The following is a 142943-nucleotide window of genomic DNA, read 5'->3' on the forward strand; positions in this document are numbered from 1 at the left end:
GTTGTAAAAATCATTAGAATGATTAATGATAATTTTTCTCTCAGTAATTGTTTACGTCAAATTGATTTCTTTTTACAGGATATTATCTGCTAGTGATCTTCCGAAGGATTAAAAAAATCTGTATTATCTTTAGCGGATGATATAATCGATGTGATTAAACCGTTAACGTTACAATCCGATTTAGTACTTGAGTTTCCGAGTTTCGCGAGGACGGCATCGATTAACCAGCGATTCAATCTTGGAACCGTAAAAGCGACTGGATGCGAAAACGGAAGCTCGATAACGTGAAGCTTCGTGGTCAACGAGCGATCTTACATCCCTAAGGCTAAAATTTATAACTCGCCGACCTTACTGAAAACTTTGATCTTTGGTAACCCTTGATCTCTCGCGCCTTCGAGCGCACGGTTAGCCACAAATTGGCTGGAAGCTCGCGTAGATCGTGATCCGATGAGCAGTAACAGAATATCGGTGTGGCGCCTTCGAAACACCCGGTACGTGCGTATATATTTAATCGGAACGATACGTGCCATCACCGCCGCGCTTCAGGATCGGACGGGGATTCAATAATTAAGTTCACCATTAATCGTGGCGGTCAGCTGGCCTCACACGAACTGCCGCCGCATCTATCTTGACGATATTATCAGTTAAACATATCCCCGTTCTCGAAAAAAATTTTGATTTCGCGGTTTCTTTTAATACCAGTACTCTTTAATATTGAATTTTCCATATATTATACCATTGCGAAAAGTTTTATTGATCCTGTAAAAATAACTAATTTATGCGAAGATTTATGTTTTACAATTAGCTCGTATAAATCTTTTAATATCTCCATATCTCTAATCCGAAGTCTATCAAAATTTTCTTGTTGTTAATTAATATATAAAGGAATAAATATGTATAGTATGCAAAACTACGTAACAAAACAATTCGGAAGTTCTCCATTTTACAGCTTAATGAAGACCGTGAGAGGTACGCTCCAATTGGCGGGCAAATAAAAGAAACCTCGGTCCTGTAATTTTTTCCGATACAGATTTCCTCGGTGACCTTTTCCGTTCCCAATGTGGATTTGACAATTTCGACGAGCGACAGATGTGTCGTGTGTTTCTTGCCGTACAGCGGGACAAAGGAGAAAAAGTTGAACCGAGTCGGACGTCTACCAAAATCGTGCGCGCACAGAGAGAGAGACAACGGCTGTCGGAACGTACGATATCATAAGAGACTGAGGGTAGATTACAGTTGATACGATGTTCTGATAAAGTGAAGGGACTGTTATCCCTGGGATGATAGTAAATCGGAGGAACTAACTCGTTCGAGAAAATCCAGATATCGCAATCCAAATACCGGCGGTCAGTACTAATAGAAAATTTGTATCACTGAAATAATGGATCCTTCGCGTGTTTGTTACAGTCTTTTTCTTATCTTCTAGAAAGAAGCTTTATTGGGCAATTTTTCGAAGCGCCAATCGAACAGGAATATTCACCAAGTAGATAAAACGATGAATGAAGGCTGGAATAATAATCTTTTGAAAAGCTATCAATGATGCGATTTAACGCTCTCCTGAGTACTAATTGGATCTTATGAATAAACTCGAACGCGAAAGTGTCCGCGCGGATTTATCAGAATAAGTAGCTATATTTGTCTCGCATAATGTACGAAACGTATAGCTATCGCGGTATTTACTTACTTTACTGAGCATTTGCTACGTTTGGGAGACTTAATGGGAGAGGCATTATTAAAGTTCAAAAGTTTACAATTTCTCGCGAAGAATGCATAATAGTTACCCAACTTGTCTTGAGAGACTTATTTCAAACTATTCCAACTGTTAAATCTTCGAAAATTTCGCCTCTACAGTCAAACCGACTAAATAGCGTACAATCAATAAGGGAGCTGCTCAAATAGTTTCTTTATAAAGTTATTATATATAATATAACATAATTATATAATATTATATTATATCTATATAAAAATATATAACATATATATATATTAATATATTATCTATATTTTTGAAATAATTTTTCAAATATTTTTCAAATATGTTCTGTGAATTTTCAAAAGGATCAATATAAGCGTTACGCATATTAAAATTATTTGAAATTTTAAGTACTGTGTTCTATGTACTGTGTACAACTCGTGTAACAAGTTTCAATGGAAAAATATATCTAAAGATTGAAGCTCTGCGTGACGATGAAGTCTTTTTCACTGTAAGTGACGAGTATATTCTCGAGTTTGACTATCTCTCCCAAGTTCTCACGCACAATCCTTGAGTTACAATTCTATTGAATCGACGAAGTGGTTCGAGAAAGTCACGTCTGAGAGGCTCTCACATTCGAAAGGAAAACTTAAGAGTGCTACTAACCAACAACATCGTTTCGTGTAACTCCTGACTTCGTTTTCTTATTCTTACTGATTCTTACGACGATCGAAATCTGGCGCAATTTACACATTTCATCACAGAATTATTTGCCGCGGACATCGTCAAACGAGGGAATGGAATCGCTACGTAGCCAACGTAAAGCCACAAATTTTTCTCCAACGATATTACTGTGTAAAGAAGCTAGGACCATTAATTTTTCTCAAGAACTGTAAGTCTAATACGTTCACAAATATTGTATACAAGATATGTGAAACTGACTGGAGAAATATCCAAGGGTTGAAAAGCAAGCAATTTCGGTAGAGGCCGATTACACAGCTGAAATAGGATTCAAGGTTCTGCTGTTTATACTTTGCCCTTCACTTTCACCGTTGCTTCACATTCTCAGGAATCTTCGAAGCGAGAGAAGAACTCGATCCGCCACGGCGTCACTCGAGCGGAAGCCTCGCGAAGTTAAAAATTGTCTTCCTAGTGTGCCGATGAAGTGTGAGTTTCGAGCACGGCTCAGCGGCGGTGCGCTAAAGGCGGCCCGTAAATTGGATCTATCAGCGCGTTCGGATGGTGCTATATCATGCTGGAAGCAGCGGACAGAGAGAAGGAGCACCACCATCTTTCAATGTCAGCGCAGAGCCTAGTCGGCCACCCACCCGTCCGATCCCGCGTTTGGAACACAACACAACACGGCTCTCCCAACCCACCCCTTGCGTCAGGATTGTCGAGAATAGCCAATCCGCGTGCTTTTTATGATTCTCTCCGGCCGACCAAGTCCCCGTCCATTGATTAGACGCCGCTTGATTTGTTGTAATTAACCGTAATTAATCTTTTTTTCTCACTCGAATTTTTCTCGAACTACTTTGCAAAAGGATATGCCGATATTTCTCAACATCAATATAGAGTGATAGAGTCGTACGTTGTGAATGGTGACTCTAAAATATAGTCTTCAATTTTAATCAAAAAATTACGGGAGTGTGAAATGATTCGCGAATGATGTAGGGATATAAAGCGCTGGAATCGCGTTTATAATATCAAGTCATTTATCGTTCGGTTATTCCGCATTAACAAGCATCCAGGTCATTAAATCTGTTGCAGCACGATTACCGACGATTCGTACGCCCAATTTGTTCCGCGATTAATTCTTCTAGCAATATTATCTTTCCAGCGTCATAATGAAGTAGCAACTAAACTGACGCTTACAGATGATCATGAGAAGATGTAGTGCAGAATTCAAGATATTTATTAACTTCAATCATCGAAATTTTTTAAAATGTAGCTTTTCATTAAAGTATTCAACTGATAACGAAAGAATTAATTTACTTATAACTGCAGTGCGTGCAACAGTTCCGTGATATTTGAATATGCTTGAATGCGAAAACGGTTTTGTGCACGTCGCGAGACTAATCGCGGAAATCAAATCGTAGGATTATTAATCGTCGCGCCGAATTCGCCTGGGTTGCAGATGAGCAATCCGTATCGCAATCGTGAACTGATTTACTCGACTGTCCCGGACGATACATCGTCGATCTTCCATCCGTTGTGACATGCAGCCTTTTTGCTATCTCCCGTTGAATTATGCGCCAGCTAGCAAATAACAAGCTCACGGTATACTTAAGGTATTCGAGATAATGCCAATGAATTGTCGCGGATACTCGCGCTTTTCTTGTTGAAAATGGATAAAGCGCATGTACACCGCTTGCATAATTCATTCACAATCTCGTACTCGTACTGTTTCTTTATGCAATATTTTATGTAATTGACAAAATCCGTTACTAGATTAAAGTAATTTTGCTTTTTCTCATTTATTATGTTATAATCAACACGCAGTTTTGATAAACGAGATTTATTAAAATTTCTATCATATTTTTTATCATAGTTATCTGTCTTATCTTAACTAATAGCATGTTCAATATTAACGAATTGTTACACAAAATTCTATTTAATTGATATTTTCAACTCAACTTTAAAGCATATATTGCTTTACAAGCTGCTCGTCGGATAACCGTACCTCACGCATTAAAACTTTGCCTTACAGTAAACGCGCGCGCGTGCGAGAGATATCCTCTTGGTCGGAGGGGTGAGTCGTACGCGCGGTCCGATCCGATTGTAGCGATTAATTGTTCTTCGGTCGATCGACGGACGTCCGGACGGGGCCTCGACGCCGATCCTCGAGTGCATCTCTCCAGGGCCAATCAACCGCCGAGAGTCTCCGGGCGTCGAGTAGCGCAGCGCACGCTCGCGCAACGTGAGGGTACTCGAGAGAAATTGGAACGCATCCCAAAGTATATATACGCAGGCACCCGCCGCTGCTCCGCTGCGAGGAAGCAGCCCGACACTCTCGAGACGGATCGTCCGCTTTGAACCCGGATGTTACCGCAGCACAACCCACTAAGACGGACGATCGTTTATGGGCAGCTCTATCAGTCTTCCGCAAAAAGTGACATCAGCAAAACGCCCAAGTCCGGCAATTCGATTTGTCTCGTGAGTACCACGACATTCTTTAAACTCATACATGCATCGATACATTTTCAATGAGCACCTTATTCGCAATATTTCATACTTTTGGATGGGATTATACGTAGTGGCGCGGATCCGTCCAAGCATTACGCGAACGCTGGTTATTTACGAAGAGATTAATGCAGGTCGGCAATGGTGAACGCGTGAAAGGAAGGAGAGAGAGTGCATCGCGCGCTCGCGGAAAAGCCGGGCACAAAAGTTCATAAATCACTCGCGTGGAGCCTCAATGTCAAGCGCAACGGAGTGCGCGCGTCAACTTTAATCGAGAAACGAAGAATCGGGAGTAAGGTGCAAGATCCGAGTACGTGTGTAGTGGTGTACAAGGTAGAGCGGAAGTGCAATGTCGTCATTGATGACCGCACTTCGGCGGAGAGAAGCCACCGCGCTTCCAGGTGGTTTGGCAGTCAAGGACGACTTGGGGCGTCGAGCGATCCCATTTATCAGCATCGACGGTCCCGGAATCCAGGATGCTCGATCTCAGGAGATCGCCGCCACCGCTGCCATCTCGACAGGATCAACATAGTGCGCGATCGAGAAGGGACGGGATGGGATTCAACTGTCGCCATGAGGAGAGAGCTCGTTCAGAAGGGAAAAGAGAAAGGAGGAAAAATAATTTGACAGTATAACGAAGAACGAGGAAACCAGAACGGAAGGAAAAAGATCAAACGGAATTTAATCGAAATAGACGGGAAATTTAAACGATTGTCAAACTAATTGTCAAAAAGATTTGGAAACAATCGGACAAAAGAAATCACGCCCGACTGATGCAGAAGCGTGCGGTAGGAAGAAAGATTGGATCAGGAGTTCGCAGTTGGCAAGAAATACAAGCAGGTACAAATGACTTGAAGTTAATCTCTTAAAAGACAGTACACAGGTCGCGTTGAAGAGAAAAACGGGAAAAAGAGCGATACACGGCGGTACACGCGGCTCATGAGTTTCGCGTCGTCGGTCGGGGGTTAAAGCGGCCGCGGCCAGTAAGTCCCTGCTCCTCGTGCCTAATCCTGCATTGGCAAGGCAATTAACTCGAAACGGCCATAGGGATCTCTTCCGGTTCAGACGTTTGTGTCCGTCGGTCCGTCTGTTCCTTCTCTCTTACTTCCTATTCGGCACTCTCGTTGTCGCAACGGCGATGACAACAACGATGACGACGAGGACGGCAGCCGACTCGGCAGCCGTGTGTAATATCGTGGGAGGTCGCTTAGCGAGAGAGAACTATGTCTGCGAGGGATCACAATATCCTTCCATTCGCCCCGAGGTAGCAGCATCCGACTGCCGCCACTTTGCCTTCTGCAGCGACCGGAAAGATAATCAAACTTCTTACCGGGTGCACGAGCGCGCGCGCGCGCGCGCTGAGGCTTCTCGTTCCTTTCCCAGCTTTCCTGGGATTTCCCTTCGTGTTTCGTCCTTCTCTTTCCGCCTCCTCTCCTCTCCCTCTTCCTCTCTTTCTCCCTTGCTCTTTCTCTCTATCTTTCTCTCCAGCCCATCCTCGCGTCCATTTTCCCGTTCTTCTATCCGGTATCGCCCGCCTTCGCGATCTCGACTTAGTTATCTGTAACTAAGCTAATCTCAGCCAAAGAGTCGACCTAGCTCGGCAATGTAACCCCCTTACCATCCCCTCCGTCGCTTAAACACGAGTCCGACCGATCCCGCCAAAGCCTTCAGACTTCCTGCACTAATCCAACTCCCGCGAGGTTGTATATGTACGCGCATCGGAGCGCGCTTTCTAACTCTTTCTCTCTCTCTCTCTCTTTCTCTGTCTTTCTAGTTCTTCAAGGCCGACAGTCATCGACGGCAGAGCCCGTGAGTCTCGTAGACGAGTTAACGACCGACCACCACTTTTATTAGCGATCCCGACTGCCGATTTCGGTCGAGATTTCGGCCGCTGCTGCCTTTCCTGGACGTGCCATTCCTTAACCGCAACCTTCATTACGAGGCCTTCAGGAATCTACGAATCCGGGAGCTTTCGGGGGAATCGTCACGATCGCGATAGAACTCTTAGAGGACTTTCCCGAGAACTTCCTTTCGTTCGAGGTCTGAGAGACTGTAAAAAGAATTATTCTTAAGCCGAAAAGAAGTTTTCGATATTTTTTCGCAACTAACATAATCAAATAGTATCCTGCATCTACAAATCCACGTGTCCATCTGTTTAGTAGATGTTAAATAATAAGAATGGTAGGTGTATTCGGAACTATTATCCTTCTGCGTCCGAAACAACGCATCTTTTCTAAGAGACGAATTGAAAAGTAGCTCAACACGGTAACCGTTTTCAAGCCGGCACATATTCCGCGATCCATCATTATACCAATAATCCAATATTCCTCAGATAAAACGAAACAGCGCAGCCGTGTAATCTGCCATAAACGAGGGTGCGATATTAAGAATCATTAGAGGAACCGACTCTCCGGAACAAATGCTCTTTGACGAGCTACGCTCGAAGGTAAATCAAGGAACGTACTACAGCGAGCACCAGAATCGGGGAGGAAAGGAGGGATGGAGACACGGAGGTTGAGTTCGGTTGAGGCGAAGCATCGATTGCTTCGTCGAGAATTGAAAGGACTTGATTGGTGATACGGATCGCTACCTCGCGAAACAGAATCCCCGTAAAATCTCAAGCTTATCTTCCTTACGCACGGGCTGTTGCACGTTCATACAAAAAATCTCGTGTTACAGATCGAACGAGCGGTGATAATGCCGTAATAACGATCGTGTCGAGATTGCCGAGCTGTAACGAGCAAATGCGACATCTAATCGCCGCATTAACGTTAATTATAAGCGTACCGGATGTTACGTGTATCCGCCGATTTGGCGAACTTGTCAGCCGCATGTATAACCTACCATGCCGTTCAGCAATTCGCTATCGATCGGTTCTATCGTATCGCGAGCTTTAACCCGTACACGCATACGATATCCTTTTTTCGCGCGAAGAAGAAACAATTTCCGATGAAAAAGATTATTCGATAAACATACGGCAGTCGGAAAATGTCGGATTTCCGCTAATCAAAAATATACAATTATATTATATAATTATACAGAATGTTTTAAATAGATTAAAGCAATAAGAGAGTGAGAGAGAGAGATTATATCTCTCCAGTTTATCGCAATCTTGATCGCGAGATTTATTTATTTCTCACGAATTCATCATTTCGATACATTTTATTAAAACGTTGACGAGAACTATTGGGTCGTCCGGAAAGTTCGTGCCGATTTTGAAGGAAAATTCAAAGGCAACATTTTTTTATGTCGATAAATATGTATTGACTTATATATGCACCGTTTTGTTTCACAACTTTTGTCCATCTTTCACGCAACTGGAAGATTCCATTCTCCCAGAACTTCTTAGGTTTCTCGGCGAAAAACTCCTCAAGGTGGTTTTTTATGTCGATCAAAGAGTTGAAGTTCTTGCCGCTAAGAGAATTTTGCACAGACCTAAATAAGTGAAAGTCTGAAGGTGCAATGTCTGGTGAATACGGTGGGTGAGGTAGCACATCCCAGCCAAACTCCAACAATTTTTGTCGGGTAGTCGAAGAAACACGAGGTCTGGCATTGTCCTGATGGAACACGACGCCCTTCCTATTAGCTAATTCTGGACGTTTTTCCTGAATCGCTGTCTTTAATTCGTCCAGTTGCGAGCAGTACTTATCTGCATTTATCGTTTGGTTGTGTGGTAGGAGCTCATAATATAGGATTCCTTTCCAATCCCACCAGACACAGAGCATAACTTTTTTTGGATGAAGGCCGGCTTTCGGAGTGGTTAATGCTGGTTCATTTCGCTTACCCCAGGATCTTTTTCGTTCTACATTGTTGTAAATGATCCATTTTTCGTCACCCGTCACTAATTGCTTCAAAAATGGTACGTTTTCGTTGCGCTTGTACAGCGAGTCGCAGATGGAAATGCGATCCATTAAATTTTTTTCGGCCAAATTATGCGGAACCCATACATCATAGCGACTTACGTAACCAAGCTTCACTACATGATCGTGGACAGTGGTTTTCGATATTTTCAGTATCTCTGCTAATTCACGTGTCGTGTAGCGCGGGTTATTCTCGATCAGTGTCTTGATTTGGTCATCATCAGTAGTAAAGGGTCTGCCCGAGCGTTCTTGGTCTTTAAGGTTAAAATCACCAGCTCTAAACTTAGCGAACCACTTACGTACGGTTCTTTCAGCTAAAGCGCCTTCTCCGTAAACAGAACATATCGAATTTGTTGCTTGTGAGGCATTTTTGCCTTTCCGGTAATAGAAAAGCATCAAGTGTCTAAAATGTTCTTTGTTTTCTTCCATCTTCAAAAGAGTACAAAACTGACACGAATCAATTAATCTCAAACAACTTTTTTCCTAAAGATGCGTTGAAATGTCACCTTTAAGCATATGTATATAAATCGTATGTTTTCAATAACATTGATATATTCAGACATGTTCCAACGCCATCTATTAAAAATCGGCACGAACCTTCCGGACGACCCAGTAGTTCATGGAATAATTTTGGGATCTTTTCACTGACCTTTGGTGTGACCGGAAAACATATGACGATGAGTGAGGGTATACGATAAGGCCGGAGAATTTTCAGAAAAAATATAGTCCATCGCATGCGATCCGCTAATTATATCGTACATCTCGCAAATCTCATACCACGTGCAGTACATTTAAAACCATCTCCCACAATTTTACTCGCATTAAGCGAGCTGCATAATTAAAGAGAACGGTTTTAACTTCAATGCACGTCGTCATCGATATCGGCCGGTGTGTAAGTGTTCGCCGCGAAATATGATGGCGTAATGGACGACGCGGTTCGCATTTCCACCGTGTTGTATATAATCCACCGAGATTGTCCACGTGACTCGTAATGCATACTTAAATACATTTCCAAGGGGTTACCATCGTATTGCTAACGTATTTCGATGATTACCGAGTCAACTAAATACATCACTTTCGGATAACTAGTCTCTCCTCTCATTGTAGTTTTATATTATTTTATATTTGTTATTATATCGAACTTTGTAATTATTTTCTTGTCATTGTGTTTTATACGACTAGCAATATTAGGTTCTACATTTTGCATATTCATTTTGAAATGATGACAGTATTGACAATATTAATGATGTGTTTGTATAAATGTTACAGATATCTGCTGCTTATTTTCATAGTTCTCTTTATTGCCTTACTATTCTTGAAAAGAGAAATGTTCTATACTCTGTCTCCCTCACAAATTGTACATAATGGTCTTTTAAATATGCAGAGATTCACCAGCGCACTCGTTATGACCCAAATACTTTCTTTCATCTACCATCCGATCACTTTTCGCTGCGATATAGCGCCCAGCAAATTTCGCTCTCATCGATATAAATTGCGTTAAATACAATCCGGAAGTACCCTCGAGCTATACACGAAGCAATAGGAGGATAACTCCTCAATGAAAATAGTAATTTTATTTGATCATCTTAAAACTCGATCTCTATTTTTACATTGCTATTACCGTATAATTCCGCAAACGCTTATTCTCGATTTCACAAAATTGATATTCTTCGTGTAATAATTTTACTAATACTATAATACAATTTTCTGTCTCCCTCTTTCTTTCTCTTTAAAACTTCGCTAAATTTAATAGAGAAATTTTTTAGCGGAACTTGAAACTCTGGACACTTGTCAATATGAACCTTCACCAAAAGGCATTAAAATGTATCAAACAAGTTTATGTATCAAATTGAAGTGACAACTATAAGCATTTTTGGATCCATTTTTATTCCGAATTCATATTTGTGTAAAACGAAAAACGCGTGACATTATGATTCGTACCTATCAGGATGTCTCCAACGCGTGGAGCGTAATCTCTTGCAACAAAATAGGCTGCACGACACAGATACGATGTCGCAGTGACGTTTCGTCGATCCGAAATTCAACGACTGATCTCGATCAGTGACAGTTGCAATCGCGTATCAGAAAATAACAGCTAGCTTTAATAGACGTATACATAAAATTCGACGACTAAAGCAAAAATTTTTTGTAACGTGACATGACTTTGAAACTATAATATACGTATAATTTACAACAAAGGCATCATGTTATTTCTGAGTGTTATTTTTGGAACCAAACCTTTTCTTAAACTGAACTATGTGGCTCTCTTTTTAAAATTTTATTAAAAAATAATAATTAAAAGTGCAAAACCACATTAATCTCTCTAGAGAGAGGATTATCTTATCTTATATACATCTTACATACAAAAGACACACACGTATAAAAGAACTTATTTATTATTATTCAATGAATTAATTCATATAACTAAATTATCAGTTAAATGAAAAATAACATAATATCTTGTCACTAAAAATACACAAGTAAAAGCAAAAATTGTTTTCTTGACAAGCAACATTATAATCTTCTAATATCTTCACCTCACAAATTACTTTTTTCAGATCCTGCCCTCGAGCGATTAATATTTAATGCAACGAATGCACCGTAATAATGCCGACAAAAGCTTCACGACGCAGAAATCCGGCCGTAATCAAGCTTTGCGATAGAGAGCCAGTAATCGATGGACTTTGCGAGCGAACTCGCGGTGCTAAGACTCCGCGAGCGATTTATGCGATGTTGACGAGGCGCGCATGGAAGACAGCCACGGGAACGGAAGGCAAAGCGAGCGAGAGGGGAAACCACTTCGCGCAGAGCTCCGTGCTGCGAAAGGGTGGAATATAACCGAGTGACCGAGTGGAGTCGAGAAGTGAGAGGAAGAGAGACGGAGAGAATGCACGGCTGCGGCGAATTGGCGGGCGAACGACTCGCGAGCGCGAGGGCGGCTCTGGTGGCGGCGAGGGATGGCGTCTTTAAAATTCGAAGTGAGTTAATTTGATTATCGCCATAACTGCGACAGAGGGGAGAGGAGAAGAGAGGGAAGAGCTGAGGGATGGGGGACGAGGGCACGAGGAATAATCCGGCTGTATAACGACGTCGAGCCTAGGCTATTGCCGTCGACGTTTCCATTGTACGGCTGCTACATCGCACCCCCCCTGTAGAAGCGAGCAGACGGAAGGGTGGCGGCGAACGGAGAACGGCTATACTGATTGGCCCCCAGCTGGGGCAGCAGTAAACATTCTCTCGCCTTCTCGTCGTGGCGGCGGCGGTGGATGGCCGAGGAGAGGGTTGGCACACTCGCCCTCTCGTTCCCCCTCGCTCGTTCATGCAGTCTCGGGATCTCGGTTCTACTCGCACCCCCGTGGCAACCCTGTCCTCTTTCCCGCTGCTTCCGCTCACTCGCTCTCCCAGCCCGCCAACGGTCTCCCACCCTTACGAGCTTAAGCCCGATTTAATGGGGTGGAAACGCGCGGCTCGATCAAGTTGTATTCAATTATCCCTCCTTTCCGTCCTCCGGCCTCGCCCGGGCCATCTACAGAGTGTCTCGCAAGAAAATTCTCTCTCTCTTTCTCCAAGGTGCCCTTTGGCCCTTGCACCCCGGGTCGGCCTGTTCTGGACACGCAGAACGTATAGTTACCGGCAAGCAAAGGGACCACCCAAGGTCGATCCCAGCGGGTGACAAGGATCTATTTAATCCACTGGATAGTCCGGATCGAAACTGTGGCGCGTGTCATGCGACGAAATGAATAACGGTCCTTAACCCACGATTTAGGTGTTAGTCTGTCGTGGAGAGGTCAAAAGATTTATCGACGAAAGAACTACATGAATTATTGCGGAAATGATATGATCTTCAAATGGCCAAGAGATGCACGAGTTTCCAAAAAAGGTATCAAGTTTTCAAAAAATAATTTCGACGTCAGGATTATTTTGCGCATCGCGGAAATGATCGCAAATAGGTAATATATGCGGATCTTCTGAATTAAATACCTAATAGACTGTCGAGTTATATCCATTGTTGCTCGTCCGCACCGATAAAACAAAGCGCGAAATAGAAGCCGCGAGTAAATTCGCGAAGTGCACGCCACCATTTCGTCCCAGCGCTTTTTCGTCATTTTTCCCCCGGCATTTGTGGCATTGTTCTATTCACGTAATCCGTTCTGCCGACCCGCTGTCCCGCGACCTCACTCCTTCACCTTTGCTCACTCTCGACGTTGATTCTCTCGTTTCCCGTGTTTCGTTCGCAAACAAACGCGCGAGATTGTGGGAACGCGGCGATTAAAAATTCAATGTTCGCGCAGATTACCGCGGTTTATTCGCAGTTTGAAATTATTATTCGCTAATATCGTTAACATACCGCTCGCGTTACTCATTGTACCGTTAACTTCATAACGCGTATTGCCAAGTCCTGTTCATCATTGTCTGCCTAATCATCACATAGATTATATAATACTCGTCCATCGTTGTTAATGACTGTATAATACTAATAAATGCTATTAAATTTACCTACTCTCATATCTACACGTCATATCGTCAATCACGATTTCATAATAGCTTGTAGTCCTCGCAACCACCTTATCACACACTTCATATACACGCGTCTTTCTTATCATCAGTCCCTCATAATAATATTAGGAGTGTGATTTAGTTTTGAGGGTTTTGCAACAAATGGCTGTAGTGTCAGTTTGTTCCACTAGCTGTTTCCGATAACTGTTGTTTCTTACAGTGTTGACATTATCTATGACATTTAGTAGCATTATAGCAATAGATGCAATAACAGTCGTGTTTATATCATCGTAAAAATGCAACTTCCGAAAGCTCTTTAGCATTTTCGACATGCGTTGCTTTTGTTTTTTAATCAAAAGAAAACTGCGGCTGACGGTTATAGAATTCTTGTGGAAACTTATGGTGATTCTGCCCCATCAATTAAGACGTGTGAATACTGGTTTAGACGCTTTAAAAGTGGTCATACTGATGTGAAGGACAAATAACGCTCGGGACAACCAAGAAAGCTTGAAAATGCAGATTTGCAAGCATTATTGCACGAAAATCCAACACAATCCACTTCAGAACTTGCCAGAGCATTAAATGTTGATCGTACAACAGTTGCCAAACATTTACATGAAATGGGAAAAATTCAGAAAGAAGGGAAATGGGTTCGACATCAATTATCGGAAAGTGCCATTTGAACATTTGCATTTCGTTGATCGCCAGGCAAAAAAAGAAGAGTCTTTTGTCTCGGATTGTTACTGGGGATGAAAAGTGGATCTATTTTGATAATCCGAAACGCAGAAAATCATGGGTGGATCCAGGCGAACCATCGACATCCACTCCGAGACGCAATATTCACGGTTCAAAAGTAATGCTCTGTATTTGGTGGGATAGTGTACTATGAGCTGTTAAATCCGCATGAGACTGTCACGGCTGATCGTTATCGACACCAATTGTACAAGTTGAAGCAAGCATTGGACGAAAAACGACCACCAATTGCGAGTAAACGACGGAAAGTGATTCTTCTTCGTGACAACGCTCGACCTCACGTTGCGTTATCAGTGAAACAAACACTATTAGAGCTCGAATGGCAAGTCTTACCGCACCCCGCGTATTCTCCGGACAGTGCTCCATGCGATTATTATTTGTTCCGGTCGATGCAACACGCTTTAAAGGATACACACTTTCATAATTTCGAAGAAGTGCGAAAATTCGTCGACGAATGGATCAACCGAAAAGAAGAGTGATTTTATCGTGGTGGAATCGATCTCTTGCCAGAAAGATGGGAAAAAGTTCTAGAAAACGAAGGAAAATATTTTGATTAAGGTATTCATTCATTATCATATTTAAATACATGCGTTTTTGAGCAAAAAAAACCCTCAAAACTAAATCACGCCCCTAATATATTCCATTATCATCCCCGAGATTCCCCTACCAGCTTACATAAATTTTCCATAATTATTCCAGGCAGTAAGCAATATACATGAAGAATCGCGGAATCATTTCACGCCATCGCAATGCCATAAATGCAACGACGACGCGGTGGCTGATGACGAAGTCTCGAGTGGAGCTAGGCACTTGGTCGAAGGCCGTAAAGGGCTCGTTGCGGCTTCGCCGTCATTGCTCGCAAAATTCGGGAATTTCAGCAGTGTTTGCAACAACCGGACCTCCCCGTCCTCTTTGCCGCTACGGCGACCGGCCGCTCTACCGGCCCCCCGATACCATCATCCACGGCAATTATTCGCAGCCGAAGGGTAACGCGCATTATACCGATCTCGCCTAAACTCCATTCAAAGACACGACTTTCCACACGACCCTTCCGTCCCCTTGCTGGTGCTGCCGTTCTACACTCTTCGCCCCCTAACCAGCCGACCGCCCCCGAAATGACAATCGCGCGGACTGCAGCAGCAGCAGCAGCAGCAGGTATGCACCCTCGCTCGAGTGTGTGCCGGAGGGTTTATGCGAACGGCTACACGGAGCGTGTTTGCGTCTGTGTGTGCATGCATGAGGATACGTGTGCGTGCGTGCGCGCGCGTGCATGGTGGAGCTCTGCAGCAACTGCGCCAAACTTCGAATTAGCGCCGGCGACGAACTTCGAGATTTACAGTACAACTGCGCACCCCCTCCCCTTCGTTCGTGCCGCCGCGACCGAAAGAATTACAGCGTTCGTTCGAGATATATGCACACGCGCCGCGTACGTATATATGCGGCTGTGTCTACGTGTGCGCGTGCAATTCGCGCTGGTGGTTGCTTGGCACGTGTGTGCGATGTGCGCGCGTATAAGCGTACGCAAACAAACACGGTCACAACGCCTGGTAGGTGGATATACCCATCCCGGTGCGATATTTACGCAAGCGGATCGCACGGTAATACCGTACCCCTATCCGCCGAGCCCTTCGCATACATCAACCGCATTCCGTTGGGTAAATCACGCCGGAAATCTTACGTCGACCTCCCTGATCGAAAGCGCGTCGCCGTAAATGAAACCCCTCACGACTCCAGTAAACCCGAGTGATTGACTCAATTAACGATTCTGCAATTATAACACCTTCGTTATCGGCACCGGGCAGGTGAATAGACATTGATGCTATTTGGACGCGAAAGATGCGACCACGATTTTTCTGGGAAAAAGTTTAGTACAAGTTGAGGTAAGAAAAAGATGAAAAAAATCAGTTTGGACACGACGACGTAACACTTTCGAGATGTCACGTACATGTCACCGTACCGTTTTCAGATTCGGTATGAGGATTAAGCGGATTCGTATCTCGGAGTACAGAGGTGCAGGTATCCGATGGTTTCCTTAACTCGGGATGGTTGGCATTACGGGGAGTGCAGGATAGTTTGCGCGATCGAGTCAGCCGAGCGAGCGAACTTTGGCCGCGCTCTAAGTTTAATTCGTGGTGGCAGTCCGCTCGACCATGAAGAACGTTGTCTCATCGGCAGCTTATCGGACTTCGGCAAGTTCGACGCGACGTCCAAGGATAAACGTCGAATTGGCGATCCGCGACAGCGCGAGGACGTCTCATTTTTCCCGCCGGCCCGGGAAAACTTCGAAGAAGGATCAGAGAACGACCGACGTGCTCGCGATAACGAGGAGATAAAGTCGCGAACGAGCTGAATTTGCAATGCAAAGGCACGAGCACAAATAATCACATATGCGCAGGCATTAGTATTTTAATTAGACAATGTATCAAATAATCATGAAGCAAGAGGATAGTAAATAACAATGTCGTCATTGTGAATAAAGAATAGTTTGTTATCACATGTATGAATTTACGTTTCGGGTGCACGATGTAAGGAGATGTAAGCATCAGCGCAAACCATAGATAAAAGCCGCAGAAGCGCAATCGTCGTCACATGGATTCGCCTTTGTCTGACGATAACCAATCTTGTTTGCAATCAGCGAAGTGTCGTGTCACGCACTGACGAATCCGTCGCGCGAAAAATCCGTCAAAGTACTACAAATCCACGTCGTGATGCACCGATTGACAGTTGTCGAATGTAGAAAGATGCGAGGGGAGTAACTGCGCGTTCTGTAACGAAGAGACGCGGCAATGATAAATCACCTTCGCGACCGCGTCCATTTCGATAAATTCCGCAAGAGTCGGGAAACCCGGCAGTTTTTCAACACCGAAACACGAGAGATTTATTAATGTTTAGCCCTTGATAATAACTATTTACATATATGGTTAATTGTTTGTATGGAATTCTTGCAAATGGCTAGAAAAGGAGGATGAACGTTATCGAGTCTTCTATTTAAATTTTATTATCAAATTGTATTTTTAAATGTCTTGTAAACGTTTTTTAACGTCTCTTTAACGATAACACTGTTCTTGTTATTTATGAGATATTTACGTTTACGTTATTTATGAGACAGTTACGTTGTTTAATATAAAATAGTTTGCAATGCTTGTGGATTTAGATAACCCTGAAAGAGATAACCCAGGAAGCGAGTTTGCAAGCTCTGTTCTGCTCTATTTCCCTTTACACTCTGTTGCGCGACCTCCGTACGAATCGCAATCACCATGCATTTGCGAAGTAATTTACATCTTTGCACGGATAAGCTCGTAAGCGCTCTGTAACCGATGCAATTGAACAGCTTTTACATCAAAGCAAGTACAGAGGCTCCGCTAAATTCAGAGAAGCGCATAAATCTTCCCTAAACAAAAAAGAATACGTAGTATTATCGTAATTTGTAACATATCGCAATAAGCCTATATACAAAGGTACATCGAGAGAAGAAAACGACCGAGAGAGGAGAATGTACGAAGAACTCTCTAACAAACAGCAACACCTGTTTCTGTACTCAACTACGTCTCTGACTTAACTGACAGTATCGGCTTGAGTACTTTTACATATAACAGATCCGAGCCAACACACGTGAAACTAAATAGGCGAGCGAGTTTTCTCGCTGCCCCAGGTTTCCGCCTAAATAATTCGACGTACGCCGGAGGTCGACACCGTGGAATGCCGAGGAATCCGAGCGAATAGGTCGTGCGTATGGTGCACACCTTTTATTTCTGTGCCGGCTGTCCTGGGTTTTTCGCTGCGCGCGAAGAATTTAACGCGACGAAAGCCCCGAGGATCGTGTACGAACTCGGCCATTCGAGAGGGATGCCTGCGAACAAGTCCGCCGAGCGCGGGCTTTAAGACTGCAGAGTTCAGCTCGGTGCCCGGAAACCGGAGAATGTGGTCTTTCCCGGGCCGAGCGTGTAACTACTTCATGCCAAGAGTATTCGAAATACTCGGCGATGAAGTATGCCACGGTATCAGAGGTCTGCGGCTTGTAACAAAGCAAGCCCTCCGGGTACCGAGTTTACACACGAGCCCAGGCATTCGCCACCGCCGCCGCCAGCGGGGGAACGAATGTTAATGCAACCCCAAGAACTTTATCATCGGCGCCGACGACCCGTTATGAGACCGATATATCGTCTACCGCGAAATTCAATCGGGCCGGCGCGAAACCAACGCGAGATCGTGGAATTCCGTTTAAGCACAATCGAATTGCACAATTAGCGGGATCACCATTGCGATCTTAAATTGATACGGTACTATTTTCCTCAATTAAAGGCTTCCTGCTGTTCACTTTGATTAGACATATGTATACTTTACTGTCATTTCGCTCCACATTGACTGATCCATTAAAGCATAAAAGATTTTTACGTGCCATTACGGACTTAAAATGTATTCATTAATTTTTCATTGTGACCTGAAATTTTATTCGGAAACTCTCTCTTTTGTCCATTTAAATTATGATATATCATTTCTTCTTGTTCATCTTTTTATTTTAAATATTATTTCTTCTACTTTTTATTTTATGTAATAATTTTCTTCCTACTTTATTATTATTTGTGCACGATGATATTATTTCCTGGTATAGTAGAAATTTGAGGAAACTTTGAACAAATGTAAATATTTATTTTAAAAATTATGCTGTATTCGAATGAATTATTTAACATATACACATGTAGAGGTATTCTAACGAAATAAAATCACGAGTCAAGCGAACAGTCTCACCGCCGAATGAAGGCGCATTTCGAAATTCTCGCGTCGGCATCAATGCGAAGTGGAAAATGCTCTCACGACAAAAATCCGAGCGAAAAGTAGTAAAAACGCTCGTCATCCCCGCGTAACATGTATATATATATATATATGCGAAGAATGCACTGAGAAAAATGCAATTCATTGCCGGCCTTGTGAGCCGGTTTAGACCCCTCATTCTTTTTCTCGCAACTGAGTGTATCTTTCCTAAAGGGAGGCTAAAGAGTACAGCGGAACAATGCTTTTAACTTCACGTTGCTGTTCGAGCGTGCTCTTTCGGCTCTCAGTTATACCGCAGGCTTGGTTGTTAACTCGAGACACTGACGGGGATTAAGGTTTCAAGCAATAAAACCGACCAGCACGATTCTTCTTCTTTAATTCGGTGCGACAAGCCAGGGCTGTACACAATCGACAAGCATACAAAGTTAGAGAGAATGTATTATACGTATTAAATATATATATATATATATATATATATATATATATATAAAATATATTCGTGCAGTGACTAAATTAAAATTGCGTCCAATTTTCTTACCTTCAATTATTATTATTAATTATAGTTTTATTATAGTTTTATTATAGTTTTATTATATTTATTTTATTAGTAATAATCTTTTGTCGTGTCATATAATTTATACAGTCTGTCCCAAATCTACGGCAATAATTTTTAAGGTAGATATTCTAAAACAACATTTTGAATACGAAACTGGCAAGGTTCTAATAATTTTTAAATAGAAAGCGATTAAAGTTTATTAATGACGAAATTGAAGTCTCGGTCGTTCAGGCATATTAGAATATCGTAGGTGCTTCTGTGAACAGAACTTTCTTGGCAATACTGAAATTACCGTACAAATATGCATTAATAATTTCATGAAGAAACTGATTTTTCTTTTATGAAACACGCTTATCCATTGCATATGCAAGTATAATTTAAATTTTTAAATAACCAATGTATATGCAGTATGATATTTCGATATACGTGTGCAAAATTGCAGCTTTAACATTGATTTTAATCGTCTCTTATTTATTGTAAAAAGTATTATAGACTAGACAGTTTTGTATACTTTTTTGAATGTTTCACATGGAATCTGCTTATAAAATTATTGCTGATTTTAGAATATTCTGTAGTATATTCTGTTCATGAAATAAAAATCACATATGTGCGTGCGTGCGTGCGTGCGTGCGTGCGTACGTGCGTGTGTGTGTGTGTGTGTGTGTGTGTGTGTAGATAAATACCATATGCAAAATTAAATTTATATTCTCGTTGAATAACATAAATAAGAATAACATAATTTTCTTTCTAGGGAAAAAAAAAGATAATGTAAATACCTAAGTGTTATAAAATTATTGAATGAAAGTTCTTCTATTAAAAGAAATAAAAGTTAATATAAGATCCCTGATAGGAAGGACAAGTTGATAATATGCCCAATTGCCCACTTAGCTGCAGAAGACATAGTTCGCACTATGAAAAACTTAAATCGTGCTAGTACGTTTTCTCTTATATGTTTTTAGGATAAAAATAATTGTCGTTCTAAAAAGTCACGTGGCGCTATTTATTTTCTGGAGGTTGTATTTCACAAAAGACGCTTCTCATTTCTCCGGTACGTTTGCTTTTACTCTCACGTTAATTAACAAATAATATCAGTTACTTAATTGCTTAATATGCAATTCTCTATGTTGATTCTAGTAGCTATGTCGAAATTTATTTTACTTTAGCTAAGTTTAGAAACATTTTTAAGATATCACACAGATATATATACCATCCATGGCTATATTAGCAACCTAACCTGTGTGATTCTAAAATATATTTTTATAGTTTCAATTTATTCCTACTTTCTACTTTATTTCTTTCTCCTTTTCTGAAAGTAGAACCTATCTATCCATATCTGAAAATAGAACCTATTATAATATTAAGAGAGAATAATACAGAAAAAAACGTTTTATTTTTATTCTTACAAAGTTATTTTTGTAATGTAAGTGATTTGCTTAATAAAAATTATTTCTTTTTTTATAAATTTGTATAATTCCTATATATAATTAAAAACTGCCTTAATTATCATTTTTCAATAATCAGTAATCATTAATTAATGGTTGAAAAATTCACTTTTAAAAGGATACAAAAAAGGTAGTCTAAAGTTCATATGTGTTTAATATGGTCAAAGTGCAAACTTGTGAAAATAAGCTATCTTTTCATAGAATTTGAATTGAATGTATGTTTGAGTTTGAATGTATTTTTTTTCTAATTACCAAAGGTCCAAAGTATATTGTCTCGTAAATTTTTGAAAATTCCATAAAATAATACCTGGAGATTTTTTCAAACCTTAGCATGGCCATATTCCCATCAGGAACCTTATGTAACAAAACCAAAAATTAATTATTCGAAAGTTATTATTGATTATTACTAGGTCATCAGTATTCAGCCATTTGAGTGTGAATAATTTTTATATTCGCTTTATTACACTCGGTACCTCGTTGACTGTTGCATAATAAATAATTAATATATTAATATATATTTTTTTTTATAGGTAGCATAAAACATAGAACAAATTTAAAAGTGCGCGGATGCAATTTTAACGTAAATTGCCATCGATATCTAATATGAAAAGTAAATTAATAGAAAAAAAAGTTAATGAAACAACCAGCACAAGAAACTGGAGTCACAGGAGGTAGAAAAATTCAGTCTGTAAGCAGACTGCGTTACGCATTCAACCTCCTCGCTATAAATTCTTGCATATATTAACTTGCGCAGATTTTTTAGTTAATGTAAATATGCGCTCGTTACCGTCAGCGTATATAATGTCTTTAATATCTTGAATTTAGAGCAGCAATGCTTTTTGCAATTAGACACCATGTTCGCGGAACTATGTAATATTCTTAGAGTTTCTCTTCTAGACACCAGAATATAAAATCTTTCTTGATGTCGCCAATTTAGTATCAGATATGATAAAAATTCTTTATGTTACATATCATCTATTTATATTATTATTTGATTTTTTTATATTTAATTTAATATACTAATCTTTAATTAAGATTTTTAACGAGTAAAGACTAATTAAAATATTTTTTTATTTATTTAATATAATATTTATTATTTAATCGACGATATCGTATATGTATAATATATGCATGTGTCTGTATGTAGTATAGATAATAATAATTAAATGTACGCACGTTCTTGAATATGTTTACATGTGAATATGTTTACATGTGAATGTGAGCAAATCAGTCGTATGATCCGATTGGTATTTCGATATGGTGGGGCAAGTTCTACGAGAAGTCGAGTGGGAATAAATCTCACGCAACCGGATGCACGGAATAAAACGTACGCTGGAGAGAATTGCGATGCACAGTGCGTATGATAACTTTACGGACGCATGACGTACGCTTTCAATTCGGTTCGATTAATTTCCATAACAAGAAAGATAATATAACCGTCTGCTGTACACGTTGAAAATCAGTGAACGCGCAGTTGAACATTGATATCAGTTGCCTACTTAACATTTATTGCGTGAGCAAATTCATACGAAGCGAGTATTCGTTTCAGAAGTATTTCTAAGCGAGCATTTTCAGTATCGACTTTGGCCGTTAACGGTTCGTATTGTGTAAAAGTGAAAGTGATATAATAGTTGTTATTTTCAAATTAAAGAAAACCCAGCGAGAGATTGGTAAGAGAGCCTTATGATTATTGCTTACTTTATTTTTGTGTAGAACAATTTTACAACAGCGATTTAGATCTAATATGTAAAGTAATAAAAATATTATGGTAAATATTATGGTAAATTTTTGCGGTAAATTAAGCAGCAAGAAGTCAGTGAAGTCAGGTATCATATCAGCATTTACTGCTGACTCATTCTATTGTTATGCATATCATCATTATCTACAATGAATATCATTATCTTTAAATTCATATGAATGAAAGGAGGTTTTAAAACAGATAAAGTAATTTTCCACCAAACCAAGCGCGTGTAAATGTTTCTACTTATCTCGTGATAAATGTTGAGATAAGAATACGCGAAGTAATTATCAACTCTGCAAACGTCGTGTTGTCAATGTATGCCTCGCAGCGAGAGCGACGAGCTTTCACATAATACGATTACAAAATTCCTCCTAACAAGAATCTCCCATTTCACCAGCGTGCACTTCGCGTAAGTGCAACGATTCGGTACTCGAAAAACACTTCTCGCTTTCAGTCATAATTTTCGAATATGTCGTCGCGACCGTGAGTGTTAATCGCTGAATGACTCGATCAAAGATACATCATAATCGACCTTTACGAACGTTTTTGTCATCCAAGATGTTTCCAGTGTTTTTGCAGGAGAGACAAAAATTTTTGGTAGCGCATAAAATCGAATATAAATTTCTAAAATGTTTCTAAAATGTTAAGGCTACGTGTGACAAGAATAACTTATATTATTATCTTTTGCATTTATAATACCATTATGGCAGCATCCGAATTATATAAAGTTTTCTGTACATATCGAAGACATCAAGCGCCGTCAATATTTTGCGTCATTAGCGCTTTCTCAATCATTCGAGTAGCTAAAGGGATCTCATCGCTCTTCGCCGTTGGTGAAAGATAATTATGCGCAAACATCGGACAGGTAAACGCAATCGTGCCAAAGTAAAGCGGATTGTTAACGCCGCCAACAGAAAATCGCGTGGACCTATTCAAACATTTGCGAATCTCCGCGTGAATCGATCGAGTTGGAACGTGACAATGCAAATCGATGGTATTACATCGTTGGCGAGATGATATTTTTCATCGCGAAATTATTATTAATATCCAACGCAAAAAATGACCTGATAACGAAAGTGTAACGATATTATGCAAAATCTAGTCCAGTAGCTGTCGGGCTCATGAATGTAAATGATGTTGCAAAATCAACGGTCACATAATACAGTTACGAAATACCAAGAGCTACATCAACGTTATCTACTTTTTTTTTATCTCATTTGATAGTCAGTTAATTAAAATAATTTATTATTAACAACATTGCTAATATCAGTGCGTACTATTGCAACACGAAGCCAAAACTTGTGCATCGCGATAGAAAATAATTTACAACGCCTTTAATTCTTGCAAATAATTCTTTGTGCAATAATAATTTTTTATGTCGTAAAATAAGAGCCGAGGGCCTGTATCACTATATCTTCTCTAAGCAATCCACGATTTGAACAGAACGTACCAAAGTGGCATGTCGCCGCATACACTCTTACGCTGGGAATAATGATCCTATAGTTGTGGTTTGTCCTGTGACAAATTTCCGCGTTGACAAAACTAGGCGAGCTGGAAACCGAGCAGCTATAGCACGCGGAACCGTGTGAAAGAACCAATTCTGCAAAACGTCACAGCGATTATTATAAAAGGGATCCATTATAATACGTCGCCGTGTCAGCGTTCACTGCAAAGTACCACCGAGTTATCGCCGATTTTCCGCACGCCCGAGCGAGCACTTTGCATGTACTTCACTCGTGGTGCTGACGATATTTCGCGTTGTGGCGATTTCGACGCGGAACGCATTTCGCGTGCCATCGACGGTCAAACGACTCGCATAAAACGGTATGCGCTGGTTTTAATGTGCAACAGATAAAGTTTCTGCGAGTTTTTTCAGGACTTACTCAAGAGACATAAAAATGCCAAGTGAACAATTTTTAACCGCAATTCGGGATTTTATCTTATTAGCAAACGTCTTAAGGAAAACTTACTGTCAGAAGTGTGATAGTAAGTATCTCTTTTAACAGAGTTATAAATTATTTATTATAAAGAAAAGTGAAAAGTGTGATACAATATATCGTCCTATAAAATCTAAATCGACTTTGTGCCAGTTCACGTGTAAGTTACATCACGCGGATGGTCGACGTCGGTTACATGTCGCGACCGACATTTTTCACGATGCATCTTCGCGCTGTTTCGCCGACGGATTTCGTAAACAGAAGGATCTACTAGTGTGACGGTGGGTTCGTTGAAAAAGTATCGAGGAGGACGCGGGAAAATAGCGGGGGGTGGGAAGAAGGAGGGTCGCAACCCCGCAGGCGGTCGCGGCGACGTTATTTATTGCTCGGGCCGATGAGTGTCATTTAAAATTTCGATATAAATTAATTTAAGGGGGTAAAGGGGGTTTCCAGGGACGGTCGCAGTGGTACGGGGCGTAATGGCTCGGAAAATGAAGTTCTTGTAGCCTCGCCGAGAGAGAATCTCGCCCGCCGTCAGCCTTCCTCGCCCCTCCTGTTCTCCGCTCTGGCACCCTTACTCTTGCGCCTCTTCGCCACCTCGAGCGTGTGCCGCCCCTTCCATCTTCCCCCGCGCAAACCTTCAACTTCATCCCCTTTCATCCTTCCTCCGGCACCGCTCTACTCTTACCCCTCGGTCTTACCCGCTCGCTCGCGGAGACTCGACATTGCCTGGTGAAATATCCCTTTGCCTCCGCTCCGCCAAGCTTCCATCCACGCCCAGGCACTCCGCCTCGCCATTATCTTAAGTAAACAGACTACCTGCGCGCCGGGGAATTCCAGATAAAGTCACATGTTATCAAAATCCACCCCCGGGCCGCCCGTACCCCTACCGCCAGCTCGCGGCCTCCCTCAAAGCGTCCTCCGAGCGCGTAGCCTGTCGTTAATTCCGTTAAGTCGCGGCTTTACGTTCAACGCGGCAAGCAGCTTGCGAAATCGCTCGATTCCGTAGAGCGACGGTGCGCTGTTTCAGAAGACGGAAGTCGCCGAGTGTGTTCTAACGAGGAATCCCGAAATGATATCGGCAGTCGCTCAGACGACCCTTCCATCCCCATTCGCGCTCGGAGCGTATAATCGCAGGATACTGCGATGCCGATAGGATCTCGCGGGAATATTCGTTGCGAGAGGATCAAGACGTTTGTTCTTATACCGCCGTCATCCTGAGGAAGGATTCACGATTTACGTACACCTAGTTTCGATAAAAATTCACCGGATCTCGCGATTATCCGGCTTTTCAATTGAATTTTCGCGTGAAACTTCGTAAACGTATCTGACGACATGACGGTCGGTCTTGAAAGAGATTCTAAAGTGGATTACGCCACGTGATTGGATATGTAATAAAATGGAATTGATTCTTAGGAATGCAAAAGTGCTTAAAGATTAGCATACTGTTTTCGGGAATATCTCACCCTAACTCTTTCTCAAATCTGATTCTTCCTTAATCAGAATTAGTGAAAAAGATATCCGTTGCAGTTTCGCGCGATGTTGCCCTCTCGCGTTTACTACTCTTCAACCTCGGAATCATAAAATATTCTCGGGGTGTCTAGGCATGTCGCATGAGGCCAAGAATCGTCGGTATGTGGCTCGAGTGTCCCAGTATGGCCGCTACAATCAGAGCGGCACGCGCCCTCGACCATCCCCTTTCCTTGTAGCGTCCCAATCTCCCCCGGAACCTCGTCCACGTCGTCGACGACGAGACTAACCCCGAAGAGCGATTCCCCAGCACTTCAGTGATTCCCGAGAACGCGGCCTCTGCCCCCCCCCCCTGGCCGCCCTCCGCGCGAATACCCGAAGACGAGCGGCTGAATACCGGATGCACACCGTCGCATGCATTCCCGTGGATGCGATGCATACGTCGCTTACGATCTAGTCATACCACAGCATATGTACTTCCATTTTCTTTTTATTTATTCTAATTTTTTTATTTTTACTATATATATTTTAATATCTTAATATATAAATACTTTAAGAGGCAGAAAATGTATACGTGTGTAATAAATTGGATACTTCCTGATAAAAGATATTTCGGTGGAAATTATGGATATTATTAATTATTAATTGATCAATTTGCTCATTAAAGATATGTTCATTTTATAATTCGATAATTTAAAACCTTGTATCTTTGAAAAAATATGATGGAATCTGTGCATAAAAGAAAAGAGAGAAAAAGAAAAAGAATGATGCAAAAATATATTATAGAGAATATTTTTTTGATATAATAACGATAATATGATAACGATAAGACGAGACGAGAGTTTTACACATAATGAGTTACATAATTAACCTACTTTATATTTCTAGATTTCGTATTCTTCTACGTAGACTTTATATAATTCCATTATTACAATTATAGTACAAATTGCGAAAGTTTTGCTCTCGACTTCGTGACATCAGTGAATTCAAAGTTTCGCGCGCCATAGTAGCATACTTTACGTCAAAAGTCAACGAAATTTCAATGTTGGTAGTGACGGCTGCACACAATCGCCGAGCCGTGCGATAAACAGCAATGAATATGAAATCAATCCGTAACTCACCGCAACGATGATTTCCCTTCCGATTGTCTCCCTTGTAATCCTGCCATCCTCCTTCCTAGGTTATCGTCGCGCGGATGATCCTGATTTTTGATTCCTAACCCTCGTTCTCGCATCCTGGATTCTGGAAAAACAAAACAGATTCGTTCAATTATGGCCGCGCCGAAACGGCAATCCTCCAAGAGAAAAGAATCCGTGTTAATCTCATCGAATCGACGCACAAGATATGAATTTTTACGTTACAACGATGTAATTGATCATGAGAAACGCATTTAATGCAAAAGAGGATACCTGTCAGCGCTAATTGCGAATATTTCTCCAAAAAACGGAGCCGCAAAATCGAAGGTGTATTTTTCGCCATTAGCCACCGCACGAAACTGAGTCGCGAACCTGTCGCGGCTATCTTCATGCCGTACATGAGTTGGCGCGTTACCAACAGTCGTTCGATTTGCTACGCGCGCATAAATATAAAGTTCATTGTTCGATGACAATTGATTTGTTACAAATAGATAGGTAAATCTACCGATTAGCGAACCCACCTCCTATCACCTTGTCCTTGACATATATTATAGAGGTCACCCCCCTGAGTGACCTTCAAAAGGTTTTAGCCGTCGGTCGTTGTTTACTAAAAAGTTATTAACAAAAGAAGTTTAATGATTTTGCACGAATTTTCAGCCGTCCACAACAAGCAAAAGGTTATATTTTCCGAAACTGGAGCCCCGGACACACACGCTCGGTTTCAGCCCGCTTCGCGGGAGGGCGGGGGCAGGGGCTTCGCCCCCCGCCCCCCGCCAGAACCAGTGTAACAGATTTTACAGTACATATTTTGATCACCTGGTACACGGCACGGATTCCGGCGGGGGGGGGGCGAAGCCCCGGCCCCCCGCCCTCCCGCGAAGCGGGCTGAAAACGAGCCGTCCGAGGCTCCAGTTTCGGAAAATATAACCTAACCAGGTTAGGTTAGGTTAGTTTAGGTTAGGTTAAAGCAGAGAATACTTTGTATTTAACTGTTTATGCTTTTGGTTAAAGTGAAGAATACTTTGTACTTATATTAAAAGAAACTATTCTATATATTAACGATTCACTGCTTTAAATGACTTTCCTTCCTTCGTTCATATACATATTCGTCTTTTATATCTTTCAATATTCAAAATAACTACTATATTTGCAAAATTTCTTTTGTTAATAACTTATTCATAAACAACGATCGACGACTAAAACCTAGTGCGGGTTATTCGGGAAGGTGACCTTTGTAATATATGTCAATATTATGTTCTTGGTTCACGTAGACAGCTGAAAATTCGTGCAAAATCATTAAACTTCTTTTGTTAATAACTTTTTAGTAAACAACGACCGACGGTTAAAACTTGCACAATGTTACTTAGAAAGGTGACCTCTATAATATATGTCAAGGACAAGGTGATAGGAGGTGGGTTCGCTAATCGGTAGATTTACCAATAGATAATTAATTTTTATTTGATTTTAAGTGCATCTTACTTTAAGGGAAGGTACATCGTACTATGCATCTTTTACGCGATTTTACTTCTTATTGCACTAGTTAATGTGAAAATGATAAATTTGATATCAATTGTTAATTTATAAAGATCCTTATAATTACAATTAGGGCTCGCTATTATACGTTTAAACGGAAACACGTTTACACGTATAATTAGCATATCCGTTCATTAGAAACGTTTTCCCGAATATACGTGTTTTAAGGTATTATACGTATAAACGGAAAACGTTTACACGTATATTAAACGTTTATCTGTTTATAATCGCGCCTTACGTACAAACATTTTTCTCCACCTCTTATTTTTAATTTCATTGGCTCGTCATTGGCTTGTCATTGACGTTACACCATGTCGATGACGACGATGACGACGACGACGTTACACCACGAGGATAACACAATTTGGCTCTTCGTGTGCCGAGTAAAAAAGGAGCGGATCGGGTGTAATTAAAAGATTATAATATTTGCTCGGTGTATAATGAGCACAGCCCGAATTGTATTCCGAGTCCGAATATACAAAGACACGTCCGCTCGCGTAGACGTTACCAGTCGAATCCCTTATTTGTCGACCTCTTGGTCGTCGAAAGCCTACTCTCACGAGCCTGTTTGTTTCGTAGGACCTCTCGAAGGTCCTTTTGAATTTCCTACGGGAGGAATCGTTCCGCCTATTTATCGCGCCCTGCTTCTTTCGGTGACCCGCGCCTCCATGACGCGATCACCACACTTTCAGCCGCCGCGCGTATGCCTCGTCACGGTCGTCGGTACGGAATCCCCCGACATTTCGCGGAGCACTTGCAAATCTGCAACGGCTCATTGGGGATTCCCTATCTAACGGTCTAGTCTATTATCCGCTAATCTGTTTATTTTGACGACGTGTTTTTCGGTCTATTTGCCTCGCCTGAGTCTAGCCGCGCGAAACTGCCGACCGTCTAGGCGATGACGTATGTGGTCATATAATCGCCACAACAAGCTGAAATTGGTTGCATGTAGTCGATTACCGCATAATTTCAAGTTATTGACCTTCGAAGACTACTTCACATCTTCGAAGCTTCGATCTTTAATTCGTATAATAAACGTATAATAATCGTATAATAAACGTTTAAACGTTTACCCACAAGTAAACGTTTTTCTGGAAATAAGTGTAAACGGATAAACGTTTAACGTTTACACGTATATTCGATAAACAAAATAAAATCCGAGCCCTAATTACAATGCACACATATTTTGTCCGTGCTTTCTGATAAAGAAATTAGCTATAAATTCTGTTTTACATTAATTAATCTAATTAAGACATATTCTTTTTCAGATAAAAATATTGTAGTATCATTTTGCAAGGTAAGCTTCACATTGTTACAAAGATGGGAAAAATATATGAGCGTCGATTGGAACATCCGTTGCCAACCATGTCTATGGGAAAAATGATACTGGACAATCTACGTCTGAATGGCGATCATGTTTTTACAGTAAGTGTTATAATATTGTTTTAATAATGACTTCTAGAGAAAATTTTATCCATTATTACTTTTAAACTAAAAACATCACATAATTTTTCTGTTTAATTATATCATCAGAACTGTTGTATCAGAATTATTATATTTCCTCAATTTCTGTTAATGTGCATATTCGGATCACATGTATACCCGTTTTCTTTTCAGGTAAGTATCAAAATTTCAGTAAAGTGATAAAATATTGTTATTTTCTTGTAGATAGACGGACCTACCGGCAAGAAGATGACATGCAAAGAACTATACGAGAAAAGCGTGAAACTCGCACAGTTTTTACACCGTTACGGGATAAAAATCGGAGATAGAATTTCCATTGCAGCTGAAAACCGAATAGAGTGGGTAATACCACTTTGCGCAACCATTTATCTCGGTGCTATAGTAACACCATACAACCCTGCATATACAGAATGTAAGTAGAATTATTATTACTCAATATTTTGCGTATGTATATATGTATATACATGTATATCGAATAGTATGTATATTATCGATATAGTATGTTTTCTCGTAATTATTATATCGTTAACAAAAACTTGTGAAATTTATGTACGCGTGAAATATTAGATAATCTGTACTCTGATTCGGAGATCCGCGGATTACATTTGATACCATTATAAATTATTATAATGTCACGCAATCTAATTTCAATGTAAATAATTATTAACGCAATATTTGTCGCGCTAAATGCTGATTAATCGATCGCATATTTAAATACTGAATGCACGATGTTTAGACGAGTTCCAGCATGTATTGAACATCTCGAAACCACGAATTGTTTTTGTGTCTCGTCGTACGGAACGTACCTTGGCCAAAATTCGGCCGACTCTATCCTGGCAGTTGGAATTAATGCAACTAGATGATCAACCGTTTGGCACCATCCGTACGTTGACGGATATTTTGAATAACGAGAAAGCCATAGACTTATCGGAATTCGAAACGACGAATATCGGTGACAACAGTAAGCATCCATTGGCTATTCTCTGCTCTAGCGGAACCACGGGATTGCCGAAAGGAGTGACGTTGTCTCACAGAAATATGTTTTCGTTTATTTTGAAAGTAATGTAAGTTGTATTTACAGCGAATTTATTGATATTATTTTTAGTAAATATCCAAATTAATTGTAATTAATTGTACTTAATTATGCTTAACTGTATGTAATTAATTGTATTATCGTAATTTAATAATTGCGAATTTATTTCTTCATTTGACTATAAAATCCGATTTGCCAACACAGCCAACCCGATCTATTCGACACAAGACTACACGAGAGAGTCCTGTTGCTTCTGCCGTTCTATCACGGTTACGCGTTCGGCATGTTGCTGTTAGGCATATACAGGGACAACACGATGATCCTATTGCCTTCCTTCGACCCGAAACTCTTCCTGACTACGATCCAGGAGTTTAAGATCACCTGTTTGCCGATCGTGCCGCCAATTCTGTCGTTTATAGCGAAGCATCCGATGGTGGAGAAGTACGATCTCCGCAGCGTGAGAGAGATCATCTGCGGAGCGGCGCCGTTCACGAAGGAGGTAAGTTTTCCACCGTCCTCGTGAAGTTCGTCGTCCCTCTGCCTGCCGATTCTCCGGCCAAGTTATCGCGGCAAGAAAAGCCATCGGGGAAGGCCTGTTAAGTGCCGAAGTGAGTCCGCAGTGTCGCGGCGGTGGTGAGAAAGGTTCGAGGAAAGGACCGCGAGAGGAAATCTCCGAGAGTCGTCGCGTTTTCGCGAGACACGACCTGGCAGTAACTTTATATCGCGTTCGTTTTTGTTTAACCGGTTCGTAGAGTCACTAGGGGAAGGCAAGGGGGAAAGAAATAAAAGGCCGTACTCGCGAGTTCGCAATCGCGTCTCTCAGGAAGGAAAATGCGAAACTGATCTCTCTCATCGAGAGATGCCACCCCTTAAAGTTTCGAAAGCCGAGCACGTTTCTGAATTTAAGTGTCGTCCAAGAAGATCGTCGTTTCTCAGTCATCGGATATTGTTGCCTTTTTCTGTCGCATAGTTGAGAGGATAAAACGCGAGATTAAGATTAAGTAAGGGAAAATGAGGGAAGAATAATAGCGATTGTCAATTAAATTGAACAGCATTTATGTTGCTAAATTGTCTCTGCTTCCGTAATAATACTTGACTTTTATTTTTATTTTGATTTTCTACTGTTTTATAGATGTTGAGTTCACTGAATCGTAGTGAGCTAGCGAAGATGTAAAATCTGAAAAGTAGCTTGAAGTAGTTATTCTCGGGTTATTTATTCGTCCATCAACCATTAATAGCATTGCTGATTGGCCCTAGAGCTGACATGAAACGAAATCTGTTAATGTTTGTGCGGTAACTTTGAACTAATTATGTTTTCGTTGTTCTCAGACTATAGTCGAGGTGAAAGCTCGTACCGGCATCAAGTACATTCGCAACGGCTACGGCATGACGGAAATGACACTAGTGAGCAACCTGAGTTCACGCGAAGACGACGAAGGATCTGGAGAACCCCTTCCCGGTTTTCTCAGCAAAGTGATCGATCTCAAAACGCGAAAAACACTGGGCGTGGGTCAGGTCGGTGAAATCTGCTTCAAGGGCGATCAAGTGATGATGTACTACTGGAACAATCCCGAAGCCACCAGGGAAACCTTCGACGAGGACGGATGGCTGCATACTGGTGACGTCGGTTACTACGATGAGAAGGATAGGCTGCATGTGGTGGATCGGCTGAAGGAACTGATTAAGTACAAGGCCTACCAGGTCTCGCCATCGGAGATAGAAGGGCTCCTGCTGTCGCATCCTGCAGTGAAAGACGCCGCAGTCGCTGGCAAACCTGACGAACACAGCGGGGAGATTCCCATAGCTTTTATAGTGAGAAAGCCCGGCGCCACGGTCACCGTCCAGGACATCCAGGAGTTTATCAAACGTGGGTGATCCCTCAGTGAGATCTTCGACCCCTCGGGCAGGTTCATTAAGGCGCCGTTCATTAAACTCGGCTTTGAAAGGGAGTCTCAAGCAACCTTTTCTCAGCTCTTTCAAGAAGTCTTTCGACTTTTGATTGCAATGAGATTGTAGATGCGAGATTTTCTAGCAAGATGCCTAGTGGAAGGCATGTAATTGCGAAATTCATTAAATTGTTTATAAATTAGGAGAATCTAAAAAATAACGAGATCGAAATTATTAGAAATTTAAAACCTTGATCGATTAATACCGGATTTATTGAATTTCGCAATTAAACGTTAAGAACTACATGCCGAATGCGATGTTAAAATGTAAATGGGCGAGTAAAGCGCGATTCAACATGACGCTGCCAGCAGCAAGCACATGACGTAGTAATATTAAACGTTGCGTTGCGTTATTAACGGGATTATTAGTTATTAGCGACATCGCGTTGCAACAACATTAAACGCCGCGTTGCATCATTAACAAAATTGTTAGTTATCCCCGTTATCTCTGTAATTTAAACATACGGCACAAACAGCGAGCGTGCGTGGAAATATTCCGCGCACCCTCGTCTTGGCATTGCATTTTAATAGTAGACGCGGGACGAGCGACGACCTGTACATACATTAACCGTGCAATTCAATTTATCTTGCAGAGAAACTGTCGCCGCAAAAATGGCTACGAGGTGGAGTGCAATTTGTCGACGCCATACCTAAGAATCCTACTGGCAAGATTCTACGCCGCGAATTACGAGCACTGGTAGCTAAACTGTAACCATGTACCAATGGACTCGTGTTCGTATAAGAATAAAATCTCCTCACGTATCAACTAAATGATTAAATCAAAAATATATATTGTAATATTAAATATGAACCACTTGGGAAAAGTATCTTATGTTTTTTTATGTTATAATAAATATAATGAAAAAAGCGATCATTATAGTAACTATTTTTATTACGAAGATACTAAGTTATTATCCTAGCTTATTATTACATTAAACAATTTAATAATAGTATAATAGCATAAATAAACTGCTGTCCAACGTGACTCCGATTAAACAAATACGACGCGCGGCGGCCTGATTTCTCCCTCAAATATATTGGAACGGCGCGGCGAGGGTGTTTCGAGTTATTACGTGATATCACTCTCACGCCGACCTGCATTAATCTCGCATCCCTCGGGGTTACGAAAATAAGCGAAGAAACCTGTTGCGTTACACACACGTCAACGAGCGGCGAGCGGCTCTCGCGCTCATGAGATTATTTCTTGCTTCTCATCAACGTACAACTTCCGTCTTTCGTTGCAATGTGCAGACGAGCTTCTTATTAATCATACGTTTCTTACCGAATTCTTCCAAATTCGAAAAATATCTATAATTGAGTTAACTCTCTGAGAACGTCAGTTTACGGGAGCCAAAAATCATTCAAAGTATTTTGGTCGTGAAATTTAAATGCATGTGTGATCAATAATTGATCGCATAATGGCTGCATCGCTTAACGGAATAGTTAACTGTTAGCAGAAAAGTGCGGCATAAATTGCTAGTGGTTTCGACGAATCAACGGGATTATCCGTGTCCGGTATTGGAGAAATTTAAATTTCACGCCGGTCTCTTGAACATGGTCCGGATACAGGATATCCGTGTGCGAAGGTACGTACGTGTATGCACGTGGGTGTGCGCACAGGTACACGCGTGTAACTGTCGACAGTTATGTGTACGTGTTCATGCCTCGTGTTCCTGTTGATTTAATTACGACGATTGGCCTGACAAATCTAATTGACGTGCATCAATTATTTGGGCTGCGTTCGAAGGCCGTTTAATTCCCTATCCTCTTCTCAGCGAGAATACGGTTTCGCAGTAATTCCATTTTTCCGGGTCTCTCTCTTGGCGAAATTTCGTTCGCCGTTTTGCCGTTGAGCCGATAGCGCAGCCTCCACTTCCACACTGAATCGATAGATTTCTAGAGCAAATTAACTTTCTTCCAATTATTGTATCGATGCCACGTCGTGTGCAGTGCTGCTAACTTACCGAACATTTACAAATGACTTACAAATGATTACGATTAAAAATAACTGAAAGCAATCAGGTGGTCAATTATGCATTGCAGTTTCTTTGCAGATAGCACTTTCGTAATCACGGGTAAAGAGATGTGCCAGAAAGGCTTACGCAATCGTTTCTTCATGCACCATAATTTGGCGTACTTGTGTTTACATATCATTGCACGCTGAACAAATAATCCATAATCGCGTGTTTGCCGCGCCCGATCATGTGCCTAATTATATGAAACCGGTCTGCATACAGTATACGATACCAATGCGGCAAATTATCTGTGCGCGTGCCGTTATTGGGATCACCGTGACATACGCGCACGGGTTCGATTACTCAAATCCGCATATTTAGGTGCGGAAGGGTTTGCCGAGGGTCGCGCGCGGTGATAAATCACAGATGATAGGACGGATATTCAAAAGCGTTGCTCGCAATTATCCGTAGCCGCGTTACTTTGTTTAAGTAGCAAATTTTACTCTACTCACGTTACTGTATGGTGAGTTTATAAAAATTAAGTTCGCAATTAATTTTGGCTTGGAACGTTTCATAATGCTGCAGATTTACGTTTCGTGCAACTGCAGTAATGCATAAAATAATTATTTATGAATCATGCGTGACTGTCTTAATCGTAATAAATATTATTTTTATTTTATCACATCAAAACTGTCACGAAGGATATTTAAGAAAATATCCTAAGGTATTTAGAATGTATAATATAACAAAATATCACGTCTCTCTCTTACGTACCATAAGCACAGCATTCATCTCGAAGTATACGTGTGCACATATGTGAAATACTTGGATGTACTCAGGAAATGAGATCCGAGTCTATCCACCCGCAATCAGATATGGGAATTCGCGTGCCTCGCGGATATTCAGATATTCACAATGGCCCGGATTCGCGTCGCACACACACGCTTGACATGTTGTTCACGGTGTTAATCAGTCCAAATGATTATTCCTCGCAGATGTGCTTCATCGGTATTTAGCCGTCTTATACTTTTAGGCACGTCTCAAGCTGTACTAATAATAAAATTCTGTCTAATAAAATTAGACTTTCCCATGAAATAAATTGTCAGGAAAAAAAGAGAATCTTGTAAAAAAACTTTATGTTTTTTGTTTTAAATTGCATCAATCTGGAAAGAATATTTTTATTAGTATTTTATTAGTATACTAATAAAAATATTCTTTCCAGATTGATGCAATTTAAAACAAAAAGCATAAAGTTTTTTTTACAAGATTCTCCTTTTCTTCCTGACAATTTATTTCATGGGAAAGTCTAATTTTGCATTTCGCGGCGAAGGAAGATTATGCGATGGCATAAGTGATGTAATTGTCAAGGGCGCACATTGGTCCCCGCAAACATGGTAGAAACCATCCCTTCCGAGGAATGCATTCATGCATCGGTCGAATCTGCGATACACGTTACACTTAAACCAAAGGCCGACTGAAAGGGCACAAAACGGTAGAAGCAGCACAGTTAGTCGCAATGGCGATAGATAGCGAGATTTGGGCATAGCGCGCAGTGCAATACGCGTTCACGCCAGGCCTTCAGAAAATGAGATACGATAGGAGGGTAAGAGACGAAGGGTGAGGCAGGGTGAGAGAAAGAGAAGAGGAGGAGGACGAGGTGAAGGAGAAAGAGGAGGCAGGGAGAGAGAGAGAGAGAGGCCTATCACTCGGCTGGATCCAATACAATGCGAACTATTGTACCCACGTTCGCCATCCACTCCAATTCCTGGCGTGGAGATATGCAGCCGGCTTGGAGGTGCACTTTGCGTGGGGGTTGCACGCGCATACGACTATATATATATAGAAAGATAGGTGCATAAGTCGTAACCAGAAGAGAAAAAGAGAGAGGAATGCTTTACGTTACGTGTTAAAACTTAGAATAATAATGTAGAAAATGGAAATTATGAAGACAAATAAGTATACACAAAGCCTTTAATAAAATGTAAAGTACGTTTAAAAACAATCGATCAAAAGTATGATGAAAAACTAATGCACTAGCGTGACTATTATTATATTAGCAATAAACAAGAATTAATGCGAAAGACTGTAGAATCAGGAAGCAAACCAGATATGAAAACGCCTGTTATGATAACTGAGTGAGGTAGTAAACACAGGAATGAAAGGAGATAAAAATAAAAGTACAACGGCAGGTAAAAAGCGAGTCCTTAGAAGCAGAAAAACGAGAGACAAAGCTCGAGCGTGGCAAAAGAAAGAAAAAGGACAGTGAGGCTAAAGATGCAGGGTTGATGAAAATGGAAGAACAAGAGAGCGAGGGAGTGAGAAATCTCAGGGAGGAAAGAAGCAATAGAAAACGACCAGTATGCGATGGAAAAAGAAAAAGCAATGGAGGGAAAGGGGGACTGAAACGAGAAAACGAGAATAAGAGGGAAAGAGTATTAACTTCTTTTCCTATTCCTCTTTCTGGTGGAAGCGCAGCAGGCCAGCAAGAAACGTGCCGCACTTTCCAATCTTTTCTCCTTCCCCCCTCTCTCTCTTTCTCTCCTCCTCTTTTCCTCAGCCATTCTCCATAATTTAAAGTAATTTCGTAGCGAGGCACGCGAGTAACCGCACGTTAATCCCTCGTTTCTAATGCCCCCTTCTTTCACCCTGTACCGCCGTTACCGCTCGTCCTTGAGCAACATATGCAGTGCGGTCACGTTCCCGGGGAAATCATGCCGCTGCCGAAAATGAATTGTTATTACGACAACGATGTAGTGTCAAGAACAACCCCGGGGGATTCGACCACGGCTCGCCACTCGATTCGCCAGTCTATTTCCACGTGACGCATAGAGTGCGGTCGAGATTTACGCGGCCTCGACGGTCCCGACGTAAAATCGTCGCGAAGAGAAAAATGCGAAGACGTTAAATTGATCCCGAGGATTATTGGCGTCTAGTTAGTAGCGCGTGGAGAACTCAAAGTTGCCGCCAAATTAGGCATCAGTATCATGATGAACAGTGTCGATCGCGGTCCTCCAGGACCACCACTGGCACCTGGATGGAAGAGAGAAATCGATAATTCACGGTTAACGAGGGTTCATTTGACCGTCACTGCTTATTATAACGAACGAGCCCGTATATCTGACCATAGGGTTCATCGTGACGAGGGAAGGGAAGGAGGGAAGATCGGCGGTCACTGGAAGGGCCGGGCGAGAGTTCGAGCTGGAACGGTCCATAGAGGGAGACACGAAGGGGGTGGACGACGCACGGTGGGACAGAGGAGACAGGCGTTTACGTGCGGCAGACATCCGATGATGCATAGTTGCTGTTGACATGCTGGAACGTCAGGCTCACATGACCTCTCGAGCGCAGCCATTATCCGCAAAGCGACTGCACCCTCCCGCCGTACGACCCCCACGTTCCCTCTCATGCTGTTCATGCCTATCCCCGTGCCCGTCGAATTGGGACAATAACCGCTTCGCGAAGTCGTGTAATAGTTATTGGCCGGTTTTCCAGGTCCTCGTTGCGGCGCGTTTTGCCCCACGTTAATTGCGCAATAATGCCACCACCGGCCTCTTCGTTCCTCGTTCCCCCATTCCTCCAGTTCAACCCTCGAGAGAGCAACTGTCGACATGGAAGAGAGAGACTCGAGTTGGTAAAATGCAGTACTGCGGAAGTTTTGCAGCGCGCTGTACTTCCGCAGCCGCTGACGTTTATTCGGCCACAACCGGACTTTATTTACGCGCGTTTCACGTTTGGATTGATAATGTTGCTCCGGATGCACGCGGTTGATTGGAACACACCGGACGGTGGAAGCGGATACCAGCCGGATGGGCGGGGATTTGCTGTTTTAATGTATGTATTAAGTTGCTGTTTTAGCGTACACAGTTGCTGCTTTAATATATGTATGTATTAGATTGTTGCACCGTTGATTTTCCACCCGGTGATCTTTTCCATTTTGCAGGATATAAATTGACTCAAAAATTACGCATATCACTGAGTAATGCTTAGCACTTTGTGAAATCTTTCCTAAGATCTCGCAAGCGAAACAGTTTAGTGAAAAAATTGAGAATCCATCGTGTAATGCAACAAATCGCAACGTGAGATGATATATATTGGACTGTAACATACATATATTTATTATTAAAAACACTAGACAAACGGGACGAATATATATATATATATATCGGTCAGGATATATATATATATATATATATATATATATCCTGACCGATTGAACGGAGAATCTTTTCGAAGATTCCTATCAAACGATTTACCAATTTTGATGGAAAATGTGCCACTGCAGTTTCGCCAAAACAGCTGGATACAGTTAGACGGTTGTCCATCGCACTATGCTAGACAAGTTAGAAACTGGTTAGATGAACATTATGCTCATAGGTGGATTGGTCGAGGAGGACCGGTTTTCTGGCCTCCAAGATCGCCCGATTTAACGCCTCTTGATTTTTATTTATGGGGAACTTTAAAAAATAAAGTTTACAGTACAGAAGTAATCTCGTTTGAAGATTTAAAGCAACGAATTACTAATTCAGTTACTGAGATGCAACAAAATTTTCAGGAATGTCGTACTGTAACAAATTCTGTACTGCGTCGATGTCTAGCTTGTATCGATGTGCAAGGATAACATTTTGAAATGCGTCACTAAATCATTGGGTACATAATTTTTATTTTTGTGAAAAAATCCGTTGTTACTTATCTGATATTTCTTTTCAATATTGGTTTATAACTTTGTAATAAAGCATTTCTAAGCAAACTCGATATAAGAATTTTTTCTTATTTCCACTAGTAGAATATGCTCCCGCAGTTTGTCGGTTAAAACCCGGGACACCCTGTATATATATTACAAGCCAACATATTTTTCTCCACATTTCACATATCATAATAAATAAAAATAATAATTTTCCAAGAGGAGAGAAGATACGGAGACCAGAAAACCAAATATCCGAAAAATTTCAACGATCAAGCCTTTTCACATACACATCTCTCGTTTCTCTCGTCTCTCTCCCGCTGCTTCGGCATCACCGCAGCGGAAAGTTCGCTCGTTACAAACAGTGCAACAGGGACATCCGCTAAAAATCGCAAGATGAATGGACGACGGCGGAGTGTATCAGAGGATAAGAGCGATACGATGCTACGCAATGTCCGATTACGTATGCAGTGACGCGACACGCGCGTGATTCTGTCAGCGGCGTGAATGCACCAACCCGTGCAACTTTCGCGAGCGGGACCGGTGCAGTTGAACAAGCCGGATTGTGTCGTATCGTGCTCAATGCGAGAGGTCGACTCCGGTGCAGACCGCATTTAGCGTGGCGAGTAGCGGGCGAGCGGGATAATTGTTTTATAGCGCGAGAGGGATGATCGTGCGCGCGCGAGCGCAGGCGGATCCTCCCCGATATCCGACCCGCACTTGGCGCAATGCTGCAATCAGGGTATCACTGTACACCAGAAATCGTGCCGCGAATGTCATCGTCGCGCATGTAACCATGCTTAATCGTCACTCAATGTTTGATGACTAATAATGCATGCGTAATGCTGTATCACAGCGTCGCGGCGACGATACGTTCCGGTCGCCAAGCGTTCTGTCCTGCGACGTTTTACTTCGATTGTTGTATCGAGACCGTCACGAGAGAGCATCCCTTTAGTAATACTTTAGTAAGACTTTCCAAAGGACTGCAGAGTCTTATTAAAAATTATTACAGAGTCTTGCTAAAAACAAGACCGAAGCGATTTCTGGTACTTCAACTAATAATTTCGCGCGGAATTTTTCATTTGTGCGAGTAAAATCCGTTACGAACGTTCTCTGTATTGCTCAAGTGCGCGGATTTCACAATTGCAGCACGCGACTCACAATCAGTTTACCCATGCGTCTTCGATTCTCGCCGGCGATATTAATCAAGCTCTGATATAGCGTGCCGGGTTTCATGGATCAGGGAGAAATCGACTTCACGCTATACATACTGCGCCTCCACTCGCACTCCGCGGTGGATGCTTCGTTTGACGAGCGCGCAAATCGCGCGATCTCCGTACGTTTTCCAATCAACGATCACGCTCACCGCCGCGCTGACGATCTAATTAAAGCTCGCACGCGAAATTCCGCGCGTTCCACGCGTAATCGGTTTAAGCGTTTGCGCGCGGCACGGCGCCGCTTAATTCTAAGCGGTCTCTCCCTCGCGAGAGAGAGCGCGCGGAGAGACGTACCGTGAATATATATAAATCTCCGCACACCCGCCCGCTTATTTACGCGCGTCGTGAATATGCATTTGTCTCAAGACCAGTTAATGAACCCGGAGCACACGACCGGCTGGTTAAACAACTAATTAAAACGCCGTCGCGAAATTGATCTTCCGCGGATTATTATTTCAGCGGCCGACGAGCAGAAATGATTAACTACACTCGACGTGCACAGACCGCGTTGAACAAATGGCGAGCAAGTTTCCTTATGGTGGTTTTCTCATTGTCGCTGGAAGATATTCCTTAATGAGCACGCCGACGATCTTTCCGTAACAAAAATTCAATGGACAATCTTATATCGCGAAATATTGCAAATATTTGACGTTATAACGAAAAATCATGTTCGAGTTAATTAAGATTGGAGGCTGCTGTAAAAGGAAGATTTAACGTATCAGTAATGGCTAAATTGTTCCACCAAATTCGATATTCCAGAACTGAGATAATATTTATCAATCAGGTGTAAAATTCTATCGATATAAACGTGTCGGAAACTACGGGAACGGTCGTTAAATTTATGTTACAGTGGAACCATAAACGCTATCGTCGTTAAGCAGTTAAACGTTCCTGCGTATAAAATCGATAATGCCGAGATATCAGATCTTTTTATAGCCGCGTGCTGAAACGATAACGTACGTTATCGCTAATGCGATAGCTGTCGGTCAGATCGGTAGAGTGTTTTACGTGTCGATATATTAAATCAAAGTGTACCAATGGGAAATTCGGGTTCCAACGAGGATACTCTCTCAGAAGAGGCTATTGACGAATATCTCAAGCTGACGTACTTAAGTAGGGGTGAAATTCGTCAGTAAGTACACGAGTTCCATCTCGAGTAAAGCGATAAAATATTTATCAACAAATAATTTATCCAATAGTGTGTCAAGTGATGTCAAGCATCAAAACTTTTGTTACCGATTTGCGAGGAATACTCATTTTGATAAATGTTACAATTTTGCTTGAACAGATTCATGTTAGATCTACGTCCAGATAATGCAACTTAATTAATCAACTCATTTCCAGAATATATAAACTTCTCGACGACTTAGAGCCAGGCATTCTCAAGCAAAATCTGCATTATCGCTTTTCCACGGAGCAAATCGACAAAATTCTTCCACAGATTCGTGCAAGTACAAATTATCCAAATATTAAATTATTTATCTGTTTACTTGTTGAAACGTATAAATACATAAAACACACTATCTCGCCTTTTTTGAAACATCGTTTTGTGCAAAATCGAACAGCAACAAAGGCGTTCAAATTATTCTGAAAGAAAAGAAATATATATATATTTATGTAAAATGTGATATTTTTCAGTGCAATCCATTCCGCGACGCGATATACAAGGTGTTCTCAGCAGAGCGAGATGGACGTTTGAGTTTCGAGGATATCCTCGACCTCTGCTCGGCCTTCTCCGCAAATTGTCCTCAGGGCGTGCGGGCTGCATGGGCTTTTGAAATTTTCGGTAAGCTCGCGGACGCAATTGGATCTACATCCACTGTTGTGCGCACAGGACTCTAACTTCTGTCCCGGCAAATATTTGCTGTCCGCCATTCTGTGCGCTTATTAAACATCCCCGGCGGATAATACTTCAGTCATAAAAATACTGTCATCTGTTGGAAAGAGAAGATGTGCCAATATCACGGTGCTTTTTTTCGGATTACAGCAATTACTTCAACTACACACCCTCAGAAAGGATTTCTGATAACAAGACGAAAAATATTCTTGACTAATTTAATCGTATTACAAGTATAAAAAATATGAAAATAAAACAATTTTTAATTTAAATCAGTAATTTCTATTCTTCTCTCTCGAATTAAATAAGATTGTCTTACTGTCTTGAGGCAAGAGTAACATATACAAATTTATGCTTATATATTCTTGTATGTAGAATAATTTGATATTAGCGCCACTTTATAGTAGGCTTTGTCCATGTCGACGCATCATTTTCTCACAGTCGCTCGTCGACTCGGCGCTTCTGCGTCCTTTATTCCGATAAAACGGCCAATATTTATGTGTTGCAATCGAAAATCGGGAAAGTGTTTCTGTTATTTACAATGAATAAGTGCAATACTCTACAAGAAATATTAAAAGATATGGAAATGTCTTATCTCGAATCTTATTTCTCAAGTAAGTATATACAGGGTGTCCGATAATGATCGCCCCAGCTTCCGTACACGAGTAGAGCGGACCGAGACGAAGAGAAAAGTCCTATACCGTTTTGCGATATTGGCAATAATAATCGAAATATTGAATGTTAAAGTCAAGCGAATCCAGAGCGCGCGGAGGCGAGTGCCGAGCCGCTCGAGGTATAGGATTATTATTCAGATTCTACAAATTCTCTTACAAGAATAGAATAAGATGTCTTTTAGATCTCACAATATTCTTAAATCAAGAATATTTTGAACTTGCTAGAAATTTGTATCTAAATCCTTCTGAGAAAATTAATGAGATAGCACCAAGATTATTTGAATCTAGATTTTCGAATTTTCTATTCAAGATTAAAATATGCTTCTTTTCAATAATAAATATGATTGTCGCTATAGCGATCTTATTTTATGATAAATTAAAGAGTAATAGCATTAAGTCCAGAAATCTTTTTTCGGATTACAGCAATTACTTCAACCACAGCACGTACTTTAGCAAAAGACAAATCAGCAAATTTAAGATATTACTAAATGCCAAATTATCGTCAATTTATGATTCTTTATGATTAAAATATTTAAAGAATTTCTTCTTCACTTCTCGAAACGCAAGTATTTTGACTGCCGAAATACACTTGATTGAAGTCATCCCATGCGAAATGTGCGAAAGCTGCCGCGATTACGATAACGTAAAGGCCGCAAATCATCGTCGGACATGCTGTAGCACGCTGTAGCAATCGGCGGCTCACAGTCGATTTCGTTAATCGGGACCGTTTAATTTCACGGGAGCGTGTCAATTGCTGCGGACGCAGAGACGCACTCCCGCAGCAATCTGCCGATATGGCCGCGACTCCATTCAGATAATTTGAATCGTGCTACGCAGCACGGAACTAAGTGCCATTCCACGCGATTTTCAGCTGAATCTGAGAGACATGCGCTCTCGTTATTTAAATGTTATATTTATTCTCTCTGGTTTTTCGCGTTAAATGTCGCTTATTCCGGGTCGCGCACAAAATGCGCGACAAATTCGACGCGTCATTTCGCGGTGCGTGAATAGCGGCTATTCTGATCTCGTCATCGTTTCCAGATTTCGACGGTGACAATCAAGTCTCTCTCGATGATTTGATCGAGACGGTGCAGAGGCTGACGGGCATGGACGAACGTGGACAGGTCCGAATCGATCGGCAACGCGCGAAGGATGTAGCGCAAATGGTTGGTATGCATTCCTGCTGTGCGTCCTCGAACGCGCCTACAAAGGACGGAATCAGGAAGCGATTAATCCTTTTGCCGAAACCCGCGGCTGCTTTCTGTTGCAGCAAATTTCCGGTGGCCGTTGTTGGTCCACGGCAGAAAGTGGGTGAATTGAAAGGAAGGCTGTACCTTCTGTGCGAGGAAGAATTAATTCTGCGAGATTGTTGCACTCGCAATCTTCGAAGCCGGGGAAATTGCTTTTAAAGTCATCAACTGTTTCACTGTTCTCTTTTCTTTAACGAAGAAATAATCATCTTGATACGTATTTTGTTCTGAAAATTAAAACCTCATTTTTTGATAAGGTTTAGTCTTCTAGAATCTAGATGATATATGTACTTTTCAATAAGAGAATTAATTGTTGAAATAATTTATTAAGTTTCTCTCTCGTTGAATTTTATTGAAAACTTTGCCACGAATTCTTTTCGACTCATCCACTTTTTTTCATCCAATCGTGATGGACACCGATAGAGTAATAAACAATTTAATGGACATTTAATGAACCTGATTTCAGATACTGCGAGAAATGGATCTCTTTAATACGGGCAACATTACCCTGCAAGAATTTGTACACACGCTATCCAGAATGCCAGATTTTGCACATACATTCCAATTTAAAATTTAATAACGTTTAATTTAATTGTACATCTGACGCAAATTTTAAATTTTCTCATTTGCCGTGTTATAAATTTTATCGTATTTTCTTAATTGTAATCATTCCATTTAAGTGTTTCTTTTTCAACAAGTTTTTCAACTTTTGACGCTTCTGACTTGATTCAGTGCACCGTGTAATAGTTAGTACTTGTAAACGATGCAACTCGGGCAACTGTAAATCGTTCCGAGAGTGAAAGCCCGGGAAAATACAGCGTCGGTCTGCTCCTGCCGTGTGTTAGAGGCACAAGGACGGGTAGTACCTTGTACTTGACGTAATACCACCAGGTACTTGGAGAAATAGGATGCAATCGTACCTGGAGTGCAGCAGTACCTGTTAGCGTCGGACGCGAAGAAAGCTAAAGGATGAAAACGGTCAGAGTGAACGTTTGCACCCCCTGCGATAAAATCGACGTGGATAAATCGCGAAAAGGGTTTTTAGTATTACGTATTTTTTTTATTTTATTAAAAATAGTTATAAGGAATTTTCTTATAATTTATACAAATTTTATCATGCAAAGAAAAATGCGACATTGTTACCAATCACGATTTTAATTTTAATATACGTGTAACGAATTTACGTTTCGTATTCGTCGTGTAATAAATTAATAGTATATTGTTAATCTCTTGCATATAATCGTTTAAGAAAGAGAGAGAGATAGAGAGAGACTACACCCACGAATCTTTTAGTTGATAATCGATAATACAAGATTGGGAACGTATATACTTGACCATAATTATTTTTCTTATATAGATGCATTTAATTATTGCATAAATAATAATTGTTAAAAATCCCAAAAAACGTATGGTCATATATACATACATATATTCATGGTCATGAAATGATGTACACATGAGATTGCAAAACAAATTATTTTAATAATCATTGTGCAAAAGGAAATACATATGCATTACAAAATCAAGTTACTTATAAAAATAAATCGCTTTGATTTTAGGTCAAGAAATTTACCGTGCGATTAATCACATATGCTGTTTTCCATATTTATGATACACATTTTGCAGTTCTGGATATATTGCAAGTTTGTTAAAACCTTGAATTCTATGTTCAACATGATACTTATCCAACTGTATAATTTAGGCACCGTATTATCATACCAATAAAATATCACTGAGTTTCTGATTATCACCGGTATCGAGCTTTGGTTTCTTCGTCTTCGACTCATCTCTGACTTTCTTCATGTGAAAACTGAGAGTTGGACTAGGAAATTTATCATATTTTGCATGTCCACCGAAACCATCGAAGGTCACACCACTGCTTGCAAACTTCTGAAATAATCATCAGAAAGAAAAGTTACGACGCAATGATGCAAATATCGTACAAATGTGTAAAAATGCAAAAGTGCGAAATACAAAGCACAACTTCTCACCTGATTTGATTGATTAAATTTGGGCTTCTTCGCGAGTATCGATGGTACTTTTACATCACTGTTAGTCCTCTTAATACCGCGATTCTTCATCGAGGAGAACCCGTACGACTTTACGTTCCGCGGTGTATTCTCGATGCTGTCCTCTGTAATGTTGTCCTGTGTAATGATAAATATTAATCTTCTACATTGTGCCAATGATACATAAAAGTAACAAAAAAATAATCATGTATAATATAATTTCATTATGTACGAAAGATAAAAAGTTTCGTTAATTCAAAGTCGCACAAGTCGCAATTACTTACTGGCTCTACAATGGTGCAACTATCATTCGCCTCGACTTCCCAAGCGTCGTCGATCTTGGTTTCCGTGTTAGATTCTTCCTCGAAGCTATACTCTTCTTGCAAACTGTCTGGCTTTTCCTTCAGCACTTTACAAACGCATTTGTGCGCTTTTTTCTGTTCATTATGCAACTGATTTTGCAGGTGTATCTTCTCACTCTCGCATATTATCAATTGTTCCTCCAATTCTCTAGAAACACGAAGGCCATGTAAGCTAGAAATCTGAAAGAAATATAATCTTCGCTTATTTGGCAGTCCAATTATACATACTTTCGTTTACTACGTTCCCCTGACAAAGAGGCACATTTTGCAGCGAGCTGTTGCACTTCCCGCTGTAGTTTGCTGACTTTATCTCTGAGTTCTCTCCTTTTGTTAAAACTGACTGTCATTTCTCTAAGAAACATAACAGTTACATTATAATCAATAAATGCACACATCAAATAACACAGTACAGTGTTCGAGATCAAGGATACCTTTTCATTACAGATATATACGTAATAAGTGTGTTAGGATCGCTTATCATTCCTAACCTTTCATCCACTTCGTCGACAGAGGCATCTATCAGATTCTGCAAGCTATAAAATCAACTTTTAATCATAAAATTCGATATAAACTTAACTGTGTATGCATTACATTCTGTAATTTCTGATATTTATTACATAATGTATTTAAAAACAAAAACATACTTCTTCAAGTTTTCAATATGTTTCTTCAACCGTGAAATCTCCCTTTTCTGATTGTGTACTTCCTCACACTCCTGCTTGTAAAACTTGAGTTGGTCCTTGAAAGCAGCAATCGCACAATTCTTAGACTTTATTTCACTCTCGACATGTTTGATCTCTTCTCTCAAAGCTTTTGTCACACTCTGCAATTTACTCTGAGTCTCTGTGAGATTACTGATATTCTTCTCCTTCAGGTTCAGTTGGAATGTCAAGTTATCGATTTTCTGCTCCAGGACCGAAGCATCTTCCACGTTGGAGTCATTAGAGAAATTGAAATATAGCCTGTGTATCTTACTCTCGGTAGTCCTCTCACGGCACTGTGGACAGGTCTTTGATCTGCAACAGTATAATAATACGCAATGAGAACAAATCTTATACATACATCGCAGCCTTTTTGCAAAAATATTAATCATTTCTCAATTAGACTGACGTACTTTATGTCAGTTTAGACTTTTTGCAAAAAAGACTAGGCTAGGCTAGGTTAGTTTAATTGAAAAATTGATCAACGCTTCTGCAAAAAGGCTCCGTTTTGCAAAAGAACTAGCCTGATTGCAAAAAGGCTGATTTTGCAATAAGGCTACAACATGTACATATATAACAATTTATACTAAAATGACATAAATGTGAATAACGCATTTATAATAAAATCTTCCAGAAAAGAGCGCAAAATGCGTTTGGATGATGGAGAAGGCAAGATGCAACCACGTATGAACCAGGAAACCCCAGTAATGTCAGGCTTACCTCTTCAACCACTCTGTCAAGCATTCCAAGTGAAAGATGTGTCCGCACGACGTGTGGAAGACATCGCTGGACGGCACCAGTAAATCCCTGCATATTCCACACACTATATTCATCGTAAAATCGTGTTAATCGACGAGTCCTTTGACGAAAAAGCCTGATGCAATGAATTATGAGTGGAAACACGTCCCGCGACAGACGATCGTTGCAGGTTCCACAATGACGAGGCTCTGCAGTGATCTCGCGAGCCTCACGTCATTGAGTGAGTCTTCTTACTGCGCTGTCAAAAATCGAGAAACGCTGAAATTCACGGCGACCGAAATTCGAAAACTATCAGATGAAGCGTGTTGTGATTGCAAAACGCGAGACGCGAGAAACGCGCGTCGAAGATCGTTGAAGAATCGAGTGACATCTGTGCTGGATGACCCTCAACGTGTACCTTCGTACCTTCTAGAATATGTTCTGTTATATCGATGTGATATGTTATGTCGGTAATATTTTACTTCGTTGATAAAAAATTAAATATGTAATATATAAAAGCCGTATTTTTAATTTTAATTAATTCTTAATCAATTATAATTTATTATTTGTTTAAGGAAAAGGAGGAAGACAGTGTGATAATTCAATTGACTGTGATTATTCAAATGATTGATTTATTTGTGATCGTTTATGATGTATTAGAACAATATATTCTACTATATTTACAATATTTACATAAGTACAGATAAACGCTTATATTTCTTAAATATTAACAGTGCGAAATGTAGGCAAAATAGTTTTATATCACTATGAAGAATATTTCCATATATTATCAGATAATCGCTATCGCTTCGGCAAAAACGTGGTTTTCTATAGTCTTTTTAATGCTATCAATCTTTAACAAACTAGAATCGTTTCGTAAAAGTACAAAAGGACGTCACAATACATTCCCTAATGACGCGCGGAAGAAATACGACAGGAACGTAACATAGTCCAACTCTCGCGAAAAAGAACTCTGAAGAACTCACGAAAGGAACCAACAGAATCTAACAGAATTTTTCTTTTCCATTTTCGTCGTCACGCGAAATTGAAAGACCCACCTACGCCGAGACGACTGAAAACCGATACATCATCACAACTGGGAATCATCTTCCTGCTTGCAAGAGTGATCAATCTTCAGGCTCCTCGTAGCCTTCGCCTGTTCCTCCAAGTTCCTCAGGTTCGGCGAGCTCCTGGTCTGGCTCAGAATCGTATCCACAGAGGGTATGCTATCAGTGGTCCTTCTGCGGAAGGGTTTTCCAGGTACTCTCAATCGCCATTGCGATTTCTCCTCCTGGTGTCGCCGAAGTGGACTCAATCGATTTCTTCTGGTCATTAGATATCTCGAATAACTGTTTAATCTCGGACGACTCGCTTCGCCACCGATCACAGGCATGCCGATCGTCTCTGGGATTGGCAACTGATGGCGAGAGTCTCGCTGTCCGTATTGACACTGGTACGAAGGATCGGACTCTTCGTCCTCTTCCTCCACTTCCTCGCAGTCGTAGATATCCGGTACTTCATCCGGTCTCTCGCCGCTGAACGCCGAGTTTACGATACCCTCCTGGTGCCTCTCACCCTGCGACGAGACGCTGGGTCGTCCATCGGAGTCCTCCGTGGAGGATTGGCGATACAGGCCCTTGAACGAGTCCTTCCGTTCCTTCCCAGAGCCTCCCTCGAGGACCGGCATCGGGATCGAGGATTGAACTGGACGCGAGATGTTGGCCGTACTCGGCCAAGGGTGCAGCACCGGTCGAGACGACTTTGTAACCGGAAAGAAGGACTTGTGGAAATCAGCCCGGGACCTCGAACCCTTCGCCAGGGAGGAGAACTTCTTGACGGCCTCGACTATGATGCGCCGCTGCTCCGTTTCGACCGGGTGCTCCTGACCATCCATCTGTACAACCGTTTCGGAACAATTGCTAGCCATCTTCGCAAGTGTTGGATGGGACCCGCTGATCTGGCTGAAACAAACGAGTCTAATTTAATAAAGTTCCCGTATAGCGATTTCTCGGAAGGACGAAGACTGTTCGCCTTGAAAGAGACGAAAAAAGATATTTTTTAATTTTTTCTGCGTGTTAGTTTTTCTAGAATTCTTTCTTCTCTCATTTATAATTTTAATTGATCATTTGAATAAGTTGTTTATTTCATAATAATTAAAATATACATCAATAACTTTTTAAAATGATAAATCAAAATCCAATTATTTCAATTATTAATTAAAATATACATTATCGTGCACTCTAATTACAATCTTACCGCCTTTCGTTCACAGGGCTGTCATTCGGATTCCCCAAACTTGCAGTAGAAGTGCGAGGTGTCGGAGTACCCTTGCACTCCTCCTCTTCCTCCAAAATGCCGGGTAAGAACATCATCTGTTTCTCCTCGGGCACTCTGAAACCCGATAAAAACCAACGTCACAATTTGTCACGAAAACTAGCGTACGTATTTCAAACAGAGAATTATTATACTTAAAAAAGAATTTTAATTCCGAATACATATAAAACTTCTTGAACATTTATAAATTGCAGATTCACATTGGATGGAAAAGACTTCATATTTAACAATGAACCATACAAGTTACGGATTTTGGCTCGGAATACTTATTCATACTACCATAAATCGTACATGTACAAGATACTAACGTCATGTTCGCCACGCTACCGCGATAGGTCTCCTTCTTGTACGCTGCGGCTGCTTCCGTGTACGGCAAACTCACATTCTCCGCGTCGTAGAAAATATCCTTGACGAGCGGTGGACACCGATTCAGCAGCGTGTCCACACCGAGATACGATACCTGTTATTTACGCAATACAAGTGAGTTTTACAATGTCTTAGGATTTTCATTAAAATTGCGAAACAGGTCTAAATTTGACCTTGGTGTGACGATCGATCAGCCAGTTCAGCTCAAAGTCTTCGTCGTCGTCGCCAAAGGGATTTATCAGTTGTTCGGCTACCTTTAGCAATCCCATAAAGAAGAAAAACTGCAGAATCGTAAAGATAGGTACATATTTATCTACCATCAGTTGCAGATGCTTGTCGTTATTGTCGATGCACTGTCGGCCGATCAGGGCGACCCCGAAGAAACTATAAGTGGCGAGTGTCACCACCTGAGTGTATACCAAAGGAATCGACACCCAATCGTAGCTCCATAAAAGGCCGCACTTGGTTCGAAATTCGTTGAACTCCTGTTAATTACCATAGTTTTTATTTATATAAAACAGATAAGCCGGTTACTTATTATTTTATTAGTTATTAATTAATTCAAAGTAATTTTAACGCCCAATTTTTGTATTTTTATAATAAAATGTGAAAAGATTTTCATTTCTTTTTTCTTCATAGCAATTAGAAGTTTTAAAGTTCCGAGGTCGCAAATATTTTCAGACATCTGACTAGTTATGGGATATTTCTATTGTTATTTGGATTATTGCGACGATTTTTCGACGATTGAAAATACTGTAGACCCAACAATGAAAAAGTTCTACCCCTTAGAAGATTTCTAAGTTTCGAGGTCAAAAATATTTATTCTTCCGAGTACTTCTGGAATATCTATATTGTTATATGGTTTATTGCGAAGAGTTCTCGACGATTGAAAAGACTGTACACCCAGAAATGAAAAAGTTCTAGTCTTGAAAATTTTTTCTTTTTCTGCGGAGTTCTGGGACATCTATATTGTTATTTGGCATATTGCCTAGAGTTCTCGGTTATTAAAAATTTATCAGACCCATAAATGAAAAAGTTCTAACCCTGAAAATTTTTTCTCTTTTCGGGGAGTTCTGAGTTGATGATATCATTATTTTTTATATTGCCTAGAGTTCTCTGCTATTGAAAATACCGTAAATTCAGAAATGAAAAAGTTCTCGAGTTAAAAATGTTTTTCTTCTCAGAGGAGTTCTGAGTTGATGATATCATTATTTTTTATATTGCCTAGAGTTCTCTGCTATTGAAAATACCGTAAATTAAGAAATGAAAAAGTTCTCGAGTTAAAAATGTTTTTCTTCTCAGAGGAGTTCTGAGTTGATGATATTATTTTTTATATTGCCTAGAGTTCTCTGCTATTGAAAATACCGTACACTCAGAAATGGAAAAGTTCTAGCCTTTAGCTTTCATAATTTCTTCATAATTAGTTATCGCCAATTTAGTCTTTCATTCATTAAAATTGGTTTTTGTTCATTGTGTGGAGAAAAAATGTTATCTTCAGAAGTCCTGATTAAAACAGTCGTGCGGACCCATAACGCATTTGAGACGCGTGCTAAATCGCAAAAAATAAAAACGGAATTGATAAACACGTGAGACGCGATTTATGACTATTTCGTCTCGCCTACATATTCACTCGTCATAATAGTAGCTGCCCATAAAATCTTTCTAATCGTTATTGTAAAGTGATTGTATTCCTGATTGTGTTGTAGAATTATATCATGACATACACGAAATGTTTCATTGAAAAGTATAAAAATAAGAAAAATCTATCACTATGGAACAATAAATTCTTCATAATCTAATCATGTAAATAAATATTTTAATTTTATTATCACTTTCAAGAAAGAGCTAAACGATAATATTAAAAATTTTATGACTTTTATATTTTATATTTTTTTGTTGATATTTATATAATATAATTTTATAAATAGAACAATAATTTTTCTTTATCTGATCGGAAGTGGTGCAAGAAACGTGCGTTAATTTTGTAAAGGCATTAGATAAAATTGAGAGGGGTACTCGCATACGTGGAGCCACTCGCACCTCCATAATTAGCTTTAAACCCTGCGCGTCGGGCAGTCTGTGGTTCTTGCGTGCCTCCTTGAGAAGATTAATGAACCACGTACATGGTATCCAATAGGTGTTAAACTCGACACTCGGCACCGACTGGTACAATTCGAGCTCCAATGCGGTCATGAAGCCTACAATACGCTCTCGTTAATTTTTAATTGCTACTACGATCGTTTCGTATAGCTATTTACCGGATTCAACCACATGATCGAGAGTGGGAAATCGTCTCTTCACCGCTGAGCTGATGGAACGTAGGACGAGTATTAGGGAGAGATTCAAGTAACGCATTAGGGCCCTACGAAGCATTCGGCTGTACTCGTCGTTTCCAGTGATGTAGAGTGCGACGAGATGCATCACTCTGTGAAGAAATATAAAATGACACCTTCAAAAATACTTTATAGAATAATAAATATATAAATTTATTTGTAGGTTGTTTGTTCTCTAAATCTCATTGGAGGAAAAAATGTCATTTTATTAAAAATTTAGAAATCCATCTTTAATGAAAGGTATATCGCTTAATCGTTTCTGGACTCACTTGTCGGGCCACGGTATCGCCTTGTATTGCTTCCACCATCTCTGCGCCACATAAGACACGTAAAACCCGAGCACGAAACTCAGCGGAATCAATGCGATTAATTTATCGCAGTAGACAACAATTTTCTCGAATTCTCTGTAAGACATTACGCGTTGCAGTAATCCTCGATAGCAAAAGACTAATTAATCAAGTTAACACTTGTGTCTCAAGTTAGTTGAGACACATGTATAAAAAGAAAAATAAAATAATTAATAATAAAATAATTAACGATCAAATATATTGTTTAGAGACTATATTGAATTCTTTTAATAGCTCAAGTAGCATTAACAATTTCTTCTCTCTGATGTCATAAAAAGTGATATATTTGCATATTTCTCATATTTCAGCTTGCACGTTTGAAACATTGGAGATTGCCTACTTTTTTTGCGTAGCAGTGAAAACGTGCCGATATAGCGCAGACAAAGTGCCGAAGAAAAACAGATAAAGCACCAGTTCCCTGTAGATGAGCTTGTAGAGGGAACCGCGCCACATAAACAGAAGCCTGGTGAATCCACCGCTGGTGGAACTGGCGACCTCGTACTGATAAGAGACCGTCATCTTTTATCCATTCAGGAGCACCGTGCCAATTTCTTCTCGAGAACGACGTGCTCGCGAGCACGTTGTCATTCATACTTCCAAAAGTTTTCGCCCGTCGAACCTGAGAACAAAATTGCACTGCACTTGCGAACTGCAACGTGTTCAGTCTTTGGATACATGTTTTTTTGTGAAAGAGAAGTTACAGAAAGAGAAATTTTGCAATATCAAAAGCTACTTATCTTAACGAGGAACAAATTAATTTTTAATTGCAATTATTATTATATAAATTGTTATAAATGTAATCTTTAAATGCGATCTCCAAGGTGGGCCGACTATTCTATCATAATGAGTTCATATTCTTGTATAGAATCATTTACGCGAAGAGCACTAGTTTCGAAATAGGTGCAGTAATCGTTTCTCTGTTTTCTATTTTATTGTAAAATTGTAATATAAAACAAATGTGTAAAATATTTTATATATATCTATACAATAATTATATTTATTTGTAGTTATTAATTATATTATTATATAATGTTACTTTTTAGTATTATTATATTAACTTATCATGCCACCATCAGTTACATCCACAGAAACACTTAATTTATCTCAGGGATCGTAACTTTATTGCAACGCTTTTACATCTAGTAGTAGTGCGGCGAAATGTTTTATCGTCGCAATTTTTCCACGGGTGCGTCAGTAGACAATTAATTTGCGTAATCGTAAAATGCAATTTCGCAACCTTTCTACGAACGGTGCTCAACGGTGAGCGCGTACATCACTTTCGGTTTTAATCTTGTGCAAAACGACCGCACGTTGTTGAAGGTCTGTTTACGATTATTCGCCAGACCGAATCACCAGAGTGACCAATGAGAAAAATGTATTTAAAAGGATTTGTCGGAAATCTTCTGACCTTGCGTCACGAAAATCGTCGCGATGACACTTCTAGTATATGAACGGGCGCATCATTCGCCAGAAATATCCCGCGGGATGTGAAACTCAAACTAAAAATGGAGTGATCTAGGCCTAGATTCATCCGCTTATATTCCAATGCAATCGAGGTCATAATTCAAGTGGAACCACATCTAGCTTAGAGAAGATTCCGCTCGGTAACTAAATTGGGACTGGGGAACAATGTGATCTCGTTATAAAACTATATCACTTTTGGAAAATATTTAAATTACAAAACAACGAAGCTCCATATAATGCACAAAGAAAGACCGCAGTTGAAATTATTTTAAATTAAAAACAAAAGTATGCATAATTGTAATATGTGTAATTGCTTTTTTATATTTACGCACCCTCAGAAAGGATTTCTGATAACAAGACGAAAAATATTCTTGACTAATTTAATCGTATTACAAGTATAAAAAATATGAAAATAAAACAATTTTTAATTTAAATCAGTAATTTCTATTCTTCTCTCTCGAATTAAATAAGATTGTCTTACTGTCTTGAGGCAAGAGTAACATATACAAATTTATGCTTATATATTCTTGTATGTAGAATAATTTGATATTAGCGCCACTTTATAGTAGGCTTTGTCCATGTCGACGCATCATTTTCTCACAGTCGCTCGTCGACTCGGCGCTTCTGCGTCCTTTATTCCGATAAAACGGCCAATATTTATGTGTTGTAATCGAAAATCGGGAAAGTGTTTCTGTTATTTACAATGAATAAGTGCAATACTCTACAAGAAATATTAAAAGATATGGAAATGTCTTATCTCGAATCTTATTTCTCAAGTAAGTATATACAGGGTGTCCGATAATGATCGCCCCAGCTTCCGTACACGAGTAGAGCGGACCGAGACGAAGAGAAAAGTCCTATACCGTTTTGCGATATTGGCAATAATAATCGAAATATTGAATGTTAAAGTCAAGCGAATCCAGAGCGCGCGGAGGCGAGTGCCGAGCCGCTCGAGGTATAGGATTATTATTCAGATTCTACAAATTCTCTTACAAGAATAGAATAAGATGTCTTTTAGATCTCACAATATTCTTAAATCAAGAATATTTTGAACTTGCTAGAAATTTGTATCTAAATCCTTCTGAGAAAATTAATGAGATAGCACGAAGATTATTTGAATCTAGATTTTCGAATTTTCTATTCAAGAATAAAATATGCTTCTTTTCAATAATAAATATGATTGTCGCTATAGCGATCTTATTTTATGATAGATTAAAGAGTAATAGCATTAAGTCCAGAAATCTTTTCTGTGGGTGCGCCAAGAGAGCGCACCTTGATGAAGCTACATTAATTTCGTCACGGTCACGATTTGGACCTGTGTCATTTCCAACTCCACTTAAATACGCACATTTCGTCACAACTGTGAGCTGGACAGAATTTCAGATTGCATCGTTGTGACGCCAAAATCGGTCGTACGCGTCACAAGTGGAACGTCATCGGCGGACAGCTGCTCAAGAATGCTCGCGTGGCTCTCTGCATTCTTTTTCGCTCGGGGCCCACCATAAATAATGTCTAGTAGTAATGTCTCTCGGGAAACGCGCCAGTAATGCGGCAACGACGGTAAATATAACTTTGGGCGTCGAAGTAGCCGCGAAGTGTCTGGGTAAATACAGAATCTGCACGAGATTCCGGACGCGCGACCTTTGCAGCCGCAACTTGGGATGTACTTAGGATCGACATCTCGAGGGTTGCATCTCGATAGTGCAAATTGCCAGAACGACGCAGCGGCATGCAGTTTGCTTTCGCTTTCCTGGCACTTTAGTTGTTATCGATCGACTTCTGAAACGTCTCACGTGTCTGGGAAACGATTTATTATTTATTTTTTTATTGCTTATACTTATAACGTGTACTTATATTAAAATTGTTCTTTTTTTCGGATGCAAGCTTGTTAATGACCACAAATCTAGAACACTCTTGTATAATGATTCAACCACTTCACGACAAACAATTTTCGAGTAAACTCATATCTCTCTTTCGCATTACGCGGGATGATCTTCATCGGTGTCGTCGCGTGGCATTTCTTGGCGAATGAGCTATTATGACATAAAATACATGTGACATGATTCGCTTCGTCTTTCAGCTTGAATGTATCCAATCGCTCGAGCGGATACCTCCCCTGATATAATACTTTGGTTCTTAGTCATTCACGCCGTAATCGAGTGTCGGTGCATCCCGGACACGATGACGCTGTTAATAACACGCGTATGCAACAACGTTGTCGTCGGCCTGTCTGACGAATCGTCTGATGGTCGTGCTATATTACTGCACGGCCTTACCAAAAATACCCCCGATGGAGACCGCGTCCATTAGCGAAATGCGGAATTCAGAATTTCTTCTAGAAGAAAGGACCTTCGAGCTAATAATGTAGCTTTCAATACAAGATTGGATTTTTTCCATCTCGACATGGCATTTTGAGGAAAATTAAGTGAGGATAATTACTTTACATTATTTTCGAAAATTGTTTTTTCTTCTTTGTGGAGCTAAATTTAATTCGAGCTGCTAATTAAGAGTCATCTGAGCTCAGCAACACGCCATTAGGGGGAATAAAATTTTGAATATCGGCCAAGGACGTGTCTGCGGAAGATTGCTTTAGTGCGAACATTAGGACGATATATATGTTATCATTAGTTATAAATTTTATCATTATTATACAAGTTTATGATTTGGCCAAGTTCACACGTATTTTGTATTCACAGAGATCAACACAGAGTCAAATATTGAAGTTAAGATTGAAGTAGGTATTTATTACTACGAAAAGATATTTAATATTATTACGAAATTAGCACTCTCAATAATATTAATAAAAACCACTTCAAAGGCAGTAAGAGTGAGCGCAGGTGTTAGTGCGAAGGTCAATAAGACTAGACATTAAAGTTCAAACCAACTTTAATTATATGTTGAACGTTTCGGCCGCACTATTCAGCCATCTTCAGCGACATAGGTCTAGGATCCTCCAAGTAATCCACTTCAACTCGCGGTAAAAATTTGTAAGCTTCCAAGAACTCAAATTTCACGTCATCGAAGGGAAAACCTATGAGGGTCCAATATACAAAATGTCAGATTAGATAATTGACACAGTACAGTACGTATTAAAATTGAGCAATTTGATCGCAGTCAAGATCAGATGTAGTTGACCAGACAAAGTTAAGACCTTGACGAAGATTGGTTTGAACTTTAATGTTTAGTCTTATTGACCTTCGCACTAACACCTGCGCTCACTCTTACTGCCTTTGAAGTGGCTTTTATTAATTTAATATTATGTTTAGCGACGTAAAAACGTGATAACTTTTTACATCGTACGTAAGTTATATAAGTTATATTCTTTTCGATTCAATAGTATAAAAGAAAGAAGAATGTATGCACTTTATAATATGCACTTTACAAATCAACTGCGTCACGTGCATATGTAACACTCACTTGTCTAAAGCGGAGATATCACCACTTAAATATCGGCCATGTCACATGGATAATAAATGCATGCCAAAGTAAACATCCTCGTAAATATTTACAACTTCGAGGAAGTGGTCAGTGCATTATCAATAAACGAATTTCCGCTTTGATGCTTCTGATGCCGCTAAGTGTGTTTTTATGCACACCACGCGTGCGAATTGATTTTATTACACCGTCCGAACTTGGTTGTAGTACAATTTTAGTGCAAGTGGCTAAATATAATGCCTTTCTTCACATATAACAATTTTCTTTTAGTATCATGCAAAGTAAAAAATTGATGACACGGTCACAATCTCTCGTAATCTCGTGTAACATTGTTTTTCAATCATAATTATCACGCTCGTTATCTCTTTCTTTCAGCGTAAAACTGTTTTTCATTTTGTACATGCATCGCAATATGTTCTTACCGTTTCCGCATCCGCGCGTTGTCGCGTTGACTTAGAAAAACTGATGTCCTTTCCGGTTATGGAATTTGCCAGTTGGCTAGGCCTCGAAATATGTGTATAATAAAAAGTTAATTGAAAATCTTCGTTAGTGATGATGATCGATTGACGTAACAATTTCCTTGCATTATTAACAATTTTTCAATGGAGTTTTGTTTACTCTTATTTAGAAACACTTTCTTTCATAAACATTTATACTTATCAAAAATAATATTAATGATGAATGATATTGATTGTCTCCTTGGATTTTATTTTTTCACGTGATCCATATAGCTCCAACTTGTAAAATTAACATGAAGTATCACTAAATGTACATCATATCACTTATTAATCACAGAATCCATTGAAGAATTTTTCAAACCTTTAATATTGGATATATCAAATTAATAAATATGTGTGTGTGTGTGTGTTAAACTTAAAATCACAGTTTTGTGAACATCACAGTTTCCAGAAAATTAACAATGTTCAGTCGAGTATGTCGAATTTTTCTGTTATCTCGTAATTATGTCGCAAGTTCACATATTTTCTTATTTTCTTCTGCTAATACATAAAAAATTTTTTTACAGTCAATTTTTTACAATTTTGTCCGTGATCTATCGCTTCTTAAGGACAGACCATGTCTACTTCGAGGAGTCAAAGCACATTGCGACTGAAAAAATTTCACTTGACGAGCTGGAAATCGTAAAGCGGACTGCCGGAACTCGTCTCGCCGAAAGCTTATCGTGAATGGAAGAAATGAAAGAAAACAAGCGGGGACCACGACAATTCGGGACCGAGAGGAGGCATTATCGCGGGTGCGCACTTGGCGCTCGTCAACGGCGAACTGGTCGTCGCGAGCGAGTTGGGACGCACGGCTAGTCGCATAGTCAGCGGAACATTAAACATTGCAGCTGGACGCGATCACGATCCGATGGCAGTTGCCCAAAATCTAAAAAGGGCCGAATGTCAAGCTCATGCACGTAGATTGCGCGTGCTCCGCGCCCAGTCGCGCCCACGAAGGTGCGGGATCTCCCTCCAACTGCACGACTCGTTCAGCAAGAGGGTGCATCGTGTCCTTCACCCTTCCTGAGATAAAATCGAAAAATGAGAGAGATAAATAGTGTTTCCGACTCGAATATATGAGTTCCAAATCTGCAACTAAAATAATACTAAACTTTGAAAAGCGATCAAGAAAGAACAAACAAACTGAATAAAGAAACTTGAAGAAATACAAAGAATGAAAATATCTAACAAAAGATGTCTATCCCAGGCAGCACACATTGGTTTCAAAACCGTTTCATAACCGTTTTATTGAAGCGTTTATTTAGGAGAAAAATGTCCAACGAAAAAACGTTAGGAGAAACGTTTCTTTTTCGGCAAAAAAACGTTTCAGAAACCATCAGAAAAATATTTATCAATTCTATATATCAGTGCCTCAAAGATAGACAGAGTTAAGGGGATGCTGGAGTTGCTAGTGAACTATTTTTTCACTATAGCGATGGTAATTGCAGTTTCGAAAATTCTCTTTATTGCTTGTGCAGAATAAAAAATCCTTTTCCACAAATGAAGTATAGATAGAAAGAAAATCCGCTCTACAGGACTTTATATTCAAAATGGAAAAAAGTTAAAAACTTGCATTTGTCTTTTCTAACTTTTTTCCATTTTGAATATAAAGTCCTGTAGAGCGGATTTTCTTTCTATCTATACTTCATTTGTGGAAAAGGATTTTTTATTCTGCACAAGCAATAAAGAGAATTTTCGAAACTGCAATTACCATCGCTATAGTGAAAAAATAGTTCACTAGCAACTCCAGGATCACCTTAAGGGGAAGCTGGAGTTGCTAGTGAACTATTTTTTCACTATAGCGATGGTAATCGCAGTTTCGAAAATTCTCTTTATTGCTTGTGCCGAATAAAAAATCCTTTTCCACAAATGAAGTATAGATAGAAAGAAAGTCCGCTCTACAGGACTTTATATTCAAAATGGAAAAAAGTTATAAAAGACAAATGCAAGTTTTTAACTTTTTTCCATTTTGAATATAAAGTCCTGTAGAGCGGGCTTTCTTTCTATCTATACTTCATTTGTGGAAAAGGATTTTTTATTCGGCACAAGCAATAAAGAGAATTTTCGAAACTGCGATTACCATCGCTATAGTGAAAAAATAGTTCACTAGCAACTCCAGGATCACCTTAAGGGGAAGCTGGAGTTGCTAGTGAACTATTTTTTCACTATAGCGATGGTAATCGCAGTTTCGAAAATTCTCTTTATTGCTTGTGCCGAATAAAAAATCCTTTTCCACAAATGAAGTATAGATAGAAAGAAAGTCCGCTCTACAGGACTTTATATTCAAAATGGAAAAAAGTTATAAAAGACAAATGCAAGTTTTTAACTTTTTTCCATTTTGAATATAAAGTCCTGTAGAGCGGACTTTCTTTCTATCTATACTTCATTTGTGGAAAAGGATTTTTTATTCGGCACAAGCAATAAAGAGAATTTTCGAAACTGCAATTACCATCGCTATAGTGAAAAAATAGTTCACTAGCAACTCCAGGATCACCTTAAGGGGAAGCTGGAGTTGCTAGTGAACTATTTTTTCACTATAGCGATGGTAATCGCAGTTTCGAAAATTCTCTTTATTGCTTGTGCAGAATAAAAAATCCTTTTCCACAAATGAAGTATAGATAGAAAGAAAGCCCGCTCTACAGGATTTTATACTCAAAATGGAAAAAAGTTGGAAAAGACAAATGCAAGTTTTTAACTTTTTTCCATTTTGAATATAAAGTCCTGTAGAGCGGGCTTTCTTTCTATCTATACTTCATTTGTGGAAAAGGATTTTTTATTCGGCACAAGCAATAAAGAGAATTTTCGAAACTGCAATTACCATCGCTATAGTGAAAAAATAGTTCACTAGCAACTCCAGCATCCCCTTAAGTCACATTTTTGTAAAAAACTAGATTTATTATATTTTATGAATTACTCTCTAAATTTCGTGTAGTGGAATCTCACTCTTTTGAAATATCACTTCAAATAATAGTGATCTCAAAAGTTTCAAAAGAAAAGAAGAAGAAAAGAGTATTGGATCGGTTTTCCGGATGGTTATTTATAAGGTGATAACACAAATGTTACTTGCGAGAACGTCACGTCTGGCCTGGCCATCTATCGGTCGCTTGGTGAATCAGAGGTGGGAATCACACACACTTGTGTTGATTTTTGTCTCTTGTTCCATAATCGAGTACATTGAAACGTATGATGTAAAAATAATTAATACTCGCAAAGTAAGTAGAAATTACTATTTTTTCTATATTAATTATATAATTTCAAATCAATTTAATAAAACACATTTTTCGTTTCTGTGGAAACGTGAAAAATACGTTTTTAAAATTTAGGTCTAAAAGCGGTTTCTATTTAAACCGTTTCTTAAATGGTACTTTATGTTTCTTAGACATTAGATACGTCTAAGAAACATATATTAGGCTAACATGTGCTGCCTGGGATATGACGTGCTTTAAATCTTTATGTCTACGCAATGAAGACTTATAATTTGTATAGCTTCATAGTTAATTTCAAATCTTATTTTTCATTTCATTGAAACGGTGTTAGTTCTATCTTTGCTGATGATGCAAAATGTAGATTTTTGGCGAGCGTAGTTATGAATTTCTATTTTCAAACCATTTTAAATACTACTGGAGGTTTTAATACGCCTAAAGGAAGGCAACAGTGAGCGCAGACAACCCCGGCCCGTCTCATACACTTGAGCGCAGATTGCAGCGTTGAATTTGAACAGAGCAGGAAGTGAACTGTGGCGCCATCCCCATGAGTCGTAACAGAATAATTATAACATTTCTTTGAAGATAACGTAGAACTTTTGTAGAGTTTGAAAATCGTAGCGCGTGTGTAACCTAACCTAACAAATATAATCTAAAACAGCGAAGTTGGAAATTATTTATAATTTTGTTTAAAAAATCAATAGAGTTGTTGAAGCTCTTTGGGTTAAGAGGCTTTTGTGTTATATTCCTCTACGGCGAGGAGAAGGCGCATTTAGTTCCGTTCGGAACGTCCAAAACAAATCTAAAACAGCACGCTAGATATCTAACCAACACGTAACCTAACATGCGTGTGTGAGTGGTGATTGAAGCAATAATAGATCTGCGAAATTTCATTTATTATGGAACTCGAGAAATCCATATTACTACAAAAGCAGGTGAAGGATAATTCAGAGGATTTACAGAGCGAATTTCTGGACCTGAAAAATTGGGAAGAGCAGATGAAACGGAAGGAACGAGAACTCTTAAGTGAGCGGAGTGGCCAGGTATCGCAAACACATAATTAACAAATAAACTTAACATATTAAGAGGAATAAATTTGAAGATAATCGTTAAAATATTACGAATTTTTGAAAAATCATAATGTGTAAACCGACTGACTATCACAATCTTGTTCGTCTTCTAAGCATGCAAAATTTGAATTTAAATTTTACACTCGTGTATGATGCCAAAATTTTATCAAATATTGCAATACGGATTAATTATCCGTGACGTCTGATTTGCTAAGCGACAAGAAACGTAACGTATGTTGCAGGAAGTTCTGCCTCCAATTAGAAGAAAAACTAAAAAGAGACCTAAGAAAGAAACGAAAGAGACCAAGGAGATGGGAAAAAACTCTGAAAGAATAAAATCAAATGATTACGCATCATGGGACAAATTTGATGTTGTAAGTATTTGTGTCACACGCAAGTTTCTAAATCAAGTTTTAAAAAAATATGCAATGCACTAATACATGTTCTAATGAAGAACAAGGCCTGCAAAGACCTGGAAAATGAAGAACAGTCTAATAGCTCATCGGAAGAGGCCATGTCCAGGGAAGAATTGGAAAAAGAACATGAGAAGGCAAACAAGCATAAACAACAAGGCAATGTCTTCGTAAAACAGAAAGAATGGGACAAAGCGATCGCTTCATACAGCGAGGCAATCAAGATTTTTCCCTACGATGCCATTTTTTATGCCAATCGGGCACTCTGTCACCTGAAGCGAGACAAGTAAGTTTTTACGATTTACCTACGCAATCTATTAATTTCTATGATTTAGATGAAAATGTAACTATGTTGCATTATTGTGCAGCTTGTACTCAGCAGAGGCAGATTGCTCATCTGCGATACAGTTGGACGATTCGTATGTGAAGGCTTACCACAGACGAGCAACAGCTAGGATGGAACTTAAACAATACAAGGAAGCGAAACAAGATATAGAAAAGATATTGGTATTGGAACCTTCTAACAAGGAGGCGCAGACGCTACTTGGCCAAATTAACAAACGACTTGAGAGCTCAAAAGTACGCGCTTTTTTTATCATTGCGAAATTAGGTTGACTAGTTGCTACATTGCAGTTACTTCTTACAGCCAATTATTATATCCGAAAAGGACTTGGCTGAAGATATTTCAGTAGAAAAGAAGATTGGCGAGAAGATGCTGGGCAACATAAAGTCAAATAGAAAGGTGATCGATGCTAAAGAGGAAGTTAAAAAGAAGCAGTCCAACGTAGATTCTACTGTGAAACCAACAACCAAAGTAAATGTAAGAAAACCGCTAAACTCATGTATCCCAGAGTGGCTACCGGAAAAGGACGATGTTGCAATTGTGCAACCTGTTACGATACCACCTCACCTACGTTCGAAGGTAAAGTTTGCGTCGCATCTTACACATATATATATATGCTTCATGTTCTATTCTGTGCAGTTATTCAAACTTTAATTTAATTTTAATTAGGAGCCACTGAGGAAAATACCTATACAAGAAGCTGATTTAACTAAACCTATCAAAAAAGAAAAGAAAGTATCGTGCAATAAGAAGCATGTGAAATTATCAGACATTTCTCCTATTAATATTACAAAGCATACAGAAAGTGTAAGGAAGAATGAAGAGGAAGAAAACTTGAGCAATAGTTGCATAGAAGTACCTTCTGTCCCAAAAACTGCAGTACAATTCTTAATAGATTGGAAGAAATATACTTCACCTGCTTGTCGATACAAATATCTAAAGGTAAGCGACAATCCTTTTTCCCTGTAAAGTGAATATTCAAGAAACTGAAGCAAAACGATTGTTTCCAGCAAATAGCACCAGAAAGCTTGCCGAACTTATTTCAAAATTCAATGGAAAGTTTTATTTTCGATGATATTTTGGCAATACTCAGGACAGAGTTTATGAAGCGAGAGGAACCTATATTCTCATACCTGAAAGGTCTCAGTAATATTAGCAGGTTCAGAACATTCGTTATGTTTATCAGCAATGCAGAAAAGCAAAGTATGTATACACGTTTATTTTTTGCGATTTCGAAACCTTGAAAAATTTCCTAATATCTTGAATCCCTAAATGCTTTCAGACTTAAAACTTATGTTTTCATATTGCAAAACATCTGAGAAAATATCTGAGGAAGAAGTTGCAGAATTGCAAAATAAATATGAAATTTAAAAAGATGTGAAGAAAAATACAAGTAATTACAAATCCAGCATTAAAAATTTTGCGCACATGGTAAATTAGGTAAGCGTTTAGCGAAAGAGTGGTTAAATGTGATTTCATTATCATTAAGCAAGTAATTTCTAATTCAATAAACTACAGTTTCGAGATTTATAATTAGACTTTTGAAAAGAATAAAGAAGAAGAGAGAGAACTCAACATGAATTATTAAGTTTGTCATGTATATTTTTATATGTAAATAACAGTTGTAAGAAATATTTTCTTCGTAAACATGTTTAAGCGTTAAAAATACAGAACAAATTAATAAAATTATTTTCTTCACGTTCATAAAAGTTTTTATACATGGAACTTTTGCCTAGGCTATTACTAACATCTGGGTAACTAAGTTTATGGTAACATAGTTAATTATTTAATGGATTACAAAGATATGTACAATAATCTATCCTAACAATTAAGCTACTTATAAGTTACCATTAAGTAATCGACGGATCTTTTGTTCATTTTTCATGACTTGCGCTTTTATTTGACGTATCTTATTCAGTTGAGTCTTTATGTTGTTGTCAATTTCTGTTAACGTATTCTTCATAGGCTCTACCATCTCTTGCGTTTCTCTGCAGCAAAAGTATTAATTGTCGGTATTAATAAAGAATTGTTAAAATCAATTGTTACGAGTTTTATCTGTACATTGTGCATACGTACATTTGTTCTCTTTCCAGCTGTTCATTTAATTGACGATATTGGCTTTTCCAGTCAAATAATTCCTTCTGCATCATCTCTACGTCTTCCTGGCATCGCACAAATATAATTCCGTAAGAAACGTATTGTAGATTGTAGCGTGAAAAGTGTATACATATAAATAATCACTACCTGTACGTAATCCAACAGTTTCCCCAGCGGATTTGTCGTACGCGTTAACGTCTGTATAGTCCCTCGTAATTTGTCGATTTCCTTAGCCGTCGCTTCTCGGTCACGTTTCGAACCTTCCCATGCCTACGTTTATTTTAATAATGAAAATTCCGGCAGCGTATGTCACGCAAATTTGAAAATAACGGGCTTCAATCCTTACGATGTCCACTTTCTTCGGCAACACATCGACGTTGTCGGTGTTGACCAATTCCCTCTGGGTCTCCAAGATCTGTGCCACGAGATGCCCGTGCTCCTGCATCAGCTGATTGTCTATCTTGTAATCTCCGTTCTCTAAAAAGTCATTGCCACTTCCCTTGGCTTCCATGACGACCATATCCTCGGCGTCATCGTCGTCGTCATCCTTCAAGTCGGAGTTTTCTACAATGACGCTGATATTTCCCAGCGGCGTTCTGCGAATGTATTAGGAGTGTGATTTAGTTTTGAGGGTTTTGCAACAAATGGCTGTAGTGTCAGTTTGTTCCAATAGCTGTTTCCGATAACTGTTGTTTCTTACAGTGTTGACATTATCCATGACATTTAGTAGCATTATAGCAATAGATGCAATAACAGTCGTGTTTATATCATCGTAAAAATGCAACTTCCGAAACAGCATTTTCGACATGCGTTGCTTTTGTTTTTTAATCAAAACAAAACTGCGGCTGACGGTTATAGAATTCTTGTGGAAACTTATGGTGATTCTGCCCCATCAATTAAGACGTGTGAATACTGGTTTAGACGCTTTAAAAGTGGTCATACTGATGTGAAGGACAAAGAACGCTCGGGACAACCAAGAAAGCTTGAAAATGCAGATTTGCAAGCATTATTGCACGAAAATCCAACACAATCCACTTCAGAACTTGCCAGAGCATTAAATGTTGATCGTACAACAGTTACGAAACATTTACATGAAATGGGAAAAATTCAGAAAGAAGGGAAATGGGTTCGACATCAATTATCGGAAAGTGCCATTGCGAACCGGTTGAACATTTGCATTTCGTTGATCGCCAGGCAAAAAAAGAAGAGTCTTTTGTCTCGGATTGTTACTGGGGATGAAAAGTGGATCTATTTTGATAATCCGAAACGCAGAAAATCATGGGTGGATCCAGGCGAACCATCGACATCCACTCCGAGACGCAATATTCACGGTTCAAAAGTAATGCTCTGTATTTGGTGGGATAGTGTACTATGAGCTGTTAAATCCGCATGAGACTGTCACGGCTGATCGTTATCGACACCAATTGTACAAGTTGAAGCGAGCATTGGACCAAAAACGACCACCAATTGCGAGTAAACGACGGAAAGTGATTCTTCTTCGTGACAACGCTCGACCTGACGTTGCGTTATCAGTGAAAGAAACACTATTAGAGCTTGAATGGCAAGTCTTACCGCACCCCGCGTATTCTCCGGACATTGCTCCATGCGATTATTATTTGTTCCAGTCGATGCAACACGCTTTAGAGGATACACACTTTCATAATTTCGAAGAAGTGCGAAAATTCGTCGACGAATGGATCAACTCAAAAGAAGAGTGATTTTATCGTGGTGGAATCGATCTCTTGCCAGAAAGATGGGAAAAAGTTATAGAAAACGAAGGAAAATATTTTGATTAAGGTATTCATTCATTATCATATTTAAATACATGCGTTTTTGAGCAAAAAACCCTCAAAACTAAATCACACCCCTAATATTTTATAATCGTTTTAGATGGAATATCTTTTTCGTAATTGAATTTTAGGATTGTTAGTCATCTTACTGTATCTCCTCATTGACGATCAACTCCGCCTTTACTCGCATCCTAGGAGCCGCTGGTCTGGCACTGATCGGTCTGGCGCTGGGTGGCCTTAGCGAAGTTGTAGGCCTCGCATTTGATTGTTGCAAGACGCTGAAATATCGAGATAAATTGATTATTATCATAAAAATTTTACCATTTTGCCACACAATTAAAATTTTGTCACAAATGAGTTGAATATTTATTTTACGTTGTTTCAGTGGTGTCGATTTGTGCTCCTGCAAGGTCTAACGCTGACATATCATTTCTATCGGTGCCTCGTTGCTGCGATTTATCTTCTTCCGTTATACCATTTTCCTTGATTTCTTTGTTGAGATTGCTCGTTGCTAATTTATCTTGCTCTTTGTTATTAAGGGTCTCTGAAGGCAAATTTGCGATCTTCTCCTGTGAATCATTCATTTGCACCGAGCGTTTTACTCTGCTAGATGAATTCCTACGTTGTGGCTGCTCCTCTTTCATCGATTCAGCCACTGATTCCGTGGAATTCTGCTTCACCTTAGCGGACGAAGAAGATCTCCTTTGCAATGAAACAGGAATTTTGTCTTCAACTGGCTAAAATATTAAATTATCATAAAAGTGAATAGAGCACACTAGATGCGAGTATAATGCGGAACACAAGAGCAGAAATTTGTTTCTTTATCATAATTGAATCTAACTCTTTAACAAGTTAGTGCAATTTATTATAGCAAAATTCTAGCAATATTTAAGCAATTTTCACAATGAATTTTCTTTGAATTCTTACCTCGGCTGGTGGGATATCTATGGCTTTAGTATTTTTCGAGCTGTTCTCTTTCTCTTTATCCGTTCTTTTCTCCTTCGTTGCTTGCTCGCCAGCCTTGTCATTATTCGCGCCTTTCGATTCACCTGATGCTACTTTCCCCGTGCTGGACGACCTTCTCTTCCGTTCCCCCGAAGTCTTATCTTTCTCTGATGATTTTCTCGTCTGCGAAGCCTGCCTTGGTACATGCTTCTTCAGAGTTTCCTCTTTGGTCGTGGATTTTGACTTGGATCCTGTTTTGTTTTTTTTCTCCAAGCTCTTCTTGTAATGCTCGATCGCCTCTGCACTGCTGACCTAACACGAGTGAACGTATGTTATCAATTTTTATTTTTAGAAGATGCTTTGTAACTAAGAAGTGAAATGTATTACTTTCTTGTTAATAGCTTTTCCAATAGCTTGCAGCAATTCATTTGTCTTCGCCGGCTCTTGACCGGAAATAATCTTGCTAGCTCTAACCGTTAAGTTAGCACCCGATATTAATTCTGAAACATAATTACATTTACATTCAGGTTTAGCAACAAAACGTGATGGTGCAACAAATTACTCACTAACAACATCGATGAGTTTTGTCAAGAAGGCAAGCTTTGCTTCCTTATCCTTTATGTTGTCCGAATTCAATTCTTCCTCGGTGAACAATCCTTTCAAGAAACCTGTCTCTTTAATGATCTGAAAATAATTTATAATCATGTGTACATATAATTTATAATTTATAATAATGTTCTAAACACGAATGGGATATATTTCATAATATAATAATAAAATATAAAATGTAAATATTTCTCTCCTTAAGAAAATTTGAGAAATTAAAATAGAATAATTAATTTAGATACTAAAGAGTGTCGAATGCGTGATCGATAAATTACAGCTGTTATAATATCGTGCAGAAAGCGGAAAGGCGGTTTTCGGAGCAGTTTTTCAGTTAACGGCGGCTTCTTGAAATATTTTCCGAGTAGATCCTGTGTCTTTTTTATCACTTCTGGCCGTACTTCGTCCGTCATTATGAGATTGCTTTCTTTTTAAGTCATTCCCAACTGTCACATGCGCGATGCTCGTGGCGATCCGCGTCAATGTAATGTCAAACGGTTGCTAAGCAACGCAGCACGTGAGCCTCGAACGTCACGTTACCACGTGAACGTCGAGACGGACATCCGATTGGTCGCGCTTCGAATAGGGTTTTTCAGACTACTCGATTATAGGTTAGGGCATTGGGGGAGTTTCAGCAGCTACAAAAGTTATCTTGTCAGCACTGATTTTGTCATTTGGTAACATTGTGATGTTTTGAGTGCGAGGAGGTTATTCGACAAAAATGAGCATTCTTAATTTATTACCAGCATTTTCACGGTAATCACGATATAGAATGCTATCTTGATTATTTCTATTATAATAATTGAATAAATGACATACGTAATTTTTGTATTGTTGACGTAATTTAATTTATAAGAATTGGAAAGTTGTCAATAATGTGAGTACCTCTTAACTTGACTTCTCTCCCTTTCCCTCTGTAAAATTTATTTCTCATTTTCTTTTCAGATTATCCGTACATACCATATCCAACGTGCGAAATATTTCAGCATGTACTAGTCCGTTATACTTTAGAGTGAGCGATGCTCTTTTGTAAGTTGTAATTATGAATAGATTTACTGCAACGTCTTGACTATCAATCGTGTGTGCGAATGCCATAAATGTAATTTTCACTACAGAGGAGAACCGTTAAAGAAAAAGAAGAGAATAGATCCCATGATTATCAAGGCACGAGAAGAAAGAAGGAAAAAAAGGTTGGAGAAACAAATAAAGAGATTAGAAAAATATGTTAAACAGCTGAAGCCGATCGACGAGGTAGAAGTACCACTTAAGTTAATGGACGAAAAAGAGTAAGCTTATTGCGATATCGTTGTCTAAAATAAATTATATGTGGGATATAATTATTATACAATTGATGATTAAAAAACAATTTTACATTTTTTATATAATATATTTACATGTTAAGTACTGCAAAAATTAATTACAGGCAAAGGTTGCGAAAACCTCCATCATTGTCAGAAGAAGAAATGGAATCTAGAATTATATTGCAAAAGGAATGGACTAGATACAAATATCGGCAATATCTAGAAGATGCGCAGGCAATAGATTCTATACTTTATTCACAACAGAAAGCGCTTGATGAACTCAGAGCGGAATCGGAAGAATTGTATCAAGAAGCAATACAAGTAATCAATTATTTAATGTAGCAAATAAATAATTAATTTTATAATTAAGACGATTAATTATTGCATTTTCAGTGTTACGATTGGCAAAATATAAGTTCCATTAATTTAATTTCATATTTTTAGATGGACCTGGCGCTTTTACCACATACAACCAAAGGCCCAGTAAAGACACCAGTAATAAAGAATTACGACAGTCCTGATGGAGAATATATAAACACGACTCGCAAGTTTGAGGGGGAGGAATGAAAGTTCGATGCTGCAAATTTTGCTCTATGTCAGAAAAGTTGTACAAATGAAGCATGTATTTCCGAATCATCTAATGAAATTCATACATGTTTGACAATGTTATGCGAATTTAGAAGTATATAGAAAGCAACAGCAAATAAATAAGCAAATGTTTTAATATAAAGTGGAAAAAATATATGCTTTCCTTTGCAAGAGGAGAACGCAAGTCTGTTATTCAAATGAATTATTAAAATAAGAGCGCGCATATATATATATATATATATAATGAGATTATACGCTGCAGTGATGTAAAGATTCATTTTAGTCGTCGTACAATCTGAAGAAAATATAACTTTGTTAAACGATATTTTACCTCAAGTATGAAAATTAGAAACTTTACTGCACAGAAATCTGTTAATACTATTTCATCTTAAGTGCACGAGAAAAGATTATAGCATTCAAAATTCAGCGTCATCTCACGTTCATGTAATTCTCTAATCATCTAATTGATACAAATTAATTTTCCGTAGGAAATTATAAGAAGCTGCTTAAGTTCTTAAAAAAAAAAAATAAAGACTGAGGTTACGGACTACACAACAGAAAGAGCACTTTACAAATGTGTATAAACAACGTTCTTCTTCTCCGATCAACTATAACTAATGCCCTAATAACGAAAGATCGTAATACAAAGTAAGCGTATTTCCATTTCCGGTTACATTAAAGTTACGAGTTACGCATTAGCCGCGAATTGATCGGCATGATAATGTACAGTTGTATATCTCCGATATAATCTTAAGCTACAATGCTGCTGATCTATATCACAGTAACGTATATCTAAAGGAACATCTCGCAAAGCATTGCGATTATTATCAATGTCTCCATAATATTGCAAGCTTTTCCCTTCGACTGATCCCATCCCCAGGATGCAATGCAAGCGCCTAAACGACATCTCGAGATGTCTTCCAGACATCCTAAATGTTCCCTAAATCTTCCGAGCGCGACAGATGTCGTAAATCTCGTCGATTTGAATAACGTCGTAGATCTCTCGCGCTCGAACGTAGAAGAGACGTCCTAAATCTTTTACACATAAATGTCAAGTGTCCAAGACTATTCTTCCTTCTTCAAGTTGAACGACGCATTTCGCAAACCTCGAGGAATATCCCCCTTATTGTCGCTCAGTCGAACTTGAGCTCGCGCTTGCACATGGGACAGTTGTCGCTGGTCTTCAGGCACTGTCGCAGGCAGTCCGCGTGGAAGAGGTGGTGGCAGGGAGTCACCCTGGCCTTTGCCATGCTGCATAGGCACACCGCGCACACGTCATCGAACCTCTCGATCTCCTCGAGCGTCGCCTTCCGGTAGCGATTCAGCACCTCGCGCTCTCGTCGCAGCACCGCGCCTGAATTCTGCATCAGCTCCTTCCATCGAAGATACGCGTTCAGATACGTGGCGACCATGAGAAACCTCCAAGAGGCCGACGGCAGCAACAGGATGCTGAAGAACGCCGACATGCTGATGGTGAAGCAGCGAAGTATCACCGGCGCGTACAGATTCTCGATGTTCTCAAGCGCTTCCAGCTGCAGAAAGCCCAGGATCGTCGGGAACATCTCCACGAAGACTCTCTCCGTTGCTGAATAGTACAGCCACGTGACTACCGTGTAGATCAAGGAGGGCCTACGAGACATCGGAACGTGAAAGCCGCGCGTTCTTCCGCGCCGAAGGCGTCGCGAACAGTCGAGCTACTTACTTGTAATGATCAAGGCCTTGCTCCAACCCGAACACGAGAAGCATGAACGTCAACGTGACGACGAACGTCACCGCCTTGGTCCACTCGAGTACAATCTTGGTGGCCGACATCGCGAGGTGCTTGATCTTGGACCGTTCGGTCAGCGTGACGTAGGGCGACCAGTCCTCCTTCTGGATCAGCTCCTTGATGTAGCTCACGCAGTAGGCTATCACGTTGTAGAACATGAGCGTGTACAGACAGGTCAGCCTCTGCTGCGGCAGCAGCACTTTGTCGGCGAGTATCAGGAACACTATCTGGTTCGCCATGACGGAGAGATTGCGCATCTTCAGGAAGAGATTCTCCGCACGGTCCACGGGTGCATATAGCCGTCTCAAGAAGCAGTTCAGGGGATGCCAGGCTCGCTTGGCCCCGCCTGTAACGGTAATGTCGCGAGAACTTGATATGATTTAATATTATCTCGCGCTTCTGACGTTGCGTCTTATAATTTATAAGGAATATTGATTTCAGCAGTTGGACGACTTTTATGCGGTTCTCGTGCGACGAGAAGAGAAAAAGGCGAAGAGATAAGATCAATGAATCCTACGTGCAACGAGAAATCAATCTTGAAATTTAAATTCACGCCGAATACGCCTTGAGATATAAAATTATAATTGGAAACCGTATAAATCGCCGAACTTCGAATACGCGTGTCTTTTCGCCGAGGAGCGTGATTAATCTACAATTTTTAATTATACAACACGTTGAAGAAACTTTCTTAATTTATATCTCCAAAAAATTACAACTCAAGGAGCGGCTTGCGAGGAATTTCTTAACAATATTAATTGCATTAATATATGATTGATACTACCAAATTACGAGTCAAGTCGAGGCGATACCTCGTGCAGGCCGGCACGATGAAGCGAGTGATGCGGGCCGATGACTTCAATTTTCATGTCGGCCTTATTCGCCTTTATACATTATAGAAAAACGTCTGTGCAACTATTTATATCTACCAGCTGGTACGACTAACGGAAACGATCAAAGCGAAGGCAAATGCGCCATTTAGCCGATGGCCGTACTTCACCGGTACAAATCGAGCGTGCATGACGAAGGCAATGCTCAAAGTTACATCCTGTAGTGCTCTTGCATCGGTTCTCCGGTCGGCCGAATAAAAATCTCTTATAGCCGCGCTGCCTTCCTCATAATTATCAGAGAAGATTATCGTTAACGTTCGCACGCTGGCGAACGCGTCCGCAGGCGAGCGAAAAGAAAACGCGCAGACACGCGATATCTCGTTACGCACAAGAACATATTGATATGCGTTCACCGCGAAGATCATACTCCTCCTTCTTCTCCTTTCTTGGCACGACGTGCCCGTCGTTCGCTCTCCGGAGGAAGAAAGAGAATTAAGTACACGGCCGAGCGATACGATATGAGCGCATCACCGTGAATGATTTTCCGGAGGTGGATCCGACCGAGGAACGGCAGCGACCAACCCCTCGTTGGGGGTTTCATCAGCGGATGACAAGTTGCTGAATAACTTGACAGGGCGTGCTTTACGTTAATAATCGCAACCTTGTTGCCAGCTGATGCCGATGAGCGCGAGAGAGAGCTGGAAGAAGACAGAAAGAAAGAGGGCCGCCCTCGGCCACCGTTAATCGAGTATAACGTAATCGACGTGGCTTCGATGAATGATCGACTTCATTTTCAGTAACGAGTCCGCGAGGGAGCCGGCGAGAGAAGATTTGCATATTAATGGACGTCAGTCAGGACGAGTCACCGACGACGACATGGCAGCAGGACGAGACAAGGACAGGTGCTGAGGAGGAGGAGAACGACGTCGGCTACGTGGGACCCGTAGGATTCCACATGGCAACCGGAGGATCCCACCCCTCTTTGAGGGACACCAGGACGGAGCCAGGAGGGCTTCGGTACCTATAAAACTAACCGCATCCGACCACCAGTCAAGCATTGAGCGAGCGACCGGGCATCCATACGGAAAGGATCGTCACCGACTACGGAGGAGACATCAACCAGCTGAAGGATTTCGGAATCGAGGTAAGCACCGTTGACGCATTGTTGCATGATCATCTACCTACGACTATCTTCTCGCGTCCCCGGAGAGATTAGGAGGAGATCTCACAGGGTGTATTGTAGTACATGAAGGGTATTGTGTTACTGAGGGTCAGTTGTCTGTCCAACTTCCTGGTAAGCTAACAGTTAAATCACATATCTGTTTCTGTTTTCTCCTCAAAAGAAACAAAGACAAACATATGTTCAAGCATATGTTAGTTTGCTTACCAAAAGGTTCACAATCGGTCCTGAGTGAGTATTATATTTTAAATATGGCACTACTATATCGAGTATACGTTGTTATATCTTAAACGTTCGACGATGACACAATGTTACATGACAATATTGAGCATGTTACACGAAATAAAATTTTCTATCTAATCCGAGATATTGCAATCTCGTTAATATTTATTATTAGCAAAAGGCTTCGTGTTTATTTAAATGCATGGTAACTGGAAAAAATGAATACTTATTACTTGAGAGATTATATTACATATCGAAAAATTATATACCTTTAAAATAATCCACTTTTTTAAATTTTACGTTGATCGATACTATAAAATTGGTGACATTCGGTAATACAAAACTTGTAGACAGTTTTATTGATGCTGTATTATCAAATTTTGAATTTTAAAGGAGAATAAGAGAAAATATATCTTATTACTGTGTAGAACGAAATGGAAAAATAATCTTCCCAAAGTCTTAAAAGATTTAAGAGATTAAAGTTGCATTAAAGAGAGAATCAGAATAATAGAATCAAAGTGGAATAGAAAAATCAATATTCGTACCTTTGGCCGCTTCGGCGAGAGTCTTGAGAGTTGGAACCGGATACCTGTAATTTGCGCTTAAAACCACCGGTAGAACAAGGGCCGAGTACAAGACCGGTGCGGGCGATGGTAAAAGTGGCAGTGGACCACGTGGACAATAGGGCAAAAGAAGAACTGCACTTAGAAGACAGACACTTTGTGCTGTCTTCTCCTTGTCAACCGTTAATGAATTTGCGCGAACGCGACGTCTCACGCGCGCTATCATGCCCATCTTGATCGTCTGAAATGAAACAATGAGATACATCTGTAATTTGAATTAAGAATTGAATATTAAATTAATATTAAATGAAAAGAATATTGAGTTTCAAATATTTAGAATACATTTAAATTAATTGAATATCCTCGTCGAAATCACAAACAGAAAGTATGTGAAGGCTACAAAATAGAAACGGCAGTAAAATGTTTTTGCGTTTTGTGAAAAATAAAGCTCTCCATAAAGCTATATGAATAAGTGCGATTTATATCACTTTCGTTGCTGCAAAGATATTCTTTTGTCGTCACATTCTAAAATAGAAGGTCGGCACATAAGCGACGTGTTTATATCGCACCTCTTTGTACGTCTTTATATACTACAAAAATATATCGAGCATTTCAAGAACCTCTGCGATGACGCACTTCTGAGTAAATCGTACGACAGATTGAACGCATTCTCCAAAATTGGAATGCTGGCACAATCAAAGCAAGAATTGATAAAATTAACAGGATCAGTCACAAGCTAGTGGAGAGACTATGCTAATTACTTAACGACAAGATAAACATGCCAAGAAAATACATTGAGCTTAAATGAGCTCGATGCGTGCTACCAAAAATCATTTGCATCGTCATGCGACGCGCTCTTGGCGCACACACAAGCCACTATGTGGATCTTCAGGTTCTCAACATCTTTGCCTCTGGCGCTTCGGACTATTTCTGATCGCGAAAAACTCTCTTCAAAAAGATCTGCGTCTCTCACTTGGGAGAGAAGGCAGTGCTTCCGTTCTGCATTCACATTTACACCGACCATCCTGTTTCTCTCTGTCTGTTTACTTAACAGTCTGGTATGCATGACGCTTGTTGCTGCTCCGGTTGAGAAACGTATATTTTTATGACGTCTGCAGTCAGCCGAGATGATAATCAAACAGTTCATTTTTCTTCCCTGATTAATAGATTAATCCCTTCCGATACATAGAGATCTATCTCTTTCTCAAAAGAAAAAGTCGTTTGATTGTAAATTATGAAATTACTGTCGCGAATGACCTGAATCTGTGTGTGCGGCAAGTTCTTAATCGGTGGAAATGTATTAAAATTTTTTACCCAATTTTATAAGATGTTTTACAAGCAATAGATTATAAATTGGGAGAGGTATCATATGATTTTATAATATCTTTTATTTAATATCAATTAGCACATCTTTATCACAATTTTTATGAATTATATGAAGATTGTTAGATTTTATTATTGAATTCTAAAAATCAATTTTTTAAATGTTTTTTATTTTATGTTACTATCACTTGATAAAATTGTATCAATTTATTCGCAAAATTCTGCAATATGCACATCACGAATACGCGATGTATTCAGATGATTCAATGACGTGGCAAGTTGGTCAATGAAAACTGCGGAGGCGACGTAATACGTTTAAAGTAAATTTCGAGAACAGCGTTTTGTTATTGACAATAATGTTTCGGAGGTTGTCATGATGTCAACGATAAATATGCCCAGCGTTTGATCCATGAAAATCTGAAAACAGAAGCACGCGCATCGAAAATATTGATCCCAGATCGTCAACACGTGACGGCATTTCCGGTGTATTGGTGGAAGATCGGTACAAATCTGAATTTTTGATCCCAATGTAGTTACAATTGTAATATCAAACTTTATGACAAATTTAATCTAAGTTTTTAGTTTTTTATAGCAATTTTTGTATTGGTATTATAAAAATTTATTTCGCACTATAATCCTTCAAAAAATATCTAAAAATTATATAGACGACAAAAAGTTTTAAAACTTTATTTTATATTTTAAAAATATATTAGATAAAGATTGTAGGAACAAAAATTATTAGAGGCGCATTATAAAATATAAATTACTTATTCCACTGCCAAAGAATATTTAGCGCGAAACGTGTTCACCCGATTATTATATCATGACTACATTGAAGATGAGCTGTGTATGAAGTAAATAAGACGCAGAATCAGATGCCGCATTTAGCTCAAAATGTGCGAACCTCTAAATATGCAATCATCGCAGGTCCGATGCAATCGGTTTGATGCATCCGCCTCTTCCGCGTCTATTCTAGACCGTTCATTAAATTTCTCCTCGAGTAATTTCTCCATCATCAGGTGACATTAATTATTCATTTCTGGTTTTGCAATTCTTCATCATGTACCCGGAATTCAATTAGTGATCCACGATAGTATCAAGGCGGAAATTAGAAATTTGAAACTTGCGCTTATGAATACTAAAACTATCTAATTGTAAAATAACGTTTATTTTAGCACAACACGCGATACTTTTCAAATGTTCAATCAATTTAATTCCAGCAAACATGATTTTATAATGAGACGTTAGCAATGGCTGACATGGATCGAAACTTTTTAGAGGAAACATTACATTCGAGTTTAAAGTGCGAGAATACCTGTTGTTGGAAAAATTATTCAGATCGCTAGAATAAAAATCGACTGAGAATAAATGTGTTGACGATCAACGCTACTCACTGTCAAATGACAACGAAGAGAGATCGTTCAACTCCGCACAAGAAAACGATGGAGGAATGAGTGGAGTTCCTCCTTTCACAATCTTCCAGAATCGTTCAGCTCAATTATCAGGATTTGAGTTCACTTTCAAGGGGGATGCTTCTCTCGTGGCCTCACTATGGAACGAGATCGCCGTTGCCGTTCGTTTAGTGGCACGCGTCTAAAACGAATGCTAACTGGTACGATACTGACCGTCCTGTCGGTCTTTGTACCAGAGGAGCGACGAAACAGGGCGAGATGTAGCGTGCGTGCATGCATGTGACAGGAAATAAGAGCGAGAGAGAAAGAGAGATCGAAAAAGAAAAGAGGTGGGTGAAGAAACAAGGATGGCGGAGGAGAGAAGAGACACAATGATCACTATGCACTATGCGAGTCGGTGGAACAAAGAGAGGAGAATCAGAATCCAGAAATGTAGAGAAAGAAATGTGATATAAAGAAGAGAGAAAACATAGCGTGAGAAGAGGAGGGATAGGACGGTGGAGAGAGGGTGCGAACAGAGCGAGGAAAGATGACGACGAGGCGGAGTGAAGAGGATGTACGAGAAGATAGAGAGGGAGAATTTGGCATCGTGTCGAGCAACGCAAATCTCTTCGACTATTCTTAGCCGATCGAGGCGCGATGTCGCGTTTCGTCTGATCGGACGCATCTTCCGATTCGTGAAAACTCCCTCGAGGATTCTCCTCGTATGGTGGATGTATGGATACCATCATATGACCGAGTGGAGAACGCATGCACGACTACGTGAGACGATTCACGTTCTCAGCTCATAGATGACGAAATGACAATTTGGCTGCCGAAATGGCAATTTGAAAGCTTCATTTTCTAGATAAATGAACAGACTTGGACTTACTTACGTCTTATGAATTTCCTTTCTATTTTACATTTTAATTGTGATCGTAAAGATTGTATTATGTTATGGAGAAGATCTAGAAGCTTTTGAATCAAAGTAAAATATATAAATACTTTTATCATAAATATTAAATATTATCATACACAGATTTCATTATTCGCTTATTTTCGCGATTTAAGATACATTAAGTTAAAAAATAAGATACGAAATTTCATGCGTGATCGGCCAAATTTGGAGGGTTGATCTTCGCGAAAGTTCAATGAGAATTCTACGCGCGCGTCGAATTTCATTGTCTGGCGATGCGCGTCATTCACTACTGTCGCAGATAGCCAGTACGATTATAGCCAGTGATTCCGCAGAGTTCTCAGTACCGGCGATTGCGTGGTAACCACGAGGATATTGACAATTTTCACGAGACCACGTGAGACTAGTTCCGGTGCGACAGTATACCGAAAATAAACGGCGATTTAACGTTTATAGCTGCAACAATGTTGTTCCTACGAGAATTTCTCAAAGATCGTAGGTCGTGTATTTACTCGCCACATTCACCAGTCACGTATGCGTGGTCGCCTGATTCCTATTTATTTAACACGAAGATAGTATTCGCGTGTATAAATCAGAATCGTTTGGCGCCGACAACTTTAAAGATTCCACTTATGCATACAAGCAGCGTTTATTTCTTCTGAGTCTCTCAATACAGCAATATTTTTTCCAGAACACGTGCTCGCGGATAAAAATCCAAAACTAGGTCTGATCTGCAAAATGCACGCTTCACGTGTCATTGACCCGATTCTCGCGACGCGCCTGTTTTCACTCATCGAGACTGAGAAAGAGAATCGGCCGGAGTCGCCGTCTGGGAAGCTAATTTTATGCCGTCTCGCGCAGCGGGTTTAGAAAGAGACTCGCATCGTTCGACGCAGTGACCCACAATGAAAATGTATCATCTCGACAAACGATCGTCGATCGGTCTTACGCACCGAGGGGGATACTTTTGTAACTCAGACGCCGTTCCCTTCTGCTTTTTCTCTCGCGTGTGGGGAACAAAAGATCGTCGAACCGGATCGGTGCGAGGCGAAACCTTGCACAAGGCGCCGGCCGTATCTGCATTTCCATTATCTTATTGTAATGCAACTTTTGCAAGAACACTTTGCTCCGATTGCGCACTCGCCGAGACGGCGTCGATGTTAGAACGCGGATGTTAGACGAGCTGACACGAATGTTGCTGCGGAACCCCGCGGAAAATTAATTACTAATGACGCATTCAGGATCACACAGCGATCATGCATCGCGGCGTTTCTAAGAAAGTTTAAAGAGAACTACGAGATTAGAAGGTCGAATCGGTATCGTTACTATTTATTGCACTTTTCGAGAGCAAAGTCTCTCGGGCGCTTATTTAGAAACAGCGAGATTATTATTCCGGAGCAAGTCCGAGGATAATGGCACTTAGATAAGAATTCCATGATTAGGGAAAATAATATTGCAGGCAGCACAAAACGAGCAGGAGGAGCAAGTGCCTGCACGAAAGATTGCGACATCTTGCAAGATAAAATAAATTCTTTTATTTCTGTTTGCAAAAAACGCGTAAAGGAGGCCGCGAGATTCGAGTATCAATGCTGAGTCAGCCAACGCAGTTTCCTTGTTTATGGACGGATGTTTAAGGGGGGTCATCGGAGGGAAGAAGGGAGGCCTTGTCCGGCGAAACGTGGATCATCTGGCAGCGAGAGATGTTACTACTTATTGTTAGCACGATTGGAGAGCAGGAGAGGATTATTTTTATTTCGCGGGAAACAATGTGTTTCGCCTCCTTCGGTCAGCGAACTCAAGAAGTTCAAAAAGCCACCTCCATTTAATGCTACGCATCCCGATGTAGTCGCGTCTAGCCGCAATCACGAATAACGAGCGCGATCAAATGGCAATCATCACTGTGAATTACGATTATGTATTTCACTTGTCGATCCACTCGGGATTGTGCATTATCAACGTCTTCATTGAATACAATTGCGGCGTTCCGAGAAGCGCGAACGATAAATCTATCAACAAAGGCGCAACAAGACGAGAAATATTAATCATATTTTATTTACGTTATCGTTACATTATTTATGTAAGCGTACAAATAACTTCAATTAACACGTACATTCCTTATCTCATTTTTACACCAATAGTCTGGCGGCGCCAGATTACAAAAATTCCGCGCGGTCTCTCTCGGGATCTCAATAACTTCCAATCGCGTTCCATTTATGGAACATGGATTTTCCTCAATTTTCCAACTGTTAAGTCCTGGTTCTCTAGCTTTCAGCAGTGCAATCTTGACAATAGATCCAACGGACGGGATCATGCGCCGAGCAGCCGCGAAAATACGATCGCTATTGAGACGAGGGTTTGTACCGGCTCGGACTGGACGCGGACTGCCCTTTCGCTTGTGCATTATCGATAAATCGGTTTACGCCGGTAGTCTTTGCCCCCGCAGAGTCACGGAGGCTGCGGCTAAGCCGTTTCGCCATATGCAGAGTGGGGATCCTCGGCGATGTGGGACATCAGTTTTGTCCGTTTAATTCGCGAGACGAGTCGCTGACACCGATGGCGTTTCTGTGGAGCAAACGGTACAGTTCGTGAACGCAAAACGCGTTGCCGGCAATCAAGGAGGAATTAATTCCATAAAAACATCGTGCGAAATTGATTTCATCTCGACACGATCGATCGCTGAACTTCATGGTTCAAGGTGGATGCTGAGGTGCGCGTCATGGAGGTTTCGCGTGTTTGTGCTCCGACAAATTAAAGTCCGCGCATCCCTCCAAGTGTTGGATGGCAAGATTCCTCGATCTCTTCTCCAAATCGTAATTACCTTTTCTGGAACAAACGCGATTGCGTTTCCCCATGATCATGTTCTCATAACATAGTTTAGCACATCTCGAGGGACCCGCTATTGTTACCGTACCGCTACTGCACCTTTTGTCATCTACATGCTCGCGTCGCCGATCGGTAACACGTGGCGTACTGGCAATGAGAAGACAATCCTACAGCACGATAGTGTCTGCTGCGAATTTTCGTGGACGCTCGATATTTCCGGATTGAAACGTCGGGCCGCATCGCGTAATGTCCAGACGTTGAAGTGGGGTGACTGAACTTGGTAAATGGAACGATAATCCACATCCGGTGTCGCAATAATTAGAATTTCCAGTGAGGATTATTATATTAATCATTGCTTCGAAAAAGAAGGAATGTCTGAGACGAACCATTGGCTGTCGGTTTTCTTAACTGTTGTTTACGAAACAAATCATCTTTCCTCGTTCGAATCCTAAAATTAGATTCAAATTAATATTTGATAGGAGGACGGTATTAATTAAGCTAATCAGCGAAAAGAGAAGATCCGACAGTGCTATGCAAACATGCACAACAAAAATTGTGCAAGCATTGAAAATAAGAGCAAAACGCGCTCAGTATTGATAAATGCATCAAGTTTTGCTTGTGCAACTTTTAATAACAGCCACGCGAGACATTACCATAAACGATAAAAATAATATTATATCAATTATTTATTTAGTACACAATTTTTATTTTTTTCTCGTCACTTTACGTTCTTCAATTTTTATTTGATCAAATTTAGATCGAACGATTTGTCTTATTAAAGACTCAGCTAAAAATGCCAAAGAAAATACATTACTGTGATATACGGGAAAATATATGAAGAGATATTGATGCTTTCTTATCAAAATTAAAAAATTTTAATTGCATCTAATTTTATACTAGCAACTCGTTATAAAATTTACGCGCGAGAAGAAAAGTATAGGGAGTCAACGTACGCATCGTTTCTGTTTCAGAGCGGCTTCACCAATCATCATGCTTACCTTCCAATTCAGCCAAGCGATCGTTCTCTCCGCTGCAATCTTCTTGTAAGCATTAAGAACAACGAAGCAGAAATAAAGTGACGCTATTAATAGTGATTAACCCGATCATAACGATGTTTCAGAGTCTGCGCTCATCCCACTCGGCGGCAAGAGGTGAGACCGCTGTGCGTGGGATGCGGCGACGAATGTGATAAATGCGAGTTCGGTTTCACGATATCGGCTCTCTGCGGTATCCCGGAATGCCGACGGGTGAGTAAAACTGTCACGCGGTCAACACCACACAATTGTGTGACATGTTGTCTCGCTACTAAGCAATTATCTTTAAAGAGTCCCACCGAGAACAATAAAGACGGAAAGAAAATTAGAGAAACTCGAAGAGCCAAATTTAAAAAGCTAAACAGAATGTCATGCTTGGACTTTCGTGAAAGTAAACAAGAAGTAAAAATTTTTCAATTGATGCTTTTTCGTCTTTAACGTATGACGACTTCGAAGTGAAAGCTCAGTGAGAATTAGCGGGAAAAAATCGCCGCGTTCGTTGTCTTACCAGTGTCATCCTTTTCCACTGCAGGGTCCCGGTCAGATCTGTGGCGGACCAAGCGAAGCTTGGGGCGTGTGCGGCGACGGATTGATCTGCAATTGCAACCGATGCGCCGGCTGCAGCTTAGCCTCCCTCGAGTGCTTCACGAACCCTTGTCTACCCCATCAGAGCCTGGAGTCGCGGGGCCATCTCGAGCTTCTCGACAGATACAGCCCCGTCGACAGAGTCGCCAAGTAAACCCAAGGACCCAACCCAGCCCGGATGGACGAAAAAGGACGACGGATGGATGAGACGACGAATGCGAGGAGCGAGTGTGAAACGAGAGCGAGAAAGAGAGAGCGAAAGAGAGAGAGAGAGAGAGAGAGAAACGCGGATATATATATATATTAGAGATCTTCCGAATTATTTATTGCATTTCATGATATAATCTCATTAGGTATCTGCGATTGTGATATGTAACTCGTCGGAGCCCGTGGTCTCACCTCTCGAGAGCGGGGCGGCGGCACCCCTGTCCATGTTTAATGGCATTTTCTGTGATTCCTTAATTACTGTGTTAGCCTATCTTGTACACGCACACGCCTCAATGAAACGCGCGTTCGCGCGTTCGCGAGCGTGCGTCGCCGGCTCTAGCTTGATCTCGTGAGATACTCGATGAATCATCATGCATGATTTTTGGCTGTGAATCGCATCTCTCGCCGAATGCGCGCGCGAGGCGATAACTGGATCCATGATGTCCTCAACGCGAATTCACCGCAGGTTTTCCGCCGAGAATCGAGATCGAAATTGGAAAAAAATCAAAGATAAAGCGAAAGAAGAGGATATAAAGCTACTTTCAATCACTTAACATCGTCAGTTTCAATTTTGCCACAGTTTATCGATAATTAACATAAATATTACTCTTATTTTATATTTATCTTAATATTTATTTTATCAATGTCTTTTTAAAATGCCTGCAGTCTCCCGATAAAACGCACTTGTTTACATATTAGAATGTATCACTAAATTGGCTTCTAACTCTTTAATGACATAATTACTAATGTTTATTAATAACGCAGAAAATGTCTTCGTCACGTCGTTTTATCGAGATTTTTTATGCTAACTAGATATCAATGGGTCTCTTAAAAACAACGAGTACATTTTATGTAGTTCTCAGTATTCTCTTGCGGATACCGGCCGTGAATGTTTGGCGAGCACGACTATGTAACAGACAACAGAATAAAATTGGCTGCATTCATATGCGCATTATTAATAACGATTTATCTTCTCCCAACCGAACTAATATATTTTATCTGTGCTTTTAGGCGAAAACAGTCTTTTGTTCATAATAACGAATGAAATAAAGCTATTTCCTCATGATGGCAAATGAGATAAAATAATGTGCAGTAACAAACTGCTAAATAAAAATTAATGTCGAATAAACTCTCTGTGATTTCTCGAATCAACGCGTAAATTAAAATAATATTATGAAGATTAGATATTTTTATTATTCGCAAGATCAAAACATGGAATCGTGGAGGATGCAAATGTAATGACAAAAATATATATTGTATGTATATACATCTATACACTACTCATACAAATATCATTTATCAACAAGATTCGCATAGATACGAGATTACAGTATAGAAATATATTCAGTATTAACTTGCGTGTGTACCACTTGAATTATCGTAATCAGTGCATTAATTACATAAACAATTATGTGAAACAATAACAGAGAATATTCTCAATAAGTTCGCATAATAATATAAATAACTTGTATCGCATATATAATATGTATCGATCGCTTTCAGGTCTCAACGTCTTCGATTATTGCTTGTGTTGTTATCACTATCGTTTATCGTACGAAAGCCATTACATAGAACTAAGCAAAAACAGTGATAAAATATAAAGTGTGACAAAACAACATTCCGCTGATTATCATCGGTCGTTTTCTTAAAGCTTTCGACGAAATCAATCCAGAAATGCACGGAGTGTCCCAAATGTGTACGCGCGTCAAGCATCGTGAATCAACGCAATCAGCTCAATTAAGATCGTTGTTTTCCTCCGCACCAATCTAATCCTGAGGTTCCCTTCGTGTTGCAAGTGGACCCGCAAAATGCTGAAAGACAAACGACACATGGTATGAGAATAAATATGCGGAGAAGGTCGAAACGCGTGCCAGAGAATTCGGTGCTAAGAATTTAAGGGTCAAGGGCTCTCGGGACCAGCTCGACGTTATATTTAAACCGTTTGTAAAAGCCTCATCCGCGTGACGAGTTGTCGCTGCCACATGTTGCAGCTGTTTACATTTTCCTGCAGCAATTAATGAGTGCTGATTAATATTAGCACGCAATCGTCACGATCATCGCGAGATATTACGTTTCAAAGAGACCGAGTCTGGAAAACAATGCTTTTACTTGATACAAAATTGTAGTAATTTTTGATCACGTAACGCCTGAATAAAAAGGATGTTAGGTAATGTTCATTTTGTAACATAATACAAGTGGCAATCCAGTGACGTCAGTATACCTTGGACTAGAACACGACATTCCAATGAAAATTTCTTAGCATGTACTAATCATTGAAACTAAATTTGCAAAATTACTCTCCCTCTTATAATATTTTTAATTCACAATTAGCTCCATAATTTGGCAACACCCAATATAAGTTAAAGAAGAGAGAGAGAGAAAGAGAGATTATGTACGTACTAGGATTTACAGAACAAAGAGTGGCCGCAAAATCAGTGGTTTTTTCGCCTATTTTTGGTCCCGCGATATTGGAATTGAATTGTGTGCCAAATGGTACCTTATGATAAGACAGACATCAATCACCAAAAAGTTTTAAGTTGAGGTGAGAATTAGTTTCAGAGATATGGAGGGTCAAAGTAGTCAAAATTCATTAACGCGTCAGCAGCTCATAACGCTTTAAAAGACGAATTTTTATGTCAATCTAATAATTTAAAACTTCGTATCCAGGTTTTGCTGATTGTTGACAACGAATTACAAGTCAGATTTTAAAAATTCAAAATGCTAACGCGTAAGCGGTCGCGATAGAGGAATGGAAAAGGAACGCCGCATGTAGGCCCGTCTGTCCTTCTCAGTTGCGCATGCGCCTTTGCAGAGATACGCAGTCTTCCCATATCTGCACATGTGCAAAGACAAAGACAAAGGGGTCTTTTTGCAGCTTTCTCTTTCTATTGCTATATTGCTTTTTCAGCTCGTTCACGCACTCTATTCTTATATCTCTATGATCCGAACTTTACTTATCAGAAGAGAGGTTCTGAAAATAACTAATTATTATATTGAAAAAAGTTGCGTGCTAGTCACGGCTATAGTCTGACATCACCGGCACAGACATCCTCCGTTTCTTTCTTTCCCGAGCTATAACTGATGCATCATCGAAATTATTACAATGATAATAAAACAAGAGTAATTATGAAATTAATATAATTGAAAATAATTATAATTAATTAATATAATAATAAATTAATATAATTAATATAAAATATTCAACAATTTAAAAATTCTTTAGGATTCGAAAATCGATTTTGTAACTTTGAGTCATGAATTTTTTAAATATATTATTCGCCATATTTAATCAGCCATTTTGAATTTTTAAAATCTGACTTAAAATTCGTTGTCGACAATCAGCAAAACCTCTGGATACGAAGTTTTAAATTATTAGATTGACATAAACATTCGTCTTTTAAAGCGTTATGAGCTGACGCGTTAATGAATTTTGACTACTTTGACCCTCCATATCTCTGAAACTAATTCTCACCTCAACTTAAAACTTTTTGGTGATTGATGTCTTATCATAAGGTACCATTTGGCACACAATTCAATTCCAATATCGCGGGACCAAAAATAGGCGATTTTTGCGGTCACTCTTTACGTACTCAATATATATATTCAATTACATGTAATAACATCAGTGCATTAAAAAGAGATAGACATTCTAGAGACCAAGAGAGCGTCACATCCGTCACTTAATTCCTCAACAAACCCGTAGCAGCCCTAAAGTTACGTCAACGCGATCACGAGATACACGGTAAGCACCTCTTGCGCACTCCGATGTCCCTCGCCGCCTCTGCTCCGACAGCAAGAAGGAAACAGCGAGTACAGCTCACTGGCCGTTCTGCTTCAGCAATTTTCGCGTCCTGAAGCCACGGAAACCAGCCTGGATCCTCGTCGCCGCGGCCTGCACGGCCTGTTGCCTCTTCCGCACCAGATAGCCGCGAATGCCCGCTTGGATCTTCGTCGCCGACTTCTCCTCGAGAGCCTCGCGAGTGTTCTGTCTCTTCAGGAGGGGGTCCTTCGGCTTTGACTGGTTCTGCCGCTTTTCCTGATCCAGCTGCTGGTCCTGTTGCTGCTGGTGTTTCTGGCGACGACGTTGCGTGGACTCCTTCAACTGCTTGCGCACGCGATACCCGCGGAAGTTGGCCTGGATCTTCGTCGCCGCCGTATTGGCCTTCATCGCGTCGGCCTCCTCCCTCGGGGTCTGCGACATGAACGAAGTTCTGACGTAATTTTGTGAATCCCCGTGTCCCGCTCGTTCGAAATTTATCGATCAAGATCTCTCGGGATATATCACGCGCGAGATGAATCGGCGTGCTCCGCAATTGCTTGCAACAATCCGGAGAGGGTCGCGAACCTTCGGTTTATTTTGCAAAGACCGGTTCCAAGAAAACAATTGTAAGGTATTCTTGATCGTTTATAAAGAATCTGGTTTCGGAAACGAGAGCAGAGTAGCTTGAGAATTGTTCGAGCTTGAGAGTTTTCGAGATCAATTCTAACTCGAAGGGATTGAACCGAGAGAAACGGAGAGGTTCTAGATTATTTTTGAAAATTTATTTTCAAGCAGAAACCGGATTATCTCTCTTGCCGACGAAGTAATCTCTCGATTATTTACGCTCTCACCAGCGGAAGTAGGACAAACTACAAAATACTTTCGATCATCTATAAATATCGATGCCGAAAAGAGGAAGAAAGGGAGAAAGAGCAGCTTCTCAACGAAAATTCTTCTGAAATAAAATCACTTCGGTAATCCTTCCGATTGTTTCAGGCACCAACTTGGAAACTCGCAGATGTAGAAAATTGCACGATAAATCAAAGAAGAAATGCTTATAAAAATAACTCCAGTGGAATGCGATCAGACTGAATCGATGATCTACAAGCATCGATTCGGAAGAAGAAGCAGAGCTTGACGATCTTTTCCCAATGCGCTAGAAGTAATTCCAGGAAACAACAGCTCGGCTTCGCGAAGAAGATTCGAAGGAGCTAACGACTGTTCTTTCGGTTCAGTCCGAACACTTCTGCTCACTTCCGCGATTTTCTTATCGCGCGTCCTCCTGATCGGAGGCGGAATGGTGAACTGACGTGCGACAAAGTAGCGCATGGTTCGGCGAACGGGCGCTTATCCGTCTCAAACGAAGGATGGATCTATCACGCATGCGTTCTGCGATGATAACTTGCTGCGAGAGAGAGAGAAAGAGAGAGAGATAGAGAGAATGAGAAAACGAGAGAGCTCGCTTTTCGAGCCGTCGATCGTTTCACGTCTTATTCCATACGTCGCGCGTGATGAAGCGGATGGTTAATTTCGTAAACTTGGCAGAGGGTGAGCGCACAGACAGTTCGACACTCGTGGCACGATCCTGATGTTCAAATAGCGCTAAAATGTGAGTATGATGGGTTTTACTTGTATTTCATTAAACTGAAAAAAATAAAATCCGAATTTTCTTTCGTTAAATTCTGCATTGAAGCGGATGTCTTGGTTTTTTCATTTCTACTCATTCGACGCGATCTTTCACGTTGTCGCCATTCTTACTTTTATTTTTAAATGACACATTCGTTTCATATTCTTCTTTACCGATATACCTGAGCATTTTAATTTACGAAATTTAAATTACAAGAAAAGTTTTAGATGTTTGTCTTACCACTTGTGAGTTGCAGTGCTCTCTGACGCAGAGAGGGATCTATTGGAAATCTCGCAGTGTAATACATCGCCCGGACTTAAACATTAATTTCGGTCTCGTGAGCGCAGTCGACACGCACGTCACACAGTAAATTCGTTGTCCTGAGACCAATATACGCTGATTGATGATTGATGGTCGCAAGAGTGCGACGAAAGTCCGCGCGCGCGTCAAGACCTAAGAACATTCCAATTTGTTTGCGTCTGCTGTTTGATCTTCTAAGTATATTCGCGCATAACTCTCCTTCCATACTCGTCATCACGAAAATATACTCGCTTGAACGATACGCCTCGTCCGATCGGCCAACTCGAACATCAATAACGATCCCGCTGATAGATCTCGTGCGTAAAGTCGCCTACTATTTCTCTTCAAGTCTCTCTCCCTCTATATCTTTTCAGGCAAAAATTGTACTAAAAAATTTAACAATTTCATGAAATTAAAAAAATTTATCTTTCAACCACGGGAAAGTCATACCATTTATTCCAAATTACGTAGAAACGTCTCAAACGAACACAACTAAACAGAAAAGCGAGTAAAGATAAATCTCAACAGCATCCTTTCCTGACAGATTCCGCAGAACGAAGCTCTTTCGCGATGTTCTCCAATTGCAGCAGCGTCTGCTGACCTTGCTTACCTCAGCGATACCTCAGCGTGTGCGTGATCCAAGCCGTAGCAGCGGTCGCTCGCGATTATCGGCGAGCGTGACCAGTCCTCGAAGAGACGATATCGTTTATGCGAAAGCAAAGTTGCCGATCACACAAGAGAGAGAGCGGACGTTGCCGTGACAGATCGCGATGATGTCTACGCGCGAATCGCGGCGAATAGCTGCGACGACAGCGACGGCGTCGTCGCGACGCCCAGTGACGTCACCTCGACGTCGTGCCCTTACCTTGGATCCCCGCTCACTGGACGTCCGCTGCGACCACGATGCTGATCGCCATCCGTTCCGCCCGTCTCTCTTTCTCTCGCTCTATCGCGACAGGCACTAAAAATATGTCCCAAGGTCCGTATCCGAGCAGCTTGCATTCCGCATGATCGAAATGCAAGACATTGTCGGTTCGAGCTTTTTAATTATTACGGAGATTAGCCTTGTTGTGTTGAACTGAAATTTTGCGATGATAAAATTCTGTCTGTGCGATTAATTTAATTTTCCTGGAGTAATGATTGATGACGCACGTATTACGTTAGAAAGCAAAAGATTATTTTTATCTCAGTACACACGGTTTCTGTATTGCAATTAATCAGATCGATTTATTAATTCGCAGTCGCGCATCGTAAGTGCAGAGGGTACGTCTTATCATTGAATGTGAATAAATTCACGATTATAGAGTAATAATTAATTGAAATTAAATATTTTTTATGATGGCTATACTATATTATAAAAACACAGATTGAATGTTATGATACGTATACAATTTATTACTGCTCTCTTTGCATATATTATATTTAAAAAGATATATATCTCCGAACTATATGTACGTAGTTGAAGCGGGAAGAGGTCATTCGCTTGTGTCATGTAGTAAATCTGCAAGTCGAAAAAGCTCTTTGCATTTTTCATTCTTACGTATTATCAATAATTAAACAGCACTGATGTATGTATGTACGTTTCGTGTTAAAGCTATTCCTGAGAGACAGTCTGCTCGTATCCGTTTCTTCCTATATAATTAGGTTCAAAATAAGGCACTACAAATTCTACGAGTAAAAATAGTAAAAATAATATAGAAGCTCCCCGTAATATTCCGAGAAATGATCTCGGAATCCTGAATTATATCGCGTGCAGTAAAGTTATAGTGACAGTCGTCTCGCAGTGAATACACGAGCGACGATCCTAATCAGAGGAACTAGTCGACCAATTGGTCACATAGATCACAATTCTCGTCGTGCATAGATTCCACTTGGCGGATCTACCGACACTTCTTCTCATTTTTCTCTTTATCTACGTGTTTCTGACTATCGAGAGACACAGCAGATCCTCTACATCTCTCACTCGCCTCGGCATGCAAATCAGCTTCTTCGAGCTCTCAAGATTGTCGTCTCCGACCGTTGTCGGTGTCTTTCTCAACTTTTGTCTGTCAACCCCTTCATCTATATGTTTCCGGTCTCCGATTATATCCAGAGTGCTCGGCAACATCCCTAAATCATCCTTTTCGTCCTCGACGAATGTATTCCTCCAAGGTTATCGAATTATTTTTGTCCAGCGAGGTCTTCGGCGTGGTTGACAGTTTCATTAATTCCAGATGGAACGGTCCCGTCCAGGCTGGTCACCTCCTCGATCACGATGCTCTGAGGAGTGCCCGGAAGAGCCAGGGGCTCCCTGATGCTGCCCTCGCTGGAAATCATCGAGGGGTACGCATCCTCGGTGCTCTTCGAGGTCTTTACTGCGTCATCCAGAGGTAAGGAGTCCATATTGCCGAGATCCTCGACACTAGTTATAAAGTTCAAATATCGATTATCATCATCTCTCGGATAGCCCAGCATGAGAATGTCCATGGCCTGTTGTACGGGCTTTGTTTCTCCAACGGACGGATTAAAGTCGGGATCGTAGCTCTGATTGATCCTAAAGTGGCCGTTACGGGAAGTATCCGTCATCAGATGCATCACGATTGGAAAAGCAGAATGATTGGTGAAGCTCTTCTGGAAATTCCTTGCATGCTCGTTGTCGTGACTATGCGATAAACTGTGAAATAACGAGAACATGTATATCGATTTAATTTAACTATTGCACTGTTATTTTAATATAATTTAGAAAAATTATATTTGGAGCTTGCGTTATAAAAATTGATCTTTTTCACATTTATCATAATAATTATAATTATTGTAACATGATTATCATTATATTATCAAGAATTAACTAATTAACATACAGTATTATATAAATACTATTTCTTGTAAGAGTCACTTACACGGAATCCGTCTCGTTGGTATCAGGTTTTGCAGCGTCTGATTGTTTATCCTGTTCCACGTCTTCTTCTTTACTCGTAGATTCCTTCAATAAGATTGAATTGACTTCACCATTTGTTACATCGAAAAGAGGCAGCGGAACAGAATCATGAAATTCGCTGGTATGCTGAAGTCGACCGATGGCGAAGGCGTTCTCCAACGAGAGAGTGGTGTTTCGTAGAGCTTCTTCCCGTCGAAGACGTCTAGTTTCTCTCAAATTCGGAGTATCTTGAGGTATCTAAAGATTAACAATTCATAAAATTTGATTACAATGACTTTTAATGTAAGATTGAAAATATATATTCCTCACTTTCAGGTTTAATTTTTAATTTTATTTTTAATTTTCTTATTATTAAAAAATGAATAATTGATTTATAATTAACTTATATATAAAGTATTTAATATAAGGACATTAAACGAAAACAATGTTTTTATGAAGTCATAGACGTCAATTCTGATTTAAAAAGCAATTATTTTAAGGGGCCAAAGCTCGGATCCATCTGCCAAGTCTGTTACTGCCAAATGCCAAACCGCCTGTTGCAATTACGAAAGTGCTGACGTTTAGCACTGACCCATCGTTTCCTCTTTTACGTAATGCACTTCCGGCGGGCGCGGCGTGCGAAATATTGCGTGCAGCTGTTCGAGTTCGCAAAACGGACGAAAATCGATGGACTCAATTTCAAAATCAGTTCCAGCACATTAAATGTGATCACGCGAGAAATTATAATTCCATTTACAATTTAGTTGCAATTAAATTTTATATTTTTTAAATACATATAATTTATTATGTAATCGTAATAATGTTTATCAATTGCAACGCGCACAACTCTATTATATTATATTAAATATCGTAAATTAGAAAATCGATATTTATTTTTAATTTTAATCTTTAATTATTCCTTATTGATAATACTGATTAACTGAAATTAATTAATGCCATACCGTGCTTGCTGTAGCTGTTTTTTGCGCCGAAGGAACACTGTCCGAAACAGGTTTCGGGCATATATCCTTTTGCATCCGACGACGCGCTAGAAATCCTCGGATACCTTCGAAAAATGATCTTTGTTACTCATTATCATCTAGTGAATTATGTCACGATTTTCTTTCAACGTAATAGTATTCCACCTCAGGGTCATGATAAAAATTAATGACGGTACGATTATATCCGTGAACTTAGTTGAACTTTCTTATTACTTTCTGATTTGATCGTACTATTATTGCAGCATAATAAATGATAAGAAAGACGATAGTCAGTCAACTGCATTGCTAACGCGGCATAATTAAAATCCGTAACGTAATTTTATCAAGACGAGCTGCATTACTCACAAGCTTGGATTTTTACAACTGCCCAATAAAAATCGTCTTTCTTCGTACTATGCGATTCATCTTCAATGATTTCTGACTCAGCAGCAGCTTTCACTTCCTTATCTGTACTCGTATTAGGACTGACAGTTTCGATCACCGTTTCCACAGTCGACGATTTTGTTTCCGCGGTCCAATATCCATGAGGATGATCTTTCATTGATTGTTCCGATATTGCGCTTGGAATGGATTCTTCAAAGCTCTCTCCTTCTGCTGAAAGATCTTTAGTTTTCTCTTCAACAGTTTCCTTCTCATTTTTCACTTCTTTTTCGGAGATAGATTTGTCTTGATTAGTTTGATCATTTTCATCATGTTTTTTATCGTTTTTAGTTTCGTTAATCGAATCTTTTTTCGATTCTGTTATTTCTGAAGCCATTGTTTTTGTATCTACCATTTCTTCTTGCAATTGTAAATTTCCTCCATTTTCTTCTTGCATTTTTAATTTTTCTTGCTTACATTCTTCCGGAATCTTTCCTTGCTCATTTTCTTCCTGCTTTTTACTTGAATCTTCAGCTTCGTCTATACTTTCCTTGCCTTTTTGTAGAACTTCTTCAACGCTTGTTTTCTTGTTTTCATGTTTTTCTTGATTGTCGCTAAAGTCTGTATCAATAGTATTTGGCTTACTTTCGACTGTGATTTTTTTATTAGCAGTCCCAGGTCTACTACTTGGTTCTAATAATTCATCTTGTTCAAATTGTGCTAAAGGTGCAACTTGCGTCGTCTCTTCTCTCTCTTCTACTAATTTAGATTTTTCAGTTTCAGTATCTTCTTTATTCTTATCAATCTGACTAATATCCGTTATGTGACTTACCTTGTCCACTACTTCAGTCTTTGATTTTTCAATTTCATTATTTAACTCTTTAAATTCTTCCGAAGAACTTTTACGTTCTTTTTGTTTAAGTTCATCAACTGATGTCGAAGGCACAGATAATACTTGACTCGCTTTATCGTCCACAGCTAAGTTGCTCCTAACAGATTCTCCGCTATCTTTAGATTCCTCTTTTGAGTCTAATTCTTTAGCGCGAAGTTCCATTTCTTCGTTCAGCGAGCCTATCAATTCTCTCGCAATCTCTTCTTCGCTGCTCAGTTTCTCTTCTTCTTCTTTCTCCTGCAAAAGTGGACCGATCTGCACAATGTCATCCGGTAGAGTCAGCAAACCGATACTGTCCTCTTGAGATTTCGCTTCATCGTCCAAGATAGTTTCCGAAGACAATGGATCCTTTTCCAGCCACTCGTACTCCGCATGTTCCGCTTGGTACAACTGATCAGCCTCTGGAGCCGATCGCAGATCTATTGATAAATCCTCCGTAAGCTGTTCGACAGGAACTTCTTCTTCATTGTCCACCAAGGATGGCCGATTCATCAATCTCTCGTCCGAAGTCAATGGTTCTATCAAGGACGTCATGGTATCGCTCTCTCTAGGACTGCCATTATCCTCCTTCGTCGTGCCATTCGCCGTCATCTTGAAAGATGACACCGTGTTATCCTGAAGAGAATCCAGGTTCAATTCCGGCACCACTGGTCTGCCCAAACTTGAACTCTCAATCTCTCCCGATTGATTGCTCGCGGTGCTTTCCTTCACGTCGCTCGATGTGGTCGTGTGATTGTCTTGCGTGCTTCCACTCTCTTCTGATGAAGTTTCCAGTGTACTTCTAGGTTCCATCACAACGTCTGCTCTTCCATTATCCGTCATGCCAGTATCAATTACTTCCGTAGTATCAGGTAAGGATTCATACGTGTGAACGTCAACTGAAACAATTTGCTTAGCACCTTTAAGTTCTGTATTCGTCTCCGCGTCGCTTTCTTCATTTTCCTCATGCTCTACGATGTTTTCTAACATTCCAGAAAGCTTTATTGTTTCTTCGCCTTGCACAACCTTTTGTTTGTCATCGTCTTTTTCTTCAGAAATATTTATCTCGCCTTTTTCGATACGTTCTTTCTTTTCTTCTTCTTCTTCCTCACCTTCCTCCTTGATCTTGTCTAAATCCTGATGGACGATTACTACATCCTGACCCAATTTCGCGCCTTTCGCGCCACGCACGAAATCAATGTCAACAGGCAGACTAGTGGTTTCCGGTGGGATGTATTCACCAAATGCTTCCATCTCGTATTCATTCCGACCCTTCCCTTGCTTTTCATCCTCTTTCGCAACATCGGAGCGGATAATCAAGTCTTCTTTTTTATTTATAGGTCCCAGCGGATGACTCTCATCCTCCAAAGTCACGGGAGACAGGTACGGTCTGTCCGGAATAATGACAGTTGTCACGGAATCGGGAATCTCACACGGGGAACCTTCGCTGAGGATATAAGCAAACGGAATTTCCGCAGATAATGGCGACGTCGTTGGTGACTTATCAGCCTCGCGTTTCTTCCGCGTCTCGCCGACGCTGCCTTCATCTAGAGAATTTTTTCTTGAAGTTTCAGCCTTCGCAACGACGTTTTCAGGAACAATAATTTCCGATGATTCATTTGTCACTTCAGCTTTGCTCTTCGACTCCGTTGCATCACTGTCGTTTTGTGTTTCAGAAATGACTGCTTCAGTAATTTGATCATCTTTATCTTGCAATTTTACATTTACAGATTGTGCATCTCCGACGTGAACTTTAACCACTAATTCTTCTATATCATTATTTGGCGATTTTCCGTTAATTGATCTTTCATTTTCATCCGTCGATTTTTTCGTTTCAACTGCTTCTATCGCTTCTTCCATTATTTTCGTTGATGTATCAGTTTGATTCACCACCGTGTCTATTTCAGTCTCTAATATCTCCATTCCATTCTTCGTTCTTTTTGTTTCACTTGTTGACTTCTCCGTTCCGTTCATCGATTTTTCTGTTTCATCTAATGTTGCTACTGTGTCTATTAAATTTTCTGTTTCATTAATTGATTTTTCCATTTTTATCTCTCCTTCGCTTATTTTTGTAATACTTGAATTTTCTGTTTCTTTCGTTAAACTCTCTGTTTTATTTTTCATTTCTTTCACTAAATTAATCGATTTCTCTGCTTTAGTTGATACACTCTCCGTTTCATTTGATACTTCTACTACATTTTCTATTTTTTCTGCTTCACTCGTTGACTCAGTGTTTTCCTTATCGTTGTCCTTCTTTTCTTCTTTATTCATCGATATTTCCGCTTTGTCTATCGACTTTCTTATCTCCCTTACAGTCTCTTCCACTTCATCGGCCAACATTCCTGCTTCATTTATCTCCGCGTCAGTTATCGACTTTTCCGCTTGACTCGTCGTTTCACCACCGTCACACGTCGCGATCTGTTGACCAGCCAACACTTTCTCGATGCTCTTCTCCGCCATCTCGATCTCCATCAACTTGTCCTTCAAACCATCAAATCTATTATCTCGCGCAGGATCCAAACCGTCATCTTCAAGTTTGACTTCATCTTCAGGCTCCAACGAGTCTGGTCTCGGCGGTACGTCGACTATTTCCGGTGTGACATTCAAGCTATCCTTAAAGACCTCCTCTACTCTTCCTCTCTCCCTTACCAATTCTTCCAATTCCTTAAACTCCTCGACACTTTCGCGTCTTTCAGCGTGTTTTTCTGATGTATCCTCTCGAAGGAGTTCATTTATGTTTTCATCTCTTTCATCTTTTTCTTCATTAACAAATGTTCTTATGTCTGGAATTAGATCCTCGCTTTCCGGACCCTGATCTATATCCGGGATTACATGATCATCTTCAGGAAGTATTGCTATGTCTTCTATATCACTCGTAATGTCGCGCATCGTTGAAGCCTCCTCGACATCCTTGGAGGCGTCCTGTTCCTGTGATTTCACGGCGGAATGGTTGCCGTTGGCCGGCAGTACCGGTAAAGACAACTCGTCCTTCTTCTTCGCCGACTTGGGAGCTTCCGGTGAGATCGGCGGAAGCGTAAGACTATCTGCACCGTTCTTGATAGTGCTCTTGGAGTTTTTGGATGATGGCGGCCTCACGATCGGCAGGGAGACCACATTAGCGTGATCAGTGGCCTCCGATTCCAATGGCTCACCGGATTCGATCCTACAAATACCACCCAACTCGGATGTCGACTTCGCGATACCTTCCAGGATGTTCTGCGTGGCAGTCAGTCTCGCTTCCAAGGTGTCACGTGACTCGTCAGACTCGTGCTCGGATTTACCGTCGTGCTTCGAGCTGTCATCAGCGACGTCCAAGTCAGCAGAGCCATCACCTTCACGTTTTTTCGATCTCTTACCCGATCCTACGCTACGTCTCCTCTGTTTCTTCTCTTCTTTCTTCAGGATCGTCCCATTTCTTCCCAATGAGTTCTCCGTCTCTTCTTGCTCCGCACTATCAATCTCCCGTTCTGATCCGTTTCTTCTTTCTCTGCTTTCTTCTTCTTCATCACCATTATCGCGTTTCTTATCCTCTCGCATGCGCTGACGAAACGATTCATCGTTCCAACCGAGATCAACCGATCTTGAACGCTTTCCGCGAGGTCGCCTGATCTCCTCCAGCTTCTCCTTGATGATCGGCGCTGCGCGATCGATTACTTCCTGCACCTGCTCGACGTACGTGGGTGACCGCAGCACCTCCAGGCTCGCCGTGCTCGCAAATTTGCGAAGTACATACGCCCTGATGCGGTCCATGCTGAGCGCTCTCGACGATACTTTCCTTCCGGAGGAATGTTCGGAGAGCTGTGCCTCTGGCCTCCTCTCTCTGCTTCCGGTTCGAGCGATCGCATTGCGGCTGATATTTTCGCTCTTAATGTTTGATCTCTCGTACCTGGCAAGTAAAAAATTAAGTTTATCAAATAAGCCTTTCTACTTCTTTTATGTGATGTATTTTATTAAAACTTAATATTTTTAGTGTTTATGAACTTTAAATGATTTTCATGTTAAAGTGTGTTCTTTTAACTTAAAATAACATTTATAATAATATTTTATCTATACGTATAAAAAATTCTAATATAAAATTATTATTACATTATAATAAATCATCATACCCCTTTTCAAACCTAGCTTTGGTTTCGCGTTCAGTCTCAGTCTCGGATTCAGTTTCAATTCGCCGCACTTTCTTCAAAGGTCTTCGACTCGAGGTTTTACTCGTTGTTGTCGTCACCGCTGTCGTTGTGGGACATTCGACCTCTTCTTCAGGGCCTTTATCCGATTTGGAAATCCTCGTCCTCGATCGTCTTTCGCCTCGGATCGCTTTGTCTGCACCGTCAACAGTCTTTCCCTTCTCGCCGCTCAACTTGTTCTTTCTGAGTTCTTGTTTAATATCTTTGGCTTGGATATTTTTACTGGGACCATGAAGTCCAGGCATTTGCGAGATGATCTTCGTCGCGCGAGCATCCGATGTCATCTCTTTAGCCTTCGACCTCCTCGAGACTCTCTTCGTGGCTGTAGGAACTTTCGAAGACGCCTGTTTCGATACCTTGCGAGGTTCCTTATCAGTGGACACGTCTTCTGGACTTTCTTCCACGTCGGCAGATACTTTTCTATGCCCTTCGAGGATCTCGATCTCCTTCTCCAAGGACCAACCGCCGTTCGAAGACTTCCTGACATCTCTGGTCTCTGCATTCTTAGTAGACCATAGATTAAACTCGCGATTGAATTCATGGCTGAGTTCGCGATCACTGTACTCTTCAGCATGATACTGCTCCCGCAGCTTCAGCAGCTTCTCGAAATGATGGGCTGCGAAGACGTATATGTCCTCAGGACGATGACGCAAAACTTCCCTGGTAAGACCTTCAACCACGGCTGCAAGGCCACGAGGTACACGTGGCGCAATGAGGTATCCTGTGCCAGGATGTAGACTGGAACGATCGATCGCCGGAGTCGGACTCAACATTGTGCCACCTTACTATATCTCGTAAATACTACTTTTAATATTCTGCATCAACACATAATTTTTGTACTGCATCGTTACATCGCGTGATGCACTTTTCTTCAAGGACGTGGCTCTAGTGTAATCCTCTCGATGTCAAATTGCGCACATTTGCGTGTTCTGAATATTCAAAATGAAAAAATTACGGTTATTTAAAAACTTATGCAATTATATGCAAGTGCGATAATCTTTAAAGTAAGATAACAGACAGCTAACAGACAACATAATATTCATCATTCCAAAAATGCATTCCGGAAATTCTTATTTTTGTAAAACCTCAACTTTTCTGCGATATCTTCTTTTAATCTAAGGTAACTGGATTTCTAAAAATACGTAAGTGTTGAAGTAAATAAAAAAACATTTTATACTGCATTTATGTTAATATTCGCTAAACTTTTAACGCGGTATTTCTTTTACAGTATAGTAGAGGCTAGTTTTTCCGAGTTCAAGCTAATGGCTCTTTGTCGAATACTCTTCTATATTTTTTGATACTATTTGGTTCTATATATTATATTTCCGAATAAATCACAAGGGTAAGGGTGTCTAATGATTGAAACAAAGTTATTAGAATAAAGTAAAATATATATTTTTGCGGAAACAATTACAGTGAGAGTAACATACATACATATATGTGTGCATTAAAGTGCAATGCAATTGTAAAACAACGGTGCTCTCATACGATGTACATGTATCTGCTAAAGTATGAAAACTGATGCCATATTAAATAGAGTGCTAAATACTATTTTTTACATCGTGGAAACCACGTATACCTGCTTGGATAGAACGGAAGGGTTGCCACCACCCGAGCGAGAGCACCCCTGTGGCACAACTGAATCACCACCGATACCAGCCCCCTGAACGCGATGGTCGATGCACGTACATTGATTAGTTTGCCCTGACGTGCGGCCACGTGACACCGTCGCAGCATTATGTACATGCATACTTAAAATATGGAATTAGACCGGAAGAAACAGAATAATAATGTGGTCTACGTACATAAATACACGGTGGACGAGTTTTAGTTCTTTTAAGACAATGAAACGATGTCTAGTGAAATAACATGGTTCGGTTCTAATTGATCACTGGGTGTATGTTGCCGGGAATATCGAACGTTTATGTTAATAATACACTCGCGATGGTATTCTTGCATGTTTCATGCGACGTGATTACCGTGACGGAAATAGGTACCATATAAAATTTGCAAGAATATAACGCACACTTGCTTCAAAAGTGTCGCGACTCAAAACTTTCGAATTTCACGAGTTAACACTATGAAACGCTTTCAAGAACGCTACTCGACCGAGTTCTTTGCATTTTATGAAAACTTATAAGTTTTGAGTTGTGAACTTCTGAAGCAAGGGTGCGATATGAGATGCATGTATACAGTGTTATATTAATAAATAATTTTTTTATTATTTTCTGGAAGAAAATTATTTCTCTTTAATTTATTTTTTAAATTAGATAAAGCAAAATTTTTTAATGCAAATTCCTATATAATTGTCTGTATCTTCTCCCATCAGAAAGCATCATAAAAATGTATCGATATATTTTACATTTATAAAATAAATACATTGTGCGTGTTGCGTTCATTGTAGTTCGGTAATGATTATTTCATATGTCAAGTAAAAAAACAGTTCTATTTATTGTGTCATCTGTTTGAATTGACTCTCGTCAAGAGCGTACTGTATGAGAAATTCAGTCTCGAGGGGATGTAGTTTTTCGGCCGGTATAACGAGACAATGCAGCGGTGGTCCTAGATCGACATGCATCATATCCTGTAGAGAGCAAGCGACAATATGTTGATCCTCGCAGCCAACACGCGCCAGGCCTACTGCCAAGCTCTGATGTGTGAATGCTATTAAAAATGTGAAAATTGAATATTATAGATACATCAATTGTGAACATTATATTGACTAATAAATATTACATTATTTATTAGGTAACAATTATTATTTTTAAGTCACGTTCTCTTTCAATGATTCATTACAAACCTAAATCATCTTGAATCTTATTGTCCAGTATCGCTATCAACTGACTAGCTGCCTCATTGGCACTCATAAATCTCGGAGGCATGTATTCTTTCTTTTTCTTCAAGATACTCTCCAGAGTAGGCTCCTTGACTTTGATGTCCAAGAGGCACAATGTGTGCAGCCCTCTCTGTCTATTAGAGGCTATCTTCTCATAAAAACTATCCGGTCGCCACGTATCCGTCCAATATGGAATCGAGACGGTTTCTCCATACGAGTACAACTGCAGGCCACAGCAACCAACTGCAGTCAAGATGGAGGAATTGTGTACAACCTTTACCTGATTGCAAGAAGAAGCGTATCATTCTCAGATAATATAAAACTAATAACCTTTCTGTTTCTCATACCTGTATGTTTTTCTCCTTTGCACGCAGAACTAAGTCTGTATGTGTGGTAGCGCCAAAGGGATCCCCCACAACCAGGAGAGCAACGTCTTCATCTCCTTTTGGCAATATCTCGTCCGCACCACTTTCAACTAACTCACGGTCAGCCACGATCAAGGAACGTCCGTAGAACTCTTCCTAGTGCGACAACATAAGATGCATTATAAAAATTATTTGATACATTTTAGATGAAAAGTATGTAACGAAACGCTTTGTTACGTTAAATTGTTTATAATTTATGTGCAGTTTGCCACTTAGCGTAAATATGAGATACAAACCAGAGCTTCTTGTTGTACTGTCAAGATAGAGGTGTAGGACTCCAAGTATACACGATGACATTTCTTGATAATTTCGAGCCCACTAACGGTGACATCCTTTGCATCACCTAGTCCTAATCCTATCACGTAAAACATGATTCTTCTTCACATTCAATGTGCTGCGAACCATACATCCTTTTAAACAGGCTTGAACCACGTTGGAGAATAAACCATCCAACACCATCCAACGTGACGCTCAACAGCCTACCAGCCATAGATATATTATATCTATATAGCAACTCTACCGATTTTGTATTGACTAAACAGGATGGATATACATGAAATAAAAATTTTGCTCAGTAATGTGCAAACTAAACTCAGCATCATCTAAAATCAATCATTGATTTATAATGAAAAATAAATATGTTACTCTATGCACTATTAAATAATACAAGTTGAAAATAAAATCCATGTCTGATTCATTGTTGAGTCGTATTACTGACTTATTGTCCAACCGAAAACAGTGGAGGCTCGTAGCGGACTTTTTAATAACTAAAAATGCAAGTAGTAACAGCTGATAATATGCGGCTGTAAGATGCGGCAACCCAACATGAGCAGTTCGAATTAATCGAGTTCGAGTTAAATTTTAAACAAATTTAAAATTTTAATGAGAGAAAACGCAAAATTTTTATTTCTTCTTTTCCATTTTCATTTCTTACTTAAGCTTGCATTATCCATCGAGTGATTTAACTGATTCCACACTTGTACAACAGAGGGCAACACTTGACAGAAATTGAAATTGAAATAATTGTAATATAATCGTACATCATTCGAAATAAATATTCGAGATTAAGTAATAAACAAATTATTTTCGAAAACATGCTTAAAGATCTTATATATTTAAATTACAAAGATATAAGATATTAAATTCCTTATATAATATATTTCATAAGCATATTTCATAAATAAAATGAATATAAAGACATTTAAAAAATGATGACATTTAGAAAAAAATTGAAAGATGGTGTATTTATTCATTATTACTGAAAATTATCTGAAATTATCTGAAGTTTATTTAAATTTACCGTTTAAACCCGTCTAAATCAAGATGCTCTTCATTGATCCTTTTAATTCATTCAAATAGGAATACTTTTTCGCTTTTCAAAGAGCAGTATTTATAGCCCGATCTTACTTTAGGATCGTCTTGAGTTCAATCTTAAGACATTAATAAAGTTTCCTGATTGGCTGATGACATCTTAAGAGCACATATTGAGAGCACTTAAGACGATCTTGAATACAAGATCGATCTAGAGAGTCTATAATAAGAATCTCGCCATGTGATATCCAGTTTTGATTGATCCTTTAGATCTGGGCAATTCCCGTTCATATTTGAATCACACAAACCGTACCATTAATATAAACATTATATTTCAGAAACACAAATCAAAACTAAACGGTGCAGCACATCCACCCATTATCTTTTTTAATTTTTTATATATTTTACAATATATTTTGCAGCGTTGTAAATTGAGTGTGGTAGAGTGAGCATGCGTGAGTGCGAAAAACTAAAAGAGAGAAATGGAAATGTATATCCTCTCTCGCAGAATTTGGCCTAGATCGCTTTATGTCAAGACTCTTATTATAGGATCTCTAGATCGAACTATAATATAGTTACTATATGAATACCACTCTACAATAAGTTAAGTTGCCTCTCTTAAAACAAGCGCTATGTTCAGGTCAGATCAGTCGAGAGGGCAGTTGTGTTACACTTTGGAGTGCATCTCGGAACCGTTTCGCGAACGAGTGTCGAAAGTATTAATCGTTAAGGGGATGCTGAAGTTGCTAGTGAACTATTTTTTCACTATAGCGATGGTAATCGCAGTTTCGAAAATTCTCTTTATTGCTTGTGCCGAATAAAAAATCCTTTTCCACAAATGAAGTATAGATAGAAAGAAAGCCCGCTCTACAGGACTTTATATTCAAAATGGAAAAAAGTTAAAAACTTGCATTTGTCTTTTCTAACTTTTTTCCATTTTGAGTATAAAATCCTGTAGAGCGGGCTTTCTTTCTATCTATACTTCATTTGTGGAAAAGGATTTTTTATTCTGCACAAGCAATAAAGAGAATTTTCGAAACTGCGATTACCATCGCTATAGTGAAAAAATAGTTCACTAGCAACTCCAGCTTCCCCTTAAGGTGATCCTGGAGTTGCTAGTGAACTATTTTTTCACTATAGCGATGGTAATTGCAGTTTCGAAAATTCTCTTTATTGCTTGTGCCGAATAAAAAATCCTTTTCCACAAATGAAGTATAGATAGAAAGAAAGTCCGCTCTACAGGACTTTATATTCAAAATGGAAAAAAGTTAAAAACTTGCATTTGTCTTTTCCAACTTTTTTCCATTTTGAGTATAAAGTCCTGTAGAGCGGACTTTCTTTCTATCTATACTTCATTTGTAGAAAAGGATTTTTTATTCGGCACAAGCAATAAAGAGAATTTTCGAAACTGCGATTACCATCGCTATAGTGAAAAAATAGTTCACTAGCAACTCCAGCTTCCCCTTAAGGTGATCCTGGAGTTGCTAGTGAACTATTTTTTCACTATAGCGATGGTAATTGCAGTTTCGAAAATTCTCTTTATTGCTTGTGCCGAATACAAAATCCTTTTCCACAAATGAAGTATAGATAGAAAGAAAGTCCGCTCTACAGGACTTTATATTCAAAATGGAAAAAAGTTAAAAACTTGCATTTGTCTTTTCCAACTTTTTTCCATTTTGAGTATAAAGTCCTGTAGAGCGGACTTTCTTTCTATCTATACTTCATTTGTAGAAAAGGATTTTTTATTCGGCACAAGCAATAAAGAGAATTTTCGAAACTGCAATTACCATCGCTATAGTGAACTATTTTTTCACTATAGCGATGGTAATTGCAGTTTCGAAAATTCTCTTTATTGCTTGTGCCGAATAAAAAATCCTTTTCCACAAATGAAGTATAGATAGAAAGAAAGCCCGCTCTACAGGACTTTATATTCAAAATGGAAAAAAGTTAAAAACTTGCATTTGTCTTTTCCAACTTTTTTCCATTTTGAATATAAAGTCCTGTAGAGCGGACTTTCTTTCTATCTATACTTCATTTGTGGAAAAGGATTTTTTATTCGGCACAAGCAATAAAGAGAATTTTCGAAACTGCGATTACCATCGCTATAGTGAAAAAATAGTTCACTAGCAACTCCAGCTTCCCCTTAAGGTGATCCTGGAGTTGCTAGTGAACTATTTTTTCACTATAGCGATGGTAATTGCAGTTTCGAAAATTCTCTTTATTGCTTGTGTCGAATAAAAAATCCTTTTCCACAAATGAAGTATAGATAGAAAGAAAGTCCGCTCTACAGGACTTTATATTCAAAATGGAAAAAAGTTAAAAACTTGCATTTGTCTTTTCCAACTTTTTTCCATTTTGAGTATAAAGTCCTGTAGAGCGGGCTTTCTTTCTATCTATACTTCATTTGTGGAAAAGGATTTTTTATTCTGCACAAGCAATAAAGAGAATTTTCGAAACTGCGATTACCATCGCTATAGTGAAAAAATAGTTCACTAGCAACTCCAGGATCACCTTAAGGGGAAGCTGGAGTTGCTAGTGAACTATTTTTTCACTATAGCGATGGTAATCGCAGTTTCGAAAATTCTCTTTATTGCTTGTGCCGAATAAAAAATCCTTTTCCACAAATGAAGTATAGATAGAAAGAAAGCCCGCTCTACAGGACTTTATATTCAAAATGGAAAAAAGTTAAAAACTTGCATTTGTCTTTTCTAACTTTTTTCCATTTTGAATATAAAGTCCTGTAGAGCGGACTTTCTTTCTATCTATACTTCATTTGTGGAAAAGGATTTTTTATTCGGCACAAGCAATAAAGAGAATTTTCGAAACTGCGATTACCATCGCTATAGTGAAAAAATAGTTCACTAGCAACTCCAGCATCCCCTTAATTCTTTTATTATTTTATTTAATTAATCCGGTCGCGCGTGGGCAATTAGTCGCTTTCTTAGTCTAGTAGTAACGACAATGACGTGATGGCGATGGGGATGACGACGTGCACCCAAAACACCCTATCGTACGCGTGTGCATCGGCCTCGCCCGGTACACGCACACGGCCGTGCGTTAATTTAGTGTCGGCCATTATCGTGCTTGCACATTCGCCGGCGTCGCGGTGCAACGGCTAGTCAACGCGGAAGATGGACGGCGCGGAGCTCGAGCGCCGTTATTACGCCACATCCATTTCGGCCGTGTTTCCGCTTAGGCGCACTCGCGCGTTCTCACTGTTCCCGCTCCTCGCGGCCGCCCTTCGCTTCGCACGCGGTGGAATCCTTCCCTTTTTCATCTCCTGCGCGCGTCCGTGCAACGAGAGGAACGGTAAGTGTGAGTTTGAATGAGCATGATTGAACGATGAACGGTTAGGATTTGTTTTATAAAACATAGATACGAAATCTTCATATGCGTAGAAACATGGAGAGAAAAAGAGAAAGAAATGGAAGAGTTATTGCGATATTCGTATATTTCTTTCTATCTTTCTTTCCACTTTTTGATTCCATTCCGACAAAAATTAAAATATACGTACGTTGAAAATTGAAATGAAACACGTATTGAAACACATAAAATACAAATAAAATAGCTTCTTTATAAATATTATAAAATAAGGAAGGGAAATTTGGTATTCCGCTTGAAAATTCGCGTCCTATCAAAGTAAGTCCATTATGAAGCAGTGGATTATAATTAACTTATGGCAGCGCTTCTTTCTCGTATCAGCGTCACCGTTATTATAATCGCTGTCAGCAACAAAAGCGCGATGGTCGCCATACCACGACAAGAGGCTTTCAGAGGGAGATTAAGTTCCGGATAAACGGCTAACAAAGAAATTAATGCACGTATCGTATTTATCGTCGTCAAGCCACTCAAGGGATGGGAGGGTTGGAAAGGGGGGCAGAGTTAGGTGCAGGCCAAAAGCGGTAGGACGGCTAACCTAATTAGCCCGCGGGCTAATTTGCCCTACGTGCTTAATATGGCACTCTTTTGCGTAGGGAAGCAACGGCCATCTCGATAGTGCTCCACCCTCCGCCTCTTTTCTTTGTCATCAATGACATTGTCAAACCAACGACGTAGAAAAAAATCCGCTGACCAACTCGTTACTTGTTTTTCATCTTGTGAAAAGACTTTAACGTTGATGCCATAAATGTCACATATTATATAATCTTTCTGTCTGTTAAATGCTTCATTTCCATTTCTAGGATAAAGTGCTTAATGCATTCATCTGCAAAAGTGGAAAAACAATATTTTTGAATTCAAACAAGCTTGACGTGGCAAAACATAAATAGAATTTATATCTCAAACAATGGAAGTTTTTAGACATCACATTGAATTTTCGTAGAAAAAATTAAACCATCGGTGCTCGCGTGTTTCGTGTTGCGTATGGCAGATTTTCGTTTTACATTATTACGGAGGAAGAGACACACAGAGAGAATAAGTCGAGATACTACTGAACTACGCGCGCGCTCAAAGGGATTCGAATATCTCGCTTCGAGTGGACGTCCATTACATTTCGTTATAAATATTACATTTTAGCCCCTTTGAGAGCGCGATATCGCGATAAGTTGGAAACTCGTAAGCCTATTTCTGCAATTACTACCGCGGTAGACCACGCGCAGAAATTTCCGAACATGTGACTTCCAGGGAATGCCAACGTATTAATATTAGTAACGTAATATGAACGAAAGTTCAGTGAGATAAGTTCGGTGCGAAAGCTATAATAATCTTAGCTATCCTCATTATATTTAAATTGTGACTGAAGAATATCGATTTCATTTTATCAAGACATTATTTCCTTTTTAGAAAAAGGGATTAATATAATCCGCAACGCGTGTATTTAATCTCTTTGTAATTTTTTTCTTTAAAGATAATAAATATTAAATTCTTTTTAATCTTTTTCTTTAAAGATAATTTCTTTTAGAGACTTTCATTTAGTATTACATCTATTTCAGTAACTCTGAAAATGAATGAAAAGCTCAATTTATTTTGCATTCATGTTTTAATTAATTTTCTTGCATTTGTAAAATGTGTCAACATTGCCACGCTTTCACATGAAAATTGTTTCCTCGTTGCTGTTCCTTTTTCGTTAGGATCATGTGTTATTCTTTTCGCGAGAACTCTACCTCCTACTGCAACTATCACAAATCGCAATAAAAGATAAATTTCTATAAGAAAACCTGGCGTTGTTGTGGCAATCCCTGTAGCATCCGGAGAACAGAAAAAAATATGTACAGGATCGCCGAAGATGAACGGCATCGTGTGTCACACGGCGGCGGATATGATCGTGAGATCCGCGCTTTCAAATGCAAATGTAACGGACCGCAGCCACGCCACGCCGAGAACAATTGCGCGCAGCCGAGATTTACTGCTATTTATTTTTACGTAATTTATTTTTACGCGAAACAGAGCTTCCCGCCCGATGGTGTTGTTCTCTATCGATATAAAAAAACAAATTAATATGCAGAGAAATCCGCAGCGCCATTTTCGCTGCGATTCATTATTATCCCCTTGTTATTTACGCGAACACGTATCTTCTGCGTGTCTATAAATAAGGCTCGCTCAAAAAATTATTGTTCTCGTTACATTGTTAACTTTACGTGAACAATATAGACTATAATCGAGGAATACATTTTCTCGTGTCTCTCGCAATGTTCTTTTTCTTTTTATTCTATCATTATTTCTGCAATTATTGCATTAATAATTTGAATCTGTCATCTCGTTATTACATTTCATTATAAAGTTCCTTGTTTGTGTTCAAAATGAGAAATAATTTCTCATAACTCTGCATTAAATGTCTATATAGAATATTCTATAAATAGCATTTAACCGAGGATGAGAGATTAATCTGTAATTACGTTATATTATACGTTACTCGCGTATAATAGATACGGAGAAATTAATTGTTAATTGCTTGAGGAAGAAATAAAACGCCAAGCGGGCAATCAAAACGCAAGACAAGTTTTTAATTAAAGAAATGTCTCCGCGATTTTTCGTCATAACAATAATGTATTTCTTATGATAATCAAACTATTTTCAACTATTTCCAAACGGTTAATTTAATTATTTATGAGATTTAAGTGAATTAGATTTGTTTTTGTACTCAGTGATTCATTGCAAATAGTTACTCTATATCTATCTCTTTATTTCATCTAACGTACTAATTATAATTTATACGGTTTAACTTATTATGATTGAATTCGTTGCAACAATTTAAAATAGTATAATTCGAGAATCCTCATTATTTCATCCTATATGTAAAGCACATGGATAAAAATTTACTTAGCTTGTCATACGCACACGGGTTTTATGACGGCTATAAATGAAGTCGGTTCGAAATATCCGAGTGACATAGGTGAAGTAGGTACGTAATCTTATTAAATGGATGAGGGTTTACTGCTGTATCCATGAAATGTAGGTCAGTGGCTTTGACGAGGCCAGCGAGCTCGAATTCGAAAGGGAAGGGTCACCTAAACGCACACGATGCAAATATTACAGTTTGTGGTGAAGTTGATCAGTTGTAATGATAAGTAGTGAAAAGACTTAATAATGGGCCGATATCTTGATCGTGTCCCGCAGCGATCATTAAGGCTAAGCTTCGCGTGAATACTACCTTTAATGACACACTCGCAGCATCAGATAAATTAATCTCTCTATGAACGATCATTCAGTTATCAACGTCTTTTCTAAAAGAGAATCCCGATATATTTTCCGATAAGATTTCCAGCAGAAAAGATCAATTCTTCTTTCTTCTTACTTGATCCATCCCTTTGTCATCTCATCTGGGATTTGATTAATTAAGGGTCAGAACGATCAATCGCTTCCTAGAGGACAATGGCGAATGCGTGCTTATATTGACTGATGATCCCATGATCTAATCGAGTTCGTGCCGATTCGAAGTTCCGATTAGTGCACGAATTTCGTTTCGATCAAGGTATTCACATTTATTCTAGACTCTGCACCCTCCCTTCGCTACGTCACAAATAATGAACAGCTTTCTGTGATTAACGAGCACCATTTAACGAAAATGCCATACCGTTCTTGTTATGTACTGTGATATATTGTTTTCAAATTCCCTGGTAGATTCTCTCTTTTGATTAAATCTACATAATCTAAAGAGAAAGTATTATCAATTAAAATTAAACTTAATATTATTAAAATTATTAAATTTTTCTTCATATTTTCACGCTATCTCTGTTACGCTACAATTCATCTTCCGTTCAGAAATATTTTGCATTTCTTAAGAATCCTCAAGATTGTTTTCAATTTCGAAGAATCCTTTTTGGAAGAATCTCTTTTTTCCATACGAAGATCCTCGTCACGGTATCGCGGTCAGCGATGGATACCTCTTTGAGTTGAGCACAGTTCCTCCACTTTGCTAAGCGAGGGTTCGCGCCACCATTTGTCGTACCGTCCATTCATCTGTCCGTCCAGTGGTCGGTCGGTCGGTCAGTCGGTGGGTTCGAGGCGAGGTAGCGGGCCAAAGCGAGATGCAATTCGCAACAACGCGCGACCACGCGCGCTCTGTTTTCCAGCAACAGGAAGAGAGAGAGAGAGAGAGATAGTGTCAGAGAGGGAAGAGGGACCGGAGGGGAGCCCGGGAGCTCTATCGACCGACTTCTCTCATCCAGCATCCCAGCTACGGAGCTGTAGGTAGTAGTTGCAGCTGAAATCTCCTCCTTCTCCTTCTCTTGCTCCCCCTGCTCCCCCTCTTCCCCTTACTACTACTATAACCACTCTCTATGATTCTCCCCTGTCCTTTCTTTCTCCCTCTCTCCCTTTGGCTTCCTCGCTGGCTCTCCTATTCTATCTCACTATCCCGATTCTCTCCACCATCCCCTGTTCCTCTCGTTCTCCCCCGTTATTCCGAAAGAGGTCCCTCTCGCTTTAGCTACAGCGAACTCTTGACATTTCGCCGTACCACTGCACTAGTTCTCTATCCCGGCAAAAGCCCAGATGTCCTACAAGACTTGTTAATGCGTGCTGATTGCCAACGCCCTCCCACGTTACTTGCCATGCTGTTTTTATCGAGCATGAAAAGCTGTGGAGAAGAGCCAGGCCTCTTGTCTTTTTTCAAAGACAAGAGGAATGAATTTAGATGACAAGATAGGAACACGCAGAATTGATCGTACAAGATATTAAAGGACATGTGCGACTAGGAACGTTATTTAAAGAATGTACAGCATACGTGATTCCACGTGAATTCTACTGATAGTTTCCATTAAGATTTATAAGATGATGTATTACGTTTTAGTGGCGTTTACCGAAATAGAATCAGCTTTATCTCGTGGAGATTTTACCAAGTTCAATCCTAAGCCCTTCGCGACACTTTCGTCCTTCTCTTCCGCTCAAGCGATAATTCCTAACCCAAAAACTTCACGCGGCGTAAAGATCGATCTCGCAGAGAGAATTGGAAAACGTTTAAGACGGTGACAATCTCTTTCGGCTGATAAAACAAATGCTCCTTCGCGCATACAACGATACATTAAGTGGTGAGCTTTCGGAAGAAGCCTACGGGCGCCGGCGAGGGGTACCATTTTCGTTCAGGAAGTTACATTATTTTATTCATGCGATGTCGCGTCTGGATTGGCGCAAACATCGTCTACCGGGCGCGGCCAATTTCCATATGCAAAATGACACTGTGACATCAAACAAAGTGGAATCACTCGGATTTCCCGTGTAGTTCGGTTCGGTCCAGTTGCTATGATTTAGCTATGGAACGGCTGCGAAACCCGTATATTTCCAATAATTTCCGGAAGCGGAATTACGTTACTAGTCCTTACTCTTTTCCGTATGGCACTTCGCACTTATTAGAATCTCTTGTTTGTTACGATAAAATTATAGTTCGTAAAAGGCATAAATATTCGAAGCCATTAGTTTCGCTAATCTTATAGTCGATTTCATTTTCACGTCATCAGTTAATATTTTTATCATCTTTTATCTATCTTAAATTCTTATTTAATAGAAGAGGAAATTATTGCGATTAAATCACAATTGAACTGAAGTAAATTGCAAACTAATTACCTTTATTACGTTCACGACATTACGCTTATATTATTCTACTCTATTAGACTGTTTATATATGTTTGAATGTTTGAATACATTATGTTAGTATAATTGAATCAATCATTTATGTTGTGTACACAATGCGTGGATGTTCGTAGTAATGCAACTGATAGTCTGATGAGGACGTAAAAGCGGCAATCGATGCGAAACGGGCGTTTCTAGGGCATTCTGCGCAAAATTGCCGGAACATCGGCGCTTTTTCCGCAATTTCATCAGTTCCCTTCACGTGCGAACGACACTGCGCCGGTCGCGGAGCAGCAATTTCCATTGCATATTCAGGGGCCTAAACGCTCTGTCGTTGCCAGCAGTCGCAAAGTTATTACAGCCGACATTCTCCGCGCAAACGAGATAGACAGAAGGGTAGGAAAAAGCGGTGAGAGAAAAGTCCAGATGGTAGATTAATTTTCTCTCGCCTTTTCACTGGCTTTCATTCGTTTTTTATCCGGCTAGATGTGAATTATACTAGACAGTAACATGAACAGGGATGATTACTTTATAGGACTATATGCCACCAGAATTTTAAAACAATTTTAATTTAATTATGCTTCGTGCTCTCTTTCTCTCTCTCTCTCTATCCGTTTACGAGTCCAAGCATCTACACGCACGCACCTATATAAACGAGCGTCTACTTGGACAAGTAGACCTACTTGGACGAGCGTCTATGTGGACGCACATTCGCGCGCTATCCGTCTATGATCTACCTATCTACTCATCCATCTATCCTTTTTTCTCTATCTGTCTATGGAAATAAAGACAAAAACATGTTGCGAGTTTTAAACTGGAATTCCTTATTATAATATTCACATGGTTTGCCGGATTTTCCTTCATCATGTAAGATGATATTACATTATCTTCGGACACGCTCGATGCTATATTCTGTAACGATCGGTGAAATTCTGTAATGGCAGCGCACAATCTGTATGCATAACATTCGGCGACGCCAGTCTATGTACTTTGCAGATGGAATATATGTAATCTTCCTCATAGAGCTCGATGTTCAGGTAATCCGATGATCGTCTACACTACACGATCCAGGCTCGTTTATGATTTGCACTAGTATCGAGCGACCAAACTGTAGGCGTACAAGATAATTAAACGAAATAGGTGTATTCATGTGAATCTGGCGCATCATTATATTTTACTTCACAACTCCCTCTCATCCTCGTAAAAGTACTTTACTTCGCGGATAATACTAAATCTAAAACAAAAAATAATACTAAAATAATACTATTAATAATAAATAATTAAGAGGTAGTACAAAAGATAGAAGTATTTTGATATTTAAAAATCGAGAGAAGAGTGTTATTAGAAAGCGTTTTAATTTTCTAATATTTTTCTTTGGTTTTTATTTAGAAATGTCAGTCAAAGTGTAGAATTAAATATGATGTAAATTTAAATATAATAAAATTTAGATATAATTTTTTAGGTATAATTTCAAAATATAATCTCGAAAATCCTGTGTGCCGTGTGTATCATGAAGAGTTACTCGTAAGAATATTGATCTTTGTTAAAGTATTGTTAATTGCAACAAAAAGATTTGTTCTAAAATTAAACTGGCAAACAAAAAATAAACTGTGCATGATTAAATTCTGACATTGAAATAGCTATAATTAATTTTGGTTTTTGTGACATTTACGGCAGTAAGAACTCGCGTTTATACATAATACTAAATCTAATATGCGTTTGCGCTTCTAAAGTACTCGATTGTAAGCTTCGTTCTGTAGGTGGAAACTCGATCGTTCGAGAGAAGCAGTGATTATAATTTTCGCGGCAAAATGTCATGCAATTTATAAACGCGCCAGTGCATCGGTTCCCGCGTAAATCCGCCAACACGAACGGCGACTCATTAGCATTCTCAGCAGTGTCGAGCCGAGGCTAGGCGGGGCCCCGAATAAATTCACCGCTCAGGTACTTCGCTTCGATCCTAGCTCCCTTTTGTCACTGCCAGACCTGGAACCCGAACGGGGCTGTACCATGGAACGTAACGCGCGATGGCGCCTCGCTTTTGTTACCCCCGTAGAGATCGAATTCCATCATCCGGAATCGCGCACGCAGCATCTCGCGTTTATTCTTCGTTTTCTGGACCACAGACCACACAAAGTACCACTTGTATCGATTTGCATCGGATGATCTTATTAATCTGTAAAGGTTTAATCTCGTTCAGTCGAATTATATCTCTCATCGTCGTATTGCATATCACAATTATTGAGACTGACAAAGACTGATGATTCATTACGCTTTACTTTGTCGGAGTAAAATTTAGCTTTAATTAATATTTAATAAGTGTAATTGGATATATTATGAAGTTACGTTATGAAGGATTTATTATTCTTGTTTGATTATTAATCATATCTGTAAACAAACAATCATAAATATAGGAACATTGTGAACTTTAGCATGTTTAGTAAAAGATTAAATAATAGAATATCCTCTTATTTAACTTTTATTCGGTATCGAGTTGCGAATCTCCTCAAGCGCGCTTTTGCTAGTTTCCGCTTGTTTCTCTGGGTTGTTTTGCTTTTGTTCTCTTAATCTCTGCTCTTTCTCTGCGGGAGATCTGTTATTAGCAATCCCGAGTTGCTTGACGAAATTCACTTAAAGAAGTACACAAGGGATGTAATCTAATAATTGGATAAGAGATGTATTATTACTTTATCTATTTCCACACATCCAACGTTAATATTTAGATTAATCAGAGATGCGCACGCGAGGTATCTTGCGTTCGTTACTATTGAAATGAAATGTTGTTGCAGAATAATAAGTATTTCGCAAAACAAACCCATGCAGAAGTGATTTCGACATGCCCGTATGATAAATTTGCATCTCGATTGTTATCATCGCACGATATCGGAGGCTAACCATTATTAATTCGATTCGTTCGATATCAGGGATTACATTCGACTCGCGATCTTGCATTTTACGATCGCGCGTTTTGTTCATTCGCTTGTGTTCTCGATTTCATTTGCATGAAACACGCCATTGTGATAGTAGAGTACGGTCGAGCGCCATGCCAGGTGCTGCTGACATTTTCACGGAATTACAAAAATTACATTTTTGCATTGCAGTACTGCTGTGTACGCGCGAGATCACAAGACTTTAAAATTATTTTTGGGACATAAAATGTTATAATCCAGCTTGAGTCATGATCATATTTAGATACGTACTTCAGAACTGTAGTGAAACAATTCAGATAAATTTTCCTATTCCCAAAACTTCTATCACTGGAATTTTTCATTAAATGTAATGAAAACTATTCTGTCTTTGCTTATCGAATAAAAAATTACATTGCTCAAAATATAACAATTTCCAGAGTGACTCTTCAAGAGACGTTTATAATTTGCCCACTTTCTTCATAACTTACTGCTCCGAACAATTCCAGCCATATCGTACTTAGATCTCTACGCGATTATTATCTGAAACATACTATGCGAAAAGATAGTCCTTTTTATAATAATGTCAATAGTTATTACCGAGATACGTGACGATCTAACAAAACGTTGAATCAGTGTGCACACCGCGAGTAACAGAAAAGGGTTTCCGCCGCTATCTCAGCGGATCCTGATACAGTCGCTACAAATTGTAACAGTCACGCTTCCGCGATTCCATTCAAAGTCTCAGTAGCATAAACGATTAGAAGCCCGCGCTCACGTTTCTGTGACGACGGGCAGGGCTTTGTAAACTTTTGGATCGCACGCGAAGGGAAGAGTAGAAGGGCTCGAAAGATATTCTGCTGAATGCAGGGCGACGTGCGTGCGTACGTATAGCGGTATACGCAGGATGTGAGGGTGCGAGAGGCGTCGGACAGGCACTATGGTGGTGGAGTAAGAGGGCGGAGGAAAAAGGGGTGTGGAAAGCGAGTGGGGATGAAAGGCAACCGGTGCTGCTGTGTTACCTTCCTGTCGGGAATGGGGTATGGGGGAGAGAGAGAGCTAGGTCAGGGCAAAACAACGTTAAATCCGCACTCCCAGCCCCGGGGTGCAATTTCCGCCAACCAGGATCCGAAGTACGAAGGCGACGCGACGACACCCGCCAGTTCTTTGGATCATCTATCTTCGTTCCGTGAAATAATCTGCGCGATATTATCGACACTCTATGTAGCTCCTATTAGTACTGCCTTTATATAAACTGGAAGTAATCTCGCGACACGAATTATTACAAAGATTAGCAAACAGATTTTTTCAGATCAATTTTTTCTATGTTGATTACTCTCAAAATATTCTGATCGCTGTAAGAAAAATTACAAGTAAAGTTGATCGCTGCTGCAGTCATTAAGGGGGGAGTCTGCTTTAGAACGCTGAAAATAAGGTATATTTTACGAATTGTTTTTGGAGAAACTATACAGCGGATCATTATAAAACTTTGATGCATTTATTAGTACATGTTTAAAGATAAAAAAATTATTTTTTTATTTGAATATATCGCTTGTAGAGGTCGTCCTGGAGAAATCTTAGTGCAGCCGCGTCGCCGGCATTGCAAATTGGTGAGCATTCTCCTGCCTCCAAATTTCATCTAAACTGAAAAATTGAAATATGTTCTCGTTATTTATGAATTCCCATCGTCGATGAACCAAAGAGAGAAGAAAAAAGTTGAAAAGTGCCAAAATGGTGGAGCTTAGAACACAAAAGTACGATTTTTAGGCAAAGTTTTTAAACTTTTTCATGCAAAAATAATTGTTTAACTTAATGTTTTTATGAATATTAAAGGTTCATCGACTATGGGAATTCATAAATAACAAGAAAATATTTCAATTTTTCAGTTTGGATGAAATTTGGAGGCAGGAGAATGCTCACCAATTTACAATGCCTCCAGGACGACCTCTACAGGCGATATATTCAAATAAAAAAATAATTTTTTTTATCTTTAAACATGTACTAATAAACGCATCAAAGTTTTATAATGATCCGCTGTATAGTTTCTCCAAAAAAATTCGTAAAATTATACCTTATTTTCAACGTTCTAAAGCAGGCTCCCCCCTTAACTTTAATATTTGAGACCTGTGCAACATGCCAAGTAATAATGTTGTCTATCAATTACAAGCTTTGTTCCGATGCTTTTTTTAAGTTTTTAAAAAAATTGTTCTAAATTCTTTGTCGTTAAAAAATTCTTTGTCTCATCATCTCAAAAATCAAATTATAGCATCGCAGTAATGAATGTCATTCTTAAGATTAAAGTGACAGCAACGCTCATAAAAATGTTGCTGTAAATTGTGCACCATACTGGAATTTTTACGGCTATGAAGGAATTACCAACAGCATACATGAAAAAGGATGCTCATCTACCTTCGTGCTGCACCACGCGACTTTTTCCCTTTGCAGCTAACGGGCGAATGAACGCATTCCGTTTTCCGTTTCCGTCGACGAGTCACCGTCCTCGCTCTTTCCCCTTTCCCTTGCGCGTACCTCGTAATATTGATCTTCTCGGGTTCATGAAATTGGTAGGCGCTACACACCAGTGACACGACACGTTACCGTTTGCAACGTGCGATAGAAATTCGAGTAAACGCGTTGGCGATTATCAAATACAACATGCTATCAGATATTGGAGTTCTTTACTCTTATGCTATCAATAATAATTTATCGATATTTTATTCACACGCGTTTCGCGATCTTATGTCAGCTTCTCTCAAGTCATTTTGGATGACTGAGCGCTTAAAGGCCGATTTCAAAACAAATGGGCTGTGCAATGGACACTTGCCGCACGTTCTTTCAAAGCCATGTCTGTAATACTACATACGGTGTTCTCGATTAGATGTTACACGTCTATAATCCTCAGCTCTTCTTCGCCTAATCTCTTTGTAGTGCGATCAAGCACGAGCGACAACTCTTATATATGTATATATCTTATATCTTAAACTATGTTACATTCGTATCCTTGTTTGCTCAAAAATCAATAGCATGTTTGCTAACATGAACGTTCTAACAGAGAATTTCATATTACAAGACTACTTATCGTTCCTGAGCTTGTTATACAGAAAATATAATAGAGTTTTCTTATTAAAAGCTTGCAGCGCTAACAATAAAATAGCTTGAAAATCCAAAAATGCTTAGTTCTTTGTATGTAGATGTTCATATATTATACATATTACAAGTAAAATTTTATAATTAATATTAACTATTTAGATTTATTAAATAATTAATATATACAGGGTGGTCCACTTAAATCGATCATCTTAGATATTTCACTTGTTTTTGATAATACGAAAAAATGTCTAAGGAAAAAGTTGCACCGTTCGAAGGGGCTATCATGATGACAGAACAAAAATTTTTTCAAGGCTATTTTTTTCGGAGATTCAAAGGTCAAGATAATTTTTTTAAATGGAACTACATATTTTTGTTTGCGCAATTGTATAGCCAACATCGACAGGAGTTCAGCGACCTATGACAACATGACCTTTAAATGATCTTGAACGCGGGAAACAGAAAAATCAAACTTTACGCTCTTCAACATAAAAATTTATTTAAGGAGGTGTTAGAAATGATGTCCTCCGACTTCAATACATTTTCTAATACGATGCACAAATGATACTCTTACCCTTTCTATCATTTCTGAATTTATATTAGCACATGCATTCAAAATGCGCTCTCTCATGTTCTCTTGTGTAGTTGGTACATCATTGTAAACAGTGTTCTTTAACATTCCCCACAAAAAAGTCTAAAGGATTCAAATCAGGAGAACGTGCTGGCCAACTGATATGTCCTCCTTTTCCTATCCAGCGTTCCGGAAACATTTCGTGTAAAACTGTACGTGCAATACGTGCGTTATGAGCCGGACAACCATCAGGCTGATACCACATTTGTAAACGAGTTTCTAACGGCACCTCTTCCAATAAGTTTGGTAATTGTTGGGACAAAAAATCAGCATATTTTTGACCATTTAATGTACCATCAATAAAGAAAGGGCCAATGATTCGATTGTGTAAAACACCACACCATACATTAAGACTCCATGGACGTTGACGTTCTACTTGGCGAAACCACCTTGGATTTTCAACGGACCAATAGTGCATATTTCTTCTATTTACTTGTCCATGGTTAGTGAAAGTTGATTCATCGGTAAGCAATATTCTGTTGAAGAAGAATTCATTGACCTCCAACTGTTGTAGCACTCATTGACAAAATTCTATTCGATTAATAAAATCATTTCCATGAAGTTCTTGATGCAATGCAATATGATATGGATGAAACGAGTGGCGTTTAAGAATGCGTAAAACACTTGTCTTGGAAATACCAGTATTTCTTTGTATTTGTCGAGAACTGATATGTGGATTATTTGCCACTGCAGCCAAAACAGTAACTTCTGCTGGTTCATTAGTTTGCAAACGAGGTCGCAGTTTCTTACGTGAACAAACACTTCCAGTTTCACGAAATGTTTTAATAAGACGGTCAAAAGCAGCGCGAGACGGTAAACGCTTTTCAGGGTATCTTTGGCCGTACATTCTCTGCGCCTCTGTAGAGCTTCTTCCGCTTTCACCGTAAATAAGAAGCATTTCTATTCTTTCCTCTTTCGTATAATTAGTCACATTTAAACTCTGATATCGAGAAGCTCAGGAAATGAACTGAACTGCGAAAGCATTTCACGATCATAAATATTTACATACACATACACACACGCACACAATACATGTATGGAATTATTTCAATCTTACATTCCATTGAATTCCAGAGCATGAGAGTGTTTACCGATGAATCAATGTTCACTAACCATGGACAAGTAAATAGAAGAAATATGAACTACTGGACCGTCGAAAATCTAAGGTAGCTTCGATAAGTAGAACGTCCATGGAGCCTTAGAAACTGTATTGAAGTCGGAGGATATCATTTCGAACACCTCCTTAAATAAATTTTTGTGTTGAAGAGCATAAAGTTTGATTTTTCTGTTTCCCGCGTTCAAGATCATTTAAAGGTCATGTTGTCATAGGTCGCTGAACTCCTGTCGATGTTGGCTATACAATTGCGCAAACAAAAATATGTAGTTCCATTTAAAAAAATTATCTTGACCTTTGAATCTCCGAAAAAAATAGCCTTGAAAAAATTTTTGTTCTGTCATCATGATAGCCCCTTCGAACGGTGCAACTTTTTCCTTAGACATTTTTTCGTATCATCAAAAACAAGTGAAATATCTAAGATGATCGATTTAAGTGGACCACCCTGTATACAGGGTGAGGCACCTAAAACAGGCCACCTGAATATCTCGGCTGTTATTGGTGATAGAACAAAATGTGTCAGACCAAACTTGCATGGTTTCGAGGGGACACATAATTTGTTCTAAATAGTTTTTTATTAGGTGGACGCGTAGAGGTCATATGAAGGTCAACTTCGTTTTTTTAAATGGTATGATATGTTTTTTTACGTACCATCTAGTAGAGCGTTTGAAGATGCGCACATTGATCTACGGGTCAAAATCATTCAAGGTCACTGAAGGCCAACTGCAAGGGAAAATAATTTAATTTATATTGCCTAGAGTTCTCTGCTATTAAAAATACTGTAAACTCAGAAATGAAAAAGTTCTAGCCTTTAGAAATTTTTTCTTTTTCCGCGAAGTTCTGAGTTGTTGTTATCATTATTTTTTATATTTCCTAGAGTTCTCTGCTATTGAAAATACCGTAAATTCAGAAATGAAAAAGTTCTAGCCGTTAGAAATTTTTTCTTTTCCGAGAAGTACTAAGTTGATGATATCATTATTTTTTATATTGCCTAGAGTTCTCTGCTATTAAAAATACTGTAAATTCAAAGATGAAAAAGTTCTAGCTGTTAGAAATTTTTTCTTTTCCGAGAAGTTCTGAGTTGATGATATCTATATTTTTTATATTGCCTAGAGTTATCTGCTATTGAAAATACCGTAAACTCAGAAATGAAAAAGTTCTAGCACTTAGAGATTTTAGCCTTCAGTGACTTTGAATGATTTTGACCCGTATATCAATGTGCGCATCTTCAAACGCTCTACTAGATGGTACGTAAAAAAACATATCATACCATTTAAAAAAACGAAGTTGACCTTCATATGAGCTCTACGCGTACACCTAATAAAAAATTATTTAGAACAAATTATGTGTCCCTCGAAACCATGCAAGTTTGGTCTGACACATTTTGTTCTATCACCAATAACAGCCGAGATATTCAGGTGGCCTGTTTTAGGTGCCTCACCCTGTATATATATATATATATAATTTATAAAAAATTAAAAATTAAAATTAAATATTTTAAATTATATAAAATAATCAATGTAACTTACAAATTAATATTTCAATAAGAAATATTATTCATATTTTTCACGACACCGTGATGCAGCAGAAAATAAAGACATCGCGAATATCCATGTGTTGACACCATTAATTAGCGACGCGCGTTATTTGGAGGAAGCCAATTAAAATTTCTTTTTCTCACTACATATTATTACATTTTTGTCGTGCAAGTCATATTGATTTGCACATATACAGCATGTCGCAAAACCACAATAATTTTAAGAGGACAGATTCTATGAATCATTCTAACGTAAAAGCTCTAGTACAAAAATATCCTCTCTCAAACTAAAGCAATTTCTAAATTGGAAGCGATGAAAGTTTACCAAGGCACATGGATATGGTAATGATGATGACAGATCTGACACAAAACAGTGTGTTTCCCGAACAGTATATTTCCTCACGGTTTAACTTGCATCTAGTAATAAATTCGACGACTCGGGTAGCTTCTTAACATTGCGACTTATTGTATAATACATCGGTTGTTACCTACCGCTACATTTGCATTCGCTATTAATCGCACGATGGAGTTCTCAAATACTTGAGACTCGACACGCCGCTTCTGTTCTCTATCTCTCGCAAGAGGAAGCACTCCGTCATAGTTAGAATAACGGTCACATTGTTAAAATTCGAGGTATATGATCTTATTACAAAATTATTTCACACACGCACATACGCTCACGCACGCACGCACATACACAGCGAAATGCATCCAACTCTTCGCATAACAAATATAATTAAGTACTCGCATTGTATAATTATTCTAGTATAGATTTATCGAAAGATATTTAATTATTAATAATTATAAATTATTAATAAAATCCAGTTATAATATGTTTAAATTATATACAATCATAAACGTTAAGAGTTATATAATTTAATCACATTTACTATGAAAATTATATTAATAACAATGCTCGTTCAACGTCATCAACATTCACTCAAATGCTTGTTTGATTCTGTCTCCTCCCTCTCCCTCCCTCTCCCCCCCCCACGTTGGCTTTAATTAGGTCTTCACAATTACTGCCAAAGGGGTTCCCTGCTATCCAGTCTCTACCGGCCCCATATTAGTACGCATCGATAAACGATGTGATCACCTTGTAAAGATTAACGAGACAATAATGCAGTCTATTTATTTTGATCTGTATTTATTCAGCATTAACCTATTCATCTATTATAGATCGTATTTCCTGAGTGTGTGTGAAGCTGGCGTATCATTTCGCGGAAAATCATTAATTATTGAGAGTTCTGGCTCTCTTTTTAATAGTTCTAGAGTTCCTGATAGGTTAAACACATAGTTCTGGCCATTAAAGCGAAAAAATCGCATAGTGCAAAGTGAGACGCCAACTTCACGCAGCGTCTCACTTTGTCCTGCGACAGTTTCCGCCATAATTCCGGCTAGATTTAAAAGATCTACAGTTCTACATGAGTTCTAGCGAAAAAAATTTTTTTCATCTTTTTATAATTATTAAAGCTATTTTTATAATTATTAAAGACTGTAGTCTTCACAGAACTCTCGAAAATCGACCAGCGTCTCACATATATCTCCGTAGATACGTCTTTCTCGGACGATAAAACTTTTTTATTAAATAATTGTTAATGTTTGCATTCAGAACTCTTTGGAAAATGGTTAAATATGTTCAGAACTACACGAGAAATATTTCATAAAGCACAGAACTCTCTGAAATTAACCAGTCGTCATTCCCTTAAACAATTTTTAGCTTTAATAATTATAAAAAGATGAAAAAAATTTTTTTCGCTAGAACTCATGTAGAACTGTAGATCTTTTAAATCTAGCCGGAATTATGGCGGAAACTGTCGCAGGACAAAGTGAGACGCTGCGTGAAGTTGGCGTCTCACTTTGCACTATGCGATTTTTTCGCTTTAATGGCCAGAACTATGTGTTTAACCTATCAGGAACTCTAGAACTATTAAAAAGAGAGCCAGAACTCTCAATAATTAATGATTTTCCGCGAAATGATACGCCAGCTTCACACACACATTTCCTGAATATCTGAACACTTTCATAAAGTAATTTTGTTATTTTAAGATTTTTTTTAGGAATTAAGAAAATGAACATTCCTTGATTGTATTTAAAAGAGAAACAGGAAAAATACAGTACGATAAATATGCGAATAAAATAAAAAATAATATTCTCATGAACGCAAATTATGAAAAAAGTACAAGTCTATGACATGGCGGTTAAAATGTTAAAGTGTTGAAGTTTAAAACACGCGAAAACAGATATAGAAGATTGCGTTCAAGCAGTCTCCTGGATATTGAAAGTTTCCTAGTTTCTCTTTTATCGGCGTATTGCCTCCATATCCCTTTCCCGGTATCGACATTAGACTTTGATGACGGTACTCGAGCTAGCTGCCGCTTTATTGTCTATTATTCGTAGTTAACGATAGCGCCACAATTTAGTCGAGCACAGCCGTCGGCATTACCGATGCCTATCTACCCTCCTGCACGACCCCTTTCTGTCTCTTTCACACCCCACTGCTGTCGAATGCAAGATTCAATAATGAGGTAACGAGGCCGCAAGAGGCTGCCGAGTAGCCCAATAATTCGCCATTCTGATTCTCTCGCAAACGTGTCATTGGCATTTCGATAGCTCGTGAATCGTAATCTTGTGGACGAGGAATCTCACGTGAAATCTCATTTTATTTCTGCGGTGAATCACACTTTAAATGACAATTTGCTCGGCGTGTGTAACATTATAATAATCACAGACGAAACAAGATGTACATTTACTCAACTGTATTTGACGAAGTAGGCGAAAACTTTCTGGTGAAATAAAGTTGGCTAGTGGAGAACCAAAAGTTGGCTGCAATTACAAGGTGGTGCGAAATGTAGTTAATTCCGGAAATGCAAGCGGGGCTCAACAGAATTAAATCGAGGTACTCGTAACGACCCCTTCCACTCCTGTACTCATCTTCTCACATAACTTTCTTCATCGCTCAGTAATCCTCATCTATTTTTATCAATGTATTTATTTTGCTGTTATTCTCTCTGTTTTTCGTCTGTAATATTTCACAATTAGATTTTTATAATTGTTAAGTGCAAAAATGTTGGTATCGCGCGCAATACTGAAAAGTAGATGCTTTTAAGCTCAAGAACTTAAGAGAGAACTAAAAAAACTCATATAAAACAGCTGTCCGAAAGAAAACGGAAAAGCTAAAAACAATGCACGTCCAACGCTTCAAAATATTACCAAACTCTTGAACTTACGAAAACAAAATAAAAGTATAAGCGATTTTATTTGCGTTGTATTACTATCGAATTTACTTCTATGAAAAGTAAAAATCGATATTGTTTTTACAATCCATTTGTAATAATTAATCAATTATGATATTTCAATCAATTACGAATTACATTTGACGTATTATTCTGTAAATTGAGAAGCTTTGCCTCTTTTTTGTACCAAACGTAAGGTAGAAAAATTATAAAAATATTTTCATAATGTAATAAAAGACTAATTATGTATTTTTATTGTAATGATATAATATTTATTAATGTCTGCTATTATATAACATTATATATATTTTTCGCATTTTGTGTTAAAATTATTAAGATAGATAAGATAGATATTATAAAAGATAAAATTCAGATTGCAATTAACAAATTTGCATTCAATAGTTCTATTCCACTTGTACTCATCCTAAACTAATAATTCTATAGAACGTGCGTTCAGTTTGTCCCGCGTAAGACTAATTAAGAAAACCGAGAAGTCCTCCTTTATCCTTCCCTTTTTCCTCGTTCTGCAAACTTTCTTAAGAGATGGACTTGAGTTTCGTGGCTTCTCCACCTTTGAAACAGAAAGGAGGCACTCGTCTACGTTAGCCAACGAGACTAGTACATACTAACAAGTAAGATTCGACGAGGTAATAGTCGGACAGCAGCAGCGTTAGTACTAATTACGAATTCGCGATGTGCCACCAACTTCGAGATCTTAATTAAGAGAAAACCGCAAGCTGTCGAGAAAACGTGTTTCTCTCTGCTCCCTTTTTTCTTAGAGATAAAAAGTCATCCCATTTTCGACCGTAGGAAGTTTAATCGCGCAATTGGAAGCTGATAATAATTTGGACGATTTTCGCGCTTTAAATATTCTTTTATAATTGGTGGAAAATAAATTTTATTTTTAATTAATATAATTGTATTATAGAATCTTCCTTTTTATAGATGCGTGATAGTAAATTCTCTCTTCCCCAACGGAATTCCTATAAATGTCTACTGTGATGTATAGCATGATACGCATGTTCCAAAAAAATCACGCGATACACTCCAGTGACACCCTAATTTTATTATCCCTGAAAGCGTTGCAACGTGCGTCGCAATATCTCTTACGTTGGGGAGATGTTAGCGCTAACTGAATTACCCGGTAAACCCGCACACTGACGTATACTCAAGTGCGAGTGAAACATGTATTTTTAATGTTCATACTACACTGGTATATTTAACGCGACCATAAAGATCAACGAAGAATAAATGAGGTCTGAAAGCGGAATAACTCAACGATAACATAATAATAAATCTAAATTTCGCAGAGATTGTTGACACTCTTGGCGCGATGCCACTAGCAATTCAATTTTCAGCCGCAATTCCCAAATTAATAACCGTGAGACGACTACGTGCCTCCAACCTTTTTCGCAATAGGTCCATGCTTTGCTGCGAGCTCTTTTTTGCATGTATTTCCTAAAACAAAATATCGCGTATGGAAGGTTCGACGTGTTATTGCATTCAAAAAATTGTTTATTCGTTACTCCAGAATTTTTATTTCTAAAACTAAATAACGCGCGCGCGTTGTTGCCTCTCTCCGACCAAAGTGGTTAATCATTGGTACATACAAATTTTAAAGGGAACTATCAAAAATATCAGTTTATAGAGTTGACTGGTAGCATCTTTTAAGTGAAATGCAAAAATGGGTGTGTCAGTGTACAAATAGCCATACAATCAAATTGTGTTTGTCACCTGCACACGACGCGGGCGGGGATCAAGCAGAACAAGCATTCCCCCGTTTTCCCCGCTTGTCGTCGTGACGTCACGACACGATTCCATTCCCGGGAGTTTGCTGCAACGCAGTGAACGAAGACCGACAGCACGAGAGGGATTGAGATAGAGAAACGGATCCACAAACTGGGGCGACGACAGAGAAGGACGTGCAACACCACCGAGTTAGGTGGGGAGAGAACAGCGTGTAGGGGGTAGGTTTAGCTCGCACTGCGCCCGGGCATGGGCCCCTCACACCCCCGAAGGGTGTCCGCGTATATGTGCAGCCCCGGTTTCAGCGTGCTGGGATTTCATCCGCAGTTGCTAGGAGACCATACAGTGACGTCACGAACTGACGTCATGGCTGTACACCACCGCGCGTGCTACTCCGACCAATCATCAACCTGAAGGTGCGCTCGCTCTCCACGTTGGTGTGTTCGGCGCCCTCGCACCTAAATGCTGACTTCAGAAATCGTCCACTTCGGTCATACCGAAATGATAATGTAGGTAACACGAGATGGAATTGTTTAGCGTGAGTGTCAATTAGATTAGGTCCTTGTTACATCAAAGTTGCATTTCAATTGTCCAAATCTATAATAACCAAATTTTTGAGAAATATATATATTCTTCAGCTTTCTAATAAATTTAATGAACACAATTTTTCCGACGTACATTATACACATGAGCAAAAATTAAAATGGTGATTTTTAATATAACATGTGGTAGTCAAATAATCTTATATTTTTTATTTCTTTTTATTGATGTTCCCTGCCGTAAAATGGTGGATTTTGCGAGGGAATTAAAGAAACACGAGCGTTTTTAAATGTCCGATTTATCGTCTGCGCGCACGATATCAAAATGGATAATAAAATGTTCATATCCATTTCAGAAGACATTAAAATTTATGTGCTATGTCTCACATATTCATCAGCCTCACGTAGCATTTGCACGTGTAGATACTTGCATAATTTTAAACCCTAACTTCAATGGAAAATACGGCTGTTTCGACCTGTAACCTTTTCACAAACAGTGATAATGCTCATGTGCATCGATTATAGCAAATCGATGAACACATTTCATAAAGCTTACCGATGAGATTGCTCGTTAATGCATGTATAATTTTAAATTGGAGCATCGTTATATATTATACATACGCAAATGTTTGGTGACATCACTCTAACGCTTCACTTGTATTTTTTTGCCAATATCTTATTTCTTATCTAACGCCTTATCTACGTTTCATGCGACCAGTAACATGTTTGAAGTTAGTTAATTCATTTTTGTTATTAATCATGTTCTTAATCAAAAATGTTGCCCGCAGAATGAATCAGAAACTCTTGAGAAGGAAAGTCAAGTTTCTTTGATCCAAAATTTATTTCTGCTTTGTTTTATAAAAAAAACAACGCTGTTCTTCCAATAAAATATAAAGATTCTTTCAATGTCCAGCGTTTAGCAATTGCCAATTTATACACGTGTCTTAGCTGTTGACACATTTTGGATAAACGAATCGAGCCGCTCTCTGTTAAAGTATCCCTCCGGAATCAAACCGTACTCGCCGACTCGGTCAGCGCGTTTACGAGAGACATTCCATACGGGGGAGCATCGCGGTTAATCCAGCTTTGTGGCGGTGCCGGTTACGAGCGCCGGGTCCAACAACCGTTCGGGAGTGTTTCAACCCCTTCGTTGACCCCTTTCACTGGCGCTGGCGTGTATGCTATATGTGGGTTATCGCGCCGCAGCCATTGCCGATCTGGGTTATTGCCGTTGCAATCGGCGCGACTGTTGTGGCTTGCCAATTATCACAGAGATCTTCCCACATCCTCTTGCCTTCTCTGCTCTTCTCGCCATCCTTCCGGTTCGCGCGTCGCTTTGAGAATCGGCCATGAAGTTCCTCGTTCCTTCCTATCTCCCTTCTTCCCTGCTCCACGTTCCTTTGACGAAAGCTCGATTTTCTTACAGGCTCGGGCAACGTCCGGAAGATAACCAAGACGCATCTCAGTGGCAATTACAAAGGGTACCTACCCCACTTCTCTCGGATTGCGGATTAACGGAAGTTTGCACTCCATGGATAAGCGGCTTTTGCGAAAGAATGTAAGTAAGATAGTTCTCGCCTCGGCTCACGATCCGTTCATTGAATCCAATTCTGAGTCGGATGGACTGTTTATAAATAGCGAATGCAATCAATGATTAGCTATATTCTTTATTTATTTATTTTTCTATTTCATCGAAACTGATTTATCTCGTTGAGTTAGTTTAAGCATTGACAGAACTTTTGGGTTTTCAATTCTTAAACCTTAGCCGAATCTTAACCGAAATGTTGGTGACATCCCACAAGCCTTTATAAAATATAAAGAATATTGTTGCAATAGTTCTCACTCAATAGTTGCTAGTTTAATTCGATGTTTGCGAGTACGCTCGAAGAATAATCGCGGATCGGTAGGAATAAATCTTACGAACCGACACACTTCCGTACAATTCCGCGTGATGCATAGCATTGCAGGGACGATCTTTCCTGCGAAGTAACATGGTGCAAGATGCATGGTATAGCCAGCTGTATATACAAAGCTGTTCTAGTCGCTCTCTAAAAGCCTGGTTCTGTGCATTTACATATCATATGTTCAAGTAGACTCATCGTGATACAGATAGCGTGTTTCCCTATTAGATATCTTGTGAGTAAAACCGCGCAAAGATTTTGGCCGACTATCGGGCTACCCGTTTGAAGCATGCGCAAAAATAGCGCCAGAGGACTGCGTGCAGACAATGCAGCTGCACACATTCTCAAGTCGAACGACACACAGGAGTTGCATTTATGTGCGACAGCGGGCAAGGTAACATTCGTTATTTCGCATTTCATAATTCACCCCGCGAACGCAGCCACGCTCGATAGAAATTATTTACGTCCGGCCAATATAATGAATGAGATATCCCTTCTAGTGCTATTGTTCCGCGGCAACAAAAGTCGTTGTACGCGCATCAGATGCTATACTTGGACTCTACTTTTGAGCGTTTCTCCCAATTTGTAAGAAAAATAAGCGTCCCGCAAGACGAAGTCTTCGTGCCTTCGTGTAAATCCGGAAGTAAACGGAGATACATCAGTAGATCGTTATAGCCAGCTGTTTCTCAATTTCTTGTTGGGAAAATTGTATACTTAACGAACAGTAAACACGTGCAAACACGCGCGTGGACAAGGTGCATTTCATTGTTGTTCGATGAAATTGGCGCAATTAGTCGCGAAATCCACTCGTAGCCCGTCAATGTACTTAACACAAGTACTTAACACAACGTGATTAATGCCTAAGAGGCTTTACGCTTCGATCTGCGTACGGTTTACAACGTGAATGAAGGAACATTCTATGGATCGGCATTGCTATGTTCCTATGCTCAGGTTGAAGCCTCAGTACTAAAGGAAAGAATATTTCGTTTACACCATCCAACAGTGCGCAATTACAATGCGTTGCTGTCGATTTCGATTATCTACGTATGTGAGCGTAAATGTAATTGTCGTTCATTTTAATGTTTCTGTCATGTTTAATCGTTAGCAAGCAGGTTTGCATAAAATGTCGTGACGCCGCTGACGCGTCATTCGCAAAATTGATTTAATGCGCAAAGTGCATCCACGCGCGCTTTTACGACCGAATATCGACAATGTGTCACCATAAAAATCGCTGGCGCATGTATGCCACTACTAGTTTTTGATTTATAGATTATCATTCATCATATTTTGACAGTCTTTTTCCCTGGCTTAGTATAGAAAATGCAGATCGCTCATCATCACGTTTCGCAATTGTATATAATTTTCTTACATGTTCGACAATATTCAAATTCCATTATCCGTTTCATTCGTTACATGATTAATTTACACAGTAAAATAATCTCCTAAATTCTAGACGGTGCACAGTGGTCAAAACGACTGAAAACGTGGCCAAAATCCATTTAAGAAAAGTTTTTTTATCGTCATTACATTATTGTTTGTTAGTTCTAAGTCCGTACTAAATTTCTCTAATGTTATAGTCCAAACAAATTTCATTTATGAGAGCTATAAATGTATAAAGTTCATTATCGTAAGTCTCTAATATGATTTTGGCCATAATCGGTGTCACAATTGTGATTTCATTCACGAAGTTATCACGTACCGGGTTATTAAATCTTTTCATCCTTGTTTTATTGTATCCTTTGTGCTTCTGATAACGCTGTTATTTATTCAATTTTCATTACAGTTAATAGAAATAAAATAAGATAGTGCTGTTGTGATGTAACACTAATGAAATATTGCGATTATAAGTCCCCGTCGTGAGTCGGCGCGATAAATCAAACAGAATTTAAAATTTAATTATATATCAAAAGAAATAAGAAAAAGTTTATCTGCGCCAAACTGCGCCGAAGTTTTTTCTCAAAATGCTTCCCTGAAGACATATTTCAGTGCAACTTTTAAAATGGGACACCCTGTATATATAATTAATATTATATTAATTACATTGCATCAGAATTATGGGAAAATCACTAAATTGCAGTTATATATATGATTTAGAATAATTTGAGTATGTACAGAATTTCGACCAGGTTTTTGGTAATCTTGACCACTGTGCGGTGTTTGAAAATTGAAATTTAAAGGAATATCTTCAATACCTTGATGTGCGCAATACGAAGTTCTGAAACTATCCAAGATGTAGTGGAGAACTTGCGATGATGAAGTGCATCTGACATTGACGTACGATTCACTTACAGAAGGTTCGCGAATTGCTTCGACGTCTTCAGTGATCCTTCGAATATCATCCCAGAAACATATCTAAACTATAAGATTATCGTCTTATAATAATTGATAATTTAAATCGATCAATTATTTTGATATTTTTTAATGAAAAAATCTTAATATAATGGCATGGTAATAGCTAAATTAAATAATATTAATAATTGAAAATAATTGTAATTGATCTTACATCGTACATCATCTTTTCTTAGATATTTAAAAGCTTTGACAAAATTATGAATTTTGGCATCGCTTTTTTGAAAGTAAACGGTATATTCGATGTTGTTCGATACTCTTCGACGTCGCATCAAATTGAAGAATAGAAAGTTGCGGTGAACAGAATGCCTCCGATACGAAGCAAGCGCGAGGAGATTGCGAGGAATGAGTTTTGCTCGCCAGGAAAGTTTTGACGTCGGCAGGTAATCGGAAACTTTCGGATTACATTAGTTTCTGGCAAGGCGAAAGCACAAATTCATTCGGCATGAGAAAGCACGAGAATGCGCCTGACGCCCTTGTATTAAATAATGTGTGATTTACCATATATAGTAATGTATCTAATAAATTTCAATGGCAACCTGGTCAGATAGTTTCATTTTATTGAATTTACAATTTCATTTCTTATTGTAGGAAGAGTTATATAGAGCGCAAAATTGAAATATCTGTTGAATTATTTTACACAAATTTGAATATCACCGATGCGCGAAATGCATATTGCAGAGAGCGATGCATTGCAACTAGAATTTCAGTCAGCGTGCCCCAGTCTCGCGTACTTGGAATTTATTTACGTTCCCTGATCGTCTCTAGAAAATGTTGTAACTGACATCTTTCATGAGTATCCAGCGAGGGTTGACAGCTTGGTAATAATGCGGCCATGCTTTCGAGGAGAATGACGATGCACACGATCCCTGTAGCGGAATTCGCCTTCCGTTTAGAAGGCGAATTTAGAACTGTCACACGCAGATGCAATTGCTTTGTATTAATTCATAGAAGGCGAATGATAGATGAGGATAAATAAGGATTTATATCGTTGAGGATCTCGTTTAATACACAAGAAAATACGTTTAATAAATGCTAAGGCACCTGTGCCAAGCGTGCTTATTGAAGTAATAAGGAAAAAAAGTCAATGATGCTCAGAAACAACAGGCGCTCTGAAATTTATATTCGCATATACTTGTCGATCTCCTCCTTCGTTGGAGGAGTGTCAATCTTAACGTAGCCACACCCTCTTTTATGACAATTCCTACTGAAATCGAACGTGGCTTTTATGGGCTGATTTTCTCTTCATCCTCGTTTTTCGCACTTTATTGTCAGGCAACATCCTCGATCGTAATGAGGACAGCCGGTTTTTCTATTCTTCGCGATTGGAATCTACCAGGGTGGGAAAATTGCGAAGAGACGACGTGGAGATTCCGACTTGGTCGAAATCACCGCTTATCGCATTGTCCTATTCTCTGTTATTCGTTTTGCACCCGTTCGTGAACATAAGCTTGCGCAAACTCGCGCAGATATAAGGATAGGTTTATATAATATTTTGTAGAAAGTATAAATTCCGACGAATTCGTGATTCTGCTTGAGTATGCGGACCGCCATTAGGAACGTGGCGAGTATGATAATCGTGAAGTTGGAGCCGAGCGAGATTTAACAATGGATAATTGAGTGCGGGACCTCGTGAAAACGTTTTAATTCCTCTCGGTCTTATCAAAAATGTGCGCAGAATATGGAAACTCGTATAGAAGTACACTCTTCAAGTTTTCAATTTATCGGGGAAATATTATCAGAATCGCAGTATTAAAGTCACGCCAAGTCAACCTTGAGTTATGAATAATTCATTAAATTTAAATTATCACGTTTCCGCATTGAAAAAATATTGTGCAAAATGCAGAGGAAAAGATTTTCAGGTATATAAGTATAATTACCTATATGTTACAGACATTTATTAACGGGAAAATTATTAAATTTTACCATGAACATATAATAATATTACTATGAATAATAATTTAATCATGAACAAACAGACATTTATTTTTTGCAAATATACTGATATAAATAAAAAAGAAAGACAAAAAAGATATTTCGTACAACAAGAATCCAACAAAAATAAAATTTCTTTCTTTCTTGTTCTCTCTTGTCCTTCGAGAAAAAGATTTTACATGGACAAACTTCTACAAAATGGAACACGCGTATGAATATGTTCCAGCTGGTAACGGAAGAAATTTCGGCTTTTACGATCATAAATAATTCCATAAGGAAGAAGCGAGGAAAATCGCAATGTTCCACACGGCACACGAACTCGAGCGAATTTTCATATTGTCGTAACTGTGTTCCCGATGTGTGACTGTGTAGGTCACATTGAATCGCCATAATGAAACGTAACGAACCGTCCATCGATCACGTTCTCTCTCGCACGCGCACGCGTCCACCGGATTTTTTGCCACTTAACGCGTTCTAGCCCCGAGCGGGTATTATAATAAGTGATAATGTAATAATACGAGAGAGCGAACGTTGGTCCCTGCCATAAATCGTATAAAACACCCACCACCTCGATGTTTTTGCGCACAACAAACACCTATGTACCTTCTATAGAATCAATACTACTCTCAAATAATTCCTGCGTCTCCTAATTTATCGCAAATTACAGAGAAGGGTATTATTTGTTACGTGATACATTTAATACATGAAAAGCTAAATGAAAGATGGCGAGATACGTAACGTTTGGAACGAAGGAATAAAAACATCCAACGCAAATAATCTCTTCCTACAATGATGAGCGAGATGAGGTGATGAAATATGAAAGCCGAGGACAAGCACGGCGATTCTACGGCAGGAACGGCTCTACGGCCGCCATATCCGCCGCCGTACTTGCTCATGAATTTCATCGCGTGAATGAGAGTGGAGATTCCGAACACGATCGGGGCACATCCCAATCTACTGTATCCTGTCGCCATGACGATGTCGGCGGTAAAGTCTGACGAGCGGTAACTACCCTCTCTCCATCTGCCCGAGGCTGAATTTATATGATCGGCCGGACTATCGATCCGATATCGAAGAGCCGAGAACGAGTCGTCTCCTTTTTCGTGTCTCTCATAGTTGCTGAGCTGCTGAGAACTCACGAAGACAGATGGCCGATGCGTGCCGTCTGCAACGACATGTCAGGCAATATCGAACTTGGCCGACTTCGTGTAGTTGCTTATAGCAGCCTCTTTGTTTTTTGTATTTTACATAGTTCTGTTTGCGCATGGAAGCCACTATAAAGCTCTTCTAATCCACCATTACGTATTCAGCATGGTGTCATTCAGTCGTGCCATAGTAATCGTAGACGAAAGGATATATATGTGTAGAATGTGCTTAACGCCAATTTTATACATGTATATAGAATAGTAGAATCCTTTATGAATTTACGTAATTCCTTCGCCTTCAATATTCAAACTTAAATTCGATTTAATAACGCATGGTTGTGTAACATTCACTGACAGGCGCTCCACTCTTGGAAAATACATTGTGTCTTGATTATGCAGTTTTAGCATTGAACTGATGCTCATCTTATTACCTACATGCTTGTTCTCTTTATGCTGGAAATTTGCATTGCTAATTTCAACCTTAACTACGCGAAGTGTCCGACTGTTGAGGCGGAAAGAAAATCATTGATCGCGTTAACACAATTTTCTTTTCCTCTGCTTTTCTTAGAATCTATATCCGTACACAAATGTGTCGTGAATAAATTGGCATTTCGAAATCAGCTTCAATTGTTCCTTCATACTGAAAAAAATGCATCAAAAGCTATTGTGCGCATTTCAGCTTTATTATTATTCGTGCGTGTTACAATTCTTCAAGGTAAACATTATCTCACAGATTCGTCTGTGCGCAATCAAAATTCAGTAAAATTCAAACTCGACAAACTTTTGATAAAAGGCTCTGATGGTCTCATGGGATTCGTTGACGTCAGGGAGTTCGTTTTGTACTTTCAAATCGAGCACTAGTCTTTTTTTCTGAAACAGCAATAACAGAAACTGGATGAAACGACGAAATCGACAGAATAGTTCAGCTTGTTGTCGAACATGATAAATTTTAGGATTTTGTTCTATTTGGGGAGAAAATTACCATAATCCTTTCAATGACATTGAGATAAGAATGTTCGCATTTGTTGCACGCGAGATGTTTTTAGATGATTAAAGAGGAAATTTTTTATCAATTTGTAAATCTTTTAAATAAATCTATAATAGTTCTTCCCATTAACGTTGTCATATTAAATCGATAAAGTTTTAATTCACAAAGATAAATGTCTGATAATGTATTAATATTAAATTATATGAAAATTATAAATAAATTAGATGTACTTAAGTTATATAATATATTATATATATGTTGCACACACAATTACCATAATATTCATTGATGTAACAAAATATAAAAATCACTATAACATGCTTCACTTAGTCTCCTCACGACAAATAATGAAATAAAGGAAAAATTCACACGTCAAAGGAAATAATAATAGCATCTCGGTGAGAGAGCACTGCACCAAATGCCGTGCACTTCGTTGAAGCTCGAGTACTCATTGTTCTTTTCAGGTATCGTTTTACTTTTCAACGACAAAAAGCTCTTTTTCGTTACATAGGTCTCCATTCAATGTCGACCTTGTATATACTGGGAATCATGAGAATGTCACCGTATTGAATAGAAGTCCTCGGGACCCATTTCGTTTATCAACGTATCGGAATCTATTCTTCTCTTCAAGGACCGTTTTTTTTGACGCGGCGAGAAATTGGTTCAACTTAAAATGGGTTTACAATGAACTTGAACTTCATAATCTTGCTGCCGTAAAATTGCATGAATTTATGGATTATGCAATTATTACTTTATGTATGTGTATAAGCGCGCGTATATGTGTGTGTGATCTTTCTTAAAAATCAGATGCAAATATAAGTTGTTCTATTTATTATACGAATACGAAAATTTATAGCACATGTTGTTAATAGGCTAATATTTATGAGTAAATAAAGATTGCACAGCAAATTTGAAAGTCATATTAATAGCAGCTGGTTAAAACCGGATTGATGCAGTTCATTCTTATCAGACGTACTAACAGAAGAATAGGATCATACGTTTTCTCAGCATGCAAATATCTTTTTTGATGCAAAATACGATTCCATTATTATTTATTAGTTAATCGGATATTACCAATAATCACATCGTGTGAAAAGAATACATTCATGTTACAGATCTTTTGTCTTCTAAATGTGCTTTACAATTTACTAGTATTCCTCAACATACAATTTATAATAATATGTAAAGGATAATATATACTCATTTAGACACAATTTTATTTTATGAATTTAATTAATAAATAACTTATAGCGAGAATTATAGATAAATTTATTCTTTATTTATCTAGGAGATTTATTAAATTTTTATTTGCTGACAGAAATCTCTTTCTTTTTAACTAGTTTCTAAGAAGACAAATTTAATATGATAAATATAGTTTCTAAAGGCTCATAATTTTTCCAATTCCGAGTAGATATCATTATATATATATATATATATATATATATATATAATGATATTTATCATATTAAATTTGTCTTCTTAGAAACTAGTTAAAAAGAAAGAGATTTCTGTCAGCAAATAAAAATTTAATAAATCTCCTAGATAAATAAAGAATAAATTTATCTATAATTCTCGCTATAAGTTATTTATTAATTAAATTCATAAAATAAAATTGTGTCTAAATGAGTATATATTATCCTTTACATATTATTATAAATTGTATGTTGAGGAATACTAGTAAATTGTAAAGCACATTTAGAAGACAAAAGATCTGTAACATGAATGCATTCTTTTCACACGATGTGATTATTGGTAATATCCGATTAACTAATAAATAATAATGGAATATATATATATATATATATATATATATATATATATATATATACAGGGTGAGGCACCTAAAACAGGCCACCTGAATATCTCGGCTGTTATTGGTGATAGAACAAAATGTGTCAGACCAAACTTGCATGGTTTCGAGGAACACATAATTTGTTCTAAATAGTTTTTTATTAGGTGGACGCGTAGAGGTCATATGAAGGTCAACTTCATTTTTTTAAATGGTATGATATATTTTTTTACGTACCATCTAGTAGAGCGTTTGAAGATGCGCACATTGATCTACGGGTCAAAATCATTCAAGGTCACTGAAGGCCAACTGCAAGGGAAAATAATTTACTTTATATTGCCTAGAGTTCTCTGCTATTAAAAATACTGTAAACTCAGAAATGAAAAAGTTCTAGCCCTTAGAAATTTTTTCTTTTTTCGCGAAGTTCTGAGTTGTTGTTATCATTATTTTTTATATTGCCTAGAGTTCTCTGCTATTGAAAATACCGTTAATTCAGAAATGAAAAAGTTCTAGCCCTTAGAAATTTTTTCTTTTTTCGCGAAGTTCTGAGTTGTTGTTATCATTATTTTTTATATTGCCTAGAGTTCTCTGCTATTGAAAATACCGTTAATTCAGAAATGAAAAAGTTCTAGCCGTTAGAAATTTTTTCTTTTCCGAGAAGTTCTGAGTTGTTGTTATCATTATTTTTTATATTGCCTAGAGTTCTCTGCTATTGAAAATACCGTTAATTCAGAAATGAAAAAGTTCTAGCCGTTAGAAATTTTTTCTTTTCCGAGAAGTTCTGAGTTGATGATATAATTATTTTTTATATTGCCTAGAGTTCTCTGCTATTGAAAATACCGTTAATTCAGAAATGAAAAAGTTCTAGCCGTTAGAAATTTTTTCTTTTCCGAGAAGTTCTGAGTTGATGATATAATTATTTTTTATATTGCCTAGAGTTCTCTGCTATTGAAAATACCGTTAATTCAGAAATGAAAAAGTTCTAGCCGTTAGAAATTTTTTCTTTTCCGAGAAGTTCTGAGTTGATGATATAATTATTTTTTATATTGCCTAGAGTTCTCTGCTATTGAAAATACCGTTAATTCAGAAATGAAAAAGTTCTAGCCGTTAGAAATTTTTTCTTTTCCGAGAAGTTCTGAGTTGATGATATCATTATTTTTTATATTACCTAGAATTCTCTGCTATTGAAAATACCGTAAATTCAGAAATGAAAAAGTTCTCGAGTTTAAAATTTTTTTCTTCTCAGAGGAGTTCTGAGTTGATGATATCATTATTTTTTATATTGCCTAGAGTTCTCTGCTATTGAAAATACCGTAAATTAAGAAATGAAAAAGTTCTCGAGTTAAAAATGTTTTTCTTCTCAGAGGAGTTCTGAGTTGATGATATTATTTTTTATATTGCCTAGAGTTCTCTGCTATTGAAAATACCGTAAATTAAGAAATGAAAAAGTTCTCGAGTTAAAAATGTTTTTCTTCTCAGAGGAGTTCTGAGTTGATGATATTATTTTTTATATTGCCTAGAGTTCTCTGCTATTGAAAATACCGTAAATTAAGAAATGAAAAAGTTCTCGAGTTAAAAATGTTTTTCTTCTCAGAGGAGTTCTGAGTTGATGATATTATTTTTTATATTGCCTAGAGTTCTCTGCTATTGAAAATACCGTACACTCAGAAATGGAAAAGTTCTAGCACTTAGAAATTTTAGCCTTCAGTGACCTTGAATGATTTAGACCCGTAGATCAATGTGCGCATCTTCAAACGCTCTACTAGATGGTACGTAAAAAAACATATCATACAATTTAAAAAAACGAAGTTGACCTTCATATGAGCTCTACGCGTACACCTAATAAAAAATTATTTAGAACAAATTATGTGTCCCTCGAAACCATGCAAGTTTGGTCTGACACATTTTGTTCTATCACCAATAACAGCCGAGATATTCAGGTGGCCTATTTTAGGTGCCTCACCATGTATATACACACATATATTCCGAGTAAATATCATTATATGTAACAGAGTAATACGTAAGACCAATAGTTTATTCCTTTTCCTGGTATTAATCTTACTCTCAAGTACTCCTTAGAAGAGAATCGTATGCAGGTTATCGTCGGTGCGTTGGTGTCTTTATGTGTATCTAAGATAAGTGATATTTTTAGCTCATGCTCCATAAATCGAAAGAACAATTACGCTTTAGAGTTATAAAGCAACATCGATTGAGAAACGTTAATGTAATCGCATTTTATCTCGAGAACTATTAAGTTGCCCTGTTTTCTTATATTTTCTCATAATAAAGATTACAAAAGAAACATTTCTTCATTCTTTGTTGCGTGCGAGCATTCAGCCCAAATTTGATCTTTATGTCCCAACAATACGGAGACTTGTTCTATTAATCATCAGGCATGTTGCATGGGGAGCAAACGATCTTGCGACCGGGCGCGAAATAAGCCCTTCAGGGGATTCCAAGTAGTAGTTTGGCGTGTGTGACAGATCGCCAGGCTCTCGAATAGTCTTTTGTTCGTCCTCGATTTCGGAAACTTCAATTTGTGATTGAGAAAGTGAAAGAAAGGGGGAAAAGAGATAACTGATTCCAAGGAGATTCCGCTATTCCCGGCGGGAAGGATTTACAGGAGAGGACGACGCAGTTCCTGGATTCAATTCGACACGATCGTTTGCATCGTGAAAGTCTTATGTACGCATCCCTAAAGCCACGGATGAAGCTACACCGTGCATGACGATTCACATACACCGAAATCACCCCTGGGACCTGTTCATGAAAATAGGGAGAGTCGTCACCGGTTTCGTACTGGCGTCAACGACGGACTTCCCTTCGTCCTCTCTTTTTCTCTCTTTTCTGTTCTCTCTCTCTCTCTCTCTCTCTCTCTCTATCTTGTTCTTCTCATGTCCCATGAGACACGCTCTCACATGCGGCGACCGCATTCGTGCGCGATACAATATGCCGCTGAAACAGAAGTCTGTCAACGATTTTCAAAAACACTTTTTTTATGTCTTGCGTGTCATTCGTACCATGCACCATGGTTTACCTTTTTAAAATTGGATTTGCTCGGTTTCGTCCTAACTGAATTGCAGTTGAAAAACTGATCAAGTTTCTGATTCTTTTTACGATCTACATTTTTTCGCAGAATATATATTTGATATTATATACATTATACATGCGTACGTATGTATGTGCACGTATATACAGGGTGTCCCGGGTTTTAACCGACAAACTGCGGGAGCATATTCTACTAGTGGAAATAAGAAAAAATTCTTATATCGAGTTTGCTTAGAAATGCTTTATTACAAAGTTATAAACCAATATTGAAAAGAAATATGAGATAAGTGACAACGGATTTTTTCACAAAAATAAAAATTATCTACGCAATGATTTAGTGACGCATTTCAAAATGTTGTCCTTGCACATCGATACAAGCTAGACATCGACGTAGTGCAGAATTTGTTACGGTACGACATTCCTGAAAATTTTGTTGCATCTCAGTAACTGAATTAGTAATTCGTTGCTTTAAATCTATCTGGTACTCTCCTGTTAGGAAATCTACGTTGATACTTTCGTACGGCAGCTCGTGCATTTCCGTCACAGAATCCGTACACGAAATGAATATCGGTGTATTCCTCATTTGAAAACACTTTTGGCATTCTGATAGTAATTGCTAGTTGACACGACGATTGAAATCTAACAGCTACTGTTGTGAAAGTAACGATCATACTGAATCGTTTCAACATAGTGAACATGAATACATGTGAATACACGTAACATAAACATCTTGGACCTTCCAAATTCTACACTATGTTCCGTTGTTACTTATCTCATATTTCTTTTCAATATTGGTTTATAACTTTGTAATAAAGCATTTCTAAGCAAACTCGATATAAGAATTTTTTCTTATTTCCACTAGTAGAATATGCTCCCGCAGTTTGTCGGTTAAAACCCGGGACACCCTGTATACTTACATTAATATCTGATTTTATGTAATGAAACAGTTATTCAGATATGTTAATATACAAACATGACAAACATTCAGATGGGGCTGTTATTTAACTTCGCATTATAAGGGTCCTTGGGGTAAAGGCAGAATAACTTTTGACGAAGTCAAGGCTGAAGGTACAGGATGGTTTGCAGTAACCGTGAGCTTGGAAATGTGCGATATTGTACGCAGCGTATGCTAATGTACATATACTCTGATACGCCCGCGTTGAATTACAATGACTAACACGATGCCTAAATATTCTCCCGAAATATTCCCCGCTATTTAGTACCGAAACGCTCATCCGCATGGTGCACATATTTCAAGGGGGGCTTAAACGGAGCCGGAATAAAATTTCGTATACAGAGCGCGAAAGGGGCGTAGCTCCGCCAGCTTGATAAACGTGCACGAAGATAGCAGACGCATACGCTTTTTACCGTACTTATGCGGGCGGCTTAATTATAATCGCGAAACTTCGGAGATTCCTTGCGCGGCGTTTCATCCTCCGCGAATATTCGGTACACCCGTACCGAAGGAATAGAAGGAACACACTCGAACTTTCAAATGCCTCGGGCAACTTTCTCTCTTTTCCTCTTGCCGGAAAAAATGCCCTCCCAGCATCGATCCGCCTATGCGGTAGGAGGCGACAGAACGTCTGAAAGGTCGCGAGGTGGCTTCGAAAGTGGGTAATAAAAGTTATAAAAGAAGCCGCTGTAGAAAGAAATTGATTGAGATAAGAGGGTTGCATGGAGAAAGGAGACGGCTACGAGGAAGGATGAGGAAAGGGCGAGGCGAAGGATTTCAGATGGGAGATCGATGTGTAACGGCGATAAATCATACACGATGCGTCCGTCTTTTTCCCGTCTGCCGAACATCTCGCGGTTCTTCAGTTTATCGGCGATTTTACTCTCGAAACAACCTTATATTTTCCGCCACATATGTCGCGTTACCTCTTGAAACGCGATAAGACAAGTTCCAGCCCCATTATTAAACGCGATCATTTTTCATAATAAGGAATTATCAGTGAATGCGGTTAATTAATTCGTGCAAATAATGATATAGCAAACAACCGTAT

General features: G+C 39.2%; 12 protein-coding genes and 2 long non-coding RNA genes across 20 annotated transcripts; 7 read left to right on the forward strand and 7 right to left on the reverse strand.

Moving 5' to 3' along the window:
• The first annotated feature begins 22091 nt into the window (after positions 1 to 22091).
• Positions 22092 to 33844, forward strand: LOC105277049 (4-coumarate--CoA ligase 1). 2 transcript variants are annotated; one of them, XM_011335185.3, is made up of 7 exons: positions 22092 to 22427; positions 29843 to 29999; positions 30243 to 30450; positions 30775 to 31102; positions 31276 to 31570; positions 32401 to 32938; positions 33611 to 33844. In XM_011335185.3, exons 2-7 carry the CDS (start codon positions 29895 to 29897, stop codon positions 33727 to 33729), a joined length of 1593 nt encoding a protein of 530 aa, XP_011333487.1. In that variant the 5' UTR covers positions 22092 to 22427; positions 29843 to 29894; the 3' UTR covers positions 33730 to 33844. The 2 variants fall into 2 exon arrangements, with proteins under 2 accessions (XP_011333487.1, XP_011333488.1); XM_011335186.3 differs by lacking the exon at positions 22092 to 22427 and adding an exon at positions 22505 to 24484.
• Positions 33845 to 41836: 7992 nt separating this feature from the next.
• Positions 41837 to 45854, forward strand: LOC105277050 (calcium and integrin-binding protein 1). The gene is made up of 5 exons (XM_011335187.3): positions 41837 to 42002; positions 42215 to 42317; positions 42509 to 42656; positions 44423 to 44547; positions 45098 to 45854. The coding sequence occupies exons 1-5, from the start codon at positions 41908 to 41910 to the stop codon at positions 45206 to 45208; spliced, it is 582 nt and encodes a 193-aa protein (XP_011333489.1). The 5' UTR covers positions 41837 to 41907; the 3' UTR covers positions 45209 to 45854.
• Positions 45855 to 46095: 241 nt separating this feature from the next.
• LOC105277053 (E3 ubiquitin-protein ligase TRAIP) lies at positions 46096 to 48831 on the reverse strand. 2 transcript variants are annotated; one of them, XM_011335192.3, is made up of 7 exons: positions 48424 to 48831; positions 47647 to 48018; positions 47491 to 47535; positions 47231 to 47353; positions 46925 to 47150; positions 46623 to 46778; positions 46096 to 46521 (listed from the first exon to the last, which is right to left on the reverse strand). In XM_011335192.3, the coding sequence occupies exons 1-7, from the start codon at positions 48534 to 48536 to the stop codon at positions 46345 to 46347; spliced, it is 1212 nt and encodes a 403-aa protein (XP_011333494.2). In that variant the 5' UTR covers positions 48537 to 48831; the 3' UTR covers positions 46096 to 46344. The 2 variants fall into 2 exon arrangements, with proteins under 2 accessions (XP_011333494.2, XP_011333493.2); XM_011335191.3 differs by having other exon boundaries at positions 47434 to 47535; positions 48424 to 48830.
• A 225-nt stretch (positions 48832 to 49056) lies between these two features.
• LOC105277051 (bestrophin-2) lies at positions 49057 to 60077 on the reverse strand. 2 transcript variants are annotated; one of them, XM_011335189.3, is made up of 10 exons: positions 59143 to 60077; positions 58171 to 58316; positions 54162 to 54440; positions 53744 to 53878; positions 53400 to 53566; positions 53182 to 53339; positions 51315 to 51626; positions 51084 to 51235; positions 50698 to 50832; positions 49057 to 50402 (listed from the first exon to the last, which is right to left on the reverse strand). In XM_011335189.3, the coding sequence occupies exons 3-10, from the start codon at positions 54338 to 54340 to the stop codon at positions 49532 to 49534; spliced, it is 2109 nt and encodes a 702-aa protein (XP_011333491.1). In that variant the 5' UTR covers positions 54341 to 54440; positions 58171 to 58316; positions 59143 to 60077; the 3' UTR covers positions 49057 to 49531. The 2 variants fall into 2 exon arrangements, with proteins under 2 accessions (XP_011333491.1, XP_011333490.1); XM_011335188.3 differs by lacking the exon at positions 58171 to 58316.
• A 2799-nt stretch (positions 60078 to 62876) lies between these two features.
• Positions 62877 to 65824, forward strand: LOC105277054 (RNA polymerase II-associated protein 3). Its single transcript, XM_011335193.3, has 8 exons — positions 62877 to 63466; positions 63736 to 63867; positions 63948 to 64192; positions 64275 to 64485; positions 64553 to 64828; positions 64919 to 65191; positions 65260 to 65452; positions 65532 to 65824. Exons 1-8 carry the CDS (start codon positions 63323 to 63325, stop codon positions 65618 to 65620), a joined length of 1563 nt encoding a protein of 520 aa, XP_011333495.1. The 5' UTR covers positions 62877 to 63322; the 3' UTR covers positions 65621 to 65824.
• Positions 65825 to 65837: 13 nt separating this feature from the next.
• On the reverse strand, positions 65838 to 70184 carry LOC105277055 (TRAF3-interacting protein 1). Its single transcript, XM_011335195.3, has 10 exons — positions 69963 to 70184; positions 69648 to 69765; positions 69469 to 69581; positions 69064 to 69393; positions 68512 to 68873; positions 68286 to 68414; positions 66693 to 66942; positions 66494 to 66616; positions 66326 to 66411; positions 65838 to 66237 (listed from the first exon to the last, which is right to left on the reverse strand). The coding sequence occupies exons 1-10, from the start codon at positions 70095 to 70097 to the stop codon at positions 66087 to 66089; spliced, it is 1797 nt and encodes a 598-aa protein (XP_011333497.1). The 5' UTR covers positions 70098 to 70184; the 3' UTR covers positions 65838 to 66086.
• A 138-nt stretch (positions 70185 to 70322) lies between these two features.
• Positions 70323 to 71749, forward strand: LOC105277058 (39S ribosomal protein L40, mitochondrial). Its single transcript, XM_011335199.3, has 5 exons — positions 70323 to 70440; positions 70630 to 70713; positions 70800 to 70970; positions 71108 to 71306; positions 71430 to 71749. Exons 1-5 carry the CDS (start codon positions 70406 to 70408, stop codon positions 71550 to 71552), a joined length of 612 nt encoding a protein of 203 aa, XP_011333501.1. The 5' UTR covers positions 70323 to 70405; the 3' UTR covers positions 71553 to 71749.
• LOC105277057 (ERAD-associated E3 ubiquitin-protein ligase HRD1B) lies at positions 71590 to 80120 on the reverse strand. 2 transcript variants are annotated; one of them, XM_011335198.3, is made up of 4 exons: positions 78851 to 80120; positions 76116 to 76374; positions 73276 to 73687; positions 71590 to 73202 (listed from the first exon to the last, which is right to left on the reverse strand). In XM_011335198.3, the coding sequence occupies exons 2-4, from the start codon at positions 76363 to 76365 to the stop codon at positions 72707 to 72709; spliced, it is 1158 nt and encodes a 385-aa protein (XP_011333500.1). In that variant the 5' UTR covers positions 76366 to 76374; positions 78851 to 80120; the 3' UTR covers positions 71590 to 72706. The 2 variants fall into 2 exon arrangements, with proteins under 2 accessions (XP_011333500.1, XP_011333499.1); XM_011335197.3 differs by lacking the exon at positions 78851 to 80120 and having other exon boundaries at positions 76116 to 77561.
• LOC105277056 (neuroparsin-A) lies at positions 75172 to 85359 on the forward strand. The gene is made up of 4 exons (XM_011335196.3): positions 75172 to 75312; positions 83558 to 83629; positions 83707 to 83833; positions 84153 to 85359. The coding sequence occupies exons 2-4, from the start codon at positions 83577 to 83579 to the stop codon at positions 84357 to 84359; spliced, it is 387 nt and encodes a 128-aa protein (XP_011333498.1). The 5' UTR covers positions 75172 to 75312; positions 83558 to 83576; the 3' UTR covers positions 84360 to 85359.
• Positions 85360 to 85586: 227 nt separating this feature from the next.
• Positions 85587 to 90993, reverse strand: LOC105277064 (abnormal spindle-like microcephaly-associated protein homolog). Of its 2 annotated transcripts, XM_011335205.3 has the most exons (3): positions 90710 to 90993; positions 88163 to 88604; positions 85587 to 86223 (listed from the first exon to the last, which is right to left on the reverse strand). In XM_011335205.3, exon 2 carries the CDS (start codon positions 88578 to 88580, stop codon positions 88230 to 88232), a length of 351 nt encoding a protein of 116 aa, XP_011333507.1. In that variant the 5' UTR covers positions 88581 to 88604; positions 90710 to 90993; the 3' UTR covers positions 85587 to 86223; positions 88163 to 88229. The 2 variants fall into 2 exon arrangements, with proteins under 2 accessions (XP_011333507.1, XP_011333505.1); XM_011335203.3 differs by lacking the exon at positions 90710 to 90993 and having other exon boundaries at positions 85588 to 86223; positions 88163 to 89399.
• Positions 89612 to 93145, forward strand: LOC105277063. The gene is made up of 3 exons (XR_893532.3): positions 89612 to 89781; positions 92313 to 92468; positions 93058 to 93145. It is a non-coding gene; the product is annotated as an uncharacterized LOC105277063 (long non-coding RNA).
• On the reverse strand, positions 91437 to 100205 carry LOC105277062. Its single transcript, XM_020030895.2, is given in 8 exon segments — positions 91437 to 92092; positions 92095 to 92239; positions 92241 to 92309; positions 92311 to 92752; positions 92979 to 93253; positions 93958 to 94061; positions 94342 to 99113; positions 99334 to 100205. Coding segments are annotated over 8 exon segments (6768 nt in total). The 5' UTR covers positions 100182 to 100205; the 3' UTR covers positions 91437 to 91979.
• LOC105277061 lies at positions 93158 to 93871 on the forward strand. The gene is made up of 2 exons (XR_893531.1): positions 93158 to 93249; positions 93496 to 93871. It is a non-coding gene; the product is annotated as an uncharacterized LOC105277061 (long non-coding RNA).
• A 1460-nt stretch (positions 100206 to 101665) lies between the features above and the next one.
• On the reverse strand, positions 101666 to 103345 carry LOC105277059 (diphthine methyl ester synthase). 2 transcript variants are annotated; one of them, XM_011335201.3, is made up of 4 exons: positions 102906 to 103345; positions 102592 to 102761; positions 102209 to 102524; positions 101666 to 102072 (listed from the first exon to the last, which is right to left on the reverse strand). In XM_011335201.3, the coding sequence occupies exons 1-4, from the start codon at positions 102964 to 102966 to the stop codon at positions 101858 to 101860; spliced, it is 762 nt and encodes a 253-aa protein (XP_011333503.1). In that variant the 5' UTR covers positions 102967 to 103345; the 3' UTR covers positions 101666 to 101857. The 2 variants fall into 2 exon arrangements, with proteins under 2 accessions (XP_011333503.1, XP_011333502.1); XM_011335200.3 differs by having other exon boundaries at positions 102592 to 102765; positions 102906 to 103339.
• Positions 103346 to 142943: the final 39598 nt, after the last annotated feature.

The sequence above is a fragment of the Ooceraea biroi genome, chromosome 3, assembly GCF_003672135.1.
Source record: "Ooceraea biroi isolate clonal line C1 chromosome 3, Obir_v5.4, whole genome shotgun sequence".
Classification (NCBI taxonomy): Eukaryota; Metazoa; Arthropoda; class Insecta; order Hymenoptera; family Formicidae; genus Ooceraea; species Ooceraea biroi.

Bases quoted from the DNA above. Each gene is read 5' to 3' on its own strand.
- LOC105277058 (XM_011335199.3), top strand. From the start codon at position 70,406: ATGAGCATTCTTAATTTATTACCAGCATTTTCACG. The intron at 70,714-70,799 runs GTAAGTTGTAAT...TTTTCACTACAG, and splicing joins AGAGTGAGCGATGCTCTTTT to AGGAGAACCGTTAAAGAAAA. The intron at 71,307-71,429 runs GTAATCAATTAT...TCATATTTTTAG, and splicing joins TGTATCAAGAAGCAATACAA to ATGGACCTGGCGCTTTTACC.
- LOC105277055 (XM_011335195.3), bottom strand. From the start codon at position 70,097: ATGACGGACGAAGTACGGCCAGAAGTGATAAAAAAGACACAGGATCTA. The intron at 69,394-69,468 runs GTAATACATTTC...CACTCGTGTTAG, and splicing joins GAAAAGCTATTAACAAGAAA to GTCAGCAGTGCAGAGGCGAT. The intron at 66,617-66,692 runs GTAAGGATTGAA...AAATAAACGTAG, and splicing joins TGCCGAAGAAAGTGGACATC to GCATGGGAAGGTTCGAAACG.
- LOC105277050 (XM_011335187.3), top strand. From the start codon at position 41,908: ATGGGAAATTCGGGTTCCAACGAGGATACTCTCTCAGAAGAGGCTATT. The intron at 42,003-42,214 runs GTAAGTACACGA...ACTCATTTCCAG, and splicing joins AGTAGGGGTGAAATTCGTCA to AATATATAAACTTCTCGACG. The intron at 44,548-45,097 runs GTTGGTATGCAT...ACCTGATTTCAG, and splicing joins CGAAGGATGTAGCGCAAATG to ATACTGCGAGAAATGGATCT.
- LOC105277053 (XM_011335191.3), bottom strand. From the start codon at position 48,536: ATGAATATAGTGTGTGGAATATGCAGGGATTTACTGGTGCCGTCCAGC. The intron at 47,151-47,230 runs GTATGTATAATT...TCGTGTTTCTAG, and splicing joins GGGGAACGTAGTAAACGAAA to AGAATTGGAGGAACAATTGA. The intron at 46,779-46,924 runs GTAAGTAATTGC...ATCATTACACAG, and splicing joins GTTGCACCATTGTAGAGCCA to GACAACATTACAGAGGACAG.
- LOC105277057 (XM_011335197.3), bottom strand. From the start codon at position 76,398: ATGTATCTCATTGTTTCATTTCAGACGATCAAGATGGGCATGATAGCG. The intron at 73,688-76,115 runs GTACGAATATTG...TTACCGTTACAG, and splicing joins TCTCGCCGAAGCGGCCAAAG to GCGGGGCCAAGCGAGCCTGG. The intron at 73,203-73,275 runs GTAAGTAGCTCG...GATGTCTCGTAG, and splicing joins CAAGGCCTTGATCATTACAA to GCCCTCCTTGATCTACACGG.
- LOC105277056 (XM_011335196.3), top strand. From the start codon at position 83,577: ATGCTTACCTTCCAATTCAGCCAAGCGATCGTTCTCTCCGCTGCAATC. The intron at 83,630-83,706 runs GTAAGCATTAAG...ACGATGTTTCAG, and splicing joins CTCTCCGCTGCAATCTTCTT to AGTCTGCGCTCATCCCACTC. The intron at 83,834-84,152 runs GTGAGTAAAACT...TTTCCACTGCAG, and splicing joins GTATCCCGGAATGCCGACGG to GGTCCCGGTCAGATCTGTGG.
- LOC105277064 (XM_011335203.3), bottom strand. From the start codon at position 88,613: ATGTCGCAGACCCCGAGGGAGGAGGCCGACGCGATGAAGGCCAATACG.
- LOC105277054 (XM_011335193.3), top strand. From the start codon at position 63,323: ATGGAACTCGAGAAATCCATATTACTACAAAAGCAGGTGAAGGATAAT. The intron at 63,467-63,735 runs GTATCGCAAACA...CGTATGTTGCAG, and splicing joins TAAGTGAGCGGAGTGGCCAG to GAAGTTCTGCCTCCAATTAG. The intron at 65,453-65,531 runs GTATGTATACAC...AAATGCTTTCAG, and splicing joins CAGCAATGCAGAAAAGCAAA to ACTTAAAACTTATGTTTTCA.
- LOC105277049 (XM_011335185.3), top strand. From the start codon at position 29,895: ATGGGAAAAATATATGAGCGTCGATTGGAACATCCGTTGCCAACCATG. The intron at 30,000-30,242 runs GTAAGTGTTATA...ATTTTCTTGTAG, and splicing joins ATGGCGATCATGTTTTTACA to ATAGACGGACCTACCGGCAA. The intron at 32,939-33,610 runs GTGGGTGATCCC...TTTATCTTGCAG, and splicing joins CATCCAGGAGTTTATCAAAC to AGAAACTGTCGCCGCAAAAA.
- LOC105277051 (XM_011335188.3), bottom strand. From the start codon at position 54,340: ATGACGGTCTCTTATCAGTACGAGGTCGCCAGTTCCACCAGCGGTGGA. The intron at 53,340-53,399 runs GTAAATAGCTAT...AGCGTATTGTAG, and splicing joins CGATCATGTGGTTGAATCCG to GCTTCATGACCGCATTGGAG. The intron at 50,403-50,697 runs GTAAGATTGTAA...CGTTTGTTTCAG, and splicing joins AGCCCTGTGAACGAAAGGCG to CCAGATCAGCGGGTCCCATC.
- LOC105277059 (XM_011335200.3), bottom strand. From the start codon at position 103,040: ATGTTTTACGTGATAGGATTAGGACTAGGTGATGCAAAGGATGTCACC. The intron at 102,766-102,905 runs GTTTGTATCTCA...TTGTCGCACTAG, and splicing joins CAGTACAACAAGAAGCTCTG to GAAGAGTTCTACGGACGTTC. The intron at 102,073-102,208 runs GTTTGTAATGAA...CATTTTTAATAG, and splicing joins TAAGATTCAAGATGATTTAG to CATTCACACATCAGAGCTTG.